The sequence below is a fragment of the Pezoporus occidentalis genome, unplaced genomic scaffold (assembly GCF_034315485.1).
Source record: "Pezoporus occidentalis ecotype Australia unplaced genomic scaffold, CSIRO_AGI_Poc_V1 ctg3, whole genome shotgun sequence".
In the NCBI taxonomy this organism is placed as follows: Eukaryota; Metazoa; Chordata; class Aves; order Psittaciformes; family Psittacidae; genus Pezoporus; species Pezoporus occidentalis.
The window spans coordinates 21,593,021-21,737,199 of NW_026914940.1; the positions used below are offsets into that span (position 1 = coordinate 21,593,021).

General features: G+C 40.8%; 3 protein-coding genes, 1 long non-coding RNA gene and 1 other non-coding gene across 11 annotated transcripts in view; 3 read left to right on the top strand and 2 right to left on the bottom strand.

Annotated features, from left to right (window-relative positions):
* Positions 1-4,570: 4,570 nt before the first annotated feature.
* On the top strand, positions 4,571-10,644 carry RPL30 (ribosomal protein L30). Its single transcript, XM_062627361.1, has 5 exons — positions 4,571-4,669; positions 4,757-4,807; positions 5,738-5,883; positions 9,126-9,256; positions 10,479-10,644. The coding sequence occupies exons 2-5, from the start codon at positions 4,787-4,789 to the stop codon at positions 10,526-10,528; spliced, it is 348 nt and encodes a 115-aa protein (XP_062483345.1). The 5' UTR covers positions 4,571-4,669; positions 4,757-4,786; the 3' UTR covers positions 10,529-10,644.
* On the top strand, positions 10,113-10,247 carry LOC134168054 (small nucleolar RNA SNORA72). Its single transcript, XR_009966392.1, has one exon. It is a non-coding gene; the product is annotated as a small nucleolar RNA SNORA72 (small nucleolar RNA).
* Positions 10,645-12,053: 1,409 nt separating the features above from the next.
* On the bottom strand, positions 12,054-83,227 carry MATN2 (matrilin 2). 7 transcript variants are annotated; one of them, XM_062627355.1, is made up of 27 exons: positions 83,110-83,227; positions 73,976-74,143; positions 57,814-58,383; positions 53,506-53,628; positions 49,568-49,690; positions 45,119-45,241; positions 39,642-39,764; positions 35,645-35,767; positions 33,480-33,602; positions 31,631-31,753; positions 31,332-31,454; positions 30,865-30,987; positions 30,649-30,771; positions 30,313-30,435; positions 27,778-27,900; positions 27,561-27,683; positions 27,336-27,458; positions 27,041-27,163; positions 26,727-26,849; positions 26,465-26,587; positions 26,179-26,301; positions 23,593-24,006; positions 21,044-21,196; positions 16,995-17,066; positions 16,351-16,461; positions 16,010-16,105; positions 12,054-12,400 (listed from the first exon to the last, which is right to left on the bottom strand). In XM_062627355.1, exons 2-27 carry the CDS (start codon positions 74,127-74,129, stop codon positions 12,348-12,350), a joined length of 3,837 nt encoding a protein of 1,278 aa, XP_062483339.1. In that variant the 5' UTR covers positions 74,130-74,143; positions 83,110-83,227; the 3' UTR covers positions 12,054-12,347. The 7 variants fall into 7 exon arrangements, with proteins under 7 accessions (XP_062483339.1, XP_062483341.1, XP_062483338.1 ...); XM_062627357.1 differs by lacking the exon at positions 26,727-26,849; XM_062627354.1 differs by lacking the exons at positions 12,054-12,400; positions 16,010-16,105; positions 16,351-16,461; positions 83,110-83,227 and adding exons at positions 82,442-82,795; positions 82,834-83,048 and having other exon boundaries at positions 16,516-17,066.
* A 14,844-nt stretch (positions 83,228-98,071) lies between these two features.
* LAPTM4B (lysosomal protein transmembrane 4 beta) overlaps positions 98,072-144,179 on the bottom strand; it is a 61,998-nt gene continuing 15,890 nt past the window's right edge. The window contains exons 2-7 of the mRNA XM_062627350.1: positions 143,269-143,380; positions 136,281-136,354; positions 135,560-135,682; positions 126,479-126,577; positions 118,809-118,904; positions 98,072-100,152 (exon numbers count right to left, since the gene is read on the bottom strand). Of these exons, the coding sequence (XP_062483334.1) occupies positions 100,078-100,152; positions 118,809-118,904; positions 126,479-126,577; positions 135,560-135,682; positions 136,281-136,354; positions 143,269-143,380 (579 nt within the window). The 3' untranslated portion in view covers positions 98,072-100,077. The remainder of the gene's footprint in view (positions 100,153-118,808; positions 118,905-126,478; positions 126,578-135,559; positions 135,683-136,280; positions 136,355-143,268; positions 143,381-144,179) is intronic.
* Positions 125,162-138,641, top strand: LOC134168014 (uncharacterized). The gene is made up of 4 exons (XR_009966361.1): positions 125,162-125,284; positions 127,984-128,084; positions 131,506-131,568; positions 138,541-138,641. It is a non-coding gene; the product is annotated as an uncharacterized LOC134168014 (long non-coding RNA).

Below are 144,179 nucleotides of genomic sequence, written 5' to 3' on the forward strand. Positions count from 1 at the left end.
CTTTCCAAATCACAGCAGACTTTTCAAAAAATTATATTAATCATGAAGTTTCCTTTGAAAAGTGTGCCTCCTTTTCTCAACTCTATTTTGTGCAGAAAGACCAGTACTGACGAGGCAATAAAATATTCTGTGTTCTTTATTGTGACAGATAATTCAGGCCAAACATTCCACTGATGCAAATTTGCAAACTGAAGGAACATCAAATTTGCAAACTGATGGAACATCAAATTTGCAAAATTTGATGGAATTTGCAAACTGAAGGATGCTCTGTGATGCTGATCTATGAACTGCAGTTCTCTAACTGCCTTCTGCAACTGCTAGTCTTGTTTTGCCTGGAATGACACTGACCTTGAAACTTAGCTCCTAGGACATAGCTTGTAATTTCTGGAAAAGAAGGAATCTGCAGATCTTCTTATGAGACTAATTACTATCTTTAGAAATCTATACCTGTGGATTTCTGCACAATTTGGCCCTTAGAAAATACAGTATCTTCTACTGGCACGCTATTTAAGCTAGCTACACGTAATAGGTATACAAATGTATGTGTTTATGTGCATATACAGATACTCCTTAGCATCCTTTTACTGGCTGAAAATATATCCACTGTTTGCAGATATCGAGGTATTCACAGTAGACAGTATTTAACCTGAAGATTCTCCCTCTTCCCTAATGAGATAACCTTTCCGCATTTGGCCAATTTTCCTCTACAGTTCTTTTCCTTCCTTCCTATAAGAAAGCTACTGGAAGGAAAGGTATCTGAGGAGAGGTTTGCATCCAGACCCACTGGACCTGTGCATTACTGGGATTCCAACTTCGCAGAGATCTGAAACAAAGAGCTGCATTCATCTGCCTGACAATACAGGGGACAGGCTCAGTGCATGACCCTGTGAAAATCAGATGAACATGTTTGCATTTGCTGTAAATGTGATCATTATCAGAGAACAGTCTGTCACTTTTAATAGCTCTGACAAGTGCAAAAGGAGAAAATAATGGCTGCAGGTGTTCACACAACCTTATTGTGTAACTGTGAAGAGATTTTGATGGGACTGAAAATATAAGAAAGAACAGGACTATATTTTTGCAGCTTTTTAGCCTATCAAAACAGTATGCCTTGGGCATACTGGTAAAATGAAGATGCAGAACCAGCTTTTCAAAAGATCAGTTGTCTTTTTTGAATTGAACCTTGTTCTACCGTGGCTTGCACTGTTGTTTTCTGACTGATACGTTGGTGTTGGTGCTGCCACGGGAGCCCCCTGCCTTACCTTTTCATCTCCCCCTCCCTAGCTGCATGTTTCCACCTCTGGCAAGACATCAAATGAAGTACTGACCTGACTTAAAAACAACTGTGAGGAAAAAAACAAAACAAAACAAAACAAAAGCTCAGCGTGGGAATTCCTTCAGCTGTTATCTCTACTGAGGTCAATATATCATGAAGTTATGGCCCCAGCTGAAGGGTGGCCATTAGACTGTTACTCCAGTCATGATGAGGAATCTGTGATCACATGTCCAGACTCAAAGAAAATAAGGCTGCGTTATGATCTTAGATATTTTCCATCTTCTAGGTCAGTTAGAACGTCTCAGATACAATGGGTTGGTTTCATTTTTCTCCAAGCCCAAAATGGTGAAGTTGCTCTCCAGTTTTTGGGATAGGTCAACGCTCCACCAGTAACTTTACTCACAATGCTCTCACTTTCTTAAACTGCAGCTTTCTTACACAATCTCTTCAGCATTTTTTTTGGGGGGGGAGGAAGGGGAGAGGATGGTGAGAGACCTCCTTTAAGACCACCACTCCCCAGGTCTGAATGAAATCATCTGCCTCTCTGTTGGAAACCCTGCCCCTGCCCTCTTACTAGGCAAGTGCAGAGAGGCCAGGGTGGGAAAAGCAATAAGGGAGAAGGAGCAGCCCTACTTTTCCCATGTACTCTCGATCCCCTGCATGTGTATCCTCCCTGCCAAACCAGCACCAGCCTGCAGAGCCCCTGAGCCAGAGTAATACCCGACTCAGCTTGTGAAGGAGTTGATCTCTCTGGCTAAGCCCTGCTGGCAGGGCAGGCAGGAGAGCTGGATGTGGCCACGGTATCTGCTGTTACTGCTGGGAGAAGTAACTGCTTTCCCTGAGATTGCCAGCTGCTCCCTGGATCTCTCCATCTTGAGACTTGCTTGTTGAAGAGACACCGTCTGCTTCTTCCCTCCCTTTTATTTCTGCAGTATCACTACCTCATCACAGAGGGGAGCTCAGTATCACCTGTGGAAGGTGCAAAACTGGCTGATGTCTGCCGGGCCTTCCCCCATGCTTCAATTCTCAAACACCTGCATTGTAAACACCCAGCCACTCCCAGCTGCTGATTTTTAACAAACAGTGGCTGTATAATATTAAGGAATTTTTGTGGGGCCAAAGCCTTTTCTTCCTTTTAGTGTTGCTTTCATCTGGCTTGGGCTGACCTAAAGGACATTTTACGGACCACAGACCCCCAGGAGAGGCCTTCATGGCCACAGAAAGGAGATCTGGGGGGAGAGTCAGCAGTGCTCGTTTCTGCAATTTGGGGTTCAATAACGAAAATATCTGTCAAAAAGTTCTTTAGGAAATAGAGTTTTTTTTTAAAAAAACCCACATCACTGGGAAGAATTAGCTTTATAAACCCTTAAGAGCGGTATTGCATTCTCTCCTAATTTGAGCAGGGGTTGCAAGGTACTCTTGACAACAGCTCCCTCTGCCGGAGCCGGGCACAGCTCCCACATATTGCAAGACAACATAAAACACGGCAGAGTTGAAAGGAACCGTGCTCAAGACTTCACGAAGTTCACTGAGCTTTATGCTCTCTTCCCAGTAATGTAGACAAGCAACAAGAAAGGATGAATGTTTCACCTGACCACAACCAACCAGGTAGAAGTTTAAAGAATTAAAATCAAAGTCACAATCTGATGGTAGGAATATCAGCAATGCACCTCAGTGCTGGGGCAAAGAGGAACAAGAAAAGGAGATGTGGAATGGCATTTAATTTTCAGCTGCCAAAGAAAATAAAAGTTTGAAGTACACTTCAAAATTAAGTATACTGTGTAAAGGGCTGAAAATTAGTTTGTTTCAGTAAATGAAACTGGACTATAGAGACACACCAAAACGTAATGGTTTTATGCTATTATTTATATAGTACATGTATTATTTCTGTATGCTTAATCTAAAAAAATTATTCCCAGTGGACTTTACCATTAGAGATGGACCAATGCTTGAGTTTCATCTGGGATATTTAAGCTCCACTTACGTTTGGTGATATTTTTTTCTAACATAGAGCAGAAGAAATTAACCGTGGAGGTAGCTATACCATTAGAAAGGCATGACAGTATATTGCTATAGATTATTCCCTTATTTGAAGTAAGCTTTATTAATGTAAACATACTAGAATAACAGAATACAACATGTTTTGGCTTGGCTTTTTAGTTTGTTGCTATATATCCCATACAGGCAAAAGCACCAGAATTCCTAAAGGCAACAAGTACATCAAGCACAACACACTCCCATGCTTTGCTAACCCAGGCAAGTCCAGAAAAGCTGTAATTTAATAAGAAAAGGTATATGCTGGGGTGCCCTTCTGGTGCAGTGTGTCCTAAGAGCAGTGTGGGTGGTATCAGTAGAATAATTGCTGTCCTGTGTTGGACCCCCAGGCCTCCTCCTGGGGGGGGGGGGTGTCACAGGGAGTCCCCAAAAACTCTTACCCCAAACACTGATATTGCTGATCACAAGCAGGTGCCAGCTGAACGGGTGCTGTGCTGCTGCTCACTGCACCAACATGGGTGTCTGTCCTAGGCTGGACACCACCATGGGATTGACCACAACTCTTCTTAGGCTGAAACTGAGAACCTCATGTCATAGCCATGTTTATAGCAAGCTCCAGAGCCCACAGGGGGCAGGAAGAGGTCTCCCTGCACCATGACTCCAGCACAGCAGACGAGTGAGCTGCTCTGGCATGGGCCAAGGCCACCGCACAGCCTTGGGCCCTGAGCCATTCCCAAGCTCAGTGTCATACTTCATGTTTGAAATCCTGGCTGTATCTCATCGGAACAGTTTGTTTATGACTGCAGTGCAGAATCTGGGGCAGGCACACAATACTGGGCCTGGTGAAACTAAGGCACTGCTGACTTACAGAAAGCCAGCATACTCAGCACTTACATACGGGAAACACGGAGCCAGACCAGCTGTGTGTCTGTCGCTCCAGTGCCTTGTGATGCCAGAGAAAATTTGTTTTCCCCAAACCGTCATTTCCCACATCAACCCTGTGGCAGAAGTGACAGCCCCACAGTGAACGGGAAGCTCCGGGCACTTGGGACAATCCCTGCAAGTGGCTTCCTTAGCGCCCGACGTCTCCCGTAAGGCCGTGACGGCGAAAAGGGCGTTCAGACTCGCTATGTGGAACACGGAAGCCTGTGCGCCCGGGGAAAGCGAGAGCTCAAGGAGGAAACCTCGCGGCCGCCATGGCGATAGCTCCTCCTGTCACAACACGGCTCCCTAGCCCCCCCCTCCCGCGCTGACCTCTCAGCGCAGGCGCCTTGGCAGCCGGAGGGAGATGAATGTCAGCTGTGCGCGGCTCTCGCGAGAGCTGCCGCGGGGAAGCGTGGTGCGCCGCGGGAGCTCTCTCCTTTCCGTCTGCCCGGCCATCTTGGCGGTGAGGCTCTGGTGAGCGCGGCTCGGCCGGGCCGGGGCGGGCGGGTGCGGGGGCCGCTCCTGGGTGATAATTCCTCCTCCGTACCCCTTGTGTTCCAGGTACCGCCCGACTCGACGCGAGGCAGCAACATGGTGGCCGCGAAGAAGACGGTGAGTGGGAGCGGGCCGGGCCGGGCCGGGCTCACGTGGCGGCGGCGGGCCGGGCTGTGGCGGCGGGGGGTGTTGCGCGGGCTGGGACGGCGGTTCGGGGCGCTGTGAGGCGGAGTGCATTGGGCATGGGCTGGGGCGAGGGCCTGGGCACAGCCGGAGGCGCCGATCGCGGCCCTCGGAGCTCGGGCCCTGGCCTCGCACAGGCCCTAGCCGCGTCCTGCGGCCGCCTTCCACCGACGACTTTGTCCCCGGTTACCTCCTTTTCAGTGTCCCGGGTTACTCACGGGACCCCGGTGCTGGCGAGAGGGAGGGGGAGCTGGTGCTGGGTTCCTGCTGTGGATGGAGAGCAGCTTTTGCATTTCCTGCCATGTTCTTGTCTTTCTCTTAGAGCGACTCTTGACAAGTATGGTTTTCTAGTTAGGTGGTAGTTGTTAGATGTTCATCTTTGCAAATGCACTTGTCTGCTGTCATGAGCACCATGCTCTCTGGGAGCATCAGCTCTTACTGCATGTCGTTGGTTATTTCTGCTAACCAGTATTGAGCTATTAGCGTGTGCCCAAGGAAGAAGAATAGTTCAAACCTTAGATTTGCAAGCCAGAAGGTGTGTTTACTTGGATTTGATTAGTTGAGCTTTGATAAAGGCCCATCAAATACACCTGGTTAACATAAATACCAGCAACAGTGCTTTAAGGTGTATTTCCCTATTGTAAGATACATCAGTAGGAGGTAATTTTATGGAACTGGGAATAAAGCATCAGCGACCTTCTTATGCACAAACTTTCTCATGTGGTAGGCTGGATTTTTTTACTCTGTATTGCAAATTATAGGGAAATCATTAGAATCAGATTGCTTGTATTTTGAATGTTTTAATTTTCTTATGTTTATTTTTATAAAGTACCATACAGTAATGCTTTTCTATATCTCTTTCAGAAAAAATCTCTAGAGTCCATAAACTCTAGGCTTCAGCTGGTTATGAAAAGTGGTAAATATGTACTAGGATACAAACAGACTCTGAAAATGATTCGGCAGGGCAAAGCCAAGTTGGTCATCCTAGCCAACAACTGCCCTGCTTTGAGGTAAGCAGATGTATGAAAAAACTCTTTAAGACAGGCTCTTTGTGCAAATACAAAGTATACTTCATGCTAATTGCTCCTGTGAGTTCTGATGCAGAGTACTTTGCTAGCATATTCCAGACTGCTATGAAGTAAAAGTGATGGGTTGTTTGGTGTGTGGCAATTTCAGGTCTGGATGTGTTGAAATGCTTCCTAACACTTTTTTAGCTTTCCAGTTCAGAGTTCACACTAGTAAAGCTACTGGTAGTAGTCATTGAAAGTATAATGGGGCTGAATTCCTGTGTTTTTTTTCATAGGAATGTAATGGCAGATAATTTTGCAAGTAGGAACACTGGTGATTTACACTGATTTAAAGTATTTGAAGCCCATAGAATTTGCTGTGAAAGTTACAAATATAGGTTTCTGGCCAGTGAAATTGCTTTTTTGAGAATCAAATCTTTACGGACTTTGTGACATCTCTCTTGTAGAATTTATGGGCCCATGTTGCCATCAAGGTTTAATCCAACAGATTTAAAAAACTGTAAATGCAGACAGCCAGTATCAGATGCTTGACAAATGGCAGGACTGTTGCAGTAGGCAGTCTTTTAGTGGGGAACCCAGAAGTGCTTGAGGAATAGTATTGACCACTAGAATCTCCTGCTAGAAGTCAGAAGAGAAGAGAATATAAGTTGATTTTTTTAAAAATTATTAAGAAAAAATACTGGTTTTCTTAGCTAACTGCGGCCAGATCTCTGTTCAGCATGTGGCCAGTGGGTATATCATAGAATCGTTAGGGTTGGAAAGGATCTTAAGATCATCTAGTTCCAACCCCCCTGCCGTGGGCAGGGACACCTTATGCTAAATCTTACCACCCAAGGCCTCATCCAACCAGGTCTTGAACACTGCCAGGTATGGAGCATTCACAACCTCCCTGGGCAACCCCTTCCAGTGCCTTACCACCCTAACAGGAAAGAATTTCCTTCTTACATCCAACCTAAACTTCCCCTGTTTTAAATTTGAACCCGTTACCCCTTGTCCTGTCACTACAGTCCCTAATGAAGAGTCCCTCTCCAGCATCCTTATAGGCCCCCTTCAGATACTGGAAGGCTGCTATGAGGTCTCCACACAGCCTTCTCTTCTCCAGGCTGAACAGCCCCAAGGTTCTCAGCCTGTCTTCATACGGAAGGTGCTACAGTCCCCTGATCATCCTCATGGCCCTTCTCTGGACTTGTTCCAACAGTTCCATGTCCTTTTTATGTTGAGGACACCAGAACTGCACACAATACTCCAGGTGAGGTCTCACAAGAGCAGAGTAGAGGGGCAGGATCACCTCCTTCGACCTGCTGGTCACGCTGCTTTTGATGCAGCCCAGGATACGGTTGGCTTTCTGGGCTGCGAGCGGACACTGAAGCCGGCTCATGTTCATTTTCTCATCAACCAACACCCCCAAGTCCTTCTCTGCAGGGCTGTTCTGAATCTCTTCTCTGCCCAACCTGTAGCTGTGCCTGGGATTGCTCCGACCCAGGTGTAGGACCTTGCACTTGTCATGGTTAAACTTCATGAGGTTGGCATCAGCCCACGTCACAAGTGTGTCAAGGTCCCTCTGGATGGCATTCCTTCCCTCCAGTGTATCAACCGAACCACGCAGCTTGGTGTCATTGGCAGACTTGCTGAGGGCGCACTCAATTCCACTGTCCATGTCAGCGACGAAGATGTTAAACAAGACTGATCCCTGAGGGACACCACTCCTTACTGGTCTCCAGCTGGACATTGAGCCATTGACGACAACTTTTTGTGTGTGGCTATCCAGCCAGTTCTTTGTCCACCGAGTGGTCCATCCATCAAATTGATGTCTCTCCAATTTAGAGACAAGGGTGTCGAGTGGGACAGTGTCGAACGGTTTGCACAAGTCCAGGTAGATGACATCAACTGCTCTACCCCTCTCCATCAGTTCTGTAGCCCCATCATAGAAGGCCACCAAATTGGTCAGGCAGGATTTCCCCTTAGTGAAGCCATGCTGGCTTTCACCAGCCACCTTGTTGTTTTTCATGTGCCTTAGCATGCCTTCCAGGAGAATCTGCTCCAAGATTTTGCCAGGCACAGAGGTGACACTGACTGGTCTGTAGTTCCCTGGGTCATCCATTTTCCCCTTCTTGAAAATGGGGGTTGTATTTCCCTTTTTCCAGTCATCGGGAACTTCACCTGACTGCCGTGATTTCTCAAATATGATGGCCAGTGGCTTAGCAAGTTCATTTGCCAGCTCCTTCAGGACCCGTGGATGGATTTCATCAGGACCCATGGACTTGTGCGCGTTCAGATTTTTAAGATGGTCTCGAACCAGTTCCTCTCCTACAGTGGGCCCAAGGTCTTCATTCTCACAGTCCCTGCATCTGCCTTCCAAGACTTGGGTGGTGCGGTCCAGTGAAGACCGAGGCAAAGAAGTCATTCAGAACCTCAGCCTTCTCCAAATCCTGTGTAGCCAGTTCTCCCGAGAGCTTCCTGAGGGTGCCTGCGTTCTCCCTAGTCTGTTTTTTATTTGCTATGTACCTGTAGAATCCCTTCCTGTTATCTTTAATACCTCTAGCTAAGTTTAATTCTAACTGGGCCTTAGCTTTCCTAACCTGGTCCCTAGCTTCTCAGACAACATCCCTGTACTCCTCCCATGCCACCTGTCCTTGCTTCCACTTATTATAAGCCTCTTTTTTCAATTGAATTTTCCTCAGGAGCTCCTTATCCATCCAAGGAGGTTTCCTGGCCCTCCTGCTGCACTTCCTTCTGGTTGGGATGCAACACTCCTGAGCTTGCAGCAGGTGATTCCTTGAATATCAACCAACAGTCTAGGGCCCCTCTGCCCTGTAGGGCTGTATCCCATGGAACAGGTTCCTGAAGAGGCCAAAGTCTGCTTTTTTGAAGTCCAGGGCAGTGAACTTGATATGATAATAATGGTCGTCGTCTGTGCACTTTGGCTTAGCTCCTACAACCTTTTGGAAGTCTGGAACTTCTGAATCTTCTTTCCTGTAGAAATGAGCGTTTGTAGGAGGAGCCTCGAGGATTTGCACTCCGGAAGTGGGTTTGTGGTTTCATACTTTCAGCATACTTCTGGATAAGGGTTCCTGAGCCAGAGGATGTCTGGCAAGGAGCAGATGTCCTTCTGGGTGGGAAGGAAAACTGCATAAGGTTTAACTGGTGGGAGTTAAAGCTGCTCTCACTGTATTACAGTTAAAGTGAATAGTGTCAGTACTGTAACACTAGTGTTTGAATTTCAGAAAATCAGAGATTGAGTACTACGCTATGCTTGCCAAGACTGGCGTCCACCACTATAGCGGCAACAACATTGAATTGGGCACAGCATGTGGGAAATACTACAGAGTGTGCACACTGGCTATCATTGACCCAGGTATGTCTCTCCTACAGTATAGTGACCAAATAATTATGTATTGGTGGTTCCTTTGTTCACCCATGAATAGCAGCACTGAGCAACTGACATGTAGGTGTGATGACACACTTTGCTGAACTGTCTGTCAGGTTTAACTCATCATTTCCTCTTACCAAGATCCTGTTTGTGAGTCCTAGGTTCTTAGAACTTGGAATTTCTGCTGCTTATGTTTGCAGTACTCTCCTTTTAATGCTTAAACCATGTGAGCCTCAGTTTTGTTTACCTTTTGGTCTGTAATGAGGGTTCAGTGGCTGGGAAGCAACTTTATGGTGTGTGTTTCTGAGCCTATCAACTAGAATATGAGCTGGTGCAACCTGCTGCTTACATCAGCCTGTTGACTGTTCTTAATGTAAGGCAAAGGAATGTGAATTGTCCTGCTTCTCAGAATTATATATATATATGTATATAAAAATAATCTATATGTAGGTGGTACTGATCTAGGGGTGATGGATTACTGAAACTGGAAGTCTGTAATTATTCTGGTTTGGTAGCAGTTTTTGTCCAAGAGAGGTGTTCAGGTTCCTCATATAGACTGCTAATGAGGTGACTTCTCATCCTCTTTCCAGAATCCTCTAAGAGAAGAATCAGTCTCTTGTTCTTGTTGATCAGAATGCATACATATGGATTTAATGATTTCTGTAATCACACCAAATATTCCCCAAATGAAATTGTTTTGAATTTGCTGTTTCTTCAGAAAACTTTATTTAGCTTGCTTATATGTAAATACTAGCTGTAAACTTTGCTTTCAAAATGTTACTTCCGCGTTTGATTTTGAGTGGGTGGGAACCACAAGTAAGTATTATTGCTGTGTAATGTAATGCGAATATTCTCACTGTCCTGATACTCTTGTGATCAGGGGAGGCTGGACATTCGCTATATTAAAACTATGCATTGTGTCCTCCAGGACTAGATTGCTGTTCTAGTACTGGCTTTGTAAATGCTAGTGACAGATACATAATTATTGTAAAAGTATTGTGTATGGATTAGCAAAATACAGTTATAAGTATTTCTTACCAAGCCATCAGATTATTTTTTTTTCCCTGAACAGGCTGTCTTTGTGTTTCTTTTAACTTGTTTTCTATTTGTAGAATCTGTGTGTTCAGGTTTTTGTGGTTGGTTTTGGCTTACTTCTGAAATCATGTTTCTGTGGGTCCTCTTGTAACAATGTATTTCTGTCTTACAGGTGACTCTGACATCATCAGAAGCATGCCAGAACAAACCAGCGAGAAGTAAATGCTGTAAAGAGTTATTTCTACAATAAAACTGGTTACAGATCCATTTTAAGAAAAATTTGTATACAGCATTGTTGGTTTTAGGGCACAAACTATATAAATGAAGACTCATTACCACTGCTGTTTCCTGTTCTGTTAGAAATAACCTTCACAGGACAAAACTTGCTTGTTTCTTTCTCTAGAAGTTGTGGGTCTCGAGAGGTAAGTGGAGGAGGACGTAATCATGGGAAGTATGGTGCCAAATACCAGCAAGCTAGGACTACCTTGGTTTTGGGGTTTGGAGTGTTAATGCAAAAACAAGGCATAATGTGAGATGCAAGCAGATGTGAGATGTTGGTGGGGGATCCCATACAGTTTACTTACAATTTGAAAAATTCCCACTCCCAAGTCAATCACAAAGTACTAGTGCAAGTTATCCTTTTTCCTTCCTTTCCAAGAGAAATGTCAATTAACTTGTCAAAGCTGATTTTAAATTGGTCACTTTTTTAGCATTTTGAATACAAACTTGTCTGTCTCTAACAACATCTTCAAGTCACTGTTGCTGAGGACTCTGCTGTCTTACAGATTTGTGCCCATTTTGTGCAAGATCATGACTGCAGGACCTTGTTACTGATATTGAGGTGCCAGTGTTTTGCTGACATGCAGTAGAAGAAACACCTAGTGAAAACCAGTATGTACCACTATCCTTGCAGAACTTGTGTTTGTTGGCCAAAGTATGGCAAAGCACAAGGTACCTTTCAAAACTTGTTGCTTTGTATCCATGCATGCTCATGAGCTTATCTGAGATAACTTAGTCTAGTTTTGCTGCAACTACTTCAGGTACAGAATGGATGAAGCTGTGTATTTCCATCTGGAGATAATAGACAAACCAGTGTGTGTCAGAAGTGTGGGTGTCTCTACCTATTAAACTACAGATTTGGATCAGTTCAGGATAGCTTAGATATTGCTATGTGAAATCTAGATGTGGCTGTTAGTGTGATGGTAAAGCAGAAGCATACCTTGGCTGCAGAGGGGAAGGAGTGAAACTTCAGGCACTTCCGTTGGCCAGTATGGCTGGAAGCAGTTTACTGTTTTCATTTGTCTTAAGCACAGACAGGCCTGCAGCTAGTTGTATTGCTCAAAAAAGGTCTTCATAATTAAAATAGTAGTTGCATTTAGGAAGGTTAATGCTGAGCAAGGAACAGCAGGGAGAAGTTACATGGTCTGAATGTGGTAAGAGAAAAAGTACTTGAAACCTCATATTATGATACCCTGATAATCCAGCAGACTTCCCACTTTCATCACAGTTTCAACATGAATTTGTATTTTTACTTCCAGCTGATTTCAGTAGTTGACTGGTGTTTGAAGACTATAAGTGAAACCTAATTGCTGACAATGCTGTCCCACTTCTCTGTTTATATATATAAAATTGTATATATCCATACAAACAGGGATGCTTAAAATACTAGCAGAGTGAGTGAAGGAGAGAAATACAGAAAAGCAAGCCAAATAAATTCATACCCTAAAAGTACTTCAAAACGTAGAGGTTTCACTTCAAAAAATAACAGCATTTTATTGTTTTGCATAGCTTATTTCAGTTTAGTTCTGCTTAGTTAGAATTTTTGCTGGTTACTAAGTCGTTTATGTATATAAAATTTTCAACTTTTTTTTTATCTGCAGTCAATGCAAGACAGAACACATAGTATATAGATGCAGGGATCCAAAATATTTTCAACTTCAGACACAAGGATTTGTTATTTTTCTTAGAACCAGTTTAAGAAAATAGCTCTGACAAGTTTGCATGTATAAATATACAGTGTAGTACACCCTTCAGATGTTGGTCAGTATTTTAGCCTGTTTTCCAAGTCTTCCATTCTCTTTGTCATTTCTTCCAGTAGACAGAAGTTAAGGAAAGAGAACTACTGACAGGATGCATTAATAGAAAAGTGGTGTCAGCTCCCTGATTGCTGTGGGCTGTAAACTTGCAGTTCTTTCTCGTCTTTGTTGCCTTCTTTGACTCCCAGTAGTTTCTGATAGAATACACACTGTATTTTATTGTTCTGCTTTGATCAGCTGAGAAAGCTGTATGAAGCCCTGTTCATTAACAAGCATACCTGATGTGTTCAGGCTGCAGCTCATCAAAAAGGCAGGTATTTCAAAATGCTGTCCATTTCCCGCCATTTTAAATGGAACCCTAAATATTTACCCTAGTCAGTGGTGTTTAAAAAGTGTTTTCATCACATAGAAAACTATATGTAAGCTAACAGTAGATTTTTAAAACTGTACGGAGCTCCCTGGCTGCAGAAGGAATGACTGCCGATGATCTTACATTCCAGCCCTAAGGAGGTCTAGTGTAGGGCCAGTGGTTTTCAAATTGATGTAGAGCAAAAGCTCCACAGGATCTAGGGCTGGCCCCACCATATGCATGTTAGCATCATTTGAGCTGCTTTCTATGTAGGTGTTTACAGACGTAAAGTTCAAGCAGTAGAAACTGCATTCATCTGACTGATAGAAAAAGTTAAATGTAGTTCAATACAAATCATTAACAGTTTGGATTGGTCCCCTTTATATTCTGTAACAAGCTAGTTTTGTGGCCGGGTCTCCTCCTCCCTCTCACCCAGATCCCTGGGATGAGGACTAGCCAGCAGTCTTCTGCAGTTATCAACAACTAGTATGTTACTCAGTATCTAGGCTGCTCTTTGGATAAGGCAGAGAAATGAGGTTTGTAATGGAGAAGCAACTGCATAATTCTGTGTTCAAAGCACCAATTGTCCAGTACTGCAGAAGTGCTTGGAACTGTTCCTTCCTATACATATGCCTAGGTCTCTGGTTCGGCATCAACAGTTTTTCCATCACCTTGAGTTCTTTTCAGACTCTCAAAATCACAGGGTTGCCTGTTCAAATTGTAAAGCAAAAAAGCCCATGTAGCTAAGGTCTGTTTTCTTTGATCCTAAGTAAGCTCAAGAGTTTCTCATAGTCTGACTGCAGGAGATGACAGTAAGGAGCCCAAGGCTTTCCTTAAGGGGGAAAGAGTGGTGGTCTCTTTTCATTCAGCATCTAAGTTGGAGCTGTAGATAATGACCTAGAGGTTTTTTTCTGAAGTCATTTGGAGACTTTGAAGAAGACCTATCAGGGAAGTATAAATGTTAATGAGCATTTGAAGCACCTAACTAAACTTATGTGATGGTTTTCTTTATGAAGCAATTCTACTCTAGCATGCAATAATTCAAATCAGTCACATGATCAGAACATGATTCCTTAAGCTGAAGGATTCACTTGGGAAGGTGAGACAGAGGCTGCCTGCTGCAGCTACACAAAACAGCTGGAGGTGAAGTCTGAACTGGTAGGCAATATTTAGCATCTTGCCAGCTGTCACGACCACTGAGGGCTCTTGGTCTGACTCTGGACAGCCTGTTAACTCTGCAGGTTTGTTAGTTCTTAAGCTGTTCTTGTCTAGGAATCACACAGTTACAAGCTGTTGTCATTGCTGCATTTTTCTGTGCAGAAAATAAATGCTTATTGGCTTTGCACGTGGTTAGAAAACTTAAATAGCAAATGAGACGTTGTCTTGCTATATATTTGCAGGGGCAGAAACCGCTTTAATGAAGAAAATACAGGAATTTGCTGCATGATGTAAAACATGACGGGAAGTTGTCTTGCTAAACTGCTGCTGTTGTGTCCTGAGATATCTGGTGGATGTTAGAGGTAGTGTAAAGGCTGCAGTACTGACAGCTCCCTTGAAAAGACAAACTTGGAGGGAAGCTGTTGATCTACACTTAGTTAATTTTTATTTGCACATTTGTTTATGTGAAATTAATCAGATCTCAGTCCTCTGAATTTCTCATTGAGTATTGTTTTAAATGACTTGCTGCATCTGGTGGTTCACCAAGCAGTTCAGAAGAAAAACATCCCCTGTATTCTCTAGACATATCAAGGATGAGGTGGTCATTAAGAGGAGCCAACACACAGCCTTCTATGAGCAAGTAACTAGGTGGATGGATGATGGTAGAGTGGTAGATGTGGTTTTTCTTGATTTCAGTAAGGCATTTGATACTGTCTCCCACAGCATCCTCATAGGTAAGCTAGGGAAGTGTGGGCTTGATGATCAGGTAGTGAGGTGGATCAAGAGCTGGTTGTAAGGAAGAAGGCAGAGAGTTGTGGTCAATGGGGCAGAATCTAGCTGGAGGTCTGTGACTAGTGGAGTCCCTCAGGGGTCGGTGCAGGGACCAGTGCTGTTTAATATTTTCATCAACGACCTGGATGAGGGAACTGAGTGTACCCTCAGCAAGTTTGCTGATGACACACCAGAGGGCTGTGTTGCCATTCAGCGAGACCTGGACAGGCTGGAGAGTTGAGTGGGGAGGAACTTGATGAAATTCAACAAGGGCAAGTGTAGAGTCTTGCATCTGGGGAAGAACAACCCCATGTACCAGTACAGGTTGGGGGCTGACCTGCTGGGCAGTAGCGAAGGGGAAAGGGACCTGGGGGTCCTGGTGGACAGGAGGATGACCATGAGCCAGCAATGTGCCCTTGTGGCCAAGAAGGCCAATGGCATCCTAGGGTGCATTAGAAAGGGTGTGGGTAGTAGGTCAAGAGAGGTTCTCCTCCCCCTCTACTCTGCCTTGGTGAGGCTGCATCTGGAATATTGTGTCCAGTTCTGGGCCCCACAGTTCAAGAAGGACAGGGAACTGCTTGAAAGAGTCCAGCGCAGGGCTACAAAGATGATTAAGGGAATGGAACATCTCTCTTACGAGGAGAGGCTGAGGGAGCTGGGACTCTTTAGCTTGGAGAAGAGGAGACTGAGGGGTGACCTCATCAATGTTTACAAATATGTAAAGGGTGAGTGTCAGGATGATGGAGCTAGGTTTTTTTCAGTGATGTCCAGTGACAGGACAAGGGGCAGTGGGTGTAAACTGGAGCATAGGAGATTCCATGTGAACATCAGGAAAAATTTCTTTACTGTGAGAGTGACAGATCACTGGAACAGGTTGCCCAGGGGGGTTGTGGAGTCTCCTATGTTGGAGATATTCAAGGCCCGCCTGGATAAGTTCCTGTGTGATGTACTCTAGGTTACCCTGCTCTTGCAGGAGGGTTGGACTAGATGATCTTTTGAGGTCCCTTCCAACCCTTAGGATTCTGTGATTCTGACTCCTGTAGGCAGTAAATGCTGTTTCGATACCATCTGAAGAAATAACCCAAAGCAAAAAGTGTTAGCCTTGAATTTGACCAGTCATTTCATTTACTGTCCCTGAAGGTGTTTACTGCAAGGGATTATTAAAGGTTAAGATCCTTATGAATATTTAGCTCCTTCTATGGAGGAGATGCACACTTCAAGTTTTGAAAACCTTGCTTCTTGGAGATTAATATTATTCACTGCTTCAACTTTTCATTCCAGTAGATGGATTTGAGCTATGGAGACAGTTTAGACTTAATGTGTTACAATTGTAATTTCTTTTAACCTGACCCCCTTGTCTTATATGTAAGAATTATTCTGAAAGGATATATCGCTGGGTGAGTTTTCTTACTTCATTGGTTGCATAGTTCTGGAATGTCACAAGGTTTTCACATTTGCACTGGTCTTTATCTTTAGAAGCTTTTGCTGAAAAACAGAAACAGTCAAGCACAGGCTAAATGCTGAATAAATCAAATGGGATGGGGGAGGAAATGACAAGGATTTATAAATGCAGAGCAGGTTTAATAGAGCTCCCTGTTCTCAAAACTTGTCAACTTCCAAAGGAATGCTTTGGGGCAGATCTTTTAAATACTGGGAAATAGTACCCAACGCTTGGGCCTACATATTTAAAGAGCAGTCTGGGTTATACTAAACAAAGATAACTTGATTACCTGTTGTTCTCGTTGAGTGAGTGTGACTGTCTTCAAAAAGATACTTGTGGTGTATTGCAAGATCAGGACAGGCAATGACATCTGTGATGGCTATTGTGGTTGATTCAGGTCCTGCAGGAACCCCCCCCAAAAGTCTAAAAATCAAACCCACTTAATTACACAGTATTTTTCTTCTACTCAAATGCACCAACTTCTTAACTAGTCATTAATCTCACTGATTGCAATGAGGCTCATTCATTTAGAGGACAAGGGATATAAAGAAGTAAAGGAACTGAGCTGTTAGGCTGTATTTACTGTGTACATGATTTAAGTTGTGAAGGTTCCTGTAAGAAACAGAAGTGATTTAGAAGCTGAACATGCTCTAAAATACCAAGCAGTGTGTTGAAATACAAGTTTCCCCATGAAATAATACATTTGGATGGTGTAAAAAGCATGCAGCCATGCATTTGTTACAGTGAATCTCCAGTATTTTGCAGAAAGTAGATTTGAGTTGCAGAAAGGAGGGTGCCTTGGAGGGGGGTAGGAAGGGAAATGGGGTAAACAGTTCACAGGTGAATTGTTAGGGTTCTGTACAGAAGGCAGTGTGAAGAGGGAACTTAGCAATGACTGGGGAGACATCAGGATGCTGGGGTAAAGCAGCCAACCTGAACGCTGTGGACCAGTCTTACGAATCCTCCCATATGATGGATCCTGCTGGTGAGCTGACTCTTTCAAGGCTGGTAGACAAGAAATTGCCGAAGGAAAGGAGATCACAAAAGGAGCAATGAAAATACATTCCCTAGAAATGATGTTTCATACCAATAACTTGCTGTTTTGTCTTTCATAACATATGGAGAATTCCTCATATCTCTGCAGTTCAGAAGAGGCCCAGTGTTCATGGAAACTCCAGGACTCACCCTTCAACTCAGGCTATCAGAAGAACTCTTCCAAACCAGAAGTGCTTAAGATTAATAGTAGTGAAGCAATCTGAAATGACAGCAACCTACTTTGTGTCCTTTAGTGAAAATTCTTGTATCTTAATCATTGTCACCCATGAGTCCCTTGGAGTGAACTGAACAAGAATTAAAAACTGCTTGGAGAAAGAAGAAATTTCTTACTCTCCTTCAATTTTCTCCTTTATAATGGGAAACATTGATCAGGGTGTTGGGAGTGCTTAGGTGAGAAGGATGGAGTAGAGTTTATTTTATACACTATAGTTATTATAAAGTTTCTAATTCATGAAGCACAACCTTTAAAATGTAGGAATTTATTTCAGACTCTACATAGCAATCTTAGTTGATAGGTGTGTGGAGAGAAATGGAAACCTATTTTATATGTAGGAGTAACCACCTTGAGTCTGTCTGAGCATTACTCCCTTGTTAGAAGAGGATAATGCAGAGGCAGCTTTTGTTCCTTCAGAATGAGCTCATGCTTCAACTTTGGTTAACTGCGGAGTGCTTAATGGTTCAGGTGAGCTGATGAGCATACATTTAACAACTGCAAGTCTTGATCAGCTATGGCAGGGGAGTGGATGGAGCATCTGGGACTCCTTCCTTGGTGAATATACCAAGAGCTGCTACACTAAAAGTGAATGTTTGTGCGTAAAGGTGATGGTGCAAGCTTTCCTGGCCCACCATGAAGGTGCACTAGGGAGGTGGAAGATGCTCTTGGCCTCACAGGTTTGTTACAGCTATTGGGGTCCCTGTTGGTTTAATGAATTTTGACAGATGTGCAACAATACGCAGCTGTCCTAAGCTGCACTGAGAAGATGAGACCCTCTTGGGGTGGAGCTGAAATGACAGTGTGAGGAAGAGGGAGTGAACAGAGATGAGTTGTTAAGAAAACTACAGTACAGTACAACATTATCAAAATTCTGCATGGCAACCAGCTGATAGAAGCAATACAGATTTTTGAGAAAGTTCTGGGCAGAGGGGTGTGGGGTGAGATCACAGCGTAAGGAATGAGACAAACTGGGTGAGGAGTCCAGCAGAATAATCAGCTAGGAACAAGGATGGTGAGGCTTCCAATGTAGGAGGGAAGAAATGGGTAAGGAACCTCGAGTATGTGACCCTGGGTAATGACTTCCGCTACAGCTCATTTAAGAGCTGTGGGTGGATTAGGAAGCTGTATAGGAAGGACAGAAGAACAGACCTGAAAAGCTTGAGCTTTGGGTATTGGGCTGGTACAGACAAGTAATTAGGATTCATATGTAATGACAGGAAAGAAAACTGGTAGATACACTGGCAAGTATGGAAGTATGGCAGAAGGTCTCCAGTTTGGGAACCAGGCATTTCAGAAACAACTCTTCAGGCTTGGGGCCCTAAGATGTCTGATCTCGTCACCTCTGTAAAGTCAGACAAGTAGTGACAGAGGCTGCTAACCCTAACCAAATCCCTTGGTGAAGTCAGGGCAGTGAACATAAATAGTCAAATTTGTTGGGGAACAATGCTAAAGTTGGGTGTTTGGTTTTAGTGTTCGGTTTTGTAACAAAACCTAAGTATTTTGTTTAAAAAAAGCCTGTGAGAAAGTGTCTTCAAAAAAGCGTGTCTTCAAAAGCAGTGGCTATTCGCAGCACTGGTAACGATCTCAATTTGGAAGGAGAACAGAATGTTAACCAGCAGGCTGCTGAGTACTGTCATCTGAGCAGTGCTGGGATCTTTTGACAAAAATAGTATGTGCTCATGTAATTAAAGGTTTCCGTAATGCACATGCTCAGAACAGGGGTGAAGAGGCAATCATGAGGAGTGTGTATTATGTATGACACTGCTGTAGCCTTGTTAGTGCTTCCAGTCAGACGAGAAATGAACATCAACCAAGGCAATGAATGGGAATCTTCCAGCTGAATTCCTCTTTAATAAGAGGCAAAAGAGAAAACTACTTGTTTTTACTACAAGTCATCAAGAATAATTAATAGTAATCAGCAGCCATTCTACAAGGCTGATGCTTTCTAGCAGAAGAAAAACCCTTACCCCAAAAGAGAGTTGGAGAGCTTCTGCTTTACTTGGTAACATGCAGCCCATCCACAACTGGGACTGGGGATGAGAGGCTTTGTCATTGGAGGCCATGATGTTCAGAGGGTCTTCCCTCACATTCTGGAGCCTCAGAAGTCCTCAGCTAAGGACCAAGGCTGTACTGAAAATTAAATTACTGCTGTTGCAAAGGAAGGAAAACAGTAAACCAGAACAGAGAGGGAAAAAGAACTTTCAACTTGTGTAACAGCCTTGGGAGGCAGAATTTCAGCTGGAGCGAGTTGTGAGCAGTGATGGCTAGTCCTGAGTGTTCAAAAAAACAAGGCTGGGTCAGCCCTCGGTTCACAGGTGTGAGTGATTGCCTGGTGGTGAAAGACGAGGACAGAAACAGCCACCAGCTCTGCCCAGTTCTTAGCGGTGTAGTCTAGAAACTGCCACAGAGGGGCAGGATTTACTTATTTTTCATACGGCAAGTAATGTAGTTGAAAAAAGAAAGCCTGGCTGCTGAACACCACTGTGGGTACCTGAAGGATGCATTTCCATCACCGAGCTCTGGGGGTTGCTAATGAGGGAGAATTATTGTCTGGCAACCAGTACAGCTTTGATGTCTCCCCAGGCTTTAAGATGACAAGCTGTCATCAGCAGATTACCTGCCTAATAAGAAAGTTAATTGAACAGGCTTGGTTTCATGTTGCCACAGTTGTATTTCAGCAAGATGGAACCAGGACGTCTTAGGATTGAAACACAAGGAATACACAAGCTAAGAAACATTCTTGGATTTTTTTTTTTTCCCAGAATTTTCCTTGACATCTGTATGAAGAAGAAGTGCACTGCTGCTTGCCAGGCAGTTTTACACAGCAGCATTAAAGAAGAAAATAAAACCTGTTTGCATTTAATTCCAAGAAAAGCAACCAAATATAAGCTAGTGCAAATGAAATCATCTTGCACAATTCTGATGACAGGACTACTGTTATTCACACAATGACACTTCTGAATTTTGCTTCAGGTACCAATTTGAATGTACAAGTAATACCAACTGCTGGGAATGTGTGAGTGGGAGAGACATGCTGTCCTCTGTCTGGTTGAACAGCTTTCATCCCAGCTCACATTTCCCCTTCCCCTTACAAAACTTCAGCTGCATATGTTTATATAGAGGCTGTTTGTGCCAGAGTGAGGAAGGGTGCAAACCTTCCATGTTTATGGAGCAAAACTTGAAGCTTATGCAGCACAGATCCACTCTTTGTGGCTGTGAATGCATGTTCAATGAACTATTTTTAGTCTTCTATAAATATGCACAACAGCTCCTGATTGTTTTGCTGTGGTTTAGATTTTTGCCACTGGTCTTAAGAGTAATTTTTTCATTCTCATTAAGACATTACAAATTCCTGATTATTCTCCCACATTCCTAATGGAGTAGATAATGTTTCTTTGGCAGGGTGGGGTTCAGTGCATGGCTGACTTAACTGTAGAAAAAGAAAGGGGAAGGAGCAATTGATTTTTCTGGGTACAGAAGTGTGCATTTTATGCAAACTTTATGAAAATAAAGACAATTATTATATACCTTTACCTGGTGATAGATTATTCCTCACATATTAAAGGGCAGAAAAGTTACCGTGACTTAGTCCTTGCAATGCTGACACTAATGATTTATGACCTGTACTATGATACTTGTTGTCCTTTTAGGCCACCAAAAGCTCTATAAGCATTCCTTCTTCTGCTAACTAACGAAAGTGGAATACTCTTACCTTCACAGATTCGGGCTCTTAGCTCTTCACTGATGTCCTCCATAGCTGTGAAATCCTCAGCATAAAAGAGATGTTTGTACGGTGGCTCAGAAGCAATTTCCAGCAATTCTTCCTCAATTGCTTGTCCTATTCCAACGGCATAGATAATTATACCTAGATTCAACAGAAATGGCACAAAACTGTTACTTCAGCAGTTTTAAACCCTTGTTTCTCTGCAAAAGGAAAGGAAAATACAAGCATTAGTTGTTTTAGAGAAAAAGGGAGAGTGTAAGTGAATATGCTGTGTAACTTACTTCAACATTGGTTTTGAACATGTTCAATGTGCTTTAGTTATTGGGATGTATAGAAACTCAGTGCTCTGCTAGAATTTAACAGTTTTTAAGTAAAAGACATTACTCTTGCTTGGCCACTACTGACAGTAAACGAACCCAGGAGAAGTACTGCAAAACATCCAGAAGTTGGAAGTTCTTCACTGTAAGGGTGATGAGGCACTGGAATGGGTTGGCCAAGGACAGTGTGAACGTTCCATCCCTGGTGGTGTTCAAGGCCACGCTGGATGGAGCCTTGGGTGACATGGTTTAGTGTGAGGTGTCCCTGCCCATGGCAGAGGGGTTGGAACTTGATGATCTTAAGGTCCCTTCCAACCCTAACTATTCTATGATTCTAATCGCACAAATCACTCTCACAGTTGCACTGCAAGTACTTGGTTTGTGTGTGTCTGTGTAGGGTATGTGCAATAAAGGTAATTACTGGATTGATGGGAAAACCTGCTCTATATTAGCAAATGGGGCAGAATCCTTCAAGACTGCAGTAAATTTTTATTTTAGAAAAATGCAAATACTTAGTGTTCATTGAAATCCCCGGAACACTGAAACAAGATTCTTGCGCTCTAAAGGACACTAGGGGGCTGGGAGGCAGTTAAAATGCACCCGGACCTACAGGGGGAAGAACAGGGGAAAAGAAATGGTTTGGGGAGTTAGGAGAGAAAAAGCCTTACAACGGGGGTGCTTGGGACAAGCAGAGGTGCTAGGGAAAAAGAAAATGAGGATTTGTAGTTTCCCTCATTTTGAAAGCAGGGAAGGAGGGAAGTGGTTCACAGCCTTCTCATTGGACAGATTTTAAACAAGCAATGAATACAAAACATGGTGATCTTTAATAACACTTTTTCCAGCAGTTATTTTTTTATTCTCATGAATATGTGATCTGTTACAACATTTTTTGTATCAGTTCTGGCTTAGAAAATGTCTCCAGCTAGTAGTGATTTTGCTATTCGTAATACAACTGTTTGCTTCAGAGTATTTCAAGCTCTTTTATATATTCAAGAGCAGAAGCTGCCTTTTCCCCTGGTTGGTGATGAGATTTGATATTTCTGTTATCATAGGGTAGTAACAGGTACACACTCACTGAATTGCAAGTTTAGCCTTTTTGTTGAAGAACCATGGGGCTGATAACATCATAAAATAGATATTTCCCAACTGTTTAACGTTTAACATAAGCATCTTACTTTTTGTCATGAATCTGCCTACCCTTCACTTTAGCCAGGAAAGTAAAACATTTGCCAGAAGCTGATTCAATTTAATGAATGGGCCAGTCGTGCTGAGGTTTGTTGCTTTTTTAAAGTCTTGGAGATATCAGTGATAAAGCATTCAAGGCCAATTTCATATTCAGCATTACTACATTGCCTACACTGCAATTACACAGGGGATACATTTGGCTTGTAGCAAATATTACAAATATGAGTGTAAGCTGTCTGGAGCTGATGTTTCATTCATGGCTTGCATAAGCAAGGTTGGCCTGTATTTCTTTTTCCCAGTCCTGTAAATCCTCAGTGTACTTTCCCCAGCTCTCACAAGTTAGTGTAGAACTAACGTTTGGTTTTAATATTTATTATTTAACTGCGTTTGGTTTTAATATTTTAAGAAACACTTTGTATTTCATTGTAATAACACCATCGTTAGTACATGCTCCTCTCATATCCTTCGACATTTTTCCCTTTTCTCCTTTCAGAGAGGTATCAGTCCTGACCAATGCTATACTAATCATGTATCGAGTTAAGATTGATATATCAAGCCAATAAAACAAGAACAGAAAAAAAGATGTGCAGCATCTTCTAAAGTCTGGCTATTCTCTGTGTGCTATGGGCCATCAGCCCTTATTCTTAAAGAAGTTTCTCATAAAATAGAAAATGGTTTGCAAAGGAAAAAGGGATTCTTTTTTTTCTTGAAAAGGTTTGAAAATTTCGAGTTGACTCCACCATATATGGATATGTTCGGAACACTGCATGCCATGCCAGGTGGGTAGTAGCACCAACTGTGTATGGCATGTAACTCATCATGGGTCCCACACTAAGGATGACATACGTGCCTTGTAGCAAAGGCTCTTGTGAACACTAAAGATCCAATGTTCTGCTACAGTGGTCACCACATTAGCCAGCCTGCTGTGGCAAACACTCTCTGTATTAGCACATGCTGGAGCGCATCCATAATATACTACATCTTATTTCTAACATTGTTTGTCTTTTAGAAGGAATCAAAACCATCTGCCCTTACCATTTTGTTTTGCTCTAGCAGCCCACTCGGAGACTTCATCTTGGGCTCGTCCATCCGTAAACACAATGGAGATTCGAGGGACATGTGCTGAAAATGGTCTTGCTCCTTCCGTTTCTGTGAAGCTTCTCTCAAACATGTGCTTCAGAGCCAGTCCTGTCATGGAACCTCGCCCCATATATTTCATTTGTGACACAGCTTTCTTCATGTCTTTGGCTGAGCTGAATTGCCTTAATGTAAACTCTGTGCGAACTTCACTGGAATACTGAAGCAAACCAACTCGAGCAGCTTTGGGTGAAATCTCAAGTGTATCCAGGACTCCCAAGACAAATTGTTTTACAATTTCAAAATTATCCTCTCCGAGACTTTTTGATCCATCAATCACAAACATCAGGTCCAATGGTCCTTCAGTGCATCCTGTGAAATAAGCAGCAGAGTGTTCAGATGATGACAGATCTCCACAAAGCTGAAAAAGGGATCCAGTTACACATAAACTCAGAGATCATCAGAGTATCTTGTTCCTGGCTCATCCATCTTTGCCAGTGTGTCTAAAGATGTTGTGTATAGTCTTTATTGAAAACTAAGAGTGCACCCATGACCAACAGTTTAACAAAAATACCATGACAATGAATACTTACTGAGACATACTGCTTTGCAGAATACTACAACTAGATGTAATAATCAGCAAATTAAGAATGACTTAAGTGGAGAGAACTGTATAACTGAAGTATATAGCTAGGATATAGAGACAGAGTTACCATCATTTTCTTCCAGATATAGGCCTGGAATTATGTATACTGTAAAGTACTGTATGCAGTATAGTGTGTGTATATATATACTATATATACTGTATACTGTAAAGTATGCTAACTTTGCATTTGTGTAAATGACCAGTACTGAAAGACATGGAAGAGAATTACTGAGCTGCATTTGTGTTGCAGAAGTAGCACAAAGGTAAAGATGGTACAAGCAAATGAGTCGGTGAAGCCACACTTGTATATAAGTTAAAAATCTAGGCATCATATTTAGAACAGCAGGGAACAGTGAGTCAAAAGCCAAAGAGCTTGGGGAAGACTGAGCAAGAAGAGAAGGGTTAGGCAGCTGCCCTAGAGCTTAGGATGAGGTTCAAGTCTGGGGACAAAAGGCAGACAATGCACATGTTTTTATAGCACAAACTTAAATCTCTAGTGTCAGAAAAATAACTAAAAAACTAGGTAAGAGTAAATTCTAGAAATGTCCCTAGCTGCCAAACATGGATCAGAATTGTTTATATGAGCTTTTTGCTTATAACTTTCTAACAATCTTGTTACTGGGAGGCTTATGTCTTGCTGAAATGAAACCTTTCTGGTTTACCCATTAAAGCTGGGAGTTTGTCAGGAGACTGACAAAGCTGGAGTTCTCATACTTTTTGGCAAGTGCACACACAAAAATCAAAGCAGTTTGTAGGCACTGTGCATCTGTGACAAAGTTAGGGAATTCAGGGAATGGAAAATGTCTTTAAAGCTGCAGACTCCTTCTGTCAGGTGTTCTGCATTTTGGAAAGCAATTGCCTCCAGCAGGCATAGACTAGTAGGCTTGTGCTACAGAAATGCTGAGCTTCTGTTTTGATCAGTGTAACTTCCAGGGAGAATTTGCCATACTAAAGAATGCAACATTTGCATCTTAGTCTGGACCAAAGAAACTTTGACCGCCACTCATCTCTGATGTTTGTATAGTAAGAATACTGTAAGCACTGTACAAGAGAGAATTGTGCAGTAAAAATTACTTTGACTGCAGAAATTACTGAAGACGTCTGTTAGCAAGACAGTGTAGGAATAAGGAATTTTCAGCTTTAAAGCTTGTCCTTTTCATCTTGGACAATAGCTCTCTTTTAAAACTGTTGTCCAAGAATTCTTTTCTGCAGTCATCTAAGGATGACTAAGCTTAGTAAAGTGATAGAAATGCAACGAATATGAGTGTCAGAGCCACCTCAGTATCACTGCAGAAGTCAAGATAGGGCAACAGTTCGTGGTGAATGTTTACTTAGGACTGAGATCAGCCATGAACACGTTACCATTCTTTTGGTAATAAGTGTCCTCAGCTAAGGCATCCAATTTTGAGTATAAATGTTTTTATTGTGTTTCAGTAGAAGAATTTTTGTCCAAGTATTAAGAGGCATTGAGATAAATGTATGTCACACTCTAAGCATGTCATGTTGGAAAAGAAGTAAATAGAAGTAATAATTAATTTATTATAGATAATTTATTATAGATAATTTAAGATAGAGTATATAAAGGTAAAAGCAACACAGTGTATGAATCTGATTAAAGTGTACATTCCTTGATAACAAGATTTCACTTCGCCTTTTTTTCTTCGTGTTTGAAAATTATTATTATCATACTTGATGTTATACCAAAACAACTATTCCAATTTGATAGTTTTTTGATTACAAGAGAATCAAGTTAATTATTCAAGACATTTTCCATCACACTCACATATGTTTTGGGCTTTGAAATATCGTAGCATGTTTGAAGTAAGGCATTTTTTGAAGTGAGGTTGAGTAGTTTAGAAATCAAAGAAACAAATGCTTTCTAAATAAAATGTACTTACTTCTACATGTTTTCTGATCCTCTTTTAATACATATCCCTCCTGGCATTTGCAGATGTATGAATCATCATTATTAACACAAATATGTTCACAACCATGGGCAACTGATTTGCAGACATCTTTCTCTGTAAATTGAAATATTTATATGTGTTGTATTTAACATATGTATAAATTCAAAGACTCCAAACATGATACTGGAATAATGTATGACAAAGGAGTATAACATCTTTGTTTGTTTATGTAGTGATGCCAGAGAAGGGTGGCTGACAAACATATTGAGTTACTTACTTCGACATGTTTTCCCGTCTTGTCGCAGGACAAAACCCTCATGGCACTGACAGCTGTATGAATTGTTATTATTAACGCACACATGTTCACAGCCATGGTCAATGGATTTACACAGGTCTTTATCTGAGAATTGTTAAGAGAATTTCCTTATTAGACCATTTCTCAAATGCAAAACTGGCATGAACAAGCTTTGAGTGCAACTAAGTCTGTTATTTCTTTTATGACTGAAAAACATATTTCCATAAAGGTTTCAGCTACTCACTCCTGCATGTTTTCCTGTCTTGCCTCAATATAAAGCCCTTGTGACACTGACACGTGTATGAATCACCAGTTGGAACACAGACATGTTCACAACCATGGTTGACTGCTTTGCAGATATTTTTACCTTGGAATAATGAAAATAATATTTAGCACTGTTGTCTATGTCAATAACTTTCACAAAGTGTAAAAATTATTGCAATAATCTTCTATGAAGGAGCTCCCTTCCAAGAAGTTGATTCTATGTTAAAGACACAAATTGCACAGTGTGTTTCATTAGCAGATTAGGAAGTATAAAACAAAGATTAAACAACTTACTCCTACAAGTTTTCCCATCTTCCCTCAGTATGAAGTCCTCATGGCACTTGCAGATATAGGAATCATTAGTATTAACACAAATATGTTCACAGCCATGGTCAACTGAGTTGCAAACATCTTGATCTGAGGAGAGTGGATGGAGTTTGTGAGGTGAAGCTTGTTAGGGAAAGGTAGCATCTCTTACTAACCTGCTCAAACAGTTGGAATTCACCAACATACGTGTGTGCAAACACTGACAGCCACAAGACTTAAAAGCCTGAAATAAAAATACACTTTTATAGATCAGGCTACTCACATCTACATGTCTTTCCATCTTCCCTCAGTATGAATTTTTCATGACATTTGCAGACATAGGAATCTTCAGTATTCACACAAAGTTGTTCACAGCCATGGTTGACTGAATTGCAAACATCCTTGTCTGCAAATGGAAGAGTTGGTAGTCAGCATGCATCAGCAGAGGCCTTGATTCTATGTTTTCAAATTAATCAAATTTATCAAATTAAGTTCTCATGCTACTTACCTCTGCAGGTTTTCCCATCTTCTCTCAGTAGGAACCCATCATGGCATTTGCAGATATATGACTCATCAGTATTAACACAAAGATGTTCACAGCCATGGTTGACTGATCTGCAAACATCTTTATCTGAAAACAGATGACAGCTCTTGCTGGTTAATGCGTTTCTACACAAACATGAGCTGCAGATACAAAGTATGCTGATAAATATCAGACTACTTACTTTTGCATGTTTTTCCATCTTCTCTTAGCAGGAATCCCTCCTGACACTTACAAACAAATGATTCACCAGCATTAACACAAACATGTTCACAGCCATGGTTGACTGATTTGCAAATATCCTTGCCTGGTAATAATTAGATAATATTTAATGTGGTTTGGTAGTTAAACTTTTTTTATAAATACAAGACTGTGGGGGTAATCCCATGAGAAAAGAAAGTTGGAAGTTTGCAAACTGAAAGCGAATCTCCGGCTAGTCAAATGATAGACAGCTTAGCTTACACGGAGCATGAGTTCTTTACCATCTGAGCAGAAAGAATTGCATGGTTTGGATGGCCTCCCACTGTCAATAAGTCATTTTAGGATTAATCTGACTACACTAAGGAGGAAGACTTTATATTAAGAGCAGTCAGAGTGAAAGGAAGGAATAATTTAGTATAGTCATTCAGCACAAATTCATGCTTGTAAAAATAAAACTAAGCAAAACAGCACAAACACAAAGCAAAATAATTCTTTAACATCCTTACATCAGTGCCAAGAGTCTGCATAAACAAACTGCAGAAGAATAGGAACTACTCATTTAAGAGGATAAATAGCCCGACTGGTGTTGCTGAAAATTGATGGGAGGATTTGTCTGACTGCAATGCTAAAACCAGTTGGTTAAAACCTCTTCAAGGACAGATAGCGAGAAAGTAGAGAAGGAAACAGAGCCATCTATCAGCATTCATTATTTCTTTTTCACTGCTACACTAAGGAAAATACTCTCAATTGCTAATGGAGAACTACCTTTACATAAAAAGTAGAACAGTACTGACAGCCAAGTTCAGACTGAGCCTTCTGCAAAATACTTAATGTGTGGGGAAGAAAAATTTGTATTTTTACAAGAACTTCAACCTCAGCAAAGTTACCTGGAGGTCTCATGATGCCAGTACAAAAGTTCCAAAGACCACTAAAGAGGGCAATCTTCTAACTCAACAAGCATTACATTTAAGACATGGCAATGTAAACTGGATCCCATTATAGCACACAAAAAAGAAATTATTATGTAAGTAAAAATTAGCATCTGCTTATACACAGCTGTGTGCAACTCAGACCCACTTGCTGTTTATAAACAGTATCAAATATAAGCCAGCACCAGACATGGCTATACTTCAAAAGGATGAATTTTATATAACTGAAGGCAAATTTGAACCTCAGTATTTTGGCATGTGGGGAATAATAATAAAAAAAATAAATAAAAGAAGTGAATGATTGCACTATTTAAGGTTATTTTACTAGATACCCTTCAAAAATTTAATCCTATAATCTAAAAAGAATGCCAAAGTAGTTAGAAAAGCAACCTCATTTGGAAATTGAAACTGAAATCTGCTGTAATATTTGAATAATGATTGAAAGAAAGGCACGCTCAAAGCATTTACTGAACATGACAACATCAGGAATTTGAAAATACTGAAAGAAGATAGAGGTCAAGGGTGTGCATGGCCAACTAAATAAGGATAGTACGAGTAAGATATTTAACGACAATTAGGAGCAAAAAGCATTTTAATAATGTTTTTTGATAGAAATGGTAGAATTGCTATTCTTTACAGATCCTAAAAATATATAGTGCATTCAGTTCTGAATTTATATTTCATAAGCCACTGATGATATTGTTGGAGTGAACGGTTTCCTTAGCTGAGAAGTAGGTCACCCAGCACCTACTGAACACGCACATTTTCAAACCAGATAACTTGCAGTGAAGAGTTGTAGAAGAGCTGGCTGAAAAACACCTCGGATGCTTAGCGTTAGTTTTCAGTAGCTCCTGGAACTCCAAGGAAGCAGAATATTTTAGTCAGTCACAGACCGACTGCTATCTTTAGCAGTAGAAGAGAATAGGTTTAAAAAAAAGGATAAAATAAAGGATTAATTCAAAAAGGATTAAAAAAGGTAGATTAAAAAAAACGCATAAAAGATAAAAAAAGATAGGTAGATTCAAATAACAATTAGATGGATTATAATTCCTCTACCTTGGACCCTGCTGTGTCTCCTTCTAGAAAACTGTACCACTCTGGTGTCCCTTCAAGGATGCTGATAAATAGCAGACGTTTTAGGGGAGCCAGAAGAGACTTATAAAAAGATTAGAAAACATACAAAGAGCCTGAAGGAGTTTCACCTGCTTATTCTTTACAAAAGAATATGCTAAGAGGTTAAGGTCATGATCTGCAGGATCAGGTTAAGTCATGATCTGCAGGAACACACACAGAGCAACTCAGTGGCAATTACAACTTCAACCCATCAATGTAAAATGCAGCAAGATCCTATGCTCAAGATTGAAACTCAATACACTCAATCTAGAAATAGAGTTAACATTTTAAAAGCTACATTCAAGCATTAAAATTTGATAATTTTCTGAAGTATGTCTTTGGTTCAAACAGTCGTTAATTCACAGAAGTCTTACGATCTACAGAAAACAATATTCCATTCTGACTATTATGAATCAGTGAATAATGTCCTAATAACAGGAAAACAAAATTTATTTTTTTATTCATAAGATACTTACTTCGGCATGTTTTCCCATCTTGCCTCAGTACAAATCCATCATGGCACTGGCAAGTGTATGAATCCTCATTATTCACACAAAGGTGTTCACAGCCATGACTGACTGATTTGCAGATGTCCTTATCTAGGAATAATTTAGATTTTATTTACTACAGTTTGATGAATGAGAAAATTTCCAATACTTTAAAGATTAAAAGTAATAGGCTCCTAGTAAATAAATAAAGTACCCTCCTTTTTTGTCGGGCAAAATCCTCTATAAGGAGACCTACCTCTAACACAATATGCTTCTTGAGTAGACCTCTGACTGCAAAAAATAGAGTATCATAAAATATCTTACGTCTACATGTTTTCTTATCTTCTCTCAGTATAAAACCTTCATAGCACTGGCAAATGTATGAACTATCAGTATTCACGCAAACATGCTCACAGCCATGGTCAACGGAATTGCAAACATCTCTATCTGGAAAAAATTACAAGGTTACCAGCATTTAAAACATGTCTATGAATACAAAGATTAAAAAGGAAATATTCTATTAAAGATAAGGATACTTACTTCTACATGTTTTTCCATCTTCCCTTAGTGCAAATCCCTCATAACACTGGCAGATGTATGACTCATCAGCATTAACACAAACATGTTCACAGCCATGGTCAACTGAACTGCAAATGTCTTTATCTGAGAACAGTTGATGATACTTGGTTAAAGCACATCTACAGCTAATGCATCATGCAGGGAGAAGTAATAGCTTTTATTAGGTCTACTGATACCACTGGAAGAAATGGGCAAAATTTTAGGCAGCAAACACTTACAACTCTTGGTATTTGAGTCTTTTTTGTCTCCTCATCATTTTGGCTATTAAAATATACTATTTTTGTCCACAGAGTCTCTCACAAGCTCCTGGTAGGTATACCAATACTACTCTATATTGTAACAGTCAACTGTTGTTGTATTTGTTAGAACACTTCCACAAATCTCCATACTGTAGATAAAAGTTTATGAATAATTATCAGAGTACTTACGTCTGCATGTTTTCCCATCTTCTCTCAGCAGAAAACCCTCATGACACTTGCAAATATATGAGTCATCTTCATTAACACAAATATGCTCACAGCCATGGCTGACTGATTTGCAGATGTCTCGTCCTGGGAATGATTGATATAAACACAGGTTTTGAATGAAAACATGTTAAAAAAGATGCAGAAATCAAAAGAAAGTGGTTTGGTTTTTTTTTCCCAGTAAAAAGTGGAAAAATAACTCCCACAGTTCTTTACTTGCCAGATGCACATGCAAAAATGTTCAGTAAATACTGGTCACTCACTCCTGCACGTCCTGCCGTCTTCTCTCAATACGAATCCCTCACGACACTTACAGATGTAGGAATTGTCAGTACTGACACAAATATGCTCACAGCCATGGTTGACTGATCTGCAGACATTTTTACCTGGGCATAATTTAAAATATTAAAAATCATGTTAGTTAAGGGCAAGATGGTCTAAATCCTACAGTTCCCAGCTACTGAATGTTCTTGTCCTTGCTGATATACTGGACTCAATCCTGCAAATAATTTATAGCACCTGATGTCTTTTTTTGTTGTTGTAACAAAAAGGTACATCTTTGTCCTCTAATTTTACAACCTTACTATTAAGGAAAAGTGCACTGTTCCAGTTCTAGAGTTTGTAGAATTTCACATGTCCCAAGCATGACCCACAGGGATTTCCAAAGCACCTAAATCCCACATCCACATTTCAAATTTCTGGTGAGAAACAGATCTTTCTATCACCATCTTTTTATCTTCAGTAATGAACCTGCTCAAACCTGAAATAGTTATGCTTGTTTTCTCTGTTCTTAAGTTCAGAAGGTGTTTACCATTTTTCTGTAAAGTAGGATTACAAAATTTCAGTGTATGTAGTATTCAAGGGTAGTGAGAAAGTCAAATTATATGATCCTATCTATTGTAAAATTCTGGGAAGTTGTCAGCTATGATTGGGCAAGCAGATGCTCAGTTCTGATACAGAATTCAGATACAATTCATATTTCAAAATAAAATAACATAATATCTATTAATTAACATTAGATAAACTAAAATCTTACTTTCACTTTCTTCCCCACACCCTTTATTTTCCTGCAAGGCCAGAATAGAACAGAACAGTTTAGTTACAGTTGGAAGGGATGTAGAATGATCCTCAGCCCAAGTGCCTGATTCATTCAGTGTTGACCATGTTACTAAGGGCATTGCCCAAATGCCTCTTAACCTCTGACAGGATTGGGGCATCAATCACCTCTCTAGAAAGCCTGTTCCCAATCATCCCATTAACCAGAACTCAGTGCTTCAGTCTATCTAGATCCCTCTGAACTTCTGCATGGACAGAACATTTCACTTGCTTTTAGAGTGTCAGTACTTTCTGAGTCAAGCAGAATTAGTCTCTGCAGTATGGTGGTGTTACTATACACAAACTGTGACTAAGGAGCTTTTCATTTGTCATGATGATATCTGCATGACTTCTTTTTTCCTCCGTAGATGTTTTTTAACAGCAGATGTTGATAAGATCTGTGGATATTATTGGGATTACAATTACAAAATACATGACACCTGTATAGTTTTCAGAGATTTATCCATGATTATTCTCTGATCACTTAGTGATCAAAGCTATAAAAATTGAGGGAAACTTGCAATGAATTTTTTCTTGATATCTGCCACACATCATAACTGCACAATGTAGTCAAATACGTGATGTAATTATGACATCTCTTTTGCAATCATCCGTATCTCATGCTGGATAAAATGAACTTTCTATTAATAATGCTGCAAGCTTCAGGCTGTATAAGACTTTAGAAACATCATAGATTTTTGCCTTGTCCTGAGAAGAAAATTACAGCTGTCTAATATCAGGATGTAAGTATGAATAGAATAGTTTTGGGCCACATTTTAAATGGTACGGACACTTAGTGTATGAGTCAGGTCCCTAAAACTACGTATCCAGTACCACTTTAGACACCTTAGCATACCCAAGATACTGACATACTACTGGCAAATATGACACCAAGGGAGAAACTATGAACTTTTAGAATTCTTGAGCATGGACAGCAACATTTAGGCAACTAAATCTTACCTTACAGATTTCTTCTATGCGTGTAATAAAAATCTAACTCTGAGAATAATAACTTACGTTTACATGTTTTTCCATCGTTACGAAGCCTGTATCCTTCAAAACACTGACAAGTGTAAGATCTGTCGCCATTTACACACAAATGTTCACAGCCATGATCATTCAGAGCACAATAGTCAACTCCTGTAGGAGCAAATCAAGTTACTAAAAAAATCTAACAAATAATGAATCAATTATTATTTCATCTCTAGTATTTGAATGGCATATAAGCAAGTAAATACAAATATATTGAACTGCTTAACTAACAATCTGGTTCCTTATTTGATAACGTACATACAGCTTCAATAAAATGTAAGAGGGTCTCGTGGTGTACTTCCCATTGGCTACTTTAAGCACAGTTAGGAAATCATATTTTCCTATGTGTAACATGGCTCAACAGAGTCCACATCTCAGTACTTAAAACTGGAATTAAAAGAAGGACAAAGCAAAACACTTTAGCAATGATTTTCTATAGGACAGTGACAAACAATCTTGTGAACATTCTTCTTTAAATACGATCTCTAAGTGTCCAATTGTGAAGATGGCAGTCCCCAGAACTCACTTATGCACATGATCCAGCTGCTGTGGCAGCAAGCAGAAAACTTCTCAGGAACCTCAGTGAGCTTTGGCTTAGACTAGTCAAGCTTTTGCAAAAAATTGCAAGTGACAAGTACTGTCAAATACAGTCTATTTCTCATCTCAAATTTCTTCTCTGTAATACAAAGACACAGGACCCCTGGGATCCTGCAGGCAGCACTTGCTACTGTCCATTGGCAACACACAGAGTGTCACTCTTTTTTGTAATTGGCTTTCAGAGTAGAAATCCATTTACCATTCAGGTGTTCCCACTTGTGCCTGTGTATGACACTAGAACAGTAATTCCCAGATGTTTTCTTATTAGGAGTGGGATATGTTAAATGCTAATCTCTTCCATTCAACTGTTCATTTAGGAAATCCCCAAGTGCGCAAACTCTCTTAATGATAGCCTAAAAATGGCCATGAGGTTTCAACAGCTCATCTGGAGCTCAGGAATAGGACAAATCTCTTTCTCAAATATTCATGAGGAGAGGGGTGTGCTGGCAAGAAGAAGAGCTATTCAAAATGGCTCAATTTCATTGCACAGAAGGATTCCGGAAGCCACAGCACTGTTCTAGTGCTGCTGATAGGTCTCCAACTACTGCCTGGAGGAAAGTTGTCAAGAGTGAAAAACCCATCTCTTTTTAATATACAGGAAATGGGATTTTCCATTTGCAAGTTGATAAAACTCCGTAGTTCATCTGTTTCTAAATTTCCAGTGGTTCTTTCAGTTAAATGTCTAGATAAATTGCTTCTAGTAGACCCTGTTGTTACAGATACAGTAGTTTTCCTTTTGTATTACCATCTGTCCCTGCCTATGGAACTGCAGTGGCAGGCAGAAGCAGTCTGCCAAGGTATTGGATAGGGTAAAAAGGCTAGTATGGAGGCAAAGACAGGGTTAAAGACAAAGAAACTGCCTTTGCTGATTTGCCTCACTTCTCAATAGATCATTTTTGTGACTGAGCACTTGCAGTTTGGCTTCTATTAAAACTGTGTTGCTGGAGCGTAAGAAAAAGAGCAAACTCTGGAGCTGCTCCAGCACTCAACAAGCTTGAAAAATACCATACCTCTAAAATCTGTAGAAAAAAATGGCCAAACCATCTCATCAAAGAGGTCCAGGAAAAGTCAACAGGCAAAATGTATTCCCATTCCTGTTTTCTTGGCACTTTCTACGTATTATTTTTCCAGTGAAGGAGGCAATTCAGCTATTTGTGAAACTGCAATGATTCGCCATGATCATTAGATTTTTAAAGGGTGGAAAGCTGTCAGGACAACTTCTGGTCACTCATTAAAGGTTCCGGTGGAAAATGCAAAGCAGTTTGCCTGGGGATGCTGCTGTCAAGATGACCTGTCAATCATGTGACTGAAAAACTTTCCTCGACACCTGGGGATAAACAGATCTTCCAAAACTTTTCTATGTAAGGATTTACAGTTATCTTGACAAGTACCCTCTCCTAAGTCCATTTTGTCTGTTTCTGTTTTCAAACAATTATTTAAATATTTCAAAATGCAGACTGTAAGAACAAATTGAAGATGTGTTCTCTTCCCTGTACAAAACCAGAAACCTTTCCCAGGTGAGCTGAAATCAAGGAAGTTCTCACAACACTTACGTGTGCAGGTTTTTAGGTCCTCATTGATGACAAATCCTTCAGAGCACTGGCAGACATAGGAGCTATCAGTATTCAGGCACAGTTGCTCACAGCCATGACTGCTTTCAGCACAGTGGTCCACTCCTATTGATTTATATTAATAATTGAAGAAATCACACTGGAGCCTTAGATACAAGCACTATGACACTAGTTAGTACACAGTGCCTTTGCAGAGCAAGGGAAAAATATCAGTACAGCTTTTTATTTATGCAGTAACCCCACCTATTTGAGTAACCTGAGTTAATGAACAACACCTGAAATGAATACAACCAGCCCACTTGGCAGATAATGAACCTGATGAAGTGCAGATCTCCTTTTCCAAAAATCACAAAAGGAATCTAATGTGAAGTGAAGGGAGAACCTTGAAGTCCTGCCTGTTCTTACCCGCAGAATCATGCTTGCTTGCTTTACAAAGAAAGACTCTCTTGTGTTGACCATAAAATTTTCTCAGAGGGAAAGTATGAATAGTAGTAACTCTTGAAATACAAATTATGGCTTTTAGATTATTTCATACATAGTAAATTCTTTTTCAACAGGATGAGAAATCATCAATTTAAAGCTTTAACCTGCCAACAGGTTCAAGCAGTTAAAGCTTAGTGGGGGACAGATACAAATGATGAGTGTGAGAGTGTCTCAATGCGTTCCTTTTCTTTGATTTTCCTATTCCTATTCCAAGATAAAATGGGCTTTTTTTTTTTTTCTTATATGCAACTGGTTGTGTGATAGGGTAAGGGAAGACAGAGAGAGAGGTGAACTGGAATTAAAAACTATGTTGTCTCACAGAACAGACAGCAAAGCAGTAGTGTGAGATACGTGCGCTTGCAGATGTACTGTGTAATCTGCTGACTCCATAAGTACAGAAAAAGCATATATTAGGAAAAAGACTTTATACTGAACTTCCTCATAATATTTTATTGCTGACTTGTTAATGGCTATTTTTAGTCATACAGTCCAAAATCACTTTAGCTGAACTTGATCAAAAGTAGTGGAGGTCCCTCAGACACAAATGCAGCCTCGTATGTCTCTATTTGCAAATCATTTACAGATGTGAACAAGCATGTCTGAAGCTTTTGCTTACATAAAAAAAAAATAAATCTCTCCTTAATGTAAAATTACTTAGTTCTAAATATTGCTGTTTATTAGTTTATTTAACTAAGCAATGAGTTTGCAGTAATGGGTCCAGAGTCCAGATTTACTATTATACATAGATAAAGATAATGTTGGCTTGAACAAGTGAAGCCATGGTGTCAGATTTTACTAGGTAAAGCAAGTTCCAGCTGGAACATTCTCCTTTTTCCAAGAGTTTACATCATCATGAAGAGGCTTGTGTAACTTCTTACTGCACAAAAAAATGTGGAGAAAACCCCAGATTTACCTCCCCCCCCCCCAGTATTTTCTGTGAAAAATTGCATCTGTTTGGCATTGTCTTTTACAATACAAACACCCATACTAATGTGAATTTCAACATCTGAATACTTTAGGTTCTCATGGAGAACCTTTTCAAGGAGTAGTGTAATCACAAAGGTGCTAAATATCAGGCTTTAGAAATGAGTATACTGTAAATTTGGTCATTTTGTGTGCTTCATTACATATGTTAAAAAAAACACATAAGAAGGGAAAGAGACGGGGAAAGCTCAGTATTTTAAAAAACAACGAGTGTCTTGGGACATACTAATTTTTAGATATTCAACTTGTGATAGCCTAAAATCATAACAGTTAAAAAGCACTGAGCTCTGGCCACACATCCAAGTTTCCTTAAATTTGGCTTTATCACAAATATTTTATTTAGAAATAATTACTCCCTGGCCTATCAATTTTGTTTTTTTATTTCAGTAATGAGTGTTCCTTTGGAAAAACATAAGTATCAGGGGAAACAGCTGCCAGTATTTTAGATGATGTGCAGAATGGTTCTCTGTGATAAAGGTACCTTCAATAAACTGGGTGATGTCAAGCGGGCAATGTTGTTTGTTTTTTCTGGTGCAACACTGACCATTTGTTTAGTAACATTCTTACTAAAAAAGGACATTTCATCGAACAGATCATTGAAAGCATATACATATAGAAGGCAGAAGTCTCTACATCTTTCCACATACTGGCATACACCTGTGTCAGGTGTTGCAGTTTACATAGCCCATAGCAAAGATGCAGATGTTCAACACTGTCTTCGTGTTAGACATCTTGGCTGAACGCAGATTCACAGTCATCTGGATTGGAAAAGATGATGCTTTAGTTCTCTATTGGATCAGGGATCTCACTATAGCATTACTTCACTAGGCCATGGTAGACTTTACAATAACATAGGTTTGCATAGCTCAGAAAGATCTCAAAAGGGACCCACGAGTGCTTTCTCATCCTGTTCACACCTCCCCCCACTGCAGTAACTTGTCACTGCAGCTCGTAAGACACGGTCATTTCTGCACGTATTGTCATCATGTCATTGGGCGTATCCAGGATGACACTTGCATACAAATGACTCTTCCATGTCAACCCGTTCATGTTCACGATCATGCTGACCTAAAGCACAGAAGTTTACTTCTGTGGAGAGAAAAACAGTGAGGAATTCAAGCCAGCCATGAGGGTTTCTGAAGTAAAATGGCTTAGAAAAACTCACTTTTCTTAAACAGTACTGGATTCTGTTCTTTGGACACCTGCTAAAGCTGACAGTGAGTTAAGGATCTGAGAGTGGATTGCAAATATTTGGCTACACAAGACTTCGCTTTGGCTCCCACAGGCCTGCTCCTGTAGTCATCAGAAGCCATGCATCATGGTGAAGGAGGAATGCTTGATGCTACTTACCAGTGATGCATTCTCCCTGATTTATAAAGAGGGCATATTTGCAAATGTTCTGCTTTATTTTACTAACTTATCTAACATGAGACTTCTTATAACAAGTTTTGGAATAGGAGCGTAATCTTGGAAATGCCACTAAGGTTAAGAATACTGAAAAGGGAATTATAATTTGGCTTTAGTTTGCAACTACATCCTTGGCAATGAATACTTTACACAACACTGTTCTTTTTTTCCTATACTTACCAAGGCACATTCAATCTATAAGAACCTGAATGTATTAAAATATCATATAGATAATAAAAACCAGAATAGCATGGATTGCTGTAAAAACAGCACTGTGCAGACAAAGATGCTTCATGAGAACGAGTCCTTAAGACTGAAAGAAAATACAATTCCAAAACAAGATAAATTTTATGAGCGTCTAAAATATAATTATGTTACTCCAGGCAAGCTTCCTATTCATAAAATATCAGCAACACATTTCTCCTCTCCAAGCACTGAGTCACCAGATCAGGCTAGTTCATTTTACTGAACATATCCTCCTTAAACTTTAACAACATTACATTGAAAATCTGCTGTGGTTCCAGGCCCCTACTCAAGAAGGGCTGTAACACAGAAGACTTTTTAAAGTAAATAGTATGTGTGATTGGTTTAGAACCCTTACATTGCTGATGCTGTTTTTACAATTGTTTTAGGAAACTGGGGTTTCATGTGTGACATTAAGTTGATTTTAATAGCTACATTACCTACCCAGCACTTTCCCAAGTTAATGAAATACATCTGTTCTTGGGGAAGCCAATGGGGCAAGGGGTAATGGGGCAAAGCAAATAATTATTATTTTCTTTTTTCCAGCTGTTTATGTCACTAGCAGATAAGGTCAGAAAATTTCAAATAAGTAATGAACTTACTGGCTTTGAGCCACTCCTTTGTTACTCCTCAGGTTTCCATAAATCTCTTCAGAAAACATCTAATATACAATCTAGTCTACAAAACAGCAACAGTATATTCGCCAGAATGACTGGCTCAATTAAAATTCAAGTTTATAAAGAAACAATTGTTTGAACTTTAATTATAGAGAAAACTTTCATCCCTTCAGAAGGGAAACCATTTACAGCAGGTTTGAGAAATAAAAGCAGATGAACTTTATGATGTCCAAACAATTACTCACTTTTGCATGTTTTTTTATCTGGATTAAGTCTAAACCCTTCTTGGCATCGACAAAAATAGGAATTGTCTGTATTAACACATTCTTGCTCACAGCCATGGTCCTGAAGCGCACAATAGTCTGGTCCTAAATGAGGAAAAAAAATGTCAGCGAGGAGTACTATTTCTCAGAAATAATTTAGGTAAAAAATCCAGTTACTATGTTTTATTCTCTTTAGCTTTTTCTTTTTTTCTTTTTCTTTCCTAGGCACCATTCTGACTTTTTGCCATTTTGTTTCAAAATATGAAAATAAAATCTTTTTTCCAAATATTTACTATACTCGGATACACCTGATATGTGTACTTCAATGAATTCTCTGAGAGCACATGTACTACACTCAGTAGAGAAATTAGAATCTTAAATATACCTTAACATTTTGCAGCTAAGTCCTATCAAAACTGCTTCTTTATTTTACCCAGAACAAGTTAGATACTATAGGTACTAATGCACAAACACGCTTTGAATGTTGTTCATAAGACCAAAACAGGATGATTAGGTCATTGCATTGGTGTTTTAACAGCTCTGGGTGTTGCTACACAATTCTTCCATTTAAAATGCTCATGAAAGAGAAGATTAGCAAAGTCTAGAAACAGCTACAACTTGCATATAAAGTACATTAAAAAGGAAGGTAATTGTGCAGTAAGCACTGTGGCATTTACCACCTAGTGTTTACTACTATTGATGAAGTCAAAGAACCTGACATTCATTTAGATGCAGTGTCTGGCCATCACTTAGTTTTATATCAGTGGAGTTAAATAATTTATACCAGTAAAAGAATGGTTTTAACCTCCCAGCACTGCTAAAAATAGATAAAAAAGTAACAAATCAAGCAAGTCCCGCTTTTAAAGACATCCAGGCACTTTTGAACACCTCATTACACAATCTGAAAACTGACATTCAGAGGCTAATTATTATTCCCACAGGTAATTGGCATTCTGAGGCAGGAACTATTCTTTCTTTGTATATGTGGCAGGATAATGCAATTGAGCCTTTATATATGATGAAAGCCCTTAGCAATAACAAACCACCTGTATTTTCAGGACAAACAAAGTGGAATGTGACTTTCTAAGAGAACATGAGAGGGGGATTTTACCATTTATGAACTCTATGTGTTATAGAACATTTCCTTTACCAAACCTCTTTATGAGAGCATACGTACATAGACACGGACATAACAGGGATCTTATCTGTTTAATAAAACCCCCAAAATTAGAAAATATGGCTTGTTCAAGAGTGCACTGGAGAGACAGAAACCATAAAGCCATGTGGAATATAGCTGTATGCCTTCTGGACCTTCTCAGCGCTGTGTTGCAGTCACCTGCTCAAATTCCTGCTAACTGAAGTGTGCAGAACACACTTTTCCTGGGTAACTGATTCTGAAGACAACCACAAGGAGCTGAAAAACATGTATTATTATCTTTGTTGGAAACTTGAGGCTATTATCCTGGAACACTAAAAACACATTTCACAGGGCTTCATTAAGACAGTCCATTAAGTATGCTAACAGAAGGCCTCTCCACAAGTCATAGGTGATGTGAACCTGCTCACAACTCAAACAGGGGCCTTCCCTAAAGAAGAACAGTTGAAGCTCAGCACCCATAAGTACAAGCAGAAGCTTACATCTATCCTCCTGAGAGGAGCAGCAAGAGTGGCAGAAGACCTCTTAATAGTTAACGTAGCAGCTAGGAATGATCTCTTCCTGCCTCACTGATAATCTGAATTTGCTGCTCTCTTCCAGCTACACACAGAGTACTCTACTGGTGTTTGGAGGGTTGCTCTCATGAACCTTGTTCCTTGTATCTTATTGTAAGAAGTTTGGAGTAATTCCCAGGGAAAACATCTGCCAGATATGCACAACCATACTGATAACACTGACATTTTCCAGATTTTCTTTGTAGCCATAAGCATGAAAGCTTACTTTCTACTTAAGAAAAGAAAGCCAGGATGCTGAGATTATCCTGAGCTGGCACTCCAGACCCAGGACTGCTTGTTGATGCAGAGATGTGATCTGGCATGGGCGTGAGTCTTGGCCAATTGGCAATCATCCCTGAGATTCAGTATGTAAGCCAAACATAAGAAATTTATGTTAAAGGTTTCAAACTTACAAACATTTTAAATCCAGTGGTCTGAAGTCTGTTTCTTCATGTTGTTGGTGCTGACTCAGAGGCAGCGTGATTCATAACATATGGGAGCTAGAGGATACTTTTGCTCTGAAGAGCTCTCATGCTGTCTTGACTTTCACAGAATTAAGATCTACACAGTTCCTTCATTCATCCTTTATTTTATTAGTAAGGCATAGATTATATAAAGTGTAAGGAAAACTGGCTTACTAAGTTTTATTTACGCTTGAATTCAGGACATACATCTTGAAAGAGAATGATCTGACATTTCTCCCTGACTACTCCTTCAAATCAATTTCTATGGCTCCCCATGTCCAGTCACTTTGATTTTTCCCTAATTGCAACCTAATGAAATTTTTATTTTTTTTTAACTTTAAGCTAATTTAAAGCATTTAAAAAAAAATAACAAAACAAAAAAAAAAACAAACCAGAATTCAGTTAACATGGCAGAAATGCACAGAGCTGTGAAAAGCCTGTCTGGGGCCTCTGCCCCTTGGCTTGGGAGCTGCATTTAATGTCAGTCTCTCACCCTTGGTGCTTGCCTGAGCTATGTTATAGGTTATGTCTGTGCCTAGCCTTCCATTTTGCTGATCATGATATGCTGACTGGCTAACTTGACTTTTTGAATTGACCTGAGACCTCTCGATACTATGGACTTGTCTGGTGATCACCGGACTGTTGGCTGAGCCTGTTTACTGTCATAAGCCCTGTTTTGCTCCTCTTCTTTGGATACTGTGGGATCAAAGGCCTTGTCAGAGAGATTACTGGCCCTGCTTGTCTTGTGGCCATCCTTAGCTCCCAGACTGCACTCTGTTGCAGAGCATTCTTAGCCATCCTTAGCTCCCAGACTGCACTCCATTGCAGAGCAGTGTACTTTTGTGTTTTATATTAAAGATCTCCTCCATTCCACAGAGATCTAATATGAAACCATAGATGTGCCTGCTGAGAGTTTCTGGTCAAGATCAGATGGGAAATGGCAATGGGAATGTGGTGGTGGATTATGTTACCCCACCTGGGTGGGCACAAACAGATAGCAGAGGGCTCCAACTCGTAGGCTTTTGTCTTTTTGCCCAGTGACTGCTGGGCAGGTTCACAGTGGCAAGGAAGGCCATGGTCAAGCTGAGAAGTCAGTCTGCAGGTCAGGTTCTGGATCAACAAGGGTATTGCCAGGCCAGCTGGAGACTGCGCTTGACATACCTAGTCCAGTTCTGGAATAATCCTTTCCCTTCCTCCCCCAGTTAAAGGTAATAAACTGAAGAGGGCTCAATAGAGCCGTGCTGCTGGGACACAGTGCATCTGACTTGTGCAGAGAACTTGAGGAATCTGGTCTTAATAAGCCTGGTGAAAAGGAAGATATCTAATTGCAGCCTACAGTTACTTCTTGTAGGTCATTTCAAAGGTGTTGCAACTAAAACCATCTTGCTAGTGCCAAATAATGTAAATGGGAACAGAGGTCACCACTTGTGGCTTGGGTGATTATCACTGGACATGAGGAAAATGTTTTCCATTAGAGGGACAGTACAGCAGGGGAGCAGGTTGTCCACAGACCTTTTGGACTCTCCACTGGAGGTTTGTAAGACTCAACTAGACAAAACCACAGCTGACTTGATCTACAGTTTGTGGTGGGTCCACTTTGAAGAGGAAGCTGGAATAAATGACTTCCAGAGATCCTGTCTGTATTTCCAACATAAAGACAGCAGCACATGGTCAGATTGAGTTTATATAGCCCAAAGTGCTATCTCAAGCAATAGATACCTAAGAGGATAAAGACAGGACAAGCACAAAATAATACTTTTCCTGCTACTCTCTCAGCTTCCCTCATTCTGTGGATCACCAATTTTAAAAGTTTAAAGTAATTCATACAGCTAGACCATAAGTTAATAACCACTCAAGACATATAAAATGTTTATGTAGTTTTAAGGTCTTTGCTCTGTTCAAACTTGGGGAGAAAACACTGCATAAGATCCACATACTTAGTTTGAATGAGTTAACAAAAATTTGTGCTTGGGGAGTGGAAAGCACTTATACTATAATAAGATTTCAAGAACACATGGATGTGGAAGTATATGTGGAAGTATAAGAGAATTTCCAGCCCTTTATCTGACAGGTACTAGACAAATGAGCAACTTCATACAATCTATGAGCACCTTGAACCAGTACAAACTGTACTCTGGCCTTGGGGAAGTGTGTCTCTTTCCTGTGACTGTAAGGTCAGATCTACAGCCTGGATTAAATGCTTCCTTTCTAAATGCTAAAATTAAATTAAATAGATACCAAGCATAATAAACAAAACAGTTTTTTGGTTTAACATAGTCTCTCATGATAAACATTGAAATGCTCGCAAGGCTGTTAACAGCACAGAAATGCAGTTCTATATCAATGTATCTTTTTGAGAAATAATGTGTGAACATATTTTTCGATGATACAGATTAAATTCACCACTGGCATCAGCAGTTCCATTCACCTAAACTAATGGAGTTTGTCTGCTTACAGACACAATAGTAACATTTCTTTAACAAGGCCCATATTTATGAAGAAAGGTAACTAGGAAGGTGTATTAAGGGTTTTGCTTCACATTCCTGAAAGTGAGTTATGACATTAAACATTGTAGAGGCTCTAGTTTGTGTTGCCAATTACAGGAAGCTTTGGCAAGAGTACTTTCTGGTCTGTCAGTCCCCTCTACTCTATATCCACTCCTAACTCTAGTGATTTTTTAGCATGTTAGCCTGGTATCAATCAAATTTGACTAACAACAAGCAAACAAAGTCATGAAGTTATTATAACCTGGTGGAAATATTGAAGCTTGGTAGTAGATACTAAGGTTGCCAGAAATGTAGCTCACTATCAAAAAACTCACTCTTGAGAAAAATACATGGGAAAATAGGCAGCAATGTTTGTGTTCTCTGATTGTGGAACTGCTCTATTTAATTTTAGCTTGTATTACAAACCAAGCTGATTATAAATTCTCTTGTACAGACTTGTTTACCCTGCTAGGGAGATGACATTCTAACTGAAAAGTCTGGATAATCAAAAAGACTATGCAGGACAAACTTTTGGGTTTTCATTGTTGAAAAGCAGCCTATTTTCATGTTAAAAGCTTCCTCCTCATAGGAGGGAGCCCTATCCTTAGCCTCTCCCCCCAAAAAAAAACCTACCCACCAAAACAACTTGCAATGCTTTCAAGACCTTTGGCTTCCAGGGCACGCCATTTTCTATACCTGATGCATTATCCACTTTTCCCAGTCCCAATGGGAGTGTTATGGCTGAGAAGATGACAGAAGTAGTACGAACTGTTCATAATTAAACTTTATCACAACTTACTTCTGCAAGTTCTTTTGTCAGGATTTAAAATGAACCCTGGGTGGCATCTACAGTAATACGAGTCCTCAGTGTTAACACATTCATGTTGGCAACCTTGATTATCCAAAGCACAGTAATCTACAACTGAAAAAGAACAAGACCAACAGGTACAATTAGAAAAACATAATTAGAACAATTATGCATAGATATTGTGGTACATGTTACACACGGTATCTATAAAAAAGAAAGGAAAACCTGGTATAATTTCTGTCTTGAAGAGCCTTTCTGAAAAAAAAAATTAGTGCACTTTCAATACCAATTGGTAAAGCAGATTTGATATGAGTCCTGGATCATCTCTCCTACCTGTTGAACATTTATCAACTCTCAGATTATCAGGAGCCTCCTCAACATGCTTTCTCAGATCTGGAAACCCAGTAACTTTGAATGCCAGTAACTTTGTCCAGATGGTCACACTGTATGCCAGGGCACAGCAAAGTTTAATTTATTTAGTTTTGCCTTCTGTCTCTCCAGTCCCAGTCCTGGAATTACTCTACTTTTCCTCAGTTCCCTCTGTATTACTTCTCAAGAGCTGTTCCCATAGCCTAAGTATATAGCAGGCCCATGGCAATACCTTCTACAATGAGGACTGTCACAGTACACTTATTCCCCTTAATATGCTCTAGATTCATCCTGTACAAAGCAGCTGCAGCTATGAAGCCTGAGAGCTTCTGGCTGGTATTCAACACTGATATTTTGCTTATATAATGCTTTTTGTATTAGAGAAGTAAAATATCATAGCTAGTCTGGTCCCTTATTTCATAAATCTGGTCATTTATTGCACAAACCTGTATTTACAAGATAGATTGCCAAAGGGTAGTAAGGTAATGCTTTTGAGTTTACTCAGAAAAGCCCATTAAAAAGTGCTAGAAAAAAAAAACCCAGAACATTTAACTTCTCTTTGCAGGTTAAGCTGTTTCATCACAAAGGAAGTCTGAGAAGAAATTGGGTTAGTCACAAAGCAGGTGTCCTGTCCCCATAGAGCTGCCAGTCCTACATTAGGCAAGTTTACCTGAATCTCTGCAGAAAACAGTAATGTGCTCAGCTTCACACAGACATTTAATGAAACAAGCTCCCTTCTCTGCCAAATGAGTAATTTTTTCATTACTTTATACTGCTGAGCCTCCTGAATTAAGAGGCAGTAATTTGCTTTAATGAAATCAGTTCCTTCTTCAGTAGCCCTGCCTTTGCAAACCATGAGTGTACTCAGGTGTGCTAAGGTATTTGGTCAAGGTCATCTATTCAGGAAAGCAGATAATCCATTTAGCTACTTTGAAAGAGCTTCTTTTAACCCTTCAAAATATTTGTGCTGAATCAAGTTAAATTAGACCTGTTATGGGCTACTGTGTGAGCCCATTTTCCTGGCAAGCACCTTCCTGTTTCCAGACTGAATAGTTTAATATAGAAACATATTTATTGAATATATATTTCAAGGATATAATGTATCATACAATTACTCAGTTTTCCTCTTAAATTAATTCTGACCACATGCACACTTACAAGTGTTTTCAAAGACACATTAAGAAATAAGTAGGCCAAAGAATATATAATTTTTTCTACCCTGCATCATAGCTGGGAAGCAGCCCATATGGATTGCTACATAAAGTCACCTCCTCCTCCACATTTAAACTCAAACAAAATGCATTTCTACCACAATACTTGCAACTGCCTGACAATGATTATAAAGTTTAGCCTAGACTGTAATAGACTGAAATGGAATGGGATGGTATAGAGTAAGATAGGATAGAACAGCTGGAACATCCAGTAGAATGATTGTTTAGTAAAACTGCCTGACAATTTAGGCTGACCAAGTGTTAAAGGATGTCATTAAAGGCATTGTCCAAATGCCTCTTAAATACTGACAGTCTTGGGGTATCAACCATCTCTCTAGAAGCCAGTTCCAGTATTTGACCACATTCTTTGTAAAGAAATGCTTCCTAATATCCAGTCTAAATCTCCCCTGGCTCAGCTTTGAACCATTCCCACGTGTCCTACTACTGGACACCACAGAGAAGAGCTCAGCACCTCCCTCTTCACTTCCCTGCCTCAGGAAGCTGTGGATAGCAATGAGGTCACCCTTCAGCCTCCGTTTCCCCGAAACTACATAAGCCCAAAGTTGACACCTGCTCTGTCAAGCCTTTTCACCAGCTTTGTTGTTTGAGATAGGCCTTAGAATGCTTTATTATCAACATCTGAGCAACTATGAACCTAAGCACTCTCAGATTACAATCTCTGGAGGGAGGTACTGTGCCTTCTTATGGCTATATAGCTGCTAATGTGCTGTGGACAGAAACGGAAAAAAAAAAACAAGCCCAACATCAAAATAGGTAACTAACTTTTCCAGGCTTTCTTTTCCCATTTATAACCTTTAGGGGTCCACAAATGTAGATCTGTTGAAATGTGAGAGTAATGAGCATATCAATTTAAATAATGCCTTTCCAGTAACACAATTAAGAAGTCAGAACATTAGCTTGACAGTTGCTTTTGGAGCTAAGTATTCCCTCTTTCAGTAATTTTTGTATACAAATTGCCCTACTTTCAGGCTGGGTTAGCCTTGCAGGCTGGCGCTATTAATTGACCTACAAATTCATTTCACTTTCATGTTTATATTTCATTTCCATGGTACTTGCTTAGAAGGGAAACTTGCCAACAGCATTCCAGTCAGCAAGTAGGTAAGCTGTCCATGGAGTTAAATCTTCCTGAAAAGACTGAGAAAAATTATAAATATATATTTTTTTATATTGAAGTACTGTAATCCTTTAGTTGGTATGCACAAAATATACACAGTTTGTATAAGAGCAAAGCAGAATAATAATTTCCTAATATATTTAAGTTTTATTGTTTTCGTATTTCTGTACTGAGTCATGAGACATACAGTAGAATGTGAATATGTAGAGATCTCACTGTTTTTAATGTTAGTCCATGCCTATTTCAATAAGAAACTTTTCTAAAGAATAAATGAATGACCTTTTTAGTAAGCAAGCATTTAATTCAGTTGTCATCTCCCCATGTTTCTTCCACCCTATTTTTCTTAAATGGTGAGAGCCATCTTTTACTTCCAGTTACCAGTTCTGCATTCTGGGTGCCTACATTGCCCTCTCTGAACTGTGGACAGCATGGGTCACTTTTCTCTTACATTGCTGTTTTACTCCTGTGATATTTATATAGGTTATTCAGGCTTAGGAGAACAAAGTAAGTTAAGGAGAAGGGTAGAAGAAAAGGCTAGAAAGAAAAGGTGACAGAATAAGTAAAGGCATAAGGAGGATGAAAAGACATGTGAAGGAAGAGTACAGCAGACTTTTAAGAACCTAGAAAGCAGCCAAAAAAAATCTAGCAGTGCCAGGACTGCAGAGAGGTGCCAACAACTTGTCAGGAGAGGAGATCCAAAGCCCAACAGCTGCAGTAATATGGAGACAGTCTACCACCAGTGCCAGAAAAGAGAGGACAGCATGTCCAGCAACGCCAAGAAAGTGGTGAGACAGTGTCCAGCAGCATGATGGAGAAAGAATGGCTTATTAGCACCAAGCCTTAACTGGCAGGATTTTGTTCACATGGAAGGAGGGCAGTTAAAATGAAAAGCTGTTTAAAAAGGCAAACAGCTCTGCCAGCCATACTTATCACTGAGCAGACAGTTTCAAACATTGTTTAGCTTACAAATATTTTCCCAAAATCTAGCATGGGATGAAAAGCTTATGAGAAGGCTAATGGACTTTTCAAAAATATTATACCAAAAGTATTTACTGTGTTTAAATGGGGAAGAAGTGTGAGATACTTATATAGTAATAAAGAAGGAAGTAAGTTTTATGTTAAACAATTATTATAATGTATTTCCACACTTACTATTTTGAGTTGTATTTCTTCGACTGATGTTTGCTTCTTTACTGCCCATAGCAAAAATGAAAGGCACATAGTGGATGGGTTTTTAAGGGGGGCTAAACTTTGCTTAAAGTTATCTTCCCCAAAAGAGTTTGAAATCTCTCCTGGCATGACCACAAAACCAAATAGGAATTGGCAAGATATTGTCTACTTCCGAGTTTTTTCATGTATAATTTCTGTCTGAAAAGGAATTACTGAGTTTGTCTGGCTTTGTTCAGTTTTTAATGGCCACATACATCATGCCAGTACATTGCTGGCCACCTACAAGGATCTAGAATAAAACATCTGGTATGTTATTTCAAAACACCAATGTTACTTTCTGTGTGAAATTAGTTGGAACCATTTTCCCAAGCCACCACTCATTATCAGTAAAGGCCTACAAACATGCCAATATACATTCATCCTTATCTACCACTCACAGAGAAGAGAGCTTCCCATCGACATCAATGTCTGTGGCTAAACTGGATATTGATTTTTATTGAATTTCCCTTTGGTTTGTGTCAAGAGATAAACGTGAATTGCTAAACTTATACTCACCAATACAATTCTTTCCATCTGCATCAAGCTCATAGCCTTCATAACACTGACAGACGTAAGACCCAGGTGTGTTCACACAAATCTGCTCACATGCATGTTTCTCCACAGCACAAAGGTCCTGAGCTATAAAACATAATTGCATGAGTATGAAATTCTTTGAGTTTTTATAACATACATGCAGACTATAAATCAAAGCTAAATTTCAGGAAGCTATGAACAGCTCTTTAGATAGATCTCATTTTAACGCAGAACATGCCAATGTTCTGTCACACAGTGAAAGTCTTCTGCCAGCAGGAACAATCACTTCAAACTGAGGAGCTCATTCCTTCAGCTGAAGGCACAACTATTGATGGACCAGTGGTGCTTAGCAGAGTTGCTTGATTGTATGTTTCTCTAAAAGTCTGAAGGGCATTCAGGGCTTTTTGGGAAAAAAAATAATTGTGTTTAATTGTGTCTTTTTTTTTTTTTAATTCTCTTTTTGCATAACCCTCCTAGAGAAATGATGACAAGGTTGGAAAGGAAAGGAAAAGACAACACCAAAAACCTTGGGGGTATTTAATTTCTTTTATAATTTTTCAATTTTCTGTAAAATACCATAGCAAGTTACCCCTCCCAAGCAAAAGATCTCGTTAGAAAAATTACTATGACAAATGAGGTCAGTTCAGCATCTGGCCAAATGAAGCACACTGGGCTTTCTTTTCAGTAGACTACAGCTTTCTGGGAACTCTTAAGTTTCCCCAGTGAAATCTTTGGAAAGCAGAGTATTCTGTGTTACTCAGGATCAGGACTGCTCAACACATAGTGGTCTTCTACAGTTACAAAAAGGCTTTTGGAACATGTTTAGGAAACTAGCCAAGCAAATGTGAATTTTCTTTTATAGCTGTCTGCTTCGTATCAAGCGGCATGATGAACAGCATAAACAGCCATTTAACTCTCTTGTTCCAGTATAAATTCATGAAATAAAAGTAACAATGTTTCAATAAATCACAGGTATGGCAGATTTTCTTTCTTCAATGCACAGAAATACTTTTTTAGAAATAATGATATAATGAAATGTACCAAGGAACTGAACTATCATCTGTTCAAAAGACAAATGTACCTTTTTCCAACCTAAAACTAAGTTGTCAGTTCTTTGCTGATTGAAGCCATTTGGTTAAGGGTTTTTAAGAACTGAATACTAATATGGTGTACCCTCACAACGTTAAAAAAAAAAAAAGTGAATAGAAGACTGAAAACAGAGTATAACTTTAGGTACATTCCTGTCACCTTTTCTGCACTGTTTAATTTAGAAACTGTTAAAATATATACATAAAGAAACTATTTGATCATGAAAGAGCTACAAAGACATCCAAGCCTTAGATAAATACATCCTGTTTAATCAGCAGCCAGTGAGGGTAACTAAAATGGCCACAGACTGTGGTGATTTTGCTCACAGTGCTTCTCCTTACCTCCAGAAATAAGCTGATCAGTTTGTCCAGGCTTGGTCCCCTTTCCTCATGAACTCCATTACTTCTCAGGGAAGTTTTTAGACACAAAGCTGTGACCTTGTCCAAACTGCTATTGCGTCACCTCCCTCTTTCACCAAAGATTTGCACCATCCTAACACATTTAAGGCCAGTCTGATGGCTCTCAATATTAGGTTTCCAGCACTAATTGCTAAAATTGTTTCATAGTTTGGTAATGTAGAAAGAAGTCCATTAGAAGTAGGCTACAAACACACTGAATGACTCATTTCCTTTTCATATTTAGCAAACTGCAATCTAGTATCATCTGATCGGTGATCAAAGCAAGTACACAATCAAGCAAATCATGTGTGACAGGTAAGTGGGGAAAAATAGTATTAGATGGTCATAGCTAAAAAAATAAAAAAAAGTCAAGCAATGCAGCAACGGGCTTTGAAAAGTGGTAGAAAGGGACCAGACTGAGGGCTCCGGTGCACTTGTGCTACTGTGTCACCAGGAGGAAAACTACAGACAACTCCAGAACTCTCTTTGAAATTAACCTGTAATTTGAAGCAGGTCAGTACCCAAAAGCTGAACTACTGGCTGATGGAAAGTATAGAAATGTAACACAACAAGGAAGGTGACACAATAAAGAAGGAATTTTTCGTACTTGTAATTAAATTTTTTTCTAATTGACTCACACAAAAAAATTCAACAGTCAAAATTGATGTTAGGCATAAGGATGGGGACAATGCGTGAGAGGAAATTAAAAAGAAATTCTGAATTTCAAATAATTTCTAGAAAGGCAAAAGCAAAAGAATTCCTTCTAAGAAATTCTTTAATAAACTCAATAGCATGAGGAGGGTTTAAAAGAAAGATTCAAAGAATATGAAAGTTTTAAATTAGAAGCATTTTAAGAAGGACACAATGAAAAGAACAAGTTAGAGAACATTACTGAAATGTGATTACATAGTTGGAGCCATCATTTGGGATTCTGACCACCCTCTTTCTGAAAAGCTATAGCAGATATGCGGAAGCAGAGAAAACAAGCTGTGTGAAAAATTGTTCTTGTCACTACTCTTGTCTTGGCTCAGCTACTAAACTAAATAATAATTATGAAATATTCCAGATTGGATTGAAATTTCCTTTAGAGGGGAAAAAATTTTGTGTCTTTTTGAGGGGGAAAAAACCCCAAAACCAAACCCCAAAGAAAATGTTTAATTTGTTCCATCTAACACAAAACATTCCCTTGTGATTTACATACATGCATATGACAAATGTCTACATTTGGTGAAGGATGCTGCTGAGAAGGGCTAGAAAGTAAAGATTCCTAAAAGTAATGCATCCGGTAGCTTGACATCACAGGAAGTCTCCCACTGCACATGCGAGGACTTTAATCCCCAAGTTGCAGAGTCACCTCAGATACTCTGAGTGGTCATTAAGCATCTGATACAGAATACAACACTAAGCAAAAGTGATCCCAAGATATCTGATTGTTTTTACAGCACTCTCCTGAGATGTGGAACATGAGAGTTCAAACACAAGGACAGGATTTGAGCCTTCATCCTTCACCTTAACTCTAAATTATCAGTCGTGAGGGGTATGTCCTATGCTCTCACCATGACTGTCTCCTCCAATGTTTTGAAAGATGTTTTCCAAGATTTTTCTTCTGGCTAAAACCAGTTTGTCAAATTTCACTTGAATCCACGCACTGTCACGCGACAAGAAACTGCATTTGTAGCAAGTACATCTTCCACAAGTAATTAAAAATAGTATTACATGATTTCTTCAAAATAATGGTGGATACAGAAATAAATTTGGCATACCCATCTAATGTAGTCCGCTGTTAATTACTAGGAAGCAAGTCAAACTGGACAAAAGAAACACTGCTACAAAGATCAAAGAGTGAAAAAAGTTCATTATTATAAATTATAAAGCTAAATATTTAAAACTGAAAAAAAAAATCAACCCTTTTAAAGAAGGAAATGAGAGCATAAAGAAGGCTTTTGAAACTATTCTTTGAACTGTTGCAAACCCTTATGCTCCAAACAGCAGTTCGGAAGAGCTTTTCAGAATGGCAAATTTTTTCACAGATCTCTAATATGGGGTTTATTGCACCTTTCTGTACTATTTAGCACTGGTTGCTACCTAGACAAGTTACTAAAGTAGTTAGATTCACCTCATGCAAGATGATAAAACAGTTCTGTCTTTGATTATTGCTTCACTGTTGAACCTACTACATCAATAGAACTCAAATGTAATTTTATCCAGTTTCAGTGTACCTCTGAAGAGCTGTTTATAAAAATTAGCTAGATGCATTTCAGAAAGGTTTGTAAGAACTTTAATGATCCAAAACAAAAACAAAGAATTAAAATTTCACCTTTTTAGACTCTTATGATTACCATTAATTATATACTGAGCTCAGTCCCTAAAGGGTAGGTGATATTAAGCACTTTTTCAGAGCATGAAAGAGAAAAGTTAAGAAAGATAACATACTGCTGCAAGTCTTATGGTCAGCATTCAGAATGTATCCTTGTTTACATCTGCATAGGTAGGAGCCTGGGGTGTTTATGCAGAAGTGATCACACTGATGTTCAACTATACTGCACATATGGGGCACTGAAAGAAAAAAAGTAAAACGTTATTAACTTCTGGTCTTGCAGTCACAACCAAAATAAATAAAAAGTATAGAAGATTTTACTGAAGCAATTCGTAAGTTTCAAACTAAGAGTTGACAGTAAAGACAAAAATGGAAGCTTAAACCTGTAAGATTACAAAAAAAAATCCTTAACAAACAATACTATATTCCTAAAAAAAAAACCCTATGAAGTTAGATATTTTCTGTCTGGTTGACATTGGTGACATGCTTTTGGACATGAAATTTCATGTAAAATGGGGATATAAACAAAACAAAAATAAACAGTAGAGTATCTGGAAACAGTAATTACTTGCTGGTCCCAAGAAGACAATGAAACAAACCTACCACATTCAAATGTAGAAAATGAGTAGAATTTAAGTACAAACTGTTCTAGTGGACATTCAGTATCTTGAATGAAGAAAATCACCACACAGCACAATACCAAAGAAGAATAACTAGAAAACAACTTGATGACGAATCATCAAACGACTCGCTCAATTATTAATAGTGAGAAACTTACAAGCAATATATGGCAATCCTGAGGTCATGCACCTCCAAGCTCCAGTAAATGGGAGCTGAGCTGAGCTACACTCTAGAGTCTAATTTTAATGTTTGCATTTTTTATCTCAAACAGCAAGTAATAAAAAGCAACAGATTGAGACAGCAAAAAAAAGAAAAAGAATTCTGACAAATTCATTGCTGAACTATTTTTCTTAAGTAGTTGGGAACTAAGAAATCTTCTGGATTTTATTCTTCTCACAGGAGCATTGCTGTAATATAGGTGAATGACTTCACAGGGAACACTGTGTGGAAAATAATCTATTTTGCACAACAACAATTACGGATTGATGCGCTCCTTATTCTGCTAGGTCAACAAAGCTCAAGATTTATGGCATAGGTATTAACAGTAATCTTCCAGGAGCCACAACAGAAGCCTGATAAATAACTTAATATGTGGTATGTGTGGTACTTGTGGGGGTAAAAAAAAAAAAAGTGGTTTTAAGATACATACCAAATATGTGGTCTTTGGAATGGTTAACAGAGCTATGCATACAAATACGCAAACCACCATTTCTTAATCAGCTTTTTGGATCTCATGATTTTCTGCCACAATAAAACTTCTCAAGTACTTTTATTTATGTGAATACAGACCTGCTTGGACTTCTCTTTTCATCTTTCTGCCATTCTGAAAATGAAGTTTATCAGAAGATACTCCCTAAACAGATGTTTCTTCCTGGCTATATGTCACCAGCTTGCAATATCAGGTACGGCTTTTTATGACCAAAGAAGCACTTTCAAATATGACAAATGAAAAATATATTCATTTCAGTAGTTTAAGCATCAGAATATCTCACCATGTACTAAAGCTATAGAGTGTAAATCTATAGACTATTACTGCAAAGTCAGTCCTCCCATAACAAAAGAACATAAGGTTGCAAAACAGAGTACTAGGAAATGAAAAGGGAAAATAGAAGCATTCGATAATGGGCACCCTAATCACTCAGTCCCTTCTGAGAATTCAGTTACCATCTGTTACCAATCTTCTGATACACTACCACAAATTTTTTCCAAAATGTCTCTGTTGCACCCATTTTGAAGAATCAGTGATACTCTGGTCATCAGTTTGTGTCATTTGTGCAACCTCATTTGTTGCAGAAGGACTCAGCAGTGGACAGCAGTATTAGAAAGGGTGAACTCATAGTTGAAGAATTTGAATGCGAGCCTTGTGAATCAGATTTTAGCCCAGCCTATGTCATAGGATCCTTATTTGATTTTGAGCAAGACAATAATATTAACATCTTCAAGCAAGCATCAACCTTCATAGATTCAGTGTGAGATTCATGTGTTCGCATAGGTACACCTGTATCTGGATTTGCAAGAATGCAGGGCTCTCTCAGCTGCAATGGTGTTCCTCCAATGTAAAATGGGGATGACACCACTTTACAGGAGAATATTTGAGACTTTATATGCTCCTGACTCATCCATCCCCATTTCTGTTTATCTTCTTTTGAGTTTTCCACTCTCATCTCACTCCTCATGCCTCTGATTTCCCAGGATACTGTTTGCTTCTCTTTTATCTTGTTGACTGGTACTTAAAAGAGGCTGCTGGTTTCCCCTGGCTTCAACTGCTGTTTCTGACACCCCTACATCTTTAGCAGCCAGACGCAGCAACTGTAGGGAAAGTCTGATTTAGCAGAGGATGGAGCACACACAATTTATTTGGATTCTTTTGAGAATATAGCTGATAGGCACTGGGTGATCTCTGCCATACATGGGTAAGCAGTAGTTAACTTGGTCTGTTTTTTATTTTTCCCATAGAGCTTCAGCAGCTGGCCAGAAACCTGGAATCTTCACAGAAACCATGAAGACACATTCCATGGGCATAAGGGCAATCCAGGCACAAGGAAAGCTCAGGTGCCATGGTCTTTTCCCACAGCAAGAAGCGCAGCAGACTGCAATGCCAGAAGACTTGACCAGAGTGTTGTATTCAATAGCTCTAGCAAAGAAACAAGATGTCCAGATGTTTGACTACAATGATATTGCCTCTGGGTCCACACTGGGAAGGACTTAATAAAACTAACCACATTTCCCAGGAGGAATGTAGGTGCTCTAGGAAGCAGAGGCTATGGATTTTTAGATTGCTCTTTTGAAATTCAGCAAGCTGAACACTGCTTCACAGCCCAGACTCAATAAAATATTAAGGATCCTATCTGCAATTTAGTCCCTTAACCTGAAATCTATAAAAATCTAAGAACCTAAATTCTCTGTTGCATCTGGGCCTGGGTCAAGTGCGTTTTGGAATCTCACTTTCAATTCCTGACACAGCAAAATAGCGAAGGCATTGCCTGACAGAAGGAGGCAGCAGCAAACTTTGTCACCTCCATACTCCTTCATCTGTAGGGGGGCATTTTTATTGAGGATCACATGTGTTTGGATTGAAAGTGAGTTATAAAACTCTAATACATTTACTCGGCATTGCCTAGCCTGAAAAGAAAAAATGAGTAAGTGGTATTTGCACTGGATTGATTTCTAAAATGCAATTAAAAAAAATCAGTCAGATGAAGTTCTGAAGCATCTGCTGTTCATTCCATTTCAACTCTCAACCCATGTTTAGTTTACTCTTTCTTGGTTCTTAAATGTATCTTACTATGCCAGCTAATTATACAGCAAAGAAGAAACAGGAAAAAAGTCTATTATCTGATGAATGTCTGTGATGGAGTTGTGTTTATGCAGTTCAGCTGGAGCCCTGTTAGCCTGAAACAATTTTGGAAAAGACCAAGTAAGGAAAATTCTCCAGACTATCCTGACAATAAGTCTCAGTTCTTTTCTGGCAAAACCATCCCCCGAGATGAGTGAGTATTCAATCCCACCAGGCCTTCTTTTTCTGGACTCTGCCGAAAATGCCTCAGCTTAATGCCAAATCTGTATGAAGATCTTTCAGATTTGTCTCAGAAATAAAGAAGAAGCTATATTAAGTGCTCAGATTGGAATAAAATTAATTATGTATGCCATGGTATTTGTGAAAGATAATTTCTTATCAGGAAATTACAGATGGAAGCGATTTCTGTGTTGTAAATTAATACCTATTAAAATATTTATTGTATGAATAAATGGTATCACTGTAATGCCTTTTCCTTATTTTCTATATTTAAAATGGATGGAATAGAACCCCTACCATGTCTCTGTGTCTCACTTCCAGTCACTAGGCACGTGCAGAGGTAATTGTTTGCATAGAATTAATATGTAAGCTTTGGAAGAGGAATCCACGCACTCCAGAGATTTATTTAAATAACCAAAAGACCATTTATCAATTTGAAGTTTAAGTACTAAGAGAGGTCACATTTAAAATCAATAGATGAAACAACTTATCTAATATTCAAATAGCAGAGGGTTGTAAATTTATCGCTATTATGCAATGAACAGGAAAATCATGATATGTGTGTTTGCCTCACTGCTTATGACCACTAGGAATTAGATCACTGTTTATGGCACACAGCAGTCGAATTAGTTTTTTCCCATATATATGACTGCTGTCCTGAATGTTGCCTAGCTAGTAAATTCTAACAGACAAGACTTCATGTAAAAAAAAAGCTTAGTTATAATGCATATTTTTTTCCATGTTTTACTTTCATCTCTGCATTCAAAACTATAGATAAAATCCTTACCACAAAGTTTAGTCTGGAATGCAGATGTCAGTGTTTCAATCTGACTGAAATTAGCAACCAGAAACACATGCTCTTCATGTGGTTCACTGCCAATAGACTTCAGTGTGTTCATATCTACTCTTCCCACTCCAATGGCAAAAATCAAGATTCCCGAGTTGCGTGCTTTAGCAGCAATCTCTGCCACTGGATCCTGTGGTCTCCCATCTGTCACAATCATGATAATTCGGGGCACATTCTGCTTCAGAGGTCGAGCTCCTTCTGACTCTGAAAACGCAATGTTCACTGCATACTGAATGGCCAGTCCGGTCATGGTGCCAGTTGCCAGGTGCATCATCCTCCTCACTGCTCTTTCGATATCCTGCTTCCTCCTGAATGTCTTCAGTGAAAACTCCTGTTTGACTGTGCTGCCGTACTGAATCAGGCCTACACGGGTGGCATCAGGACTGATGTCCAGAAACTTCAAGATGGTTAAAATGAATTCCTTCACTTTTTCAAAGTCGTAGTGACGTACGCTGCGAGAGCTGTCAATGATGAAGACCAGGTCCAGGCGTTTGTTGTTGCAAGTATTTTCTGGAAGGCAAAATGCAAACAAAAATACTTCACAAGAATTTCAAAATGCAAGTCAGTTTAGGTTGACCTGATACTTAAAGCATGCTGTCTCAATAACCACAAGTGCTGGGAAAATACAGGAGAAACAGGAGATGCCAGTACTAAAGCTACGTAGGAATACAAATTTCTCCTCTAGTAAACAGCAAAAGCTGCCTGTTATATGATCAGTATATGTTACATATTTTATTTTTTTGGTGAGATCAGTCCCCAGAATAACCAATGGCAGTAGAATGGGTATGTATTTGTGCTGTACTTTGTTATGTCATTTTGCTTGAGATACACCATGCAGAATGGAAACCCTCTCCAAATTACACAGTTATAACTTGAGTGGGATGCACTGTGATGCTTTTTGTGGTAGTGCCTGAGAACTTAGAATAACACTCTGATGAGTGAGGGAGGTACCAGTCCTCTGTAACAAACAGGGAAAACAGAACACACAGAAATTCAGGTCAAAAACATCTGTAGATTGCAGTGACCGATGCAAGATGTGAAGGGTCTGATTTTTCAGGGAACTTGGCATTAATCAGTACTTTGCATATTCAAAGTACAGCTCTCAATGACATCAACTGCAGCTGTGAGTGATCAGCACTTCTGTAAATCAAACCCTATGATTTCAAACACATAATTAATGGCCATCTGGGAAAAGTCTCATATATTGGACTAATTCAGCATCTCACACAAAAATTCTGTGGCTGCATCAGAGAGAAAATCCTGTTGTCTGCAGCAGCATTCAACTTGGCCAAAACACTACGCATACACTTCCTGAAATCTTCTGTTTCAGCCATCAGCAGTCTTTTTGTTTCCAAGAGCCACTGAAGCAGAAATAATACAGGGTACGTCTATATCTGACTATTGCACAGGCAGAGAGTCCAAGCTACCATGAATAACAGCAGAAGTGAAGGCTGGCTGCTTTCTGGGCATACTACCAGCTTTTTGGGACCCCCGCTGCATCCTCTGGTGTCTGCTTAGCATCCTTCTTTTTTGGAAAGAATGTAAGACTTATGGATGAGTTGCATGATGAGAATGGACTACGGTCTCATTGTCTGGACCACTCACAGAAAGCCAGCACATGGCAGGCTTGAAGCAAGCAAAGGGAAGCGAGCTATGAGTTGTGCCACAGTAGGCAGCATGTGGCAAAAGATCAAATGGACTTTAAAGGGCTCAACGGGATACTGGTGATGGAAAATCAACTGAGGTTTAGCACATCAAAGACCCCTCCAGATTAGGAAATCCCTGAGCCACAAAAGCATGGCAGCTGGGAGAGTACTTGCAGGTAATACTGTCTTGCTCTTAAAGTTGTTCATATGCAACCACTTTTGACTACCGTCAGAGACAGGACACTGGATTAGACGGACGAATCAGTGCCTCCACTCATGCTCTCAAATTTCTATGGCTGCAAACAAACCTGTGAGGTAGCTAGGTGTCTCCCTGGCTTGAAAGATAAAAGGTGGCAAGATTGCTCATCAAACTGCAGTGGTGTCCTCATTTTACTAAACTGAGATATCACTAATCTCCCTTTATTGCCCAACCTAATTCAATTCTCAGCTCACTCTCATCTGTCTTATGCAATGAATGAGGCAAATGCCTGGTGGAAAAGTAGTATTTGTGTAATTAAAGGTCATGTCATATGGCACAAGTACAAGTGGGCCAATCAAAGATTTAACAAGCCTTTACATGGGTTCACTGGTAACTGCTGCTGAACACTAGTCATGTACTTCTGCCAAGGAAAAGGGTGAGAAAGATGCCTGTTTTCACTTGCTAACTCAGAAGCCTCTTTCATAGATTACCAAGAACATTCGTGGGCATAGAATAAAAATGTCCTTTGATGACAATACAAATGACTGCCTGGATTTAGTCATGTGCAGTCTACAGTATGGCTTTATTCATAAGCGTAGGAATATACTCGGGTTGCTCATTCTTTCAAAAGCAGAGGATACTGAATGCAAGCCAAATTGAGCAGAAACAAAATTCCAGTTCTAATGGAATACAGATATCCTGACATAACTATTTTTTACCTCAATATCTTAGTGGTATATCTAATTATTAATTATTTTTACTAATATAGCATGCAATATTCCAGCACAATTTTAATACAAAGAAAACACTAAGATATGATTTGTGGGAGCAGAGCAAGGGGAAAGAAAGATAATTACAGAAAAAAGCCTAAGAATATGTGTGTGTGTGTATGAGGGGAAAGACAGAGAAAGGTAAAATGACTGTTATTGTATTTCCCTTAAAACAAGTTGAAACTAGACCCATGGTGTTGAATCTTTTTAATTTGAGTATAAAGATTTGGATCCCAGGCTGAAGAGACTCAGTTATGTATTTTGAAATCAGGCATGAATCTTGGTGGGAAAAAGCCTGGACAGCATTAGTGGATTGTAGTCTCAGAAACACACCCCATTGTGCTAAATTACTTAAGAAAAATCAGTCTGGATATAATACAGTATATTTCAAAACTGCTTTCACCAGCAAAATTCTATCTGTAGAAATACCACATATTTCCAAAATGTATTTAAAATCTTTGTCTTTTGATTTGGTGGCAATTTTAATAACCTTGTAATTATCAAAGCTGATATAGCTGAGATGGGCTTCATGAAAAATAAAAACTCTATTTAAACAGAACTCCAGCTGGAACTTTTGAGGAATGGCAATCAGTAATGACTAACAGATCTGAACACCCATCCTCTCAGATAAACTTTCAGTGACACATTTTAAGCAGTTGCATGCTTCTGCACTTGCCCTTGAAACTATAACCCCTTCCTCTCACCAACCCTCATTTTAAACAGGGAACTTTATGACAACTTTGGCAAACATAGTAGAGGATCTGGTTCAAGACCATCTTAAGAACCTGAACATTCACACGTCCATGAGACCTGATGAAATCCATCTGCGGGTCCTGAAGGAGCTGGCAAATGAAGTTTTCCGCATTTTCAAGAAGGGGAAAATGGATAACACAGGGGAACTACAGACAAGTCAGTCTCACCTCTGTGCCTGGCAAAATCTTGGAGCAGATTCTCCTGGAAGGCATGCTAAGGCACATGAAAAACAACAAGGTGGCTGGTGAAAGCCAGCAGGGCTTCACTAAGGGGAAATCCTGCCTGACCAATTTGGTGGCCTTCTATGATGGGGCTACAGAACTGATGGACAGCGGTAGAGCAGTTGACATCATCTACCTGGACTTGTGTAAAGCATTTGACACTGTCCCACACGACATCCTTGTCTCTAAATTGGAGAGACATCAATTTGACGGATGGACCACTTGCTGGACAAAGAACTGGCTGGATGGCCACACACAAAGAGTTGTGGTCAATGGCTCAATGTCCAGCTGGAGACCAGTAATGAGTGGTGTCCCTCAGGGATCTGTGTTGGGACTGGTCTTGTTCAGCACCTTTGTCAGTGACATGGATAGTAGGATTGAGTGTGCCCTTAGCAAGTTCGCTGATGACACCAAGCTGTGTGGTTCGGTTGATACGCTGGAGGGAAGGAATGCCATCCAGAGGGACCTTGACACGCTTGCGAGGTGGGCTGATGCCAACCTCATGAAGTTTAACCATGCCAAGTGCAAGGTCCTACACCTGGGTCGGAGCAATCCCAGGCACAGCTACAGGTTGGGCAGAGAAGAGATGCAGAGCAGCCCTGTGGAGAAGGACTTGGGGATGTTGATCATAGAATCATAGAATCGTTAGGGTTGGAAAGGACCTTAAGATCATCTAGTTCCAACCCCCCTGCTGTGGGCAGGGACACCTTATGCTAAATCATATCACCCAAGGCCTCTTCCAACCTGGCCTTGAACACTGCCAGGGATGGAGCATTTACAACCTCCCTGGGCAACCCATTCCAGTGCCTCACCACCCTAACAGGAAAGAATTTCCTTCTTATATCCAACCTAAACTTCCCCTGTTTAAGTTTTAACCCGTTACCCCTTGTCCTGTCACTACAGTCTCTAATGAAGAGTTCCTCTCCAGCATCCCTATAGGCCCCCTTCAGATACTGGAAGGCTGCTATGAGGTCTCCACTCAGCCTTCTCTTCTCCAGGCTGAACAGCCCCAACTTCCTCAGCCTGTCTTCATATGGGAGGTGCTCCAGTCCCCTGATCATCCTCGTGGCCCTTCTCTGGACTTGTTCCAACAGTTCCATGTCCTTTTTATGTTGAGGACACCAGAACTGCACACAATACTCCAGGTGAGGTCTCACAAGAGCAGAGTAGAGGGGCAGGATCACCTCCTTCAACCTGCTGGACATGCTTCTTTTGATGCAGCCCAGGATACGGTTGGCTTTCTGGGCTGCAAGTGCACACTGCCAGCTCATGTTCATTTTCTCATCAACCAACACCCCCAAGTCCTTCTCCACAGGGCTGCTCTGAATCTCTTCTCTGCGCAACCTGTAGCTGTGCCTGGGATTGCTCCGACCCAGGTGTAGGACCTTGCACTTGTCATGGTTAAACTTCATGAGGTTGGCATCAGCCCACCTCATAAGCGTGTCGAGGTCCCTCTGGATGGCAAACTTCACATGAGCCAGCTTCAGTGTGTGCTTGCAGCCCAGAAAGCCAATCGTATCCTGGGCTGCATCAAAAGGAGCATGACCAGCTGGGCGAAGGACGTGATCCTGCCCCTCTACTCTACTCTCGTGAGACCTCACTTGCAGTAATGTGTGCAGTTCTGGTGTCCTCGACATAAAAAGGACATGGAACTGTTGGAACAAGTCCAGAGGAGGGCCACGAGGATGATCAGGGGACTGGAGCACCTCCTGTATGAAGACAGGCTGAGAAAGTTGGGGCTGTTCAGCATGGAGAAGAGAAGGCTGCCTGGAGACCTCATAGCAGCCTTCCAGTATCTGAAGGGGGCCTATAGGGATGCTGGGGAGGGACTCTTCATTAGGGACTGTAGTGACAGGACAAGGGGTAACAGGTTAAAACTGAAACAGAGGAAGTTTAGATTGGATATAAGGAGGAAGTTCTTTACTGTAAGGGTGGTGAGGCACTGGAATGGGTTGCCCAAGGAAGTTGCCCTGGTGGTGCTCAAGGCCAGGCTGGACAGAGCCTTGAGTGACATGGTTTAGTGTGAGGTGTCCCTGCCCACAGCAGGGGGTTGGAACTAGATGATCCTAAGGCCCTTTCCAACCCTAACTATTCCATGATTCTATAAACATCCTCATACCCAAAAGTAATTCACTTCCACTCTGTTTATGAAAAGTGACATTCTCATCGAAAGAGCTACTCATCCATAAACCTGATTCTAAGTCCGCAGAGGTTTTGTATTGTCAATGCAAAAGTTAAAAACCCCCTCCGTGTAAACTCTATTATCCAAAGGAAAGACCAGGAGAGGCAAGACAAGGACAGAAGAGGCAAGGCAAGGTCAAATCAACAGTAAATAAATTCTCCTCCCCACTCAACATCCTGTTTGTAAATGACAGTTTCAGTGATGCCACCTTTGCAAAATTAAAAATGCAAGGAAATTTCAGTTCTACTTGGAAGAATCCTGCCTGGATCCAATTACAGCCAGATACATAAAGCTTAAAAGAATACTTCACATTAGATATCTTAATTTCCCCTAAAGCTGAAAATTCTATTAGATTTTTTTCCCTGATCCCTGAAGGTTTCCTTTGACTCCTTTCTCAAAGCAAATGACATGCAATCCTGAACACCTACTTTGGCTTTGACAAACCTCTCACTGCTCTGACTTTGCTCATCCACCAAGGTTCTTTTTCTGAGAGTGTGTTTGTACCCTCTCAGCTTATTTCTAACTAATGATACATATAACTTAATATAACTAAACCTTAATATAACTAAAGCAGCATCAGAGAGTTTTCCTGGGCATTGGAATTGACTCTTCTAGGCTGTAAAATCATTAGAGCAGTTCCTAGTATTGTTTGTCCTAGGACAATTAACATTTTCTCAAACAATCCCCAGGCATGATACGGGCACAAGCCAGGGACCCATTCTAATAAGCAACATGGATGTAAACACTTTGTAAGGAAAGGGTATTTAATAGTACCAAAACAGACCATTTCAAACCACTGGTGTAGTGCCAGAGAGCAGTCTAAGATATTGTCTACGCTCAGAGGCCAGCTGGCCTGCATTCACAATATTAAACTCACCTTTCCTCTAAAATTGAGTGGTTATATGCAAGCTGTCTACTGGGAATAATCCCCATCCCCCTGTAGCCTCTGAACCACGGGAAGGAATTGCTTGGGGAGTGCTAATCACTGGGAGCCAGAGACAGCTCCGGCAATTAAACAGCAATAATAACAGTGGAATCCCAATGCCCAAGAATGTTCCCTAGCACTGCTTAACTTCCTGAAACATTTCCATTTTGGGATATTTAAACCAAACATACTCAAAGGTCCCAGATGTATCAGATGGTGATTTTTCAAAAGTTTTTGCAAGCCAGCTCCCTTGAAAAGATCACTGCTTAAAACTGAGTTATTTTCTGTTGTTGTCCTGCATCTTTATGACTCCTTAATACTTTTTTAAGTCTGGTTATTACTTATTTGGCTATGTATGTCTTTATCCTAATACATGTGAATAGATAGATGCTAAAGGCAGCTAAATAATACATGAAAGTTAAGACATTGAAAAAGTAATTTATAAGTAAATATTCGTTCCATGAAGTTTCTTGTTATAGAGTAAGACAATTTAAGCAAAAAGGAAGAATGAGATCGGTTAAGGAATAATGAGATCATAGAAGAACTATTGCCTGAGCAGGCAATGCATTAATGGCAATTTTAAGACTCAATATATTGTGTTTCTTAACTCACTTCACAGTAATGCATATACAAAAATATTACATGTCCTGTAATACTGCCAGCAATAACACCAGATTTATTTTTAGACTTTATCTTTAAATAACAGAAGTCTTCACTCAGAATTAAATAAGAATACTATTCTTCCAGCTAGCACATTATAAAACTTCTTCTTAAACTTCTTTCTTTGCCATTTCTTTCCCCTCTAGCCCTCAACCTTACTTGCCTCTCTTTTCTTTAGAACTTCTTTCATTACAAATCTCAGTATAACTCCTACCAAATTTGTTTCAAAATGTATGAACCTGCTAGGTGTCAAATATTTGTTCTTAAATTCCAGGACTATGGTTTTCCATAGCTAAAGATCCAGCCAGAAATATTGTGTTTGACAGGTTCTCTGATATTTCCAGATAATTTCTTAGTTCATCAAGGTTTAATCTTACCCTACAATCATAGAAGCAAAGAATACTCAAATTTGCAATTAATTCATAAATATACCAAAAAGTAAAACATTAAGATGGGAAGAAAGACATATCTATATCTACCTACATACACCTTCCAGGAAACTGCAGTAGCTTCTTTTGCAAAGATCAAGCATGAAGCACACAGCATAATGTTGCTCCTGTTTGGAAAACACATTTTGTGGTTGTTGCCTAGACTAAATGAAGAATGGCAGTAATTCCAAGCATTTCTTGGCTCTAGTGAGATATTTTGAGCAAGTTAGTTATCACTCTTTTTCTTTTTTCTCATTTTAATTCAAAGAAAAAGGATGGTATGGTGTTTTTCGGGTATTGTTTTCGGGTGTTGAAGCAAACATTAGAAACTGCTTAGTACCACCTTCTTGGCACATATACATGCTGCACTTGGTTCTGCAGGTGACTCCACCTCTTGCCAGGTCCGGACAGACCCTGACTCCAAGACCTGCCCCCGTACTCCCTGGCCCCACCCTTGCTCTGAGCCTTTCCCCACACTCACAGGCCTCTGGCCATAACACAAAGATTCATTATGAGTTTGGCAGCTCACCCATTCCTCCTTACAAATTTCTTCATCTGGGAACAATCTCTAAATGCAACAGAGCCTCCAGACATTTCTTTATTGCCTCTGACAAAATCTTTCCTGAACTTCCAAAACTTCTAGAAGAACTGTATAGCAGGAGACTCTTGCCTACAGATTCCCATTTCCTTCTACATGCAAATGCTTCTTTATCAGTAACTGCAGGAGGGTCCATTATCTAGTTCTCATTTCACCTCACTATTTCTATTCCTTCCCTGTCGTCCTTTCCAAACTAACAAAATCATTATTAACATGAAGTCTCTCTAATTCCACAGTCCCAAAACTGACTCCTAGTATTTACTCAGTAAATAAATGAGACTGGTGCCATCTCTGGCATAAATCAAACTATGGTGTAGGGATACTCTCTAGTTTCTTAGTTCTTTTTACATATTTCAGCTGTTCTGAGATGGAAACTGTTGGGTTTCCTGACAGGAGTAAAACCTGCTTTCATGGTCAGGAGGATCAGGGAGTGTCTTGCTTTCCCCTGTAGGCAAGGAAACACCTGGACAGAAGGATGAAGCATCCTGATGCCACCATGCTAGTGCTGGCAGCAACAACATCTACACTAAAGCTTGGGGTACTGTTGGAAGGACACAGAAATTATTAGAGAAGGAACAAACAGACAAAGTAAATAACTGTTGGAAGCAGTGTAGAAAATTCAGTGGAAAATTTGTGCCCTCAATGAGTTTGTGCTGTTCTGCTTTCAGGGCATTAGCTTAGCATTTTAAAAACTCCTATCCATACTTTTTTTTGAAGTCACCATGCCTTTGTTTACAGGGAAAGCTGTTAGCAACCTCAACATTACTCATTGATCAGCTGACCTGACACCTCATATTTCTATCCATTGGTAATGGTCTAAGGATTAGATTATTTTCCAGAATAGTTTCAGAAACAGCACCATAGGATAGTGAAATATGCCATTCCCTTCTCACCCCAAAATATGTGGTCCAACCTTCCCCCTGGCAAACCATTTGTTCTACCACTTCAGCAGTACTTAAGTAAGTAGACAGTGTCTTCTAGCTTCCAAATCAATTTAAAGGCATGTTGTCTTAATTCACAATAGTGTCCTATTACCCACTCATGCCTATAAAATAAGATGTTCCTCAAGTTATGCAAATGCTTTTTCTAGGATTTTCAAGTTAATTTTGCACATATGTGCTTTTTTAATTATTAAGCTAAAGTACTCACAATGAAGCCAAAACTACCTTACTTTTGAGCATTCAGTATTCTTTCTTTTGGCCTGACCTTCCTTCAAGACAAAATACACAGAGGAGGCTTTGAGCTCTTTGAGAATACACACATAAAACCAGTTTGTAATTTTACTCAGTGATTTACTGTCAAGGCAAACTTTTTCAAACAAATATGTGGGGGGTGTAGCAAACAATTTCAGAAATACAAAGAGCATTATCAATTTAGTACGACTCTTTTTCTGTAGCAGCAGCTATTCTTTACTCCTTGTGGAAAACTTCCAAATCAATTAAAAAAAAAAAGGGGGGGAGGGGGAAATATAAAAGATATAAAAGATAAGAAAACAAAGCAAAGAGAAGAGAGAAGACAGAAGAAAGGAAGGATGGAAGAAGGCTTTGTTAGAGGAAACACAAAATAAAGAAAAGACAAGAAATAAAGAAAATAAATACAAGAAAATTTCTTGTGCTGCTAGAAAGTTATATCCCATATAACATTAATTATTGAGTAGCTCATTAAGAGGCTTAAAAGTGAATGCTATTTTGAGAGATTACAATGAAAGCTGAAGTTTCAAGATGATAGGGCACAAAATCCATGGGAGACCTCTCAGCTATTGGGATAATCACTACTGGGAAGCAAAGCGCTCAATTGCTAATATTGCCTTGAGGCACAATGACTGTAAGATGTACCTACACACCTCAGAAGGAAGAAACAGGTGATTTCACAGACTAAAATGCTTTGCTCTCTTTCCAAATATAACACATCTCTATTAATATTAAATTTCACGTTTTGATTAGAGAGAGTCTAAATGGGTACATATTTGATTACCTTTTATCTTTATAAAAGTTTGGTTATATTTTAACTAAATAAGTGGTTATTCAAAAGATGTAATTTACAACCTCTTCCTACCCTTACCTACCGACTGAAATAGTTTTGATGTCATCAAATCACAGAATAGTTTGGGTTGCGCGGGGCCTTCAAAGGTCATCTAGTCCAACCGCCCTGCAATGAGCAGGGACATCTCCAACTAGATCAGGTTGCTCAGAACCAGATCCAGGCTGGCCTTGAATGTCCCCAGAGACAGTGCATCCACCACCTCCCTGGGCAACCTGTGCCAGTGTTTTACCACTCTCACAGTAAAAAGCTTCTTCCTCACATCCAGTCTGAATCTCCCCTCTTTTAGTTTAAACCAATCAATCACCCCTCGTCCTATCGCAATAGGCCCTGCTAAAAAGTCTCTCCCCGTCTGTCTTATAGGCCCCTTGTAAGAACTGAAAGGCTGCAATAACTATTCTATGATTAATAAGGTCTCCCTGGAGTCTTCTTCAGGCTGAACAACCCCAACTCTCTCAGCCTTTCCTTGTAGGAGAGGTGCTCCATCCCTCTGATAATTTTTGTGGCCCTAAAATACTATACCAACATAGTATATCAAACACAAAATGCAGTTACCAAGATACAATTCTGACTTCAATTGCAATGCAGACTTCAGTTGCTATGAGTCTACTTAACATGTTTGAGGACAAAATACTTGGCAGGGTTGCATTTATGTGAGGAAATAACACATACACACATACGCTGAAGATATGAATGAGTTTCTTGAAGCAGTTATTGCATGTTGGTTCAACAGTCCACATTAGCAGGATTTAGAGATCTGTAGCCAGCTCTTAGTGTACAAACGTACAATAACTGCAACCAAAACTAACCAGAAATCTTATCTGCACTCCACACAAGCATCACTGACCAGACTCACTTTTGTCACATACTTGCCTTCATACCACATTAACCCCAGAATGGTTACCCTGATATTGTTCTTGAGTCCTGAAGTTACACACACACAAGCTTAAGAACTGGGTTGCTTAACCTGGCTCCAGGGAGACCTTAGAGCAGCCTTCCAATACCTTAAAGGGGGCCTACAAGAAATCTGGAGAGGGACTTTTTACAAGGGCATGTGACAGGACACGAGGGAATGGCTTTAAGCTGAAAAAGTGGAGATTTAGATTAGATATTAGGAATACTTTAATGCAAGAGCAGTGAGGCACTGCCACAGGGTGCCCAGAGAAGTTGTGGCTGCCCCATCCGTGGCAGTGTTCAAGACTACATTGGGTGGGGTTTTGAGCAACCTGCTCTAGTGGAAGGTGTCCCTGCCTGTGGCAGGGGGTTGGGACTCAACTATGTATAAGGTCCCTTCCAACCCAAACCATTCTATGATTCTATGATAGAAGAATGTTTGGAATAATTTTAACTGACTGTAGTGAGAGTGATTCATAAATTTAGTGAGCACTCAGTGTACTTTATATTGCTTCCCTTCATGTTATTAGTGGAATCATATATGTACAACCAAGAGATAAATCATTACATATTTTGTTGCAAAATATAATTAAACACACAGAGGAACATTTGCATTCAGCAGCAGTTTCTGCTAAACAGGAGCCAAGTACATTTCCTTCTTGGCCTCCTTTCCCCTCTCTGTTTCAATTTTGTGCAGTATCAGTAAATCTCTTGTAGTTTCTTTTTTTCTGGTGGTATCATGTAGTATCTAAAAGAACATCCCCTAAATTAGCTTTTCTTCTCACATAAATAGTTATTTTCAAAACCAGGTATTCCTTCCTAAGGAACAGAAGGAATGCTATTTCTTAGAATATTATTCTACAGCTTATTCAATTATTCCTGTGCATCTACATCAGAGCTCTTCAAAAAAATATGCCCATGTGACCTGAAATACATGCCCGGTTTACAAGAATAGAGTTCACCGAGAGGAAAAAAAAACACCAAAATCACAAAAACTTGTTATTCCATTTTTTTTTTCCACAGTGCTGAAATCTTGGTTTGCTTTGATTAAGACGCAGTAACGCAAAAGTTCCAAATCTGCTCCACCAAAATCCCTCCCAACATCAAACACCAAAAAAAAGCCACATCTTGCAAGGACTGGGCACACACTGCTTGTGAACATGGAACCTGCCAAAAGATGCTGTGGACCTCTGACCATGGCCTTGAAATCACGGTATGTAAATCACCACTCTGGGTAACTGACACAGGTCTTCATCAGTCTGCTCAGGTGCAAAAGTCTATTTCAGTTATATCCAAATGGAATTAGTTAATGTAACAGACATAATTTTATCTTTATAACCATGTAGCAAGTATATTTCCATTACTGCTTTTCTTTAGTATCCAAAAACCAGTGCTAAGATGGCAAAATGTGCTTTCAGTGATCTGTGTATAATCTAACAAAGCAGCTGTGCCCAGCAGGAGCAATGGTTTTGTCAGAGAGTTAAGTAAAAATTCTTCAGAGTGCTGATAAAGCCTTTAAAAGATAATATTCTAAAACAAAAGGTTAATTTCCTTTACAGAATCACTGTAAGGCCAAGGATCCAGTACTCAGGATTAAATTACTGATGAGGGGAAAGAGAAGGCAAAATTTGGTTCATATACCATGCAAGGGGAGAGGCAACCACCCTCTGCCACAAGGAAGACAAATGGAGCACCCTATTTCTTTCTGTTATTTCACAAGATCTTTAAAACTATGGAAATGATCCTTTAGAACATAAGTACACTGACATTAAATCAATATTTTCCAGCAATCTAATACAAATCCTGTTGTTTTGGGAAATACAGGTATACTTTCTATCTCTAAAGCAACTGCACATGTTCTACAACTAATATGCTGTAAGAAAGATTTAAGAAAATAATGACAAATTTAATTAAATTAGTATGATTGACAACCTTTAAATACTTCAAATTTAATTTCATGTTTAAAGAAAGAAAAACCTGCAAAGCAATTTAGCTGTCAAGGACCACATACAAAGAGTTAAAAAACCTGCATGTCCAATCAATCCTTGCACAAAAGATTTCAGATGTTTTTAATGGAAATCATTAGATATAGCAAAAATAATTTTAAACAGTAAACTCTGCAAAGATCTGCTAAATTAAAACAACACATACTGAGGCTTAACAGAGACTGGGGATAAAAAGAAAAACAGAGAAAATCTCATTCCTTCTGAAACCTTCATTAGAATGTCTAAACTATTAGTCCTAATAAAGCAATTAACAAATCTATGAAGTATTAGGACATGGATGCTGAAAAATTAAGTCCACCTAAAGCTACATCTCAAAGTACTTTTATCTCTGTGTGGACAATTCTATGGGATTTCTCATCCATTCATTTTGCTTATGTATGTTGTCAGTTTCCTGGAGCAGTGACTTTTACATGGACACTACTAGTATTTTACCAGTAAACAGTTATCACAGCAGTATGCTTTTGTCTTAAAAATTGGTAAAATGAAGAAAAAATGAATAAAAATATTTAAATGCTAACTAATATTTGCATAGCATACTCCTTCATTTTAGTCCTAAAAACAGAGACCTCCATTCAAAGCTACAAAAAACCCAACCTGAACTTTAATTACTTTTCCGGGTATCCGTTGGTTCTTTGCAGCTCTATTGCTCACTTCTGCCTGCCAACCACATCTTTCCACGACAGCAGCAATTGTCATTACCACTATTTATAATATACATACTATGTAGAAGGGGACAGCTTCTAATGCCTGTTAAATTACTGCAATTCTGTAGTGATTTTATTAAGTTAATAGACTCGATGCCACTGAGATCATGGTTTGGCCCAGTTCTATCTCATGTAATTTAATGAACACTGCAGCTTTCCAGCAGAGTGGCATGCATTTTACACATTCTGTTCTTTACAGAGAGGCACGTTTTCACCATGCCACTGTTCATATGCACTGCTGAATCTGAAGCAGGTGACCTAATTTATTGCAAAAGAACACAAGGCCTAAGAGTCTGACTCCAAACTGCCACATACTTTTATGGGCTGGACTAGAGAATGTCCCAAGTTTCTTGCATCATTTAATGTCTTGAAAAGGTTCTTCCAGCCAGAGCTGCCAAAACTGTTTGCATCCTGTACATGGCAAACTGAACAGCTATCCAGAATTTTCCAAATGCAGGGACCACAAATAGCTTGTCTTTTGAAAGAGGAAAGAAATAATTTTATCTATACATTTTGATTTATATCATGTGCTAATTCTTTTCATATATTTTCCACTATTTACAATATGAAAAAGAGGCTACAAACACATTTAAAAAAAAAATACAGAGAGAAAAAGCAAGCAAGGAAATGTGGCACCTTTTAGTTTCTCCACATAACACCTTGCAATTGCCTTCATTTTCTAGAGAGATGGGTAATTGTTTTCTTAAGGTAGTAAGCTTACACAGGCTATTTTCTGGGGATCCTAAAATATTCAGGAGGGGATGCTACTTAATTACATTTTAGAACTGAGGATTTTAGAAAGTTTGAGAGTCATGCTGAGTAAGGCGTGAATGTAGGTATTTCTCTTTGCTGTTCCACATCCATGGTTTTCAATGGACTAGATCTCCAGAGCTGTGGGTTTCAGCCTTCAGCTGCAAAACCCCAAGTGTCTCAAGACCACATCTATTAGTTTTGAGAAAAGTGAATAAGAAACGGAAATCTGTTGTCATTTGGCTTAGTTCTATAGGAACTGACAACCAGGGTTTTCAAGTCAATGAAGGACGTTATGAATGGTACTTTATGGAATTTTACATATTTAAAGGATGATGTTTTGTTTGGAGAAGAGTTTCATTAATGAAACTTGGTGCTCCCCTCTCTGTCACACAATCTCTCATGTTTCTTCTTCTTTTTTCCCAATCTGCAGGAAATTTCAAATTCTTCATGTTCAGCTAGGTTAGGTGACCTTTACAGGGAGTTAGGCCACTTAACATCTCCCAGTGGCTGGAGAGAGATATCAGATTAGATCTGCTACTGATGTGTATCACAAAGCTCTAATGATGGTCTGTGTCCAAACCCTATCCATGCTGTTTTCATAATCTGGCAATTAATTTAAACAATGAGCAAAAGAAAATGATTCTAAGTCACCAACTGTTAGCAGATGAAAAAGTTGACCAGCAAACTGCCTGATGACGAACAGGCAACGATCAACAAGAGAGAGATGAACCTCATGTTTTAAAATATGACAGCTGCAAGCTAAAACTGCTAGATTCCATCCCCAGATTTTTGACAAAAGAGAAAAAATGAGGAAAAATGATCTACTCATTATAAATAAAATTAACCTGACAAAACAAAGGGATTAGCATCAAGTCATGTAATGACAAGCCTTACTTCAATAGCCACTGAGTTCCATTCAATTATCTTTATGCAGAGAACATACATACAGACAGCTAAAACTTGTGGGCATGGTAAAAGGCAGCTTTGGCAGAGCCTCCATGGACCAATATGTAATTTCTCTAAACAGTGAAAATAAGGTCTTTTTTTCCCAAGACAACAGTCCTGTATGTATTTATTTCATGCCACTTACATAAAGTAGATCTAGTACCCCAAAAGTAAAAACCTTTTTTCAGCAGCTGCTAACTGGTCAACAAACTTCCTCATATTCCATTCATTGCAAATGGCAATCTTCTTTTTATTATTACCTAACACAGCCAAGTTTAGCCAGCTGCTCATGCCTTTTATAATTTTATTTGAGATGGCTTTTGGTGGTGGTGTTTGGCTTGGTTGTGGGTTGGCTTGGGGGGTATTTTTGTAACTTACCTAGTAAAGATTGTGAGTTAATATCCCTTCTTTGGGTGAATTGTCGTCCAGGGAGATCTTTTGCCATGACAAAGATAGTGGAAAGCAGAGTGTGCCCAAACAGCAGAAGGAAGCAAACAATCATTTTCTTCATCTTCAAGAAATAGAAGGACATTCAAGGATGTGAAACTGCAATAAGGGAGAGGAGATGAGCTCTTTGATTACACAAAAAGATCCACTGTAACCATGTCAGCCTCAGCTGCACTGCTTCCCTCCCATCACATACAAACATGCAGATACACTGGCTTGAATAATACCTACACTGTCAAGAAAGATCTACATAATAAAGTGGCACTTAGGAGATCTTGCATAGCGTTTGTATTACTAGTTGAAGTTCAAACTGAATAGTTAAAATGTATAATTTTTTTAAAGAATTCGTAATAATAATAATGTATTTTCAAAGCAGAAAAGAAACCTCGTTTCAGTCAATCTATCAGCATAAACAGGCTTGAGGAGGACACAAATATATTTTCATTATTCTACTCAGCCCTCTTTTGCATTTTTTCAGAAGTTTAATGGCTCTTGTAGCCTGAGGGATACCTGCTTCAGAGAATCTCGGAGTATTGACACAAGAGAAGGGAATATATTCCAGAAACAGCAACTATAAATACAAACTGGTAACAGCTCGTGCTTCCTTTTCAGGAGACTGTCCATAGTTGCCAGCATGAAGATAACAGTGCAAGATGAATCTTGTTTACTCAAGGAAACTTCTGAGGACTGGTAATGAGCTTGCCATAGACTGTGGAGAAATTTTGTCATAGAGAGGAACAAGGTGACAGGCAAAATTCCTACACTAAGAGATGATTCCCGCCCACGAGTTGGTTAACACACCATCAAAAGCCACAGCTGACCCTGTCCACAAAGAGAAAGCTAACACTAACATTCTAAGGGCTCATCTTCTGGCCATGTCCCCTGTTGGTGGGCTTCCTCAGATGGTGATTCCTTCTACCTTCCCCCAAAACTTATTGTTCCTATCTAACAGGAACTAACAGGAGAGATGAATAAAACTACCTGCTCTCACAACAAAGAACTGTTCTACCTGAAACTGAGTGGAAATTTTAGAAGCAGTAGAAATTTTAACAGTAATTCTTGGTTAAATAACTAGCACATTGAAAACAATTTCAGTAGGGTCCTACACTGGATAAGCAGACAGAATCACAGATCTGTAACAGAAGACAACTAAATGGTGCTGTTCAGAGAATTTTTTCCCCACCATGAGGTATCCAGTGAAAAAAAATCTGAGTAAATATTTTCTGTCTAATAAAAAGGTTTTATACATTATTCTCCAGTCTGTCCCACACAACCATTACAGACTGATCTATTTTTTGGTCTATCAATCTATTTTTTTCCTTTTGTGTACCCTACTCAACATCCCCAAATGTGAGCGCACGGTTCAGTATATATGCTAGAGAACAAAATGCACTGAGTTTTTGCACTCAAAATGCCCAACTTTGCTTAAACATTCAATAGTATCCAATAACAGGCAATATATAATTTAAGGACATTCAAACTAGGAAAGAGATGTAAATAGTTGGTGTTTATAATAGAGGCCACAAAAAGTAAATTTCTGGAGCCCTAGCAGCATGGACACCTGGATGGTATTACTGGTAGAGTATTTCCAAGTGCTCTAGTCAGAAACAAATGGACACTGCAAACAGCGCGCACCACTGAAAATGGGACAACATTCTGCTGGAGGCAACAGTTGTTACTGCTGGAGATTACCAATGAAAACTTCCTCCAGGTTGTCTCCTCATTTCCCAGAATATCATCAACAACCACAGCACTGTGCAAGGGGGCCTTCTGTCTGCCTGGCCTGCTCCTTCAGCACACAAGGCAAACAGACCTCAAGGACACATGCCAGTTTTAGCACCAATGTTTCAGAAACATAGAAGCCACGCTCAGAGAGCTAAGGAGCATAGAGAAATATGCTCCTTTATCAAGGCTGTCATGGTGTTTGGGTGACATAGTTTAGTGTGAGGTGTTCCTGCCCATGGCAGGGGGGTTGGAACTAGATGATCTTAAGGTCCTTTCCAACCCTAACTATTCTATGGTTCTATGATTCTGTCACAGGAGCCAGGAATGAGAGTTTGGTCAAGAGGGCTACTTGGCCGTTACATAGTTATCAGTTCCCTAACTCATCCCTCCTTCCCAAAGCCAAAGGCTGTGCATGTGATAAGAGCTGACACTGATCCAAGCCTGTTGTACCCTTTCATCCACACTGAAAGTTTCTGTGCTGCCTTCCTGAGGTGATGATAGTTTGGACTTGTTGTACTTTGCTCTATTCCATGTACATATTCATGTTCACTGCTGCTCACGTTTTCACATGACCAGTAATATTGTGGTTGCACAGCTTCTCCACATACAGTCCTCCCATAGTTCTCTATTTATATTCTGGGTCTTCTGCAAGGTCTTCTGTCTTCACTCTAGAAGTTGGATGGTGTTTATTGTACCACATTTGGTATTTAACACCTCATTTTCTCAGCAGGCTAAGCCAGGCTGCTGGCACAGCCTTCTCATGCTGGCTAACCCTTGCTCTACCAGCCAAGAACACACTCCCAAAGTACCAGACTTACACATACTTTTTTGGCTACCTTCAAGCACTTCAGTTCCAGCTGCCACAGGAGGATTATTCAGTATTAGACCACTGGGGGTTAACTGCTGCCCATACACCTCAAAAGCAAAGGACACCAAGAATAGGGCTCAACCAGGTTAAACACCAGATGCAGTGGCTTCCACAAGCTTCCGTCCATGGAGAGGGGAAGATAAGGGTTCTATGCAGGGCTTTCACAGCAACCTTGGAGTAGCCAGTGCAGCACACTGTTCTACTGGACATGTGAAAAAGCTGCTAATAGAGAACAAGTAACTGCTGCTCACAGTACAATCTAGTGAGGGCTGCTTGCAGTATCTGCAGCTACCTAGAAGATATAAAGGAGGAGATTCTCCTAGAAGATGGGAAGTAAATATACAGACTCTCCTGTTCTTTTCAGGCTTCTCTTGCTCCCTGACTGCTGGTCAAGAGCTAGATGTTTCCATGGTGTTTTCTTATCAGTTTTACCTCTGCTTTGCTTAGCTATACACCCATGCAACAGAATACTTTTTATGGATTTTCAGTTTTCATGAAGTACAGTGTAAGAATACTGAAAAATGAAATCAGGACTTCATCTTTAAAATACTTATCTTCTTTGTTGGACAGCACTCGAAAACAGAAGACTTTTTCTACCCTTTCAAATACCTGTCCATGGCAGTCTTCTCATAATGGACTGATAGCTGTTTTTGACAGAGACACTGATGAATATTGAGTGTAAATGGTGATAAATCAATGACTTTCTCCACTGCATTGTGCACGTTATTAAGGTTTGTCCTCTTCACTACGATAACTCTCAAATAATGTGAAGAGCAAAGTGGTGCTCTATAGCTTATGCTGAAGTCAGTGTCCTTCCATCTCTTACTTCAGGAAAAGCTTTTTCACACAGAACCCAGAAACCCTCCCATTAGTCTGGAAGGCCACTTTTTTTCATTCGGGTACCTTAAAAATGTACTTATTCTTGCTGGGCAGGTCATGCTAAAGAAGAAATTGGAAAGCATAGCAGTATGTTTCAGCTCATGTCTCCCACTCTTCTGGGTGGTCTCCTTCCTCAGCTTGCAGTACAAGTTCCCTTCCAAGGCTAAATCAGAAACATGAACTCCACAAACCCCTACATGTCCACCTTCTTCATCTGCCACCAAAACCGGCAAAATGCACAGAAGCGGAAATTCTCAGCAGTTACCTGGAACATCAACACCTTTAATAACTACAGATAATAACCCCTCTCTTGAACCCTATGTAATTTCTCGTCATAGATGGGAAGGAAAGGGAAGACAAGAAAAAACAGCAGAGGCAGCAGTTATTACCACCACAGAAGCTGCCACCAGTTTTCCTTGTTTGGTAGTTAAAAGAAACAGCCATTTATTTTCATTAAGCTGTCGGCAGATCCAACTTCAGTAGTTTTAAGTTATAAAAAATGTAAGTGCATAAAAGGGGAAAATATTCTGAAGTTCTTTCAGCATTCCCTATTATGTACCCATTTTTAAGAAACTGTGATCAAATCAAAAGACTTTTACTCAAGTTAAAGGAACAGCAAGTGATTTGTACAAGCCAATAAAATCAGAGTCTGTGTCCCCAAGTTAGCAAGCACAGTGAGTTACTTGGAAAAAGAATGATCTCTTATTACATGAAAGCCACAAAATACCTCATTCTCAGTCCCATCACCTCAGAAATTATACAAACCCAAGGACATCAGGCATGGTAAAGCCCTGTTAACTATCAGTTACAACTTGTTCCAAGATACTTTACTATCCACAAACCAGCACATGCATTACTAGTCCGTTACTCATAAAATCACTCTGTGTGGTATGGGTATCAGGACATAGAGTATTAATAATTTCCTCCATCTTTCTGGACCAGTTGCTGACACAGGCGTTTTCCATTTCTGAAAAATAGCTATATAGCCCCACAGAGTCCAATATCATACCCATCCCTAGCCATGCAGGTATGGCATTGGGGCAGGGGGCCATAATCAGGAGGATATTTAGCACATCTGCAAGAAGCACCATCTTGCCTTCAGCCTTACAAAGGAGTGCTCTGCTGTCATCCTGTTCCACCAAATAACACACTGGATTTTCTGCAGCTCCTTGCTGCTCAAGGAGGGCTTCACCAGGCTCAGCAACACAGGACAGGTAGAACTCCCCTAAATCATGGTTGTTAACTGCATCTCACTAATAATCATTGGTGAGATAACCAAATAACCAAATAATAATGAAGAAGAAAACAGGTTGCAGGTGCTCCAAGTTTGTAAATTCCTTATTTGCTCCTCAACCCTGATGGCAGGCACTATGTGCACATGAGTATATAACCCACTACCACACCAAGTCCTGCAAAGCAGACTGGTATGTCCTTGCTAATACATTCTTTAGCTCCTTTTAAGAGTCTAACTTATTCATGCTATCAGTAGTATCAGATGAATCTGAGAAACTCATTATCTCACAGTCAGTTGTTACTGCAGGTGTGCTCTGAGGCAGACAACCCAAATGCTTTCAAAGTAGCAGAGCAAGCCACCACAATAATAAAACTGTTGACTTGGCAACATCAGTCTTTTACCAATCTAAAATAATGAGTGTCCAGACACTAAGAGTAATCCAAATCTACAGTGGCTTAAGGACCAGAAGTTGTGTACTCCAGCACAAGAAGACTGGGTCAAATTCTTTAAATGGGTCCATGAAGGTCTCCTTCCTGACAGGAAGTTTTATGGCCACATGTTGTTTTGTGTCTGCAAAAGGGCATGATCCTAGCATGTGATGGCAATTTGCCTGTTCTGGACATGTCTGCATAATGATGGGGCAGGATGACAACCACAGATTCACAGCCTTCCAACCTTTGGTTCCTGCTCTTTCATATGATCCTTCTCATCCAGCACATATTCCTACCTCAGCATCTAAAAGGCTATTCCAGTGCTCTGTACAATGCAGAGAGGTGCCTCTGCATTGTACTAGTTGATCTGCAACTGAAAGAAACTCCATCAGTACCTAATTATTCTGACTACTGCTACAAATGCTCTCAGCTGAGTTGTATCCTGAAGTAATATAATGAAATGTGACAATGGAAATTAACTTAGATTTTGAAACAGTAAAGGGAAGATCCAAAATGCATTATAGAGCAGTTCCTAGAACGGAGGTGAATGACAACATCTGGTAGTCAGCCAAACATTTCCACAAAGCCAACACTGTACATCAGTACCCATATGCAGAGTGTAGCTGAAGGTGTTACAGGACACAAGAGGGCAAACACATTCTGGAAGACATTAGAAAAGCACTGGGGATGGTGGAAGAACAGTTTGCCTATCCAAGTACAGAGGTCAGATAAGCACATACACATCTTTATGAATTTGCACACTGAAATGTAGAATGTATCAGAAAGAGCAAAGATGAGCACTGAATTTTGTTGTGAGATGTAAACATCACAGTAGGACTTTTACACAATGGGCTCAGTTATCTAAAGGGCTTAGTGTATATGTACTACTACTATGATTTAATTTTCTACAACTATAATGCAATAAAGAGCATTAAGGGATCCATTACTTATTTTTACATAAGTCACTCATTTAAATCATAGACTTCCTGCTATCACTGTCATAGAACTAGAAACTACTAAATTATAGAAGTCTAGAACAGACCTCTGTAGCTCATCAGGTCCAAGCCCTGCTCAGAGCTGAAGCTGAATTTGAGTCACTTCAGACACATCATATACAAGTTAACAGTGATGCTGTAGAACAGTGCACCCATAGTATGGTTTACTCTGCATAGTTTCCAGTGGTCAGACAGCAAGCTTTAGCAGCAGGAATTCTTATTTTATGACAGCATCAATCTCCATGTCAGGATTTTCTTGGACAATAGGCCTTTTCATTATCTTTGGGGAAGACTCATTTGCACTTTCTGGTTCCAAATATGATCTAGACATCAGAGTTTCCACAATGTTCTCAGAAGAGTAGCATGGGAAAACTGAGAAACTTCAGTTCTACCATGAAGAGTAGGTATTTATATAAAAGCATATATTATATGACATATAATACATATGTGGGCTGCTTAGTTTTGTGTCTGTGAAGCACAGTCGCAAACCATAACAGACTGCTAATTGCAAATGGAAAGGCTTTTTTTTTTTTCTTAACAAAACCCAATACATCAGTTCTAAAACTTATCTGCAAACCCACACTGACCCCAGTACCAGCACCAGTGTAAAATAATAATTCGGGGATTAAAGCCACTCCATTCCAAATACTCCTTGCCCATAAAGAAAACACAGTCCAGCAATGAGTATAAAATATGAAAGGAGCTTGTTAATGATGCCCAGATTATAATTAAATAGCAGTGCTTAGTGTTTTACCCTCCCTTGGAGATAGTTTGTAAATCAAGGGGGAGTATTTAGATCTGATTAGTCTTTCCCTAGTTTGCCTGGATGATTCAAACATCTTTTACTATTACACAGCTGGGTCCCAGGGTCCCAGCTCATAAGCACTAGAGTGTGTGTTAGTTTGCCATGAGAAATCCCAGTGAAGTCAATGGAAAGACTCATGTAATTAGGTGTGAATATTGAGTGCAAGGTTGAGGATCTTAGCTGCAGCCTTGTGTAATTGAGTGCTACATTTTCTTAAGATATTAAATAAATCAAACTTAATTTGATGAACATAATTATAATCATAGTGATATACACTACAAAGTTTTTAAAAATCTGGTGCTTAAAGCTGACACATCTCTGTGAGGAGTCTACCACTCAGGAAAGATTTTGTAGGATTTTACGGAAAAGATATTAAGTTCTTGATTTACAGAGAATTTATTATAGGATTCAGTATGATAATTTCATCTGAAGTAGTCAGCTGCCTGACAGTAGCACAGCTGTGACACGTAACACAGCATGTCACCTTTTCAGGTCTCAGTCAGAATCATTCACCCCTTGAGTAATGGCCCCAGAAGAAAACCCAAGCATTTAGGAAGTATTATATAAATCTGGATGTTGCATTCATCCCTCTCGGTCAACACATGGTTAAACAGTGACAGTAGCCAGTCTGACATGAAAGAACTCTTCTGAAAGGAACATGTGATCATTAGAGATGCCACAGCAAATTTTACGAGATTAAAGAGCACCATCTCGGTTGGGTTTCAAGGGTAAGTATATCAGATGCAGCAAAACATCCCCACTCCTCCCATCTCCAGCAAACGCACTGCTCTCAGGAAGCCCAGGCAGCTCCCACCTGCGTGGTAAAGGTGACTACTCCAGTGGACAGCTACCTGCAGGTGGTATAAACTGCATCCCGTCCTGCTGGAAGCTGGTAAAGATACACCTGCAGGCCACTCCGTAACAAAAAAGTAAAGTTTGGTAAAGTCTAGGTAAAGTTTGGCTCTGATTCTGCACTGATTTTAAAATTCAGTGCACTCTTCCCTTGCAGCACATACACTGTTACATGAGCTCCTGAAGCATGCACGGGGAGGAGAGTGCTCAGACCATGCAGGCCAAAGGAAAACGAAACATTTCCCCCGCTGCTCAAACACGAGCAGCAAACCCCTCCAGCGGGACCCAGCGAGCACCTAACCCAGCCCCAGAACGCGCCTCGGCCCCCCGCCCTCCACCAGGCCCCTGCCGCCCGCGGTGCAGCCCCCACTCCCCGTGGAGCCCTCCCCGACGGTCCCCTCGCTCGGGGGAGCGGCTGGGGTGCGGCCGCCGCGGGGCAGGGACCCTGGGGCAGGAGTTGCTGCAGGCCCGGAGGTGTCAGCGATGCGAGCCCCGGCGAGCGGCAAGTGAGGCAGCGGGGGTGCCTGTGCCCCGGGCGTGGCGCCCTGGGCCGGCCTGGCGGCGGTAGAGGCGGGGCGCGGCAGAGCAAGCTGCAGAGCCGGGCTTACCTGAGGGGCTGGCGGGGCCACTCCGCTCGGCGGCCAGAAGCGAGTGCGGGAGCGCCTCCTCCCCGCTCGGCGCGGCTCAGGACAGCGCTCCCCCTCCTACCCCCCCGGGAGCGCGGCGGGCTGAGGGGAGCTGCCGCCTCCCGCCAGCCCCCTCCCCGAGCAGCAGGAGCCCAGCTCAGCTGCACTGAGGGGAAAGGAAGGGGCGGCCCGCCAGGGAGACACTGGCTGCCCTTCCTGGACCCTCAAAGCCGGCCCTGCCCTGCACGGCCCCGGGACTCAGCGGCCCGTATCTCCTCCGCCACCGTCAGGGACGCGGTCTCGCTCCCTTCCGTCTGCCCGTGAGAGACACGGGCTCTTGCCCTGCTCCGTCCCGCTCGCCCCGTGTAAGGGACGCGGTCCCGCTCCGTCCCTCTCTCCCCGAGTAACGGACGGGGTCCCGCTCCTGCCCGCCTGTCCCGTGTGAGGGACACGGTCTGCCTTTTCGCTCCCTCCCGCCTGCCGTTAGGGAAGAAACTGGAGCGACGGCCCTCACGGGATCCGCTCCCTCCCGTCTGTCCCCGAGGGATTGGGGACACTCTGCCTCCTGACAGCCCCGCTCCTCCTGCCCTCCCCAGGCTCCCGGTTGCGGTAGTCCCGTTTTGGCCCTCCGCTCTGCTCCCGCTGCGCACCTCGGCCCCGCCGCCGGTTCCTCCCCGTCAGACCTTTCCCTGCCCTGCAAAGGCAGCTCCTGTAGCTGCGGGGGAGTGTCTGCCCCGGCCGCGGGGTCCCGCTAGAGGAGAGCGGTGTGGGTTTGGTGTGGCGGCTCAGGGCAGGGCCGTCCGCATCCATCCCCGGGCAGCGCCGTGCTCCCTGGGCCGGGCCAGCGCTCCCTTCCAGGGAAGCTGACCAAGGGAAACGCTGGGGAATGGAAATCCCATTCCCCGCGCAAGGACCTCCGGGCCAAGGCAAACAGTCCCCGGTGAATCATGCGGGAGTCTGCCACCGCGGCGAGCCTCCGGAGCCTCTGTCGGGGAATACGCCGCGGGAGGCGTGAAATAAATGGGCCAGGTAGAAGGGGCTGTCGCTTCCCTGCTGTCACAGCCGCGGTGCACTCAGTAGTGCAGGTGGAAAAAGCTGACTGTGGGGTTTGTATCAATATTTACGTTTTCATTGTGTATGAACAAGATAAAGTAAAATTCCTGCTTTGTTCCTGCGATTTCTCTTTCCTGGGAAAAAACGTCGGTGAAAGGCATTCCAAATGACAGAGGTGAGCCAGGCTTACCGTCACATCCAGCAGGAAAGGGGTAAAATTGCCAAACCAGTGCATTAGGTGCCAGCATGGTCTGAGAGAGGAGATTTGTATCCCCCGGAGTTGCTGGGATGGTGAACAAACCGCAGAAATCAACAGAGCTAATTTGCGTAAGTTTTCCAAGGCACAATTAATTGTCTGTGAGGCAGGTGTACAAAATCTAATCTTTAAGAAGAGGGGTGTAAATGATGAGCAAATCTCAGACTGAAAGGGGCTGGATTAACCCCACCTTTCATTCTGAGTCCTGGCTCCTGAACCTCTTCTGTATCTAGAGGAAAGGGAAAAACTAAAAAGGCAGGTGAACACTGATACACACTATAGCAAACACAGCAAAGCCAAGCGCAGGATAGTTCACCTGTTCTGTTTCATCCTTTGTAGCGTAGCAGAGGCCACAATCCATAATGCTCTGTCAACTCAAACACAGAATCTGTACCCCTGGAGATTTCACTGTGCTGTGGCTTGAGGCACCAGCTGAGTTGCCAGAGGAAGACAAAAGACAGGAGAGAAAGCGCTGTGGTGAGAAAATGATGTGAATTTGCAGGGGCTTGGCTTGGTGGCTTCAGTTCCAACTTATCCAGAAGAAAACTTAACACTAGCTCTTCCCAGAGCCTGTGCAGCCTGCTGCTCTTGGCAGGTTGAATACATGGCAGGTATCCCAGCTGGAGATTGCAGGAAAGGGTATGATGACAGTGAGAAAGCTTGATAAAACATCTATTTGCCTCATAAAAAACAGCTTAGAGGATGGGGGGATTTTTATTTCACTTTATTAATGAACTTTGCTTTTTATTTAATACCATACCAGAAGTTCAGTGTATTCCACACATTACAGACTCTCACTGTCTCTTTGCCTCTTATCCTTCCTCAAGTGATGAGCTTCTGTCTTCCACTCCCACAGTGTGACTTCTTTTTTGCTTTGGGAGAGACATCGTTCAGTCTGTCAACATTTGGGAGAATGTGTAGAGGAAAGTTGGAAGGTACTAAGTTAGACAAAGCTGGAGGATTCTATCAGGCAGCACTTTGATCTGCAGTCAATTATTAAGTTATCTTAAGATTGCTGACTGGGTATCAGAAGCTTTCTGAGTCTTCGCTTTCCTTTCCTGGCTTCTCTCAGTGCTTGGCAGGATAGTTTTCAGTCTGGAAGAAACGCACAGTGATGTAGGCTGCTTTTGAATTGTCACAGACAGCCACATAATGTAAAAAACATAGTTCAGAAAGTACATTCTATCTTAAAAGCAGGTGCTTTAGTAAAACAGCAGGGAATTGGTTTTCCTCCTGCTGTTAGATGACCTTCCTACTACTGTTAGACACTTCCTACTAATTTCCAGCCTAAATGTATTTATGGCTATTTTATACTTGTTTTCTAGTACTAACATTGTCTTTCAACCTAAACGTCTCTTTTTATTCTTCAAGGCTTGCTTAGTGTACTTAGTGACAGCAATAATTTTCTCTTTCAGCCTTCACTCTTGTTTCACTCTACAAGCAAATTCTTGCTGTATATGTGTTGAGCCAGTTCCTGTGGGTGCATGTGGCAGAACTGAACATGATACGCCATCCGAGCTCTCACCAGATCATTTCTATTTACTGAAAATACTTTTCCTGATGTGGTCTAGGATTTCATTATCATTTTCAGTGGCCTCATTACCGTTAATGGCTGATGGTCATCTTTGTGTTCAGTTTATGTGTGCAGCTGCACCTGTTTGCCAGTGAATAAATCCTACCTGATACATGATCTTTCATTTTATACTGTGGTATTCCGTGTCTCCTGAAGTTCTTTCATTCTTAAGATCATTTGGTTGTTTCCAAATGAGGTCCTCCTTCTTGTGTGCAATGCCTATTGAATCTTATATGTTTTATAAAAAAATAAATCCACTTTTGACAGCCAATTTCATTAATTAAAAAGTTAAATAAGATTCTCAAAGTGATCTTTCAGTAATTGTAAATAACTTTCTCTAACTTTCCCCTTTGAATGCTCCCTCACCTGCTTTCCTATTGTCAAGAGCCAGATCCATGAGTTAGGTCCATACTTAGCTCTCCTAGTTCCGATTTCAATTAGTAATTTCCACTGTGGCAATGCTTTCCTGAAGTGCAGACACATTAGGGCTACTGAATTTCCTTTGCCTAAAAAAAGCAGGTTAGATAAGCACAATCTCATGTTGGGAAACTAATGCTGCATTTATCACTTATTTCACAAAATTTTTAGTTATTCTTTGCTTCAAAATTTGTTTTGAAGTTCTTATTACTACATGGGTAAGAATAAAAGCTGAGATGGCATTTGAACAAATCAAGTCGTTCCAGTTGCTTTTAATTGGGCACCATCTGACTCAAGCCAATTGTTAAGAAAATTTGGTGTGATGCCTGTGCTGTCAGTTGGGATGGAAATTGTCTGCTCCCCTTGACATGAGCATGTTTTAAAGTTCATGTCTCTTGCTTGTAGTTGCTGCTGCTTTTGCTTATTATCCTGCCTTCATCTGTGTTGACTATAATAAAATACTTTAAAATAGCAAAGTTTTTTGTTGGGTAGACAAGAAGAAGAAAGACGTGTTTATCAAAGGCCTAGATAATAAAAATTCTGTTAGCTTGTACTGCAAACAAGAAAATACTTAGAACTTTGTAAAAAAAGTTGAAAGAAATACATAATAATAGTTGTTTGTTCAATAAAAAAAATCTGTGGCTTTTGCCAGTGGAGGAATTTAGCTTTTTATTTATTGACATGCAAGGTTTGAAATGTTTACAAATAAGATCATAAAGCTGTTACACAATTAAGTGTCTTTATTACTCTTTATTGTTGTCTTTATTACTGACCAGAGAAATCAAACCATATCTTTTAAATCACTTCAGAAGTTTGTATCCCACAGCCTTCTGATTGGAAATGTTATAATATACTTGTAATATTAACTCACAGGGCTTATAAGCCACACTGCAGTGCAATTAATCAAGTAAAGTTTCCAATGCATATACAAATTGGAGTGTATCAATGGAAGCACCGTCCTTAACTACATAATTAAAAGATATGCCCTTTCCTGGGCATTGAAATGAAGCTGTCTCCACTGATCAGCAGGTACTTGGTATCTTAAAAACCATACAGTGCAAGTTCTTTCTAGTTACAACTGGATATTCAAATTTCTACAGTAGCTTGAAAATAAAACTGTATAAATCTTTTCTTACTCTACCAAGCTTTCTAAAAAGGACAAGGCAGATTTCTGGTTTTTGGCTTATATGGCTGTTGTGGTTAAAAAAATGTGTAAAGTAGTGTCATGTAAAGCAGGTATGTTACAGTTGGTCAGTAACTGTCAATTACTTCATGATTCTCCATTGACATCGCTTAAAATCACTTAAATAAAAGAGAAGGGTATAAAGTTCAAGTCTGTATCTAATCTGTTTTCTTGAAGAAAAAGATTTATTTATTTAATAAATTTTATTTATTTATTTAAGAGTTAGAGTTACCCGGGTAACTATAGACCGGTCAGCCTCACCTCCATCCCTGGGAAAGTGATGGAACACCTTGTCCTTGGTGCCATCTTAAGGCACATCAAGGATAAGAGGGTTATGAGGGGCAGTCAACATGGTTTCACCAGGGGGAAATCATGTTTGACCAATCTCTTAGCCTTTTATGAGGAAATAACACAGTGGATGGATGATGGCAGAGCGGTGGATGTGGTCTACCTTGACTTCAGCAAAGCATTTGACACAGTCTCCCACAGCATCCTCACAGCTAAATTGAGGAAGTGTGGTCTGGATGATCAGGTAGTGAGGTGGACTGCGAACTGGCTGAAGGAGAGAAGCCAGAGAGTTGTAGTCTATGGGGCTGAGTCTAGTTGGAGGCCTGTAACTAGTGGAGTGCCTCAAGGATCAGTACTGGGACCGGTATTATTTAATATATTCATCAATGATTTAGATGAGGGAATTGAGTGTACTATCAGCAAGTTTGCTGATGACACTAAGCTGGGAGGAGTGGCTGACATGCCAGAAGGCTGTGCTGCCATCCAGCGAGACCTGGACAGGCTGGAGAGTTGGGCAGGGAATAACTGGATGAAATATAACAAGGGAAAGTGTAGAGTCCTGCATCTGGGCAGGAACAACCCCAGGTTCCAGTATAGGTTGGGGAACGACCTGTTAGAGAGCAGTGTAGGGGAGAGGGACCTGGGGGTCCTAGTGGACGACAGGATGACCATGAGCCAACACTGTGCCCTTGTGGCCAAGAAGGCCAATGGCATCCTGGGGTGTATTAGAAGGGCGGTGGTTAGTAGGTCGAGAGAGGTCCTCCTTCCCCTCTACTCTGCCCTGGTGAGACCCCATCTGGAATATTGTGTCCAGTTCTGGGCCCCTCAGTTCAAGAAGGACAGGGAGCTGCTGGAGAGAGTCCAGCGCAGGGCAACCAAGATGATTAAGGGAGTGGAGCATCTCCCTTATGAGGAAAGACTGAGGGAGCTGGGTCTCTATAGTTTGGAGAAGAGGAGGTTGAGGGGTGACCTTATTAGTGTATATAAATATATAAAGGGGGAGTGTCACGAGGATGGAGCCAGGCTCTACTCAGTGGCAAACAATGATAGGACAAGGGGTAATGGGTACAAACTGGAACACAAGAGGTTCCACTTAAATTTGAGAGGAAACTTCTTCTCAGTGAGGGTGACGGAACACTGGAACAGGCTGCCCAGGGAGGTTGTGGAGTCTCCTTCCCTGGAGACATTCAAAACCCGCCTGGACACATTCCTGTGTAACATTATCTAGGTGTTCCTGCTCCGGCAGGGGGATTGGACTAGATGATCTTTCGAGGTCCCTTCCAATCTCTAGCATACTGTGATACTGTGATAATATGTTATTTCTCATCATCTCCCCCCCAAAACATTATCCTTTTGCTATTTCCCCCTTTCTACTTCAGGCATGCACGTAACTTTACTGTTTTGAGCATTTCTTCAACAGCTAGCCACCTCCTTGACACTTAAAATGATTCTAATTTGTACATGGTACATTATATAGCCTCTAAAAAGAAACAGATTTTTTTTAAAACCCGTACTATTTTTTTGCATGCACCCTTTCCTTTCAGCTGCCACTTTCTGTATTTCAAGGAACATGCTGCTTTTTAAAAACAAATTCAGTAAAGATTTAAACACAGATGAATGGCAAAGTAAGTTTATTTGTTGCTTGTGGTAGAAAGGACTCACCTGAGTGTTAGTGATGGACTGATGATACATGAATTGCACAGCAATGTTCATGGTTCACGGTTTGTGAACTTCCTTATATAAACACAAAACCAGTGAAACTGAAACAGATTAAAGAGTTTGATGGACTATGAATTTGTAAAGAGCCTGCACTTACTCTTCTCCCACACTTCTGTGTTGATTTTGCTGTGTTTTAGTTCCAGGTGTTTGAGGATTAGGATCTTGGCTGGCTTTCTACTTAATTCTAAGATTGACGTATTATACTTAAGGCATCTGAAAAAGGCAAATAACTCACTGGTGTGCATGGCCAAACATCATATAGTCTCAGTTCAGCCCTTTCTGCTTTGCTGTTGCTGTCCCACTGCAGAGCTCCACCTTACTGTGCCATGGATAGCAGCTAAAGTTACCTGCAGTGGCTTAGAGAAATGGACAGGAGGAAAAGGTTTTGCTTATTGAGGCCCAGATATTGCAATTAACAAATGTTTTCCTACAGAAATTCTCTTAGAAACTCCATTTGGCTCTTCAGTATATTTTGGAAGAAGAAAGGAAGAACTCTTGCAACTGGTACCTGAAAAGCAAGCGTTTGCCTCTTATACGGGTTACATCCTTTCTTCCGTTTCCTCAGAAGAATTGTGTGGTAGGTTATGATTACTGTCCATCCTGGGCAATGTTTCCTGGGGAAAAAAACCTGTGATCTATGATATCATCTGAGGTGGGACTAAATGAAGTTACATACTGTTGATAAAATGCATACTGAACTCACCTGTGGACAGCAGTCACCTATTTTAACTAGCTGAAAAATTGTCCCAGGATTGTTACTCTGCTAAGTATATTCACAGGCTTTACTGTTGCTCTAACTTTCAATATGTGGACAGTAAAACTGCATTTTCAGCATTTCCCTTAGTAATTTAAGATGTGCCATGCCTAAATTCAACTCCCCTTTCCTTCAGAATCCAAGACAGTAATTTTTTACTCAGTTCCTGGGACAAAATTGAAATCACATATACAAGGAACTGGACTTAGATGTTCCAACGTGATCCAGAAAGCATGCAAGTTGCTAGTTCTGAATCAGTCCTTGCACAATGAAGAATATACTAAGCATAGTGATGTGTTTGAATTTTCACCCGTGTCTGGATCTTAAGCAAAATAACAAGGTTCTTCATGAGTCTTAGGTAATGTCTGTGTTGTGCTCAAAATAGGGACGCAAATTTCATCTGAACTACAACTTTGGCAGAATTTAGGCAGTTTGGCTCTTGACCTAGCAGTGTTCGTACAGAACTATGTAGATCAAAGATTAAAAAGTGAAAACGACATCAACATGTAAATTTTGATGGTTCAGATGCCAAGCAAACAAATGGTAGGCTATCCAGCCTGATTCCTGGGTGCTTTTTCGTATCATTTGCAGCAGAAACAACTGTTGACTGATCAGTCCTGACTTGAGATTTACCCTGATTTCATCTTTAATAAAATTAGTTGATGATACTACTACTTTATAAAGGAAGCAGACTGTCTCACAGCAAGTGTCAACAAAAACACAGTTCTTACACACATATGCTGGTCTGCATTTAAGAAAAGTTAATATAGAAAATATGATTAGTGAAATTTGCCTGGCTCTGAATGACCCAGCTGAAATATATTCTGTTAAAAGGCTATCACGGTAATGTGTGTCAATTAATACAGAGAACTGTGGCTATTATGAACTAGTTTGGTGGTGATTAAATGTTGCGTACTGGAAGCATTTCTTCTGTTGGCTATAGTACAGCTATGATGGTGAGTCCCAGTTAAATCTGGCTTGTGAATGAACCATTTTGAGAAGTTAATAGGAGGCACCGAAGCTTGCACTGAACTTAGATTTAAAGATAACTTATGGTCTTCAAGTTAAACATGTGTTTAGAAATTTTGGTGGTTTCTTAAAATAATCATCTCAAAAAAATATTTGACTTCTGAAAATTTGGTCCTGCAACACCTAGGTTTTTCCCATTGTGGGAAAATGGTGTGTCATGAAGTTGCATAAGGAAATGTAGATGTTAATTCCCTTTGTTGCCAATCCTGTTCCAACACCCATAAGACAAGAAGTCTGGTCCTTGCTGCCAGGGCTGTGAGGAGGACCTTGGGAGCTGAGGAAGGGCAGCAGGTCTGCTCATCTCTCCATGAGTCCTTGTGCTGGTCACCCTGTGCTCCTTTTATTGACGTTTTGTACTTATATGGTGTCCTTAAGTCACCTCCTAAATCTGAGTTATTAAAGGCATTGCGTTTCCTGAGTTTTTCGGTTGATGGCATATTTTCCAACTCTCTAATGGTTCTTTCAGCCCTTTGCTAACCCATTCCAAGGTTTTTTAAACTTTCTGCTTGAATTATTCACAGCTTTAAGGTATAGGCAAAATAGAATCCTTTCTTTTTTTTCCTTTACTGATGATTTATGCTTTCTTTAAAGTCATGGATGAAGAATTTTAAGCACCATGGAGTCAAAACCTGATCCTTGCAGAGTTTCTCTTGAAATGCACTCTCACTGAGTGTTCTTTGCTCACATACAGCAGAGGCTGATCAGCTGTTTTGCAGTCTATTTCATATGTGCAGTGCTGTTGTTATATCATTCTAGTTCCCTAGTCAAAATATTGTGTTGTATGAGGTAAAGTGCCTAAGGAATATCCATGTCTGTAATGTTTACTCTTGATCCCATGTTGCTCCATTTCATAGCCACTTTAAATCAGATAGTTTGACAAAGCCTGTGTCCTCAAGCTGTCCTGTGTTTTGTTATCAGTTTTCTGAGTATTGCACTGAATGACAGAATTATGGGAAAATGTAGGTAGGAAGTGACCTGAGAAAGTCCCCAAGGATGGTGTTCAGCTTCCCTAAGTTATAGCCTTTTATGATGAATCTTCTGTTACACCTGAATTCTAAACATTTTAATTCAGGAGCTCTCCAAAACATGTTTTTGAGTACCACCATTGGTGGTGGTAGCATTTGCCAATGTTTTGGCTCTGCACCAGATCACTGTCATGGTTTAAACCCGGTAAGGCAATTCGTTCACTCACTTCCCCCCCTTCTTGCCTTCCCCCTGCTCCCGGAGGGACGGAGAGGAGAGTCAAAAAGAATGCAACTCCCACGGGTTGAGATAAGAACAGTTTAAGTAACTAAGGTATAACACAAATCACTACTGCTACCACCAATAATAATAATGATAAAGGAAATAACAAGGGAAGAGAATACAACACCTCACCACCAGCTGACGATAACTCACCCCCCAGGCCCGACCAAGCACCGACCCATACCTCCTCCAACCCTGCAGTCTCCCAGCCCTTCCGGGTAACTCCCAGTCACATCCTGGGCATGACGTGCTGTGGTATGGAATACCTCTTTGGTCAGTTTGGGTCAGGTGTCCTGTCTCTGCTTCCTCCCGGCTTCCCCTCCTCCCTGGCAGAGCATGAGGCTCACAAGGTCCTTGGCCAAACCAAAACATCATTGTTATCAGCTCTGTTCCAAGCCGGAAGTCAAAACACAGCACTGCACCAGCTACCAAGAAGGAGAAACATGACTGCTACTGCTGAACCCAGAACAATCACTGTGCTTTTAAAGACCAAAGAGGAAGAAAACTTTGAAAAAGAAGTTGTATTGAAAGGACAAAGGATGAAAGGCTTTTTGAAAATACTGTTAGATATAGTAGCAGAAAATGTAGATATAGAATATCTTAAATAATTTAAGGTGTTCCTAGTAATGTTAAAAAACCCTCAACCCTTGCTGCCCTCAGATATCTGGAAAATCCATCCAAATGTAAGATGGTATTTCACAGAAAAAGTCATCAGAACAAAATTGCAATAAAAGTATGACGAGCTAAAGAACATCTTGACAAGTAGTAACCTGGGTACAGTTTGTTGAACCTGGATAGGTAGTAAAAGGATACTGCTAATACTGCCACTGAATTCAACTCCAAAGGAAAAGATACACTCTCAGAAGGATTAATAAATTTCTTTTAGCTTCAAAAGCAAGGAAGAATCAACTATCTACTTTGTTATCTGTGATAAGTATAATGCAGGAATGCCAGTTAGAAACTAAAACATGTCCAGAGAAGACACCATAGGTTGGGAGTGTGTAGACATCACAAACATGATCGAGGATCACATCTGGAAACGTTCCCACCTTCTGACTCTATCTGCTCTCATAATCCCTAAGGCAAAGCTGTATTTCCTCAAACATTCACCTCCCCCCTTTTCTCACACACCCCTTTTTGTAGTTCATCCGTAGACTGCTTGTGTAAAATGAACTGATCCCAGCAAGACTGGAACTGTACTGCCCATGCAGCCTTTTGTACAAGGGCATAAGGCAGCTCTAGCTGGTAAATGTAGCTCACATCTAACTGCTGCTGCTCCACAGCAGCACTTATGGAAACATATGTTTGTTATGTTGCTCAGTGCTAACAGGAATAGGACACTTACAGACAAGTTTTTCTGAGCTTCACTTTTTCACAGGGGGTCTGATTTTCTAGACCCCTGGAGTGTTTAGAATCATAGAATCAAGTTAGTTGGAAAAGACCTTTAAGATCACCAAGTCCAACGTTTACTGAAGGACTTTCAAGTCCACCACTAAACCATGTCACTGAGGTCCTCATCTACACAGTTTTTGAGCACTTCCAGGGATGGTGATGCCACCGCTGCCCTGGGCAGCCTGTTCCAATGCCTGACCACTCTCTCCGTGCAGAAATTCTTCCCAATATCCAATCTAAACCTCCCCTGATGCAGCTTGAGGCTGTTGCTTCTCAGTTTATCGCTTGTTACTTGGGAGCAGAGACTGACTGCTGCTTCACTACAGCCTCCTGTCGGGCAGTTGTAGAGAGTAGTAATGTCCCCCCTGAGCCTTCTCTTCTCCAGGTTAAACAACCCAAGTTCCCTCAGCTGTTCCTCATAAGACTTGTGCTCCAGACCTTTCAGCAGCTCCGTCGCCCTTCTTTGCACCTGCTCCAGCAAAGAAGCTTACAGTGTCTGTTCAGCATAATGATACTTCGCCTTTATTGTATTTTATTTGTTCAAACTACTGTGTTGGAACTTTCTATCCAGGCAGAAAAATTGCATTGCAAGGAGAAGAAGAAGCAACCAAAAGATAATGATGTATTATGTTGTGCTTTGGGCTTTTTTTAATGCTAATTCACAAGATTAAAAAGCACAAAGAAAATATACCTTTGGAACAGAAACCAGCCAGTTCCTAAGATGAAAATATGGCCACAGATATGACAGATACCTAAATACCTATTTTTAAAAGGAAAACATTTGCATTAAAAAAAGAAGAAATATCAATAATTTGGAGAAAAACGAAAAAGAAAACAACAACTAGTCTGGTTCATGAAAAGCATTTTGAACTTCTTTAGTTGCTTTGACTTTATGAGAAGGAAAAAGCAGGATCTCACAATTGCAGGAAATTTAAGCTGGCCTATGCAATTGATAAAGCTAATTTCATCCTTGGCTCTAATGCAGTGAAGGAAGTGAAACCTATTCCAATTTTCTAACAGTCTGATGGGGAGAAGCCTTTCTGAACTCACAAAAGATGAATATTTGTAACTAATTGGCAACTCTTGCCTTTGTTCCTTTACTTTCATTGCCCTTGATGCCCTCAAATGAGTGCATCTGATACTGCCAAGAATGACAGCATTCAAGTAGATAGTACCAATCTCAGAGTGTCCCAACAATTTATTGTTTATCTGGCAGTCTTACACTGGTATACTGGTGATGCACAAAATACAACTATAAAAGTAATTGTCTATCCAGTCACCTTTTCTCTGTAAGGGACAGGACACCTGTTTGTGCTTGCCTCTGGCCCAGAGAGGAGCCTGAAAGATCTATGATCCTTAGATTGTCTTATTAGGATGGCATCTGTATTTTTATGACCACCTTGCCCATCCTGACACTGAAGATCCTCAAAAGATTTGATGCTGAAAGTCTACCAGTGCTGGACCTCTGTCTCTAATTTCATCCTTGCCTCTGCTGCAATGAAGAGACCTGAAATTGAGCACTTTGGAGGGGGAAACAGCTTCAAAATTACAGGTGATCAACAGGAGTTTCTGATGAGGAAGTAGAAGGAATCTCAAAAAAATCTCTCAACCCCTCCAAAACCCAGAAGCATTTGGATACTTGGGCAAAGTTTATATGAAAACAGAAATCTGTTTGATAGTGTTATTAGCGGGACGCATGCAAGTACTGTAATGTAGCACAGCTTACAAGCTAAAAGCTCATCCCTGCTATTGCTGGTCATTTTGACCTCAAAGAGCAAACAGAAGTCCTCTGATAGGTCTGCAGAGACTCTGCCATGACTTCCTCAGAGCAGCTTCACAGCTCTTCTGTCTTTGCTGGCTCTCTAGCTTTTCCTGTAAGCCAAGTAGCCAGCCCTGCTCCATGCCTCATTCATCTCCTTGCTGTTTATTCAGCCTTCCAAGCGACCCCGTGTCCTCTGCTCCCACTGATTAGTTAAGTCCAGTCCTGGCTACACAAGATGAACCTTTCACGACTTTCTGAGAACCCTCCCATTAGAAAGATTTGAATAATCTGAAAGAAAAGAAGTTCTTCCTTTAAAATAAACTACGGTTGTAGCTTGTTGTCTAAGATAGAGTTGTAGAACTGCCTTTTTGCTTTGAAATAACTTTGTATCTGCTGGCTGGGTGATGATGAGGTTTATCACTCCTGTTGCCTCAGTATTGCATTCTGCTGGAGGTAGACTCAGGCTGCAGGCAGAAGGTCACACATGTGGCTTCCACACCCTGCTGAACAATTTAGCTGAAAAACTGGCCACGTTGCAGAACTGTTTTGGGTCAAGTCCATGGGTGTGGAGACATCACTTACACATAGCAGAGTCCTTCTCTGAAAGAACTCTAATCCTGATTTATCAGAGCCAAGCCTCCCTTCAGATAACCATGGCTGCTGTTTTGGATTTCTCAGAGCTGTGAACTGAGATAGTGCTGGAACACCTCCCTATCATAGACACTGAGATTTTGCAAGAAATGCTTTTTGATGGTACCTGACTGCAACTTCTGCAGCTAATAGAGATATGTAAATGTGAAGGATATAACTTAGCTCCAGAGAAGCAGCCTCTAAGGAAAGCAGCCTCTAAGGAGAGTAGCCTCTAAGGAGAAAACCTCTAAAGAGAGCAGCCTCTAAGGATACAGCAGCTCCAGAGAAGCAGCTTGGAGTTGTCTGTCAGACTAGACAGTGTGGCAGGAATTTAACCAATATTCCTTCAGGTTTAAAATAATACATCTGTAGATGTCTTTGCTTTACAAGTGAGACCAAGGTATCATCCACTACAGCAATAGAAATCTGAAACAGAACTGGTGTAGCAGCTAATGTAACAGGTTACAGGAGCAATTCTACTTCCTCCTGACCCAGCGGGGTTTGTAGCAGTGAACGCTGTCAATGCTCTTGATCTGGCTATCTGTGCTCTTTAGAAGACATACATGAATATTGCCCCCCCATGCTCTGTTCCTGTTGCCACTCTTCTCTCCATTCTGCCCTTACCAATAGCCAAGTCTTCCATCTTGCATATTCCCAAGCATCAGTGTGCAGACTTGTTAATATTACCAAAAATTTGTTAACACTGTCTGTGATGTCCTTCTAGTTGCTATACTTTGGCCAACAGGCCCCATAGGAATGCCTGATTTTGCAAGTGCAGAGTTTGGAATTTGTTTCAGACTAGTTATTGTTCTTTCTGCTTCCTTGCCAAGCTTTTCTGTGGCCATTAATCGATCTGACATGGCCTTTGGTAACATATCAAGTCTGAATCGTTTTTAAGAACTGGAGGTTTTCTCAAAGAAGTACAGACAGGCTGACACCTAAAATAATGTTTTAGAAAATGGTATGTACTTAGAAGCACGAGCCATACAGCGCTGGGTTGCCACTACTGATTCTCCTTTGCTTTCTCCAACGCGATGCATGGAAGAGTGTACAGCAAAGGGAAGTTGCATTGTTGCATCAGGAATAAGAGTGTCAGGCACAGATTTGTGCCTTAGTATGTGTAAGATTTGTGAAGCCTTCAGTGCCTTGTAACAGATCCTTCAAAAATTTAGAATATTTCAGCAAAGATCTACTGACATTTCTGGCACTATCAAGGTTTAGATTCCCACTTGCTGTTTTTTCCCCCATATTTATGATGTTCCATGTCAACAGACCTTGAAAATATTTTTTTTTCCACTCTTAAGTAAGTTACTAGAAATTATAAATGAAATAAATTATTTCTGTATCAGAGTTGAAGATAAGGAAAGCAGGAGAGAATTTGATAAGCACATGTTCCTAGTATCTGGGAGACAGGAAAAAAATGCAAGGAATATTGAAAAAAGCTCTTAGGAGCAAGCAGTTCCCAAAGCAAGGAAACTTAAGAAGCCAAGTTTTTAATGGATTTCTGTGCCACAGATGACTATTAAAAATGAATTACAGAAAAAGCTGTGGTGTGAATTTCCGAGCATTAGACATGGAAAATTAATTCAACAACTAGGATAAAAACCCTTCAGCTGGATTTCATGTCTCTTCATGCAACACAGGGAACCTAGTTTTTCTTTGGAAGAGATGGAACTCATCTCTCACATGGGTCATCTGTACAGCTGAACTTACATTACTTATCAGCTCCCTCCTACATGTCACCAGCTGCCTCAGCTTATCTACAGTACATGCAGGAAGGTCTTGGTTTGGTACCATAACCTTCCCGCCCTCTTTAACTCAAAATGGACAAAATCCAAAAGGTATTAGGAGTACTGGCAGGACACATATAGTCGCACTTACGCATGTATGGTATGTATTGAAGAAGTCTTGATTCTTTAGTAAGACAAGCTAAAGCCTACATAAATTTCATGTGAATTAGCACAACATTATCCCTATAATGATGTGGAGAAAAAGAAGCCCCAGCTTTCTGTGCAGTTCAGTATAGCCCTGTTCTGCATTACACACTTCATCAAACCTGGAAAACTGCCTGCAATTCTGGACAGTGAGCTAAAAGCTTGAATTATGTCTTGGTTTTATTGTACAGTAAATTATAGAACCTAATGGTCTGTTCTCCATTTATACAGAATGGAGGGAAAGCTGGTGAATGGATTGGTGAGTAGACAGAAAAACTGTTGTTTAGGTCATTTACAAAGAAAATCTGGCCATGTCAGATTGATTGGGCAAGAATTTGCATCTGTTTGTGCTTGGAAGACCAGTAAAGTGATTTCCATAGTTTTGAGGAAACACCCTTTTATTGTAGAGAGTGTATTGTGTACACAGATGCAATGTATTTACAACTGGCTTTTCTCAAGCAGATGACTGTTTAAAATCCTTCACAAATCTGTCAAGAATGAAAGAAAATGAAGCTCAGAAGCCCAGCCAGCCAGCCCAACCCCCAAATTCAGATTCATTCCTGAAGATAACTGTAATGAGATAATAATACATGGAGTTATTTTGAAGGAAGCAATAGGACTGTGACAGAGATCAATGGATGGACTTCAGGATTGGTTCAGTCAAAAGCATTGCTTAGTTTGTTCTCAAAGTAGATGAACCCCAAAGTAAAATTCCAACAAGCAGATGGGGATCTGCCTTTCCCAGGGGTGTGGAAGAGGCAGGCAGAGTCTGGCCCTTCCTTCCCTGGCCTCTGCAAGGACAGGTCACAGTTGCAATCTCCATGTAGAGTTGTTCCTGTGTTCCCCTGGAAAGCTCTTTTTCCAGGAAAAGCCAGGAAAAGTTGCACTCTTGTTCATTCTGCACAATGGAGTCAGTGCACTGAGGGCGAGAACGCGTGTCCTCCTTAGGGAGGGTGTGAACTCACATGCCAGCCCAGCCACAGGAGACACAGCAGCAAGGTTTCTTCTGGTGCCCCTCTGCACTGTGGCTCAGCTCTGCACTGCGGCTCAGCTCTGCACTACCCTTTATCTGGGGTGGTGTGCAGTGGCATCAGTCTAGCTTCAACCTGTTCAATCACCCCAAAAGCAGAGGAGACAACACAGAGGGAAACCAAGAGAGGTAGAGACACACATTATATTCCCTTCCTTGTTCCTTTTCAATTAAAAGTAGAACCTTCATCAGCAACAAAAAGTTACATGTGCAGGAGGCACTTCTCCGGGGAATAAATAAATACCTCAAGCAAGCATTCATGGATGGATGAGTCCCATGGGAAAGATTCCCAGCACAACCAGTTCAGTCATAAAAGGAATCTAAAATCTCCACGCTGATGTATATGAGAAACATGCAAAACATTTCTGTTGATACTTGAGGAAGTTACATGCATAAATTTCCCATAGGTTGGGAACATATATCTTAGAATCTGCATAATTTAGTTCACACTCAGCAGAACATTGTGATATTTACAGGCACATTCCAATGGAAAAACATTTGCATATTGAGTGTGAAAGTTGCAGCTTTGTCACCTAACCATGGGACTTTAAAAGTAGGGATTTTGTGACCTCAAAATACTATTTGTGAGGTTCATGGGAAGGAAAAAGGTGTACAGGCAGGAAAAGAAAATTACAAAAAGTTGGTAAGAACTATTTTTTTTTTTTTTAAGTGTTAAAACGGTTGTAGGCTGGGACAAGGTGAGTCCATGTAGACCACAAGTTCTGGCTTGTTACACACCAGAGTGCTTTGTCTACTCTTATTTCCCATACTTATTCTTCCCAATTAAATTTGTTTCCCATTAGCCAGGTTGATAAGTGTATGGATAGTGCATAAGAATCATTCTTCTTCTTGCAATCATCATCCTTTATAGCGTAACAACTTAATAAATCCCTGCAGAACAGGAACGAAGTGGAATGTCACTGTTTTGGACTTGGTCTGTATTCTGAAGGTGAAAGTGGGCATCTGAGAAACACATTTGTAATGCTTTGGAAGGTTCACAAATGAAAAAAAAAAAGTAAGTTACACTCTCAACGTGATTGGGAATGCAAAGTTCTATGTTCTCGATCAATCACTGAGTGTCAGACATGGTGGAAAAAGCTATTCAGTGACTACTCTAACCGTAGCACTACCAAGAATTGTTCTGAAAGTAGTTCACTAGTTTCTGAAACACTACTGCAGCAAATTATTAAAACTATCTACAGAATTTTAATGATACAGTTTAGTTTTCAATATGTCAGCGAACCAGCAATGTATAACCCATAGAGGCTGTATCCTGGAAGTGGAATTGTCAAACTATTGCTCCAATGTCTGAAAAGTAAAGCTATCCTCCCTAGGTACACAGCACTCTGTCACTTATGCTGACACATAAGGTGGTGGTGGATCTTTAGCAGCTCCATTCACAGGATCATCATAAGGTGGCAACAGGACCTGCAGGAAAGAAAAAAAAGTTATATTTTTTAAAAAGAAGCTATCTGATAAAATTTACCGAAAAGAAAACCCTTACGGCCTTGGCCCAAAAAAATAGTCAAAAAAGAGTAAATTAGTAAGCAGGAGCAGACAGTTAGAAAATGAAACACTGTTAGTCTGAAGTTCCTCCTTTTCAATTTGTGTGACTGTTTTCATTATGAAGGAAAATGTGATTTCTCCTCATTTCTTACTGACTCCAGTGACAGCTTGATTTCAGCCAAAGATCATTCATTGATGGTACCTGAATTTGTTCAGCCTGGTAGTGACAGTAGCTGCTTATTCTGCAGCTCTCCTCTGTCAAGAGTGCTTAAATTATGTCTTCTGGAGGAGCGCTTGAACTGCTAAGCCAGAGTGAGAAAAGTCCTGAAAACTTCTCTTCCTGAGCTCTCTCTGGAATAGCTAATAATTTCTTGGGGGGGAATAAAAAAAGAAAATGGAGACCAAATTACACAATGTCTAAATAAATCTCCAGTTTTGTGCTTCTGGGGCACTCAGCCATAAGAAGAAAGACCTACATTCCCAAAAGCACTTCAGTGAATACTTAAACATCTGATAGAAATTAGGGCAGCTTTAATCATATATCATCCCCATTCATAGGAGTCCAGGCAGCTTCCTAGGGCATGGGAGATGCAAGTTCAGGCCACACTGGGCAGAGAAGAGATTGGAACCAAGATTTCTACTTCTTTAGGCAAGAAAGCTAGCTATTGTGCAATTTTTGATGGCACCAGCACTAACATTAATTAGCTTGCATGTGAAAAGGCAAAGGAGCACTTGGTCTGTGAATCCCAGCAGGGACTGAGGATAAAACAGATGCCTGAATGAAGAACGAGTGTGTATGTTCCCTAAAATATCTCAGTATTTTGTAAGAATATCAGTTGTAATGCATTGGCAGAAATATTTTATGCAGCTGAAGATCAATTATTCATGATGGAATTTTCAGATTTATCATTATTGCTTCTTGGTCATTGAAAAGTACATAAAGCTGATTGTCTAAACATGCATAGGGAAAATCCTGATCTCAATAAAGTCAATGGAAGCTTCACCATGAGAGGATGTCACCTGTTCCTAATGAAGTTGATAAACCTGCCTGCAAAGAAGCATCTGTAATCATCCATTTTGGACCTCATCCACAACATAACAAAATCAGTGGGAACCTTTCTATAGATTTAAATAGACTTTGGATCATGGTTTTGTAGGATAGTTCCATGGTTTTGTAGGATAGTTCACAATTATGCTTATGTGAGTTTACAGACGTGTTGATGAGCATGTGTTCAAGTACATCTGTGCAAGTTTGTTAGATTACAGAATGGTTACCCTGGCATCTTCAGCCCTTAATCAAAAAAGTTTCATTATTTAGAAAAGAAAATTGTCAGGCCATCACTCTTTATTAATACCATATGTTTGAGTTTGTAAATACAATACACTATGCACACTGTATAATAAAAAAAACTTGTATTGAACAGCATTTAATAGATTATATCAACTTTAAAGGGTGCAAACAGTTCACAGCAGACTAATCTAGTGAAATTAGGACAACACAGGGAACTTCAAATAAACATTGTGATAAAAAATAATAAACATATTTTGCAATGTAACTTTGGCGAATCAAACTGCTAGACCATGTAAACTGAAAAACACTACAGTTGAGAGCCTCTTCCTAGTACTGATCGTTAGTTTAATAATAGGGTTTCTAGTAAAATCCTTGTGTTACTAAAAAAGCACTAGTTTCTCAAATGTACTGAAATGTTCATTAGTTGATTATGAAGCAATATAATTTGTAATTAAATCTGTTCTACAGATGACTCTGAAAATGAATCAAGTTCACTTTGTGAAGATTTAGCTGTCTTACTGAACTCTTGTAATCCTAAACCCCAAACTGTGGTCCATTTCTTTCAGGTTCAGAGTCCATCAGGTGTGATAAGAAATAACAACAGATGCAATCCAAAAAGTTGTCCATCTTCCAGGTCTATGAGCTGATTAATAAAGGACAATACCTCTTCCTGCGCTCTGATCATCTTTTAGGTCAATGTGTGCTAAGACTACTGTAGTTACATCAGTGTTATTACTTCAGCATTGAAGTTGCTGTCATTCACAGTAGGTCTACTAGAGGATTTACTGAGATGAGTAAGTGTCTTCGTTCCCTTCACTCCAGTATGAAACAAAATCTGTTTATTAGTAGAACAGCCTTCTGGCGAGTCTTTTACCTCCTCTGAGGTGGGCACTCTGATTTGCTCTATGGACCCAAAGCTCTTACATGGGTCCATGTCCCCAGGAACCCTGGGACAATGCCTTATCACAAGAAAATATCTGCAGTGGAAATATCTGCAAATGTCTGTAAGGTTTAGGGTCACTGTATTGCTGGCAAAGGTTATTTGTCTGAACAGTTCTATCAGTGATGACTTTACAGGTTTACTCCCCACACATTTTTGTGTTTAAATACTTCAGTCTCCTGATCTTGCATACCCTGGCATGAACACAACAGTGATAACAAAGTAAGTGTAGAATGAGCAGAATTCAAAATTACTACCTTTGCCTAACAGTGTCTGAGTTAGACAAAGAAACTATCACCAGGATATTAAACAAAGGGTAAGGTGAATGAAGATGTTGGACAAAACACGGAAGAAAGCACTCAGGGTTTGTGGAATATATGGTTGGGACCCCAAGTATCTCATGTCATTAGTATAGTAAAAGTCTTTTAAACTAATATAACTGTTCAGCTTTCAGCCAGTGTGGTTTTATTATTGTTATTTAATCATTTGTTTAAATAATCATCCTTCAGCTTTCACAACAGCTTGGATAACTCTGCAACCACTCTAGAACTACAAATATTGCAACTCTGCCTCTGTAAGACTACCTTTTAACTATTTTTTACATTACTTTCCCTTAACAATTTTTCCATCTTTTCTCAATTAAATCAACTTTTCTAAGTTAATTTTGGCAAAAGGGAAAAATACAATAAAACCTGAATTATCTCAGCTTTTAACTGTTCACTGTTGAAAAGGTTAACAGTTTACAAAAATCTTAAGGAAAAGAGAATTTCATTAGAATTTTAATCACTGAATTTATACCAAAGTATCTGGTATGAAAATCTAGATCAGAGTGGTTTTCCCTTCTCTTGTGTTAATTTTAAATCTCAGCATGGTTTAATGGAAGCAGGTAAATGCCTGGGACATGAAACAGCATAGTTATTCAGGCAGTATGTTACACTCTCCAGACACATAAAATGGAAGCCAGTCACTGAGCCAAAGGGTGAATTCAGAAACTGGAAAAATAAACATAAACTCACTACTCAGTCTTATATAAGAACCTAATTAGAATGGATGCAGTCTAAAATAATTCACGAAGAACAAAAATATGCATATTTTACGTCCATGGTATCCACAGGGTACAACATCCACTAGGGCAACTGATGCATTGCTTCCTAGGCACTACATTTGCTTGTTTGTTGTGAATTGGGAAAACTGTATGTTAGTTCCCCTGGATGCTCTGGGACTAACGTTTACAGTGTGTTTGAGATTGTCACTGGCAAGTTACTACAAAACGTAGGTATGAAGGACCCCCATTTTTGGAACTCAGTGATCCCTGTGAAAAGACATTCTGGCTTTTTATCAGTAGACCAGCAAACAAGTTTAGATGGTTGCAGGGGTCAGTACTATAAGATGCCTAAAATCCAAAGGACAGAAGCTCCTGACTTCTTTCAAAACCCCTATAGTTGTATTTAAGAACCATGTAGCATTTTAACATCATTCCTTACTATGCAGCCAATGGAGGAGCTGACATGACTAGTTGTCTGGTGATAAGCATTGCACAGAGACTATTGAGATCAGAGCTGTAGGGGCTCCCAAACCAAGAGGGTTCAACCCACAGCTCTTGCCATATGAATGCTCCAGACACAAGGTTTTCAGTCAGGTTGGAAGAACCATTTTCCACCTTCCCGTTGTCACAGTGAAGCCAAGTGTGCAAGAATCCATGGGGAAAGAAAGAAAATAGGAGAAAATGTGACTGTGTAGCCCGATGGACAGGTTAGGTGCTTAAGTGGGACAGGGAGCCCCGGGTGCTGGGCTTTGCTCCCAACACCATTTAGGCATTTTGTGATAAGCAGTCTTGTTGTATAATACACAGAAATAATCCAGAACTGACCCACGAGGAATCCTGGTCCTGACTTAGCTGTTGTCATCCAAGTGGTTTGAATAATTGTATTACATAAATATCTCTCTATTATAAACCACATGATACATGATGACCTTTTCTGGAAGAAATAATTACCATACAGGTTTGCCAAAAGCTATAACATATTCAGATAACATAAGCATTTGTCATTTATTTTCTACATCCTGGTTAATCTAGCTTTGGAGAGCAATTTTTTAAAACATTGCTTAGAAATATGCCTAAGAAGAAAAACAGGCAAATACTTGTATATTCAAACAGCCTGAAATTAATCTTGGCCCAAAAGGTTTTTTTTTCTGGAGAGGAATTGACTTTTAATAGTGACTCTGTACCTTTGCAGCTGATTTCCACATTTACCTGAACTTCCAGTGGAAAATTTTCTTTTTTCATCTTATGTACAAGTTTCCTCATATTGCTGCCATTATCGCTGTTTGAACTCAAACTCTTAGATCTGTTTGGTATCTAGGACATTTGTAAAGAAAATGTGCTTAGTCCTGTATGAGTAAATTTCAATATTTGATTCATTGATTATTTCTACATTCTTGATAGTCTCATCCAAAACTCACTGAACTCAATAGAAATCTTCCTGTGTCTCCAGAGAACTTTGGATCACTTCTTTCCAAGCCATTTGTATTCTTCACCGTGTAGAACGGTACAGTTGTCACATAGCAGCTTTGAGTTTAACAGCATTTTGTCTGGCAGCTATATGTCTCCATGGCAAAACACCTTGCTGATGTCTTGTTAGAAACAAACGCTGCTAGGGACAGCTCTAACATACTTTCCTCTAACACCTTCTAGAACAGAAATGCATTTGATAATCCCAAAAAAGCTACAGATTCAAGATGTCTATGGAAGGTGCAGATGGTTGTAGTGAGTGTTCGGGTTGCTTTCTCAAACTTTAGCTTTTCAATAAAACTCTAGTCCTTTACGCTGAAGGACTTCACGCTGCATCAATACACAGTATATAGACAGGGACAGGTAACCATGAGTAATTGAGAGGAATTAGGGTCATCAGCACTGCAACTTAATCCTGGTCCTGTCGCTGACCTTTTGAGTTTTGTCAAAGTGCTTGACTTTGTGTTTAGGAAGATCTCCCATTTGTGAATCGGGCATATTATTTGAAACATCTTAAAAGGTATTGGGAAACCTTAAAACAGATTTAAAGCTCTCTTGGATGAAACTTTCATATGACTGTATGAGACAGGGACTAAATCATGGAAATACGTATGAACTAAAAATACATTTGCAGAAGTTTCAGCCTATGCCTGGAAATGCTTACCCCAACCTTTTCATCACAGCTATGCATGCCTTACACATCATTCCTCTGCAGAAGTGATCTTTACATTTCAGACACCCAAGCCCCTACCAGGAATCTTTATGGGACACCCATGCGAATACATGGGGAGGAAAAGGAGAGAGGGCCAAAGGAGCCTTTTCTTTCACACAGCTCACAGACAAAGTGTTAGTGGGTTCAGGCCTTACACTCTGTTTACTTAAAATGGGAGAGAGAGTAACCACAGAGTGAATAGTGGTAAGCAGATGGTGACAGCATACTAAAGCCAGCACTGGACTGTTTCACAGGTAAAAGTGCTGAACCACAGCTATTTCCTCATCCAGGAGCCTCTGTCCCACATGCAGCCCCTGGCCTGGTGATGGGACGAATGCTGACACAGCTGCAGGCTGAAGTAGTCGCCACATGCCTTTCTTCTCCTAATTCAGGAAGAATTTTCTCCTTGGTGCAGCACATCACTGATGCACCAGGTTCAGAAACAACACAACTGAAAGATGAGGTTTTAAACAGCACATGCCTAGTTGCACCAGTCCTCTACTCTGGATTCATTTCACCTCAATGATTCCATGAGACCACCCAACTTATACCAATCCAATATCATTTTGGAGAGCGTTTAATGGTGCACAATCACATTTACTAATTTCATGTTTATTTCCTTGCTCTCATGTCACCCACACAGCCAAGAGGAGTGGAATTTCCTTCCACAGCTGCAGCGCTTTGAGGAGCCATTAACTGCAATCTAACCCAGCTCAGCTGCAGTGAAGCTAGCAGTGAGTCTACAGACAGCTCTGGAGGGAAGGCTGCTGATGTGACCACCTGTCCAGTTCAAAATAGTCCCAACAGCCCTCCTGTTCTGTTGGGTTCTTGACTACGCAAATATTATGGAGATCATCTGGGGAAAACAGAAGATTTCTGTGTGCATAAACAGCTATTGCTGGCTGATTGCTTCACTCTGTATGCAGGAAAGGCTGAGAGTAATCCTGTCTTTGCAACATTTCCCTGTCAAGTTTGACAACGTGGTTTTCTTGTGAGAACTCTGAGATTACGGAGGAAAATGTAAAGTTAAGGTGTGTTTTTTGATTAAAATGTGCAGAAATCCAGATCTCTGCACAGCTCTGTGCTGGAGACCCAAGGCACCAGGTGGCAGCTCTTTCCTTCAGTACTATGCATAACAAAGAGCACTGGACTCACTGACTACATAATGAATTTTGTATTTTATGTGAAAAGAAATAAGCTTATTAATGTATTCCATGTTCTATTTCCTGTACCAAGTTTTCTGGCAGTTACTATATATACTGGTTTTCTTGAGGCACATTCTTCTAAAGTCTCTAACATTTCTGTATGTAGGGTGGGAAAAAATCGCGTTTATCGAGAGCTTCTGGAGAAATGTGCTTTTTCTATAATGTGCGCCCAAGAGTTTTTAAGCCCAAAGGCTTTTCAGATGACTCAGAAGTGACTCACCCAAGGTCTTCCACTACCTTTAATATCTAATACTTTAAAAATTCAGTTCATAAAATGGAGGTGCAAACTGCACCTTTGGGTCACCTGGTCATCTCTGAGATAACTTCAGGAAAGTAGTAATATTTGGCCCTGAAGAACAGTAGATCATGTACACTCAATGGGAGAGATTGACTGAAACAGTCAGGAAGTATTAAAACTAAATCCATTAGAATTCAGTTTTCTCTTTAAACCCTTAACATGAAGACACACTTTAAACTGACTGTATGAGAAGACTGACAGGCCTCAGGAGAAGAAAGAGCTTTTCCTAGTAATGAAGAAACTATTAGTAGTAGTAGTAGTATTGTTATTATTACTACTACTACTGCTAGTATTATTATTCTGTGGTGAGAAGCACTCAAATGTTGCATACAAGATAAGCACTGAAGAAAGAAGTAGGGATTAGCTTTCATTACACTGCAGCTAAACCACCTCCATGCAGGGACAGCCCTACTGGATCAGGTGAAGGGTCCATCCAGATCACAGCAATTAGTGAAGGATGATGAAAAAGAGAAGTGTAAGCCAGAACAACTAAAGAAATTAAGGAGGAGCAGTACAAACATATATAGTCACGACATGCCCAGAATATTCTTCAAACTGGTAGCAATTTGAATGTCAGGGACTTGCTGAATCAGTGGTCATGTCTTACAGGAATTTTTCTTCCACTGACTTTCCTAGCCTGCATTTGAATCCATGTTGAATTTCAGCACCTGCAGTGTCCTGTGGTAAGCAGTTTCACAGCTAATCTAGGTGTTACATAAAGAAATGCCTTCTTTGGTTTGCTATGAAACTTGCCACTAGCTATTTCATTGAATCTACCCTGGTTCTTTTGCTAGGATGGTGAGCAGTTGTTCCTCCTTTACTTCCTCTGCCACTCATTACTTTAAAGACCTCTATCATGTTCTCTTTTATTCTGTCCCTCTTTCACCCTGCTAAAGGTCCCTGCTCCCCTGTAGTGTAGTTCACAGTTAATGTCTTCATACAAAGAAACAGTTTTGGGTCCAGGCTGAAGAGAGAGCTCCAAGACCAGGCATGTGAAGAAGTCAGTCAGGAGGGTGCTGGGAAGAGAGATGACCTCCATTTGGATGAAGCTTCCTTCATTGCTCAAGAGGGCAGCAATTAGATGTTCTTCCAGATGAGATCAAGTGCCCTTTAGAAGCAATTCTTATAAATAAGTGCTTATAAATATATGCTTCAGGGGTGGCCGTTTACAATGTAAATGGCTGCTCTGGTCAAATGAGTTCAGTCAAAGCAACTGTTTCTGAGAAAATCAGAGAGAAATGTTTACAAAATACCTTTCCCATCTTTCTTTTTCTCCTTTCCCTGTCCCCAGATGAAAAAGCCCTGGGTATAGGGCCAAAGCTTCATATCTGAGCCAAATCATCTTTCATGTGAAATGAGAAATGTTTTACTTTGCTTTAAGCACATATGCTTTTGCTTGAAAAGTTTGTTCAAAATGTCCTAGTTAGTTACAATTTAAGGGTTTCATGATATGTTGTCTGTCAAATAAATCCCAAGAAACCTTCGCCTCAATGTGGACAGGAAGTATTTTCATGTTTATATGCATGCATTTCCTTTTGAGACCACACTAGAATGATTACAGATGGAGTAACTGGAAGCAGAATAACTCTGAGATAATTTATCACCCCATTCAGCAAAGCAGGCTGCAAAACCATCTGTGCAAAGTTAGAGTTGGTATGTTTCATTTTCCTTTGACCAAGCTGCCAAGCTTCCAAGCCACCAGCTTTCCAAAACGCTATTTAAGAAACTTTACAGGAGTTTATGGATTTCTGTAACAAAGCATCACAATCTTTTCAGCACTCCAGATACAGGAATAAATGCATATATTAGTAGGACACAGCAATATTTAGGGACAGATTGTGATTACTCTTGCCTGGGAAGAAAATTGGATTCAGGAAGCTATTGTACTTTTCCATCATGTGCAACCTCATAAAAGTCATCCAGAATAATGGTGTAATTACTTTCTCCCTTCAAAGGTATGGAGGGATAGTCCACCTCAGGCCACAGAAGTCTTTCCTGTGTCTTGGCCAGCCCTCTACTGCTGCATCTCTAGTTGCACATCATGATTTTGTATGGACAGAACATACTTATTTTTCAATTTTTCCTTACTTTTTTTTTTTTCAAAATGAGAGTTTTCTGGATGAGCACATGCAGGGGGTGTTTGCCTGCAGGTCATTTATACTGAAAACCTGAAGTATCCTTTGTGTAACAAAGAGGTGATGTGTTATCCTGAGTGCAGAGACTGTGTCAGAGCACTAATCTTCCAACAGACTTTTTAATTACTAACCTGCATCTTTTTCTAACCTTATCTCCTCTTACAATTACATTGTGTATCCCACACAAGAATAAACAATACAAGCTCCTAGGAACAGCTCACATACAGCAGCCAAATGGTTTAATAGGAATGGTTATCTCCCCTAAAGTGTGGTTATCACAGCCATGCTTGCATTACAGATATTCCTGAAAATCCTTCTGTCTTATCTTCATATCACCAAAAGCATTGTTTTTCCCTATCTACATAGCTAAGGACATTGGGTGACCCAATGTCAGTCTTTGGGCACTACACCAGAGAGATGGGCCAGTTGTAAAGTTTGATGATAGATTTTGAAGTCTCACTATAACATTTGGGAGCAGTAAGATCTGGGATTTTAAGATGATCAATCTCTACTGTCTTCCATACAAATTTTTCAACTAATTTTTATTTTTAAACAAGCAAACACATTCTTTTGGAATCACTATTAAAAAGTAAGGCATAATACTGCCATATAAAATGGCACAGGTTTTTTTGTACAATGTATTTAGGCAACTCAGACCTTACTTTCCTCACTGCTCTTAAGACAGAGGACCAAACCCAAAAAGTGCTCTGCAGTATGGGGCAGACCGCAGCCAACGGTCCATAAAAAGTCCTGAGGGATACTTGGGAAGAGCACAGTTGCTCTGTGAGCCATTAAAGTGAACTGAAATTAGACTGAAAGAATGGTTCAGAAGTCCCCAGAAACCATTAATAACCACAGGAAGCCAGATCTCCCCATTATTGTCTCATCTTTAGCAAAACAACCGCAGCAGGGTGCTCCTCCCTGGAGCTGAGCATCGCTTTCACATCATATCCAAGAGGACAATGCCACCTACTGAACCACCAGCTGCAACAGCTCCCTCCATCCAGCTGATGACTGACGTTCTTTCTGCATCTGCCTAGTTTGTGGTGTTGGGTAAGTTTCAGCAATGATGCTCATGGCTGGAGGGACTGGGATGTGTGAGGAGTTCCTCCTTTGCTTGGCAAAGGCCAGGCTTGCACTGTGTGAGGGGATTTGATGCAAAGACACCAGATGAGCTTGTGCTGGAGCTGAAAGCAGGACTGCCTTTGGGAAGAGCAGCTCTGCAGGAGGGCAGGGCTTCTAGTGTGGGCCAACTATATAGTAGAAAGCCACAACATGGCTAACTGCTGCAGAGACTTTGCCTCTTGCACCCTGCTGTGTTTCTCTGTTTGAGCAATACCTGCCTGGGTGAATTCAGGCTTCCCTCATCCTTCATTGCACAGTGGAACTACAATTTGAGCCTGACCTGAAAAATTCACACATGGCTCAGCTTAACACCCATACGTCCTTGGCAACAGGGATTTAAGTTGTCATCGGCTTTTGCAGCACTGATGCATATCCTTTGAATTATACTGAAGACTTTGACTCGTTTTCTGAAGCCCACAAAACAGCAGCTGTCAGATGGTAATGAATCAACCCTGCTAGAAAAAAAGGGTCTGTAAAGAAACACTGCAAATTTATAAACATTCTGTTTCATCCCACATTGCAACACTCCCAATTAGTGAATCCAAAGAGATTTGGAAGATTTAAATTACACATCCCCATTTCATGTCTTCCTTTTAATCTAATTATGAATACTGAGAACAGATTTGTCTATTCCTATTGCAAATCTCTTAGGAATTTTATGTATTAGAATAATCCCAGTATTTGAGCTGCAAACATAAATACAGTTTCTGTGTTCAAGATAAAAATTTACTGGGGAAAATAGATCAAAATGTATATTTTGATCTTTTAATTTAACTTGTAAGTAAATTTAATGACTGTAGTGACAAATGAAAATGTTTTGGAAATCTTATTTTTAAATTTAAGAAGGCATTTGCTCCAAATTGTCACTGTTCCAAACAGCACAGCTGGCTCCTGACAGCAGCTACCTTGTAATAGGTAAGACATAACAAGATAGCAAATAGCACTAAGCAAAAGAGCAAACAGGCAGTATGAAGTAATTCAGACCACAGGAAATGCTTGATTTTAGGACAAAATCGTTTCACAAACCAGGAAGGAGTGGAAGAAAGAGCAGAGTATAGATGATAAAGTGGGAAAGTTAAAAAAAGGGAAGGGAAGGGAAGGGAAGGGAAAGGAAAAGAGAAGAGAAAAGAGAGGAGAGGAGAGGAGAGGAGAGGAGAGGAGAGGAGAGGAGAGGAGAGGAGAGGAGAGGAGAGGAGAGGAGAGGAGAGGAGAGGAGAGGAGAGGAGAGGAGAGGAGAGGTGAGGAGAGGAGAGGAGAGGAGAGGAGAGGAGAGGAGAGGAGAGGAGAGGAGAGGAGAGGAGAGGAGAGGAGGAGAGGAGAGGAGAGGAAGGGAAGGGAAGGGAAGGGAAGGGAAAGGGAAAGGAAAGGAAGGGAAGGGAAGGGAAGGGAAGGGAAGGGAAGGGAAAAAGAAAGGGAAGGGAAACGAGAAGGAAAGGGAAAAGGGAAGGGAAGGGAAGGGAAGGGAAGGGAAGGGAAGGGAAGGGAAGGGAAGGGAAGAAGAGAAGAGAAGAAAGAGAAGAAAAGAAAGAAAGAGAAGAGAAGAGAAGAGAAGAGAAGAGAAGAGAAGAGAAGAGAAGAGAAGAGAAAAGAAAAGAAAAGAAAAGAAAAGAAAAGAAAAGAAAAGAAAAGAAAAGAAAAGAAAAGAAAAGAAAAGAAAAGAAAAGAAAAGAAAAGAAAAGAAAAGAAAAGAAAAGAAAAGAAAAGAAAAGAAAAGAAAAGAAAAGAAAAGAAAAGAAAAGAAAAGAAAAGAAAAGAAAAGAAAAGAAAAGAAAAGAAAAGAAAAGAAAAGAAAAGAAAAGAAAAGAAAAGAAAAGAAAAGAAAAGAAAAGAAAAGAAAAGAAAAGAAAAGAAAAGAAAAGAAAAGAAAAGAAAAGAAAAGAAAAGAAAAGAAAAGAAAAGAAAAGAAAAGAAAAGAAAAGAAAAGAAAAGAAAAGAAAAGAAAAGAAAAGAAAAGAAAAGAAGAAAAGAAAAGAGAAAAGGCCTTCTCTTTGCTAAGACTGAAGAACAACTGACACAGGATGGCACTTACTAGAGGTAAAACATGAAACGCTGGAGAAGCTGAATAGCTCTTTGTTGGCAGATGCAGACTGTCATGATACTTTTATGCAACACAAACAGAAGAGGAGGAAGTGCACACACATACAAGCAAGACATGAAAGCTGGCATCCACAAGAAGCCTGAGTCCTCTGAAGATTCTTGGGCTAAAGACATTGCTATGGGAATGTTACAAGCACAATTCTGCAGAAAAAATCAGATCCAGCATTTAAACCACACTCCCAGGTCTCATGTAGACTACTGCATGTGGTTACTAACTAACCACCTCCTTTACCTCCAGCTCTGGGCAGTTCTGCTCCTGCTTCTTCTTCCTCTTCTCTGCCTCCTGTTTTACCTGCTTTCCCTCTTGCAGGTCTATCCAGACAGTTTCCACTAAGGAAGGTCAGACCTCCTCTGCCTGGACTCAAGTGGAGGCCCTGAGAAGGGCTCCGAGAGTGAGTCACACCAGGGGTATTCATTTGTGGTGTTCGCTCGCTTTAAAGTATGCTCATGGTTACTACTCACTGGAGAAAGATGTCTCTGATCTAGTGGCTCAGTAACAACGCTGTGCGTACAAACTGTTGCACACCACCAGCTACCTGGTGAACACTGCCAAGTCTGTAGGATTTTTATGCCACGTTATGGAAAGTTATCTTTAAAGCAGTATCCTTCTCCAAGTTGTCTTCTACTCTTAACATGTACCATCCCAAAACTGGCTGGAAATCATAGTTCCCAAAGGGTCTATCATTTTGTGCATGGTTTGTCTGTCTCTGGGCGCCATCTCCTGCTTCAGTCTGTTTAATTGGCATGAGTCTAAGGGTTTTTCTCCAGTAGCCAAACAAATTGTCTTCCACACATAATAACACAAAGAATGTTTTTTCCAACCTTATCGAAGAATATTTTTCCTCTGCTCAGAGGAATCATCCAGCAGGAATGAAAGACCTAACCCTGCACTTCTCAAATAGGTTTCCTATTGCTTTGAGAAAGGGAGAGCAAACAAAAGTGTTGACAGATTAATTACAGGCTACTTAGCTGATCTCATGTCCACAGAAGGAATACATCTGCATTGAAAATCCAAGTAACTTATTAACTGTTGCAACTAAATCTATGTCAGATAGAATCTACTGAAGTGATTTGATAAAGTACGTAAGGATCTAAATCCCACTTTGAAGAGAGATTTACGGCTTTATGCTTTATCCCCACTGGCAGCATGACTGAAGATAAAACTTCCATTGATTGGCTTCAGTGAGAGTTAAAAATAAACAGAATGAAATCCCCTGGCTGTCCAGGAACACAAAGGAGCTGTTCCTGCTCCAGAGAACAAAGTGGCTGACTTTGGGTTATCTTCTGAGCTCAGAAGCTGTCATTTTTTACCAAATTAGACGAACATTTCCATGGTACTGCTGTCACAGTTTAAATTAGTGCAGAAAACTAATCTTCATCCATGGTGTGCTTGAGCAGTTGGTAGGAAAAAGCAATCCCAGATTGGGGAAAGTGGAAAAAAATAATCTTCAGGTTACTACGGTTCACTGCAGGGGAGTTACCTTTCTGCCATGCCAAAATCTCCTACAGATATCTCCAGAAAATGAGGGGAGAGTAATACTGGAAGAACACTTAGAGGGGGTAGATTTTACCATATCTCTAAGAGGCTCTGCTGTGACTAAGGTACACAGCTGGATACCCAGGTCCTAGCATTATCAGCCCCAGGAGCACTAGGGGGTCATGTCTTCCCACCAGCTGGGGTCCATTCCCGTGCCCAGTAGTACCTCCTGGTCCCCCCATCCACAAACACAGTCTGTTTTTTGGGCAAAGACAGGTACATTCATGTGAAGTTGAATTTTGATCAAGGACCACAGGAGGAGGACCTCTCACCTAACAGGGGCAGCAGGAATGTCCCGTTCAGAGCCTGCAGTGGAGAGGATGCCCTTTTCTTCCAGATGGCACACTTGCAAAAGGGATGGCTTAAACCACTGAGTGAAAAAAAAATCAGATTACCTGGCAGCCGATAACCATATCTATCAGGTTAGTTACAGTTCAGATCTATGAGCATTATTTCTAAGAACCAGTTTGACTGGGGGGAACTAACTTTCAGTGCTGGGAATTTCCTCCCCAGTTCAGTCCACACTTGAGTTGTTCCCATGGCTTTTAGTGGTATTACAATTGGATAGTCAGTAGGAAGGCAGAGACAGCTGAATATTGTTAAAAATCAAGTATTACTGAATTGGGGTCTGGTAACAGAGAGGGGTCTATACAGAGCATCTCACGAGGAGCATGAGAGAAGGTACGACAGATGCAGCAGAGTGCCAACGACCAGTGCTGGCAAAGAGCAGTGCTTTATGAGGACAGAAAACACAAAAGCTCAGCTCTTGGAAGGACATATCAGTAGATTTCCACCACGTCACCAGACAAGAAGATGACAGATGAATACTGCTGTTGAGATGCTCCCAACATGAATTTACAGAGTCACAATGGATTTGCTTTAGATAGAAATGGGGGAAACTAACTGTGAGATCAACCAAAGACTTCCTGAATGCAGAGAGCCAAGGAACAAAAAAGCAGGCCTGCACAGCTGTGCTTAAGGACTTGTCCATTCTCCTAATCAAATTACATCCAATGTGATGTGTAAATGTGCTTACCCACCTTCCCAGTGGTAAATTAAGAAATACAGTAAAACGAAAGATAATCCAGTTACAATTTTCAGAACAGCTTCCTGGACTGGAGAACCAATTATATACAATCACAACTTCTAACTCTCTTGAACCAAATCCTAGCACTCTATATTAAAGAAGTTTCTTACTTTCCTAAGAAAGAGACCTGTAATTTAAACATCTCAGAAGGGTTCACAGCTCCTGCAGCCAGCAAGTAACTGTGGATCCTTCCTGCCTCTCATGCCACAGCATCCCAGCTAGTAAGGATTTGACTGTTCTTCTTGAGAAAAGCTCAGTCATTAGTGTCCTATTTCCATTTAAATTGAAGATATACTTGTCAAGGTTTCTGAGCAGGTAAAACAGGTAACTTCTAGTTCAAAAGTTATAAGAGGGAAAATAATAATCCTCATGAAGGTATAAGTAAATTTGTATTTATCTGGCAATGGAAGATCCAAGAATCTGATTTTGCCAAGATGTTAAAAGACCAGAGATAAAAATAGCTATTGCTGGTGACATGTCTTCTTTTACAACAGACATGTCTCCCTTCAAAAAAAATGGCACACAACAACCATTAAATAGCCATAACATGAATGTAATTGTTTATGGCTATTAAATTGTGTGTAATTAGAATTAGTAGAGGAGAGGGGCTTACCCATTCTTTTTCCATTTTCAGTACAAGTCTTCCAGGTATATAGAATTTTGAATTCAAGGATGAATTAGTTGATGATGTGTTATTGAAGGTAGAGATTTCTTTTTTTCCTCTGAATGCAAATTATAATAGAACTAAGATACACATTTTAGTTTTAAGTTATTTTTCAAAGATAGCTCTCCCACAAAAAATTAGAAGACACAATAATAAAGCATTTGAGTAATAAATTTCTTAGCTCCATTGAAAATATTAATGTAACTGGAGAAAGATTCTGAATTTCTAATCATGCAAATATATAAACCAGATCTTTTAAGCTTGGCAGTAAACTAATCCATACTGTAGCCTATATCTAAACTTTATTCTAAATTCTTTTTTCATTGTAATACAGTGTCTAGCACTTGAAAACCTAATAACTTAAAAAAATTGTGTGTAAAGTGTAGATGTGATACGTCAATTACTACGCAGTACAAGGGATATTAGGTGGGATCTGATCTCTAGGTTTTGGAAGTGTTGGGGCATATTTAAAGCTTGTTAGTCTAAGTGTAGCTCTTATGCCCAGTCCCATAATTAAACTTAAGATTTTCACCTCCATTTGTACAGACTGGTATTGTTTCAGCAATGATGATGAGAAGTATATATCAAAAAAACATCCCTGAAGATGAGAATATGCCCTGCAGAAATGAGCTGCAGCTCTACTGGAATTCATGTAGCAGTTTTGAGTCTAAAAATGAGACATTTCTTTCAAAACAGAGAGCAGAGACTGACCCACATGTTTTAAGAACCTGGTAGTCTAGAATTCAGAGGCATGTCTGTGTGAAGGACCCCTAGCGAAAGAAGTTTCCCAGCATCAATAAAAATAAGAAAACATTGTTTTAATACAAAAGTACACTTGAGTGTTGGAGGAATATTATACAATTCAACAGACAGCAGTGATCTATCACAGCAGTTCAAAATTTCATGAGGTTTCTTCAAGAGTCCTAAACTCTCAAAGATCCCCAGCACTCAACTTTCAAGGCCCTATTGTTCCACACTTCATTTTTTAAACCATTTTTATCCATTGTGTTGAGCTTACTTTTTTACAGTCATCTGAAGAGGAGTTCTTGCTGATGTCTCTCAATGTAGACATAGAAAAAAAGTATCTTTTTGAGTCTAATTTGAAGGGGCAAATGAAGGGAACAACAATCTTTGGATCCACAGTGGAGAATAAGGATTTAACCTAATATCTCATTTAACTGATGTAGAAAGAACGAACTACAGATGCATCATACCTGAACGCAAGACCATATTCAAATTAAGGCAGTGTGAATATTAAGGAAAGAAGAGCCAAATGGTCAGGGCACTAGCTAGGAATGCACAAGATTTCTCAAAACCTGCCTCTTCTGTAGCTGTCTTGTAAGATCAAGATAAGCAAAATTAATTTAAACTATCACTGCAAAAATATGTCATCTGTAAATGAGATAAAATGGCTTCCATTCACACAGAAACACAAGTACTTTAAAGATGAGGAGGCAGCTGAGAGCACTTCGGTGATTACTAACTACAAAAGTGCCAAGAGAGGTTTTGTTAATCAGGCATCTCTGAAAACCAAAGTATTTTCCTTTGCCAAAGCAGCAAGTGGTTTTAATGTAGCTTTTAAAAAGCCTTAGTAAATTTAGTTTGCAAAATAATCCAGCTGACACCATCCCACCACCGAGCCTGCCAGTTCTGTGGGTTGTAGAGTTAGCAATGTTTGAAGATGAGTTACAGCTACCCGCAAGCTGAACAAAAGAGCTATCAAAATCATTTCACATAAACCTCCTGGTTTTACTCAAAGTAAATCCCAGTAAAGAAAGTAGTAAATACTTCTTAGCTTTCAATAAACCTGTATTTTTATACTTAAATGTCTTGGTTGCCAACTCTTTATCATATTCTGTAAAACCTTTTACGCTTTTCTTAAAGCTCCAGGTATTGAAGACAAATAACTACGCAAGAGTTACAGCTTTCATGCAAAAGTTGTAATGGTTTTCTAAGTGGCTTTTTTTTTTTGCAGCTGCAAAGGAATACTCATTCCAGTGGTTTTAAAGTTGAGGTTTAATACCTCAGTGTGTGGAGACCACCCATGATTAGGAAAACCTGAGGAAGGCAATCCTCAAATTTTACCCAGATGATCCAAAGGGCCGAGTTCATGCTGCTCTCATTCTGTTACATAAATGATGTAAAGACCCTCATTACATAAGCCAGTGGAGTCACCCCAGGGACCGATTTGGCACAGCTCTAGTGTGTAGCTTGGGTGGAACCAAGCAGCTCCACGGAGATACTGCTGCAAACAGAACCAGCTCTCTCCAGGGACTCTTTCTTCTTGTGTTCTTCAGTGCCTTCTTCAACAAGCAAGACCTTGCTTAGCAGTCAAGCTCTGCATGTACCCATGTCATAACTAACTTTCTATAAAATGAACCTTCCATTCTTTGAGGTTAAAACCTGCTTATTCATTCCTTTCATGTTGATCCCCTTTCTTATTCTGCCTCCTTACTATGCAAAGCCTATCATGTGCTGGGAGATGAATCCCTGAACTTTTGTTGCCTTTTAGCTCCTCTCTGTGAGTGTGTAAAGCACTACATCACATGTTGAGTGTCCTAAATGACAGTTTCTACAGTGAAATCCACATTTCACAGCACATATATACTATGGCATCCATGGGTCCTAATCAGTCTCCCCCCCCAGTGTCCAGACCATCACACAGCTGAAGAGCTCAGAACTGGGGGCCATTCCTGTGGCCACAAGGTAAACTGTAGTTTATGCTTAACACTGATTCTTTAACAGATTATATGCATAAAATAAAAGCAGTATTATAGCAGTAGATGTGATTTGTAACCACAGTACACCAGTCTGTTGAATCTCAAGTCTAAACATAAACAACAGATGAGGATGATTCTATGATTCTATGACTCTTAAAAGAATGAATATGGTTAACTAAGGAGTCAGAATTTAATGTAAAATAAAGCTATTAAACATATAATATTAGACAAATGTTTGTGATCTAACATCCTTACCGCAGTGTCATTGGTGGTAATGTACACCAGCACATCTGAGTTGTTTCTGCCATTAATGTATCGATAACAGTTCCACACGCAGCTTATCAAGTAACCCTGAAAAGAAAAGGGATTTATTATTCTATGCAGAAAAATAAACTATGCAGTTTTCTGTTAGAGCAATTCTATTCTTATATAAATAAGCATATGAGCCTGCTAGAAGCAAGGGACAGTCACTTTGCTGGTTGCATTGACTGTAAGTATGTGTAGGGGCTCTGTGAGTAATCTAGCACCTTTACTCATAACTATAGTTGAGGTTGTTCAGCCTTGAGAAGAGAAGGTTCCAGGGACACCTTACTGTGGCCTTTCAATATATAAAAGGAGCTTCTAAGAAAGATGGAGAGAGACATTTTACCAAGGCCTGTAGTTTCAGGACAAGGGGCAATGCTTTTAAACTGAAAAGGTTTAGACTGGACAAAAGGACTAAACTTTTTACAGCGAGGGTGGTGAGACACTGGCACAGTGCCCAGAGAAGCTGTGGATGCCCCATCCCTGGAAGTGTTCACAGCCAGGCTGGATGGGGCTTTGAGCAACCTGATCTAGCGGAAGGTGTCCCTGCCCACAGCAGAGGGGTGCACTAGATGACCTTTAAAAGTCCCTTGCAACCCAAGCCATTCTGTGATTATATGGTTCTGTGGTTATTGATACTTGTGTTGCACTATGAGCTGCTCCATCTAGGCAGAGATGCAGCAGCCTAGACCTACCTGAATGAAATTTACTATTCCAGATATTTGATATTACAGGTAGTAGTAATATTCTTCAGGTAGACCAATCGATTTGAAAAGAAGAGGTTTCTTTGGTCCTGAATATAGCTAAAGTAACATCATTTTGTGTATATAACCCCCATTTTCCTTAAATGAGCAGGTCACATATGCTGTCTTTCTTTCTTACACCTTTCCAGAAACACAGAGATGAGTTCAGTCAGGCACTGTGTTACTGTGCATGGGACACTGCATACTGTCAGGGGTGAGTTTTACTACATAAAATGAAGGCACAAGTTAGACTGTGGCAAAAGAGGTGGTACTGCAGATGCAGAATTCTCAGGGACAGCAGCAAAAAGTGAACATAAATCAGTTTTGAATTCCTCCAGGGGAAGGATGTTTAAATATCATCAACTGGGGGTATTAGAAACTGGAAGCAAACCCCACTAAAAAGAGCACAAGCATGCTGGGGACTGAAGAATCACCCAGCAAATTACAGGAAACCCTCCTTGTCTTCTGGCCGGGCCTGACCTGACCTGGCCAATGATTTTGTGATGGTCCTATATATCAGCTGATTGTTCTAATACTCTGTTTCACTTACTCTGACATTAAATCAATGTATTCTATATGATTGGAATGTCAGGGGTCTTCCTATTCTTGCCTGTCTAGAGGAACATGCCTGTGTTAAAGTTTTAATTGAAATCTGACATTATTTCTAACCTTTTAACCACTATTACAAATTATTCTCCTTTTTTTTTCAGTATAAAGCAAAACAAACTGCTACTGTAGCAATACTCCTACCACAGAATCGTAAACTTCACTGGTTTTGTTCTTGGAGCTCTGGGCGTGGCTGCTCCCTGCCAAACAACTAGCTGTCTCCACTTATTTTGGAACTGGTTGGGCGAAGTGCTCATGTCCATCATCTCCTTCACCAGCAGGAGAGATTCCAGTTTGGCCAGCAGAGGTGTGCAAAGTGACTGGAAGAAAGGCAGGAGGCAGTAACACAAGTGGAGGAGCAGAAATCAGATTTTCAGCATGCTAGGGACAAGACTGGTGGGAATAAGCAGATCCCTCTGGAGCTCTCTGCTTCCCATGTAGTCACACATGACAGTGGTGAGGAGAAAAACCTCCTAGTGCCCAGCTTATATTTTTATTCAGTAGGTTTTGCACAGCACACATAGCGTGTGCAAATTAAACTGCCAGCGCTGATTGGATTTGCATCTGTGCCTCACTGAGTGAGTCATACTTCTATGACTCACTTGCACTGATGACCTTCCTAAAGCCTCTTATCCTTTTGAGCTGCCCCGTGCTTCCTCCCTCTCCAGAGCTGTCACACATGAGCTGTGTTTTTCAGGATGCCACATGACTCACTGATGGCTCTCTTGCAGATCAGGAAGGTTTTTCAGCCAGGGCTGAGCTGGCTGAAATCCAGTAAGTTTGCTTCCTCTTCTCTACGGCATCTCACAGAGCCTGGGTGACTTGGAGGTGTTGCAGACTTCCCAGTACTTCTGACCATCAAATGGGGAGAGCAAAAGGCTTCTGGAGCAGCAGAGTCCCAAAGAGAAGGTGAGACTGACTCTACAGCATAAGGTACTAAAACCTGCCCCAGGCTACTGAAACAAGTGGAGCAAAGGCATATGCATGGAAAACTGCATCTTTTACAGAATTAAATAAAATGCCATTGTTAATTATAGATAGCAATAAGTTGTTCAGTAGCTTTCAATGCTCAGATACTATGTGCTAAGAAAGGCATGAGAACTAGTACAGAACAGAGACTGAATACAGTAATCTTCTGTGGGGATATAGCCTGACTTTGTAAGACACCCTTTACATTAAGCCTACCCTATTTGCAGGCCAATTTCTATACTCCTGTCAAAATTCAAACTGAGGGAAGCCCCATTTCAGATAATACAGTCTTATCTGGGAGACGCTAGCAGGAGATTTATTTTTAAATGCTCCAATTCCATTACATGTGGTGAACAAAACACATTTAACCCCACAGAGAACTCCTACAGCTCTTCCAGCTCTGAGCCCTAGCTCTAATCAGCCCTGATCCTGCATGCACGGGTTGTTTCTCAGTGGGTGAGGTCCGTTCCAGCCCTTGAATTAAAGAGGTCATTAGCCAGCACACACCAAGTTAATTGGCTCCGAGACAGTGACCCACATACAGCTGCGAGCGGCAGCAGCTTTTGGAGCATGTACTTGTCCAACTGCTTTGGCCTGCAAATCATGAGTCATGGAAACTCATTTTCCTCAACCTGTAACTTCTTCTTTAAACTTGTTCCTAATCATTGTTTTCTAATGATGCTGCTGCACCCTTATGTGGGATTGCTGACTCAGTTACCAATTTTTTCCTGAAAAACTTGGCTGAGCCTTACAATACTGCTTTAAAATGTGTGGCTGGACACTCAGTATATAAATATATCAATTTTTCTCTCAGGAGACCAATATTCACATTTGGAATAGGTCCTGTGTAAAGGCATTAAACCACTGCAGCCTAATCCACCCTTGTGGGTGTTCCCACATACCACGGCACAGGCTGCTGACAACCATCTTTTGGGGGCAGCCTCAAGCAGCCACCACGTGAAAGGAAGTGTGCACAAGAAGGACTAAATGTGGAAACAGGCACTGTGCCTGCTTCTACTACATTTCAGTCTTCCCCTTTGAATGGTGAGAAATGACTTGACCCCTGAGGAACTGAAACCCACAAAAAGTTCTAACCCTGCCCCTTGCTGTTGTTACTGCATATGCACTTGTTAAGCGGCATAACAAAGTAATGTACTGCACAACTTCTGCTCATCAGACATGTGTCTGACCAGATGACTGACCAGCATCTCTGTGGAAATTAGAGGCTGCTGTATCCTGCTGTTTCTTGTAACACAGCAAGAAATCTGCCTATCTGGGTCAAAGCAGCCCTCTGGGCTGCTCCCTCGCTGCCAGCAAGCACAGGGTGAACGCCACAGACCCGACAGAGCTCCCTTGGGTTTAGAGCTTTCTGCACCAAGTCCCATTTTATTCTTCCATCTGCTGTGAGTTTTCTATTTACAGAGCTGGGCTGGTCTGCAGTAACTGGTGAAAATGAGATAAAGATTTCTACACAAAACAAAATTTATATGAAGATTTCAGATGGATGCTAATGGCAGACCAGTCGGCCATGTGTATTTCACATGTTGGTGCTGCAGGAAAAACAATGGGTTGCTGTGCTGATGAAATCTGCAATTAAATCTTATCTTCTCACTATCCTGTGAGTATAAAAAGGCTGCAAACCTTGCATTTCTTTGCAGTTGTAAAGAAATGCAAGAATTAATGATGTCAAACCACTGGCATGCAATGGTTATAGGCCAGGACATCATCTCTTGGCTCACAAGGCACACATACACATATATGATTTAAAGTAAATGACCCTTGCTTTAGAGATGCTTCTCCTATAAGAACCCTGCCACCAGCAAGCCCCGTACTGGGACCTATCCCAGGCTTTCTTAGAACAGGTAGCAATCTCATGGCTCTGTGTTGGCCACCCCTGGGAGCAGGGATCAGAGCTTGGCTGTTAGGGCTGTGTTTGTGCCCCGACTGCTGCTCCATCATCGGTGCAGGAAGGTAGCAGACACTGGGGTGATGTGCTGCAGGTCAGGGTTCTCCCTGCCAGGAGCCATCCCCCATGGGCATGAAAAGTCTCAGGGTGAGCATAGAACTTCGTTCTACATTATCCTTTCCCATCTGCTGATGACATCAGAACATGCAGAGTGGTCTCATCTCCAGGCTCAACACCTTGTACATGCAGGTTATAGGCATATTATGGAGATCAGTTAATATTCCATTTGGTGAAGACCAGCCTGTCTCACTGAACTGGAATACCTTTTAGCTGTCCCACCAGCAACTAGTTCTTCTTATCTCCTTTCCAGCAAAAGAATGGCAAGAAGAGTCCAGTACTCTGCAGCTGCAGAGTAGTCAGGGAAACCTGTTCTAGTTGCGTTTGTGCTCACCAGAGCTTAGCTCATTTGGGCCTGGGGATCTTTGCCCAGGGTGAGGAGGGAGAGGTTGAAGCATCAGTCATTCTGTCTCAGCAGCTGGGACTGGCCAGAGGAAACGAAGCCCCTGTTCTCCAAACCGGCTGCAGAGCAAGGCACTACTCAAAAATCACCGTGTTGGCCATATGCTGTTTGAAATCCTGTGTACATGTATATAAATACATTTGTGCTGCTGGATGCCCTTCCTCAGCCAGATAGGAAACACATATGTTTCATAGTATGTAACTCTGGTTCAGTTTCTAAACAAACACAGTAAATGGCATAACACATTTTGGTCTACCCTGAAAAAGATTCTGCATGAAAGCACCTGGAATATCCATTAGCTGCTTCAGATCCAAGTAAATCCTAAGGACTAAAAAGACAAGTGCTTATATGTAGCTAGCTGGCTCCCTTTTTTGCTACCCTCTCTTGTCCCCCTTCCCTTTTTGAAATCCCACTACTGCAAAGCACAAAACCACATTATACTGCTATATCTTGGTTTCTGCTCAACAGTGCTTTCCTTTACATGTAGCTTCACTCAAAACAAAAGCATAATGATGCCAAATGTTTCTAAGGAGTTACGTGATTCTGTTTCGTATTTCCCACCAGCTGAATGCAGCTTTTACTACTGTAGCTTTTCCTAGGCTACAATGTTTTGGTTTCTCTCCTTATTTCTAGTTGAACTCCAGAGGGAGAGGGAGCTCAAGCATATTTTTACTCACAGTACCTTTTCAGTTTCAATGCATAAATGTGGTACCATCTGTTAAGTCTATCAGTGATAAAGTGTGATGCATCTCATAGTGTCCAGCTTTCTTTTCATGGAGCAGACTACATAAATCTGCATAGCAGCTCTTCTGGGAACACAAGAAATTCAAATGAAAATGCTAAGTATAATTTAGCATGTGTGTCTGCATGAGTCATATTTTTTGTGATTCATTTGCATGATAATATGTTACTAGAATGAGCATTATATGAACCACATATACTCTTGGAAAAAACATAAAACATGTGTTCACCACTTTAAAACAAAACTAGTCTTTTTTGCTATTAATTTCTTAGGTTTCTTTCTTCTGTAGTAAGTATTTTTGCCATGCCAGTTTTAGTTCCACTTTTTCTTTATAAGGTTAGGACTTCCCTGCCATACTTAGGTCAACAAAATACCAGCCCAGCCTGGAGTAAAAATGAGCTAATGCTTGCATCTGAGAAATTTAAGAGCACATCCCTTGTGGCACCTGACACACCTACGTGTTTATCACATTCATTCATATTTCTTAAAGGTGCAAAAAAATCAGCTATATGGCTGTGAACACATAAAGTCAGAAGGCTAAATTATATTTCTAAATGACAGGAAAAAAGTGAACATCACTTCCAACAGTACCTTAAAATACCCTGTTTGTTGGTTTTGGGTTCTTTTCCTTCAATTTTGAAGTATCTTCAATAATCTAATCTACCTCTTTTGTCACAGTAACTTTCCCTGTTCATGTTGTCAAATGTGTTGTCTGGAAGCAACATCCCTGGTGTCTCTGTGGCTCTCTGGGACTTCTCTAGTCTAACGCGTAATTGCTCTGCAGAGACAGAGCAAGAACTATTCTGAAATAAAACCCAACACAAGAAATACAAGAGCGGCAGCACTGCGCTGTGAGAAACTTGCAGGAGGGTGCAAGAAGAGGGCAAACATACCAGCGTACTTTGCAGGAGGTCCAAGGCTCAGGGACTTGTTGAGCAACAGGTAGTTGTTTTTCATATGATGATTTGTGTGATCTTACTCTGAGCTCCTTTTGGACTTCTGCCCTGCACAGCAGGTGGGGATGGACCTTGCTGGACCAGAAACGTGGGTGCAGTGGTTTCACATGAGGCCTTTCCAGCTGTGCTGGGTGATGCTACATCTCCCCTTTATCTGGTATCTACCACAGCTAGAGCCTCACCCGTGAGGTTTACATAACAGCAACTAAATCATCACTCCCTGTGTCCTTTTGCTGCCTGGTGTGACAGTCCTTTACATTGTCCTGCCCAGGAGGGATTGTTTGGATCTATTTACCTGCTCTACAACATCCTTTTTGTGATAAGGCACCAGAAGTAAACGCATACTTCCAGAGGTGGTAGGCATCACAACTGGCAAAGAAATCTTTAGATTTCTGTTTTTTTCTATTCCTTTCTTAATATTCTTAGCATTTTATTCACTTGGTTGATCAGAACTGAGCAGTAAGCTAGTATTTTCACAGGTCTAGCTATTACAGCTATGAGATCCCTTTTCCAGGTGGTCATGCAGTTCAGAGTCTACTGCAGTGTCTGCAAAACAAGACTGTGCTTCCTCTGTGCCCACCACTTGGAATTTGTCACCACTGAGCTTCTCTGCCACTTCACTGCCCAGTCACTCAGTGCCATGAGCTCTTTCTGCAAAGCTTTCTTGGCTGTTTTCTCTGTTTTGAATGACATTGCAAAAAAGTGTTGCTGTAGATTTCCTTCCCCTTCCCATATCTTTCATGATCATGAGTCTCGCTATTGTGAAAAACAGTGATTTATCCTTATTCTCTATTTCCTAGCTATGGTCTGTGAGATGACCTTTCCTCTTGTCCCTACACATCTGAGGGTGGTATTTAAAGCCTTTGATGACAGACTCTGCCACAGACCTTTTGAAAAAACAAGAAGTCTGTATCAACAGGCTCTCCCTTGCCCACTGAACAACCTGCTCCTTCAAAGGATTTATATTATGTGTTGCCCCTACAGCATCATGTTTCCCCACTGAGGCCTATATGTTCATGTGTTTGTCTATGAGATTTTCTGCCTTTTTCCCATAATGATTTGTAGAGCTGTCAGGCTGCCTGGTCTGCAGTTCCACAGATCTCTCTAAAGCCAGGCCCCCCAAGCAAGGGACATTCCATCCAGGACCAGGAGTAGACATTAGACACAGTAATGTACTTACCTTAAAAGCCAAAATGATACTTATGAACAGGAGGATAATCACAACCAGACACGTAGGGTTCACAGACATAATCTCTTCCTTGTAGGGAAAATTGGTGGGCTGCATAAGCAAAAAGAAGCAAACCACTGTAAGTTCATCTCACAAGTCATTCAGGAGCCATTCAATTAGTGCACTCTATAATTAACAGCTTACAAAACTTTCTGTGATCTACTAAATAAGGAGCTTGTCACACCAAAAAAGTTTCAGTGAGTTTGGCTGGGACACACTGGGAAGGCTCAGCTGCCAAATGTTTCCTGAAGGGCTGAAGATTTACTTTTTGCTTTGTATGTGGCATGGGCTGTCCTCTCCTCTCTGCAGACTGGGTTTGTATCGGACACAAATCAGCAAAGGACATCTCTTGGGGAGCTTTGCAGCAGAAAACCTGCCATCATGGGCAATGGCAGGCAAGTCCTGTACTTATTAAGTAATCATTATACTGGCACTGGTTGCCAATCTGGTAGTTCCTTCCAGAAAATCAAAGCAGGAAAAGCTGGACACTGCAATCCTTTCACCTAAATATTTGATCAAAAGGCATTTGGTCTATTCTGCTCCATCTTGTTTTGGCTAAATTTGGACTACTTCTCCAGGACACTTGTTAGTGCTGCTGTCTGAGTGCGTGCCCCAAGTAGGCATGGGTCCTGCAGTGGAGCAATGACATGATTTCAAACTGAAATGTGCCCCAGCTCCTTCTCTTATCTCATACATGAAATGGAGGTAACAAAACTAATCTTCCCACCTAGCGTAGGCTCTAGTGATTTACAATTGTGAAATGCTTTAAGATCACTGGCTGAAAAACTGCCTCTGAAGATGTTTTACTGTCTTGTAGTTCTTGTTATTACTTCAAGAAAACACAACCTCTAAAACGCATGTTCCAAATTGCTTTGAAATATTGCAAGGCACAAGTTCCTGTTTCGGTTACAATAAACTATTGTTCACAAAAGATAGCTTTGCTGCAACAGTAGCTCATTATAACTGAATGCATTAGCTCCTTCCACACACAACTCCCGTTTCCCTTACAGGTCTAATTACTTAACCAGGCCAGCTCTGCATCCTTGTCAGGACAATTAACTAGACCAAGCTATAACTGTATTCTTGGCAATGATGATGTAAATACAGAGTAACCCCTTAATACCCCTTCTACCAGCACTCAGCCCAGTGAATCAGGAAATCATCTCTTTTTTGTGGACAGCTGTTAGTGAGAATGGCTCTTTATTTAGCGTGTCCATGACCTGTTCAGAGTGGTTAACATCAACAGCAGCTGTAACCGTTTGCAGATAATGTTACATAAGCACATTTTCCGCTTCTTGACAGCAATGTTTCTGTTCCTGTACTGAATTTCATGGCTGGAGTTTTTATCATGTTATCTTTTGTTGAGCTACAGCTTTTGTAAGACATTAGCTTGGTATAATTCAGTAAGTTGATCTTCTTTTTTTAATTTTTTTTTTTTTTTTGACAGAGGGTTATAGCTAAATATAGCGGATGCGGTCACCCAGAGTTGAAGAAAGCAAGAGTATATGCCAAGAAAAGATGAACTGAAAAATAAACACAAACCTTATATGCAGAAAATGTAAGTATTAATGCCACAGCTTGCCCTCCTGCTTGCAGGAGGGAGGCCATGCACACGGTTAGAAAGTTTAGTCAGTTAAGGACAGTTACAATGAAACTTCTCCAACATGATTATTTTATACTGACTGACCATTAAAAAACTAGTCAAGCTATTTTGTGAACGTAATAAAAACTCCTAGTGAGGCTGTGGTCCTCCTACACACTGGTTTCTGAGAACCAGTCATCAGTCAAACACTGGATGACTGTATGCTGGGGCCTTGGCCATAAGCTAAAGGCCTGTTTCCAGATGTCAGCTCAACTGGAATTTGCATGGGGCCGAGAGGAGGGCAGGAAAATGACCAAGAAAGTTCCTGCTACCTTGAAGAGAAGGAACATATGCTGGAGCCATGAGCTGTAAGCCAGGAGCACCATGTGCTGTAGAGCAGCGCCTGGCCCTTCCTTACAGCAGCAGTGCTCCAGGTGAAAGCACAATAATTTAGCACCAGAATCACAAGCCAGGAGAGCACATGAGGAACAAATGCTGCGGTTTGTCCCCTTCAGGCTCTGCTCTCTGCGTCTCTGTCCTGAAGTGACGCAAAGTTTAAGCAAGCCCCAGCAAGGCGGCGGGTGCTGCAGCCATGCAGCAGTCACCCCCACCACAGGTGCCCGGGAGTTCTGCGTCCAGGCTGGAAAACTGAAGCAGTCCCTCCTGGAGCTTCCTGGATTGCTGTGTGGGAGACCGAGCTTTCACAGCATCAGTGAATAGCCCAAGGGCATCAGGTCAACATGGACGAAAGTCCCTTTGTTTGCTAACCCAGCTGGTGGCACCTGCCAGCCAGAAGATGCCTAACACTGGCTTGCCCAGGCTGGCCTATGAGCAGTCTGATCTTGACTCACAACCACAGATCCCTTCAGTGCAGTAGGAAAAGTAATTTATAAATCCATGGCTTTTGCGAAGCAGGAAAGATGGTGGGAAGCATCTTGGCTGGCTCCAGGCTCACCCTTGGGATCCTCCCACAGCAGCAACTGCTCCGAACATAACAGTGACTCTCATGGGAAATGGGTACCAACAGTGGTTCCGATGAAACATAGACCCATTGAATTCTGCTGACTCCAGTGATAAGCTTAAACACTGATGTAGGTGTATGAGGTGGGAAGAAAAATTCTGCCTGTGTGCTCAGGGTTTGCTCTTTTGTTGGGAGACCAGTAGTTGAAATCCTGCTGCTTGGAAGGCCCTGGACACTGGCTCAGTGCTGCGACGTCTGGGAAAAGCTCAGTGTCAAATCCTGTGCAAGGTCTGATGGAACTAAGACTGAAATACAGCTGGGAAGGAAAAATCAAGCCCTTCACTGGAAATATAGGAGTGATTTTGCAGCAGGACATGATGAAATTTCCCATACAAACAAGATGTTGTTGTAGTAGTGTGGCACTGGCATGCTAATTTCATAATTAAAGCATCATTTATAACCTTGTCATGGACATGAAGAGGCCAGCATGCATAATATACCGGTAAACTTTCCATTAAAAAAATTATACATAGAAAAGCTCTATTAGGGACCTAAAAAGAATCTAAAACTTGCATGGAAATCATATTTCTACTGCATCAATATTGTAGAAATGCACAAGAAGGAAAGTTCAAGGCTGAAGCACTTTGTCATTCCCTCAGCCTGCTTGCATAATGCTTTTCTTCCCTTGGACCACAAAAATCCATTTAAAAAGATGGTACAGATTCTCATTCAGCAGTTACAATCCTCTGAGTATTTGCATCTTACAAACCCTAAAGAAAATGGTAATGTGTCTGCAGAACTTTTAAAGCTCTGCTAGAAGTTAGTAGGACTTCTTTGGAATTATAAAATGGTATTAAGAATGTCAGAAAGGATATTCCTTATTTAAGCTTTTATAGGAAACATTTCTTTAGGTTTAATGTCTTTCACATTCTCTAGATATTTCCCCTAGGATTTAAAAGCATGACTGAAACCACCTGAATTGTTAAACACTAACACTGGAGGTAGTCCCGTAGAAAAGCTATTTAATATACTCTAAAATTTTCTTTAGATGAACTGTCATAGGCCTGTACTGTAATAAAAACCAAGTTTGCATTACTCGGTTGCAGATTCACCTGTTCTGCACCTCTGCTTCAATTCATTTCAAATACTGTTATCAGTTGACAGAAGGTGAAGTGTTTAATTTAGAGGCTTTAGAAAGCCCATATATCAAAGATTTTGTGTTGCTAAAGAAATGTGCTTTAAGTCAAACTGCTTTAGATCATTACTGCTGCAGGAAGCAAAATCATTTTTGATTTACACAATCTGGATTTACCATGTGTGAAAGTTTTTGTTTTTCTAGTGACAGTGATAATGACCAAGATGTCCAACATAACCCTCAGAAAGTTTCACCACATCATCGCCACACATTTCAAACGTGAGATTTGTAAGTTTATAACATCTACTTATTTTACATGAGTCTTCATGCTGAGATGCTTTTGCAATTTATGGGAATTAGGTGGCACACCTGTGTTCAATTGGATATTAAAAGGCAACAAAAAGTTTCCAAAGACAGTTGTGCCTCTGAAATCAGCAGCCAGTATAGGCTGACATTACCACATACCCTGTGAACACAATGTTCTGTATTTTACAATTGCAACATTTGCAGCTAGGGCTCTGCCTCACCTACTGATAGGTACTTATTTATCATCTTGCTAAAAGTATATGGAGGGTTTGAAAGCAGCTTGTAACTCATCACTGATAGACTGAAATCTAGGAGATGTGCACCAAAGTGAATAGATAACATAATCCCAAACACTAACATAGGGAAGTAGAAACTGTTAAAGACATGGGGTTTTCACCTTTGAGCAAGAAAGAAATGTTCTTCTAAGACTGCCAAATATATTCCATCACATAATGCATACCTTCTTCCAGGTATTCAATAATGGATTTGAAAAACTGTCAGGATTTTTCATTTCCCTTATGGAGCTGTGCTCCCTAAAATACCATGCACCAAATTCAAAGCAGTTTTAGAGGAACAAAAACTATATGAATGCCAGGAAGAAATATAACCCTTGTTTTCTGCCTGCCTTGGCAGACCTCTGCAAAGGGGGTGAGGCCAAGCTGACTCTAGGGCTTATTTATAAATCAGCAGGAGGGATCACACCCAGCTGGCATGACTCAGGTCTCACCTATGGGTACAAAGGTATTGACTGCAATCTTGTTCTAAACATGGTGTTTCAGATGCCAAACTTATCTACCATAAGCATTATTAAAAGGTAGGGAAACAAGTCCATGGGTACAAGCCTGTTCATTTAACAATGTTTGAGTGCTAGGACTACAATGACAGCATTACTGCTAAAAGTTTGAAAAGCCTGGTTTTAGCTTCATCTCATTGTGTGTGTGAGTATCTGATACTGGTGGATTTGATCTTCTCTCCCTTTTGCTTTTCCCCCTCAGACACAGTGTATTTGTTCTGAACCAAACACAACAACCTTCTGCCAACTGATGTGGCCCTTCCAGGTAAGACTAGGAGGGGTTCCTGCTGAGCTGCTTGTGCTTGGGACCACAGCTAAGACACAGGAGGCATAAACAGCTTCAAAGCAGCTGCAGAACAGCTTCAAAACTTTGTTAACAGGTGACATTAACTGTACAAAATTCATTACAGCTCTTGTTAGTTTTTGCCAATCACTAATCTCCACTGTGAATGGTAAAATAGAAACAACTTCTTGTTTCTAAATGAACTTAATTTGGACTAGGTTTTAGCTACTCACTGTGCCTCACATCTAATTTAAATAGCCTTTTAATGCCTCATTATTCTGCATATGAAAACTCTAATGGCACCACCTCTTGGTCACCTTTCTCAGTAAAGGAAGCAGGAAAAGCTGACTGTCTCTCATCATACTTCAATGTATCCAGATTTTATAAAGTTTTTGGAGGAACTTTTCTAAATGTTCGCTAACTTTTAAGCATTGTTTTGCAAACAGACACCATAAACAGACAGATGAAACCTATGTCACCAAGTGAGAAAGGAAGTCTCCTCTCTACTACTATTAATTGCTGGTTTTTATCTGTCCACAAATACTATGAATGGTTTCTGGAAACAGCAAAAAAGAAAAAACCTGGGTACTCTTGTTTTGACACTTAGTTCCCTAGACTACTTACAGGGTCACTGCATCCCAGGTACAGTTGCCATAGCATGCTCATCTGTATTCCTCGTGTTTTCACATTTCTTTGCTTTTAGCAGTGTAGCACCCATTAGTGACTGAACTCGGGCTCTCAGTCACTCTTACTCACTGATTAATGGCTCTGCCCATACTCTTACTTACTTTGTCATTAATCTCTGTGTCAGCCATGGGTAATATTAGTAGTGATTTTGCTGGGAAAAGTCACTGTGAAATGCCAATGTGCTCACTTTGGGCAATGCAGGGATAGGGTCTTTCAGAGGATGACACAGAACAATTAGATTAGGCTCCTGCTTGCAATCTCCAGCTAGAGAATTCGATTGCTCTAGACAATGAGCCTGGGGAAGCTCTCCCAAGGCTGATGTTAGCCTTTGTGAACTGCCTGTTTGGTATCAACTTTATTAATGGAAGTCAGGAAGAGCATGAAATCTACTGCTGATTCCTGGAGACCTTCCTCTACCCAAAACAGAAACTCTTTGGCAGATGGTCAGCTTGACCATAACCCATTGCAGTCTGCCAGCTAAACTTTCCTAATCCATCTGATACATCCTTTATCGATCTAGTGTTTTATTGTTGCTTTGAACATCATGCTGCAATGTCAAATGTCTTATGGAAGTCTATTATGCCCCTGCCCATCTTTATTGACAAAGACAGTAATCCTGTCAGTGAAAGAAAATGAGTTTGCCTGCAGGACTGATTTTCCGTGAAACCATGTTGGCAACCATTAATCATATTCCTCCAGTCTAATCCTCTACCAATTGACTTTCCTCTCAGCCCTCCTGTTTACTATTCTGCTTGGTAGCAATGTCAGGCCAATCAGCCTATAATTATCCTGGAAATCCCCCTTGCCCTTTTGAGCACTGACAGTTTAGCGCTCCTGAAGTCTTGCGGCACTTCATTACCAGTCCAGAAAATGATTTACAACAGCAAGAGATCTGTGCAACCAGAGATTTTAATGCTCCAGAGCTGCAACGTGGCTCACGCTGCGCTCTGCTGAACTGTTCCAAATACCTTCCAAGCCTGCTACAGAAGGGCCTATTATTTCTTCTATCTGCAGGAACAACAGTGATGTTTAGCAGGCGAATCAGCTGCTTTTTGCCCTTCTAGTAAGCCAGCTTTAGATGTAGCACTAGGTTTTCAGCAGAAGAGCAGGGGCTTTTTGGTGTGTAGCTCCCAGCCTGCTCCTGCACCCCTCATGCTCTCCCACAGTGACCACAACTGAGTAAAACCTGGTTACAACTCCTGCTCTGAAGAGGGGAGAATTCCTGCAGCCAAACAGATGCTTGTGCTGCCACAGGAGCAGGGCTGGCACTGATGCAGAAGAAAGGAACTGCAGGTAAATGATGGGCTGAAGGGCTCCAGCCAGTGGCAGTGCCAGCTTCAAGCACTTGACAAGATGCCATAATTTGCTCTTTTCCACTCATATCTCTGAGAACCTTTTGAATTATTCCTCTGCTGCTCTTCCAGTGTACCAGCAGCTGTGAATGCAGGTGAGTGTTGGTGAAGCATAACAGGCTTCTGACACATCCCAGCTCCCTGTGGCTTGACACATTGCCTCTTCTAGCAGATCTGTGTGGCTACTTATCTGCTTGCTGTTTCTTATTATCTATTATTCATAGAATCACAGAACTATTTAGGCTGGAAAGACCTTTAAGATCATTGAATCCAACCGCTAACCTAGTACTGCCAAGTCCACCACTAAACCATGTTCCTAAGTGTGTGCCACATCTACGCGTCTTTTAAATACCTCCAGGGATGGTGACTCCACCACTTCCTTGTGCAGCCTGTTCCAGTGTTTGAAAACCCTTCCAGTGAAGAAATTTTTCCCAGTACCAAACCTAAACCTCCCACGGCACAACTTGATGCCATTTCCGCTTTTCCTGTCACTTGTTACTTGGGAAAAGAGACCAACACTCACCTCACTACAAGCTCCTTTCAGGCAGTTGTAGAGAGCAATAAGGTCCCTCCTGGGCCTCCTTTTCTCAGGCTAAACAACCCCAGTTCCCTCAGCCATTCCTCATAACACTTGTGCTCTTGACCCACCACCAGCTCTTGTTGCCCTTCTCTGGACTCACTCCAGCACCTCAATGTCTCTTGCAGTGAGGAGCCCAGATGCAGCCTCACCAGTGCCAAGTACAGGCTGACAATCACTTCCCTGGCCCTGCTGCCACACTATTGCTGATAACAGGCCAGGATGCCTTTGGCCTTCTTGGCCACCTGGGCACACTGATGGCTTATGTTCAGCTCTGTCAATCAGCACCCCCAGGTACTTTTCCACTGAGCAGCTTTCCAGCCACTCTTCCCCAAGCCTGTAGCATCGCATGGGGTTGTTGTGGCCCAAGTGCAGGACCCAACACTTTGCCTTGTTGAACCTCATACAATTGGCCACAGCCCATCCATGCAGCCTGTCCAGACACCTCTGCAGAGCATTCCTACCCTCAAGCCCACTCCCACGCGGCTTTGTGTCAGCTGCAAACTTACTGAGCATGCAACCAATCTCCTTGTCCAGATCATCGATAAAGATATTAATAGAACTGGCCCCAGTACTGAGCCCTGGGGAACACCTGTGGAACACCTTTTATACTGCCCTATTTTTCCACCCACATAACAAAGTTCACAGCCAAGATAATCTATATTCAGGTTTTCAAGGCAGATTTTCAGAGACAGCTGCAGTGTTGGTTTCTCAAGAGATCTCCTGCTCCACCTGAACCCTGCTGGACATGGCATGTAATCCCGTGATGAGAGAGGGGGTCACGGGCTCTTGTCTTTACTTTAGGTGATTATAATCATACCCTGTAAGTCTACACAATGGCTATGGATGTTTGGCCAAAGCAGCAATAAGGGAGCCTCTGGTTGTCCCTAAGACAGGATCCAAACATATTTTTTAGCAAAACCAAACCTACATTGAATTGAACTCCTGCCTAATGAAATCTGCATTAAAGCCACAAAATGAATTAAAAGGAGCAAGAAAACATCCTTGAAATAGTACCAAAAATAAGCTATGTATAGGAACACAATAACTCTAAATCCAAAAGCAATTATTTATTATCTATATCTTGCAATATGAGTCTCATTCTAAATGAAGTGGTGTTGAGAGCTTCCATGATATTGCAGAACTCCAGAGGTCTGCACAAATATTGTAATAAGCTAGTAATGTAACCTTGCAAGGGCTCTTGAACACACAACAGCAAGGGCTGAGAGGACTTTCAAGGACTGCATAGTAAGTCAACAGCAAATTGTGGGCTAGAAATAGAGGACAAACAGTGCACGTTGCACATTTCTCCCCCCTTCCCCCCACCTTAAAGGCTTGTGAACATCGAGTGATTTACCAGCTGGCGGAGGTAGTCCTGAATTGTGCTGGGATAGACGAGTACACTGATGGCAACCAACGTGTTGAGAGCAAAGTCGAAGATCTGGTAACAGAAGAAAGGGATGATCCAAGCTGCGTGTTGCTAAAAAGGAAATAAAAACAGTCACAAGTTAAAATAGAAGGATATTATGTCTTTCTGCACTAAACTGTAAGGAATATTTGACACAATGCAATGTTAGATCAGCTAAAAGAAATAGGGTATTCAGCCAAAAAGGTTGGCCAAGCCAGTTTGGCTGCTGAACTGCAGTAATATGTGTGGTGTAAGCCCACAACTCATTATACTAGGATATTTAGAAACCACATGATACTTTTCTCCCCTAATCAATAGGAATAATACTGAGACAAAGCACAGGCTTGGCAGGTGAATGGGAAAAATCATCCCTCAACTTTGGTAGGTACAAGATTCAGTTCTCTGAATTCCCAGTTTGCCCAGAGCTTACTGATATTTGAAACTGCAGCCACTCAACACAACTGGGCACTCTTCCTGCCTGCAGCAGAGGGCCCTGGGATACCATCAATCTAATCAATCAGTTCTGCTGCCTCTTTGACTTTTTTTTCCCCTCTCAGTTTTGAGCTAAACAACTAAGCAAGACATCATTAGAAAGCAATTTTCTTAATTTTGTTTATACAGGGTTTTACATTTCACTTGATTCAGGTCTTCATCAAATATAATGAATTACCTTATATGCGCCATATGTAGCCATTGCACAGATCATAATCATAAGAAGAGAAATTGCTGTGGCAATGCACATATCTGGAAGAGAAACACATCAAAATGATTGCAGATAAATTCAGAGCTTGGTTCAGTTATTTTGCCCTCTACCTGATGCAGAGCATCTCAAAGAGCAGGGTTGAAAGCGGGTGGAGATGGGAATCAGGTGCATATTAAGCCATTGCTGGAGGAAATCTGTGGCTCTTATGAGAAGCACAGACAGTGATTACACTGTGCAAGACTCTGCAGCCTCTCTGAGGTTGTGGAGATGCCATGAATGGTTTGTTTTTTCTGAAGATTTTAAAAAAAAATCAGCAGCAGTCTTGACAAGAAAATTATTTTGCTGGTGATGACAACATCTGTAGTCAGAAAGTGTCCGCTTTCCCATGCTACAGATTGGTTTTGCACTAGTAGCTGCTGTGTATCTTTGCTTGCATATTTCTAAGAACTCTGGAAAAGGTAGAGGCAGAGGTAGAGCAGAAGTAACATCTTGGAAATTTCTATTTCAACCAAGAATACTACAGAGATATACAGTTTATTAATGAAGATGTGTAACTGTCAGGAAAGGTGAAGTAGTAGAGGAAGGAAAAGATTCTTTAAGGTTTTGGCTGGAGTAATTACAGGACTCTATTTTTTTCTTCTATTGCTGCTCAGCTTTCACTGAACTTTTCATTAGATACAGGAAGTTCCTAAGCCACAAACTGCTGGAAGGAGATGCTGCGGGAAAAAATTATGTATGTTTTATCTTTTCATATATCATTGATATCATTATTACAGGCTGTAGCCAGAATACTGAAAGTATATTTCTGAGTCCAACCTTATAGTGAGCTTAAGAACGCAACTGAACATTGCAACTACTTTTCTGAGGCTAAACCAGTGCACAAAGAGGAGAGAGGATTTGAGGTATAGAGGACATCACTTTGGAGATCCCACCTCTCCTGGTACCTGTGAGGAACATGCTGTTCACACTGTTGCCACCAGGTGCGTTTAAACTACCTGCCTTGTGAGACCTGTGGTGGATTTGAGACGCACAAATAAATGACAATGTTCAGGCTGTTCACTACCCATCACTGCCTGACTTTGGAGGCATTCAAAGTGTGAAGATACCTCCATTTGATCACAGAGTTGACACAACATCCAATCCAGCACATGATGAGGAGCATCCCACAGCATGGGACAGTCCTTCCACCTCTCTGGCTACATCAAAATGAGGTTCTGAGCAGGTGCCCTGAAACCTTCATCAAAGTTCCATCGAATGTCCAGATCTGGCAGCTGTGGACCTACCACTAACAGGCAGCAGTGCAGGTTCATCAGCTTATGGCTGAAGAGGAGGGTTAGACCCTAAGTCCTGTCTGTCATTTTTTCCAGCCTACCAGTACAATCATGCATGTAGAAAAGTAAAGGAGCTAGACTTTGATCCCTCTCTGCCTGAGGTTACACAAACCTTGCTCTGTCTTACAGCTTCTACCAGCACTAAACCAGATTTCTGCTGGCCCTTGATGAAGGGAGGATCCTGAGACTTGTGAAGCTGGCAGAAAAATGAGCAAGAGGAGACTGTTGTTGGCTGGCAAGGGCATCATCCAGCATAACATGCTTATGTATGTTAGGCTACAGGCTCCTTGTGAACCATGCCTACCAATAGCAGGATCAAGAAACTAGGTACCTAGGTCTCCTCTTTTCCAAGACACTTCCTGTGTCTGGGTTTCAGGCCTCTTGCTCTCTCTCTCTTGCCCTTAGATTTTGTCCTTGTATAGGGACTCAAATGAAACAGAAGAAGCCCTATTGTGCGCTACTTCCTAATTTAATGGATGGGGCCCCTTTCTTGGGCTCCTGGAGGAGCACATTTAAATCACTGTAGTCTGATGAGGGCCTGAAGTCCAGATGACCTTATTTGCTTGAATGTTTGTCTTATGGTCAAAAGTAGCAGGTCTCACCCAGGAGAGGCATCAGCACTCAGTGCTGAGGTTAGCTACACCCCTGCACCCAGTTTCCTACCTGGTGGCTTTATGCAGCTTGGCTTGTGGGTGCTTGGAAAGGCCATTAAGAGGCAGCTGGGCTCCCTGCTCGTAATTCAGGAGGGGATAACATCTCAGTGTATCCCAAAATGCTCTACATGCCAAATTGCTCTTCAATGACACTTCCTTCTTCTCTTTGACTGTGTAGAGAACCTAGACAATCCAGCACAGGCATCTGAACTGCATTGCCATAACAAGTCTCCATCTTTTTAGGAGCTGTAAGGATGTGCTGTGCTTGTTAGAGGTGATCTAAATTCTGCCCTCAAGAGGAAGAAGCACCCAGAAAAGAAACCTGTATCAATTAAAAGTACTGAAGCCTCTTCACATAACTGTGTGGTCTTTTACTCTGGTTACCCACATACATCCTGCGAAATCAAAACGATTTTGAATAGATCAAGTACAATTGCGGTAACGAAAAAAAAGGAGAGAAGTGGAAATAGCTGCTTGTAGCCACCAACCTCAACTGAACCACCTGTAAAAGAGGCTCTTTGGGTCAATATTTTCATTCTAACCACCAGTTTGAAGGCACTGCTCATGTATTTATTCTGTCCCTTCTTAATCCCAGCCACCTACTCACTGTACCCAAGCTGCTGTCATTGTCATTTGCAGCAGATGCAGCAGTCACAGACCTCACCCTACTTGTGACCACAGCAGTACTGCTTCAGAGCCAGCACCTAGCAAACTGCAGTAAACTTGACATTGAGGCTCTGGTCTGACATATTCATATTCTCCATCCCCACTGTCCCTCTAGCTGTGCTCTGCTGTGCCAAGTCCTAGTTGGCTTAAGCTGGTTCTTTCTCATTTAAGGCTTCATTGGGTTTTTGATTTGTGTCAGCTTCAGTTAATCAGAACAAAACTAGATACATAGCACATTAATTGAGAAGCTAACAGAGGTGTGTGATTTCTTTTCTAGCCATGCTGTACTGTGTGTTGCACTTACGGCTATAAGGGCTGTACTTGGACCACTGCAATGGTTATACAGCCTCTTGTCCTAGACAGTTTTTGAGTTTTCTGCTTGGATTTAAAGAAAACATTTGGGGTGGTTTTTTTTCCTTTTATACCTTGCAGTGAGATCCTTCCTACCACACTGGGGCTGGGCAGAGCTGCTGCCATGGGGTGCTTTTGTGCACAGCAAGCTCTGCAACTGGAGCTCCCTCAAACCCATCTCACAAGCATTTCCTTGCCTTACCCTTTCCTTGTCTAGAGAAGGCTGGTGGTGGGTGCTGTGGGGACAGAGAGGAGCAGCCAGCGAGGCCAGTCCCTGAGCCAGGACCTGTGTGGAGTGATGGAGACCTCGAATCCTCCAGCTCGTCAACTGCCCTAGCCCTGGAATTAATCACTGGCTCACAGCTCCAACAGCAGGGGCTAGAAAGCTGCTGATCACCAGCCTACAATCCTCAGGCAGTCTTGCCCACCTTCCTAGCCTTATTTATCCAGCAGCCTGGCCTCCTTACTGCCAGCTAAGGAATACTGCCTCATTCTCCTCCAGACTGCTTGTGCAAGCTCAGTCCTGCTGCTGCCAGCCACCCTGCAGCCTCCTGGGTCACAACCTGTGTGGCGGTGGCATTTTCTCTCCAGCAAAGGAAGGAGGCCAATGAGAAGGAAAGGGTTTGCTGCACCTTTGAACCCAGCTTGTTTACTCCAGGGGATACAGCTAGAGAGGAAGATGCAGCCCTGAACATGTTATACTGGAGCATGGAATTAGTTTTTTCCCCCTCCCTGTGTGTGTGACATAGGGCTCATGCTACCTGGGTAGTGGCGATGGATTGGGGCAGGAAGGGTACCTCCTCTACCACTTCCATTTAACCCCCAACACAAGTCCAGGCCTCCTGTTTGTAGGTTCCTTATTAAATTTATCTGCTTTGATTAATCTTTTTAAGCCCTGGATGCATGTCACATTCAGCAGAGAGACCATCACATTACCTTGCCCTGCAACCTCTGCTTGTCTCATCTGCCTGGGCAGGGACACAGGTGGATTTTGGCCTCAGCTGCTGACATCAGTGTCAAAGTTCCCCTCAGTTTCTATAGGGCACACATAGGATAGGGCACACATTGGATTTCAGTCCTTTTCATATGGCTTATGAAGTATCACACACATGTGTGAAACTGTGACGGCAGTAAGTATAACTAAGCAACATTCACTGCTTGTTTGGGCTGTTGGCATGTCAGAATCCAGAGAAGCTGAGCAGGAGGTTCAGGTGAAACCCTCTGAGGAGTTGAAACAATTTATAGGGCTCTTCCATCTCCTGACCAGAGATTACTAGTCTTTTAACAGCAGCAGTATTACACTGGGCAGCTCAGACATTTCTGTTTCTTCCTAGTCCAGCTTCTAGTTCATAAACTCCCTCAGGCCCTAAGGAAATAATAAAAAGAAAGATGAGACTAAATGGGCTTAGTTGAGTATGCAGCACAGGAGGAAACCCAGCATTTTCCCTGGCTCCTAGATGTACATCTCAGAGAGCCAGCCAAACCACACACACTGGTGTCTTCCAGTACCTCCATCTGCCGCATGGCAGGTCTTGGCAGACTTCTCCCTCCCATCTTGTTGCCTTTTCTAAAGTAGAGGGGAAAAGCTATAACCTACAGGCCTTTTTAAGTGCTGAGGTAAATTCCTTCTCTCCTTATTCAAACAGGCATTTTGGAGCCTCTGGCAACATACTGGGAACCACGCTAAATCCTGAAATTTAGGCTGAGCAGCCATTAGCAGAACTGATGCTGCACTGGCATTTTCAAGCAGTTTACACTACACTGGCTCTGGCTCTATGCATGGCAGGAGTTTTTGCCACTGCTGAAACAGAAAATTGACTGTTCTCCATAAACCATGCCTGAGAACAGCCAGAAATAAATATGAATACAAAAACTGGGGGAATCCTGGCTTCTTGGAAGTCAAGAGAAATCTGTCATAAACTTCAAGTTAGCTGTAATTCCACTACTGTGACTCAGCTGATAAGTTTATTTCCAGATCATATTTTCAGCTCTGTTATGAAGCAGGAGGGAGGGAAAGGGAGAGACAATTTCACAGGCAATTGTAATTATTTTTTTGCTTGCTATTGATAGGAGCATCAAAATTAGTAATAATGGTTACTAATATTTCCATCATTATTTTTTGTCAACACAAGTACCTATAGATAACAACTTTGGGACCTTCATTATCATAAAAATAGATGCATGTTCCTGTATTTCATACACATGGTTTCATATCTAAGAATTTCAGCACATGCAGCTAACCTGGGAAACTCTTGGAAAAAAGACAAAAGTAGGACAGTGGAAGTTTGTCCGTTTTTTATCAGAAAGCATTTCTGCAGATTTGAACAAATACAGTTATACTTGAAAAAGAACAAAATTATCTCCTGCCAGCTATTTCCAGTAACTATAAAAGCCAGTTGCTTGATGCAGCTGCTTTTACTCAGTAAGGCATTAAACCAGGGGGAGTCAAAAAATAAAAGGAGACATTAATTCAAATGTTCATTCGTAATTTAACCGCCTGTGGAATGTTCTCTTTACCAAATAGAAATGAGGTCACTTGGCCCACAAGCCATCCTTTTACAGTCGTGCAGGGTTCACTTCAGAAGCCTCGATAAAAAATAATATAGAAAATAAAATTTTCAAGTGTAGCTGGAAATCCCCAACGTACTTGATCTGACAGCTATTGCATTACAAAACAGAATTACAATTTTAAAGCCTTGGGCACTGGCAGGCCTCTGATGTCGGCTATATAAAACCACACTGACAGACAGTCATTACCAAGGTTAATCTCTGAGAATTAGGACAAGGCAGTCAGTTTTAATATGTCAGAATCAGCTAGGAGCCCATCTGTATCTGCTATGGTCCTTACTTTCTTAAATCCAGTTACATAAAAAGATTTTTAGTTGGAAATTGTAGGTGGTTTTTCAATGAAGACACAATAAAGTAGCAACTGCCCTCTAATAAATTGAATTAGGCATATCTGCAATAAAGACCTTGTGGAAATAAGCATTCCTTAACTAATACCCAGCAGCTCTGACCCACTATGGGTGCAATTATTTTTCTCATGTGTGGGGCCATTCCTTTTCTTACTGATATTCTTACTGAAGGACTTAGAGCCTTTTGCTGTGGATGGGTGTGATTCTGAGCAGGAAGACACCAGTGTAATTAGCAGGAGACCTTGTTTCAGATTACTGTGAGAAATGTTGAATGTAACAATCTTGAGAGCAGAAATGAAAATATCAAAATCACATTGAAGGAGAACTTTTCTAGATACAAATTAAATGGTTAAAGCAAATCAACAGACCAAACATCAGCAAATAATCTGAAACAGTCATGGAAGAAAAAGACATCTGCAATGGATAGGAAGTTTTTTCAGGAGACATAAATGGCCTACTTCACTCTGCCCTGAAACTATAATGAAGATTTTCTATTATGGCCTTTGATGAGAGAAGGAAGTCATCCTGTGTTATTTCTAATATGCTTATGACCATACAGTTAATATTTGTACTTCCATCTATTACAACAGGCTTGTGCAAGTCTGCCATGTGTACATGGGAGGTGTGTAAATATGTACAACATGAATGAACACATTTAGCCAGTTACATAAGAAGCGCTATGGGTTCTTATGCCTGTGCAGGCACTACAGGACACAGTTCTGGGATGTGCAGAGACTCCATATCATGCTGTGTCTAGCAAAATCCCCCTGGGGCTTTTTGCATCATGCTCAGGGATAACATCTCCATGTCAAGGGCTGGCCTCTGCCAAGCCAGGAGCACATGGATTACTAATAGGTAGCAGACAAGGTTACTAGTAGGTAATGAGTTTGAACTCTGCCATGAATACACCTTTCACAATGAAAATATCTTTAAGATAACAAGGTGAAGCAATAATTAAAGGACAGTAACTACTGAAATGATAGGACAGTTGCATAAAACTGAAGCAATGAGTGCTAGTATTCAGGCAATTTGTACTTACTGGCATCATCCATAAATTCAAATTCACCCCCTAATTCAGCACTGGTTAGATGGTACTGGTCAGGATCAGTCAGGGCACTCAGCAGAATCAGCAATACCACTGAATTGATAATCTACAGAGACGAAAAAGGGGAAAAGGATCAGGTTGTGCAAATTATAAATGAAAACCCCCTGGGAAACATATACCCACCGCAGTCCATGCCAACCACGGTAAATGCCATTTTCAAACTGTACAACTGTAGTATCTAACTAACGCTGCAATTACTTTTTCTGGGTTTGTGTAAACAGGACTTATTTATTCCCCGAGCCATAGCAGGAAAATGTAACAAAATGTGGACTATCCCTTTTTGTTCCTATTTTCCCCACAGCATCATAAAAGATACTGCTGCTCTTTCAGATTATAAACATGTTAATGCATCCACTTCAGTCTGTTCTGTTGCAAAAACTAAAATAAATCAAAACAAATCATTTTGAGATTATTACAAATGAGTGCTGCAGTCAAGGATTATTAGCATGGCAGAGCTGTAATTGGGGACAAACCTTGTGAAAGATGAGAGAAGATCAGAGAAGACCTGATTTGATGGAAGAGGCTATATTTTAAGAGGCCATGAGTGATGAGCTGATTCACATGAGCTGCTAAGTGAGGAGGCCTTGTGGGGACAGGAGTAGGTGGCAATGTGAGCCCTATGTCTGATGCACATGCTCCTGTGTCATATGGCGAAGACAGGCAATCACATATGTTGAGGCCTTGGCTATGAAATGAAATAAGTGAATTAAACACAAGAATATAGTATCAAGTGATTCAGTAGAAGCGGATTGTCAAGTATCAGCTGTGAGAGGAACACAGACGTAGCCAAGAGCTATATTTTAAAACAAATCTGAACAAAATGCTCATATCGCTTTAAGTAAAGA

What these genes read in the sequence shown, in the direction of transcription:
- RPL30 (XM_062627361.1), top strand. Translation starts at nt 4,787, where the DNA reads ATGGTGGCCGCGAAGAAGACG. An exon ending in AACAACTGCCCTGCTTTGAG is followed by an intron (nt 5,884 to 9,125) that starts GTAAGCAGATGT and finishes TTTGAATTTCAG; the next exon opens with AAAATCAGAGATTGAGTACT. An exon ending in ACTGGCTATCATTGACCCAG is followed by an intron (nt 9,257 to 10,478) that starts GTATGTCTCTCC and finishes TCTGTCTTACAG; the next exon opens with GTGACTCTGACATCATCAGA.
- MATN2 (XM_062627351.1), bottom strand. Translation starts at nt 74,129, where the DNA reads ATGTCCTTCTATTTCTTGAAGATGAAGAAAATGATTGTTTGCTTCCTT. An exon ending in AGATGGGAAAACATGCAGAC is followed by an intron (nt 30,988 to 31,331) that starts GTAAGTACTCTG and finishes AACTGTTCTCAG; the next exon opens with ATAAAGACATTTGCAGTTCA. An exon ending in AGACGGGAAAACATGTCGAA is followed by an intron (nt 26,302 to 26,464) that starts GTAAGTAACTCA and finishes TTCAATTTACAG; the next exon opens with AGAAAGATGTCTGCAAATCA.